General features: G+C 41.1%; 4 protein-coding genes across 7 annotated transcripts; 2 read left to right on the forward strand and 2 right to left on the reverse strand.

The window, feature by feature from the left end:
- Positions 1-60,603: 60,603 nt before the first annotated feature.
- rgma (repulsive guidance molecule BMP co-receptor a) lies at positions 60,604-66,877 on the forward strand. The gene is made up of 3 exons (XM_061077028.1): positions 60,604-60,715; positions 63,485-64,002; positions 66,179-66,877. Exons 1-3 carry the CDS (start codon positions 60,634-60,636, stop codon positions 66,875-66,877), a joined length of 1,299 nt encoding a protein of 432 aa, XP_060933011.1. The 5' UTR covers positions 60,604-60,633.
- Positions 66,878-69,956: 3,079 nt separating this feature from the next.
- chd2 (chromodomain helicase DNA binding protein 2) lies at positions 69,957-96,028 on the reverse strand. 4 transcript variants are annotated; one of them, XM_061076508.1, is made up of 42 exons: positions 95,878-96,028; positions 94,428-94,494; positions 94,215-94,283; positions 92,549-92,604; positions 89,222-91,165; positions 85,435-85,669; positions 84,672-84,758; positions 84,427-84,488; positions 83,820-83,939; positions 83,301-83,480; positions 82,601-82,740; positions 82,278-82,503; positions 82,085-82,185; positions 81,925-81,966; positions 81,645-81,826; positions 81,406-81,530; positions 81,106-81,322; positions 80,927-81,016; positions 80,647-80,837; positions 80,363-80,551; positions 80,112-80,274; positions 79,797-79,949; positions 78,399-78,470; positions 77,944-78,093; positions 77,703-77,851; positions 77,521-77,617; positions 77,337-77,429; positions 77,065-77,238; positions 76,738-76,907; positions 76,588-76,629; positions 76,335-76,474; positions 76,116-76,254; positions 75,860-76,010; positions 75,119-75,241; positions 74,871-74,993; positions 74,327-74,467; positions 73,573-73,689; positions 73,263-73,441; positions 73,064-73,163; positions 72,801-72,972; positions 72,376-72,628; positions 69,957-71,917 (listed from the first exon to the last, which is right to left on the reverse strand). In XM_061076508.1, the coding sequence occupies exons 5-42, from the start codon at positions 89,281-89,283 to the stop codon at positions 71,629-71,631; spliced, it is 5,439 nt and encodes a 1,812-aa protein (XP_060932491.1). In that variant the 5' UTR covers positions 89,284-91,165; positions 92,549-92,604; positions 94,215-94,283; positions 94,428-94,494; positions 95,878-96,028; the 3' UTR covers positions 69,957-71,628. The 4 variants fall into 4 exon arrangements, with proteins under 4 accessions (XP_060932491.1, XP_060932489.1, XP_060932492.1 ...); XM_061076506.1 differs by having other exon boundaries at positions 83,820-83,942; XM_061076509.1 differs by lacking the exon at positions 83,820-83,939.
- Positions 96,029-101,357: 5,329 nt separating this feature from the next.
- On the forward strand, positions 101,358-103,716 carry fam174b (family with sequence similarity 174 member B). The gene is made up of 3 exons (XM_061077166.1): positions 101,358-101,650; positions 102,666-102,797; positions 103,535-103,716. Exons 1-3 carry the CDS (start codon positions 101,358-101,360, stop codon positions 103,536-103,538), a joined length of 429 nt encoding a protein of 142 aa, XP_060933149.1. The 3' UTR covers positions 103,539-103,716.
- A 4,847-nt stretch (positions 103,717-108,563) lies between these two features.
- st8sia2 (ST8 alpha-N-acetyl-neuraminide alpha-2,8-sialyltransferase 2) lies at positions 108,564-119,880 on the reverse strand. Its single transcript, XM_061076567.1, has 6 exons — positions 119,783-119,880; positions 118,271-118,330; positions 116,507-116,650; positions 116,159-116,416; positions 112,869-113,162; positions 108,564-108,876 (listed from the first exon to the last, which is right to left on the reverse strand). Exons 1-6 carry the CDS (start codon positions 119,878-119,880, stop codon positions 108,564-108,566), a joined length of 1,167 nt encoding a protein of 388 aa, XP_060932550.1.
- Between the last annotated feature and the right edge of the window lie 5,332 nt (positions 119,881-125,212).

Here is a 125,212-nt window from a genome sequence, read left to right on the forward strand (position 1 = left end):
ACAGTATATATAGGATATAGTATCCTGACCAGTCAATGGTCAGCTACTGAACAAAACATCCGAAGATCTATGACTTCCCCAATTACACTGACTTCCACAGACTTCTAAAATCTATTTCTCTTCGCCCTTTAACCTCATACAATGAGGGTGTGGGAGGATCCATTTATTGTCCTCCAATAACAAAGGATCCTCAGCACTGCTAAGTAATGCAGTCATCTTATCTCGAAGCCTCCCAGATTATGATAAATGGGTCACTTTAAAAAGTAATTAGCTAACCTAACGCCAGTGCATGTTTTGGGAATATCGGCCCTTTATCACCGTGTGTGCAAAACACCTGCGGTAGGTTCTTCTCTTCTTTGTTCTCCAGATAGAGAGAAGTAAAATGTTTGATTTGGGATCCAGCTTCCTCTATTTTCCTGACGTTACTCAAATCCTCTGAACATGACATGACAACGAGGGTGGTGGCTAAAGCTAAAGGATTTTCTGCCGTAAGAATCTCAATTACATTATCACACAAAGGTTGGAGAAATAATTACCAACACTAAGTCAGTGAATCAGAGAAAAGCCTTTGTGGAGGTTTTGAGGCTTTAAATGGACAGAATATGTTCAGCCCAGAGTGTATTGTCTCTTTGAAGACTGATTCATTGCAAGGGAGCATCAAAGCAGGCATCCTCTCAGGGATAAATACCCACATCTAATCTTTTTTCTCTGAGAGATAAGGACCCAATCTGGTGCCGCTGCCTGGCGTTTCGGATGCGCTGATGGTTTTTCCATATCAGAATAGACTTTGAGTATTTCCAGTAGTTTTCCAGATCAGAGGCTCACTCGCTCTCTTTCTCGCTGTCTACTTTTAATCATCTAATAGGCAGGTTAATTGATATTCAAGCCATGGTGGACACAGTTCAGAATGAGAATCGGCTTTATTCACAGCACATTCACTTCATGCACAAGGAGCCTGACTCAATACCACTGGTGCTACGCTACATGTCGAAGTAGAATGGAGCTGAACAAGACAGGGCATCCTGTACAATGTGGAAATGTGGGTTATATTTACTGGGCTTTAGTACAAATAAGACTTTACAGGTAAAGAGTGTATGCCTGTATTTATAGGAACAGAAATGTTATAAGAAAAATAATATAAGAAGTATTTTCTGTAGTCATAGGATAATAGCTTACTTTTCAATGGTATAAAGCTCCATTGCAAAACACATTTTAGCCAATGTTTAAATAGGTGTCATTTCTCCTTCATTACAATGAATAAATGCTTTGTATTTTAGCAGGACCGTGCTGTAGAAATGGCCCTGCTTTTGTAAATAACATGCAAGAGCACCAAATCTGTAGCAGGAAATATTTCCCATCAAATGCTCTATTTACCCCTGTTTGAGTAAAGCTATATAAACTAGATTTCCCAGCTGTTGTAGGAAAAGATTTTGTCTTTTTAAACAACCAGAGAGACGACAGGACAGCTCCCCAGAGGTGAAGCCAAAGCGTCTTCATAATACATTTCTGCAGAAACTTTGGTTTTAATACGTTTTTTTCGTGCTATAAAAACAAGGTGACACATCATGATTGACAGCTTAGATACAGAGGCTCCACACAACAATCACCACGGCACAGACTCTGGCTCCAAATTACATCTTTGGCTCAAGATGGCAGCTTTGGTATGGGGATATTTTGGCTTCATTTCAGGCTGAAGGGAGGAAGTGGAGACTCGTCGTCCATCATTACATACAGTGTATGCTTGTGAGTAGCTTTTAAGTATTTACATATTGGGTGGGAACCAATTGGCTTTGGGGGAGACAGGTCAGACATTTTGTAGAGAATCTTACATATTTTTGTTTGCATTGACATGAGATGTTTGGAACCAACATGCCATCGTTTACCATGTTCCCCATATGAGTTTAGACTATTAGCAGGCTCTCATTTACAACCATGGCTAATTAGGGGGTAATTTATCATTTCAGGTTTTTTGGTCTTTAGGCAAAATATTGAATACAGACAGTCCTATTTTATTTTAACCTGATTCCATGGTAAGAATATTATGGTTTATCCTGTAGGGAACATGGATATGTGTTTCATGCAAGCGATCCAATATTTGTTAACATAAAGTATATAGTTTATAGTATATCTTACAGTGTATGTATATATTTTAGAATATAGGACTCAATGGTGAATATCCTTTGTTCATGTGTGTGCACGTCTGGTGGCTTTGGAGCTAAATAGTATAAATACAGTATTTGTATACATGTAGAGATGTAGTGGGTGTTGAAGACTTCACAGAGTTCTGTTCAGTACACTCAGAAACCTGACAGTGACAAAACCCGCAGGATTAATTTCTCTTCACGACAAAGCTTTGTTATTTAGGGAAATGCCTTTGTACAATAACTCAGGGAATTCAGCTTTTGTTCTGCACCATGTTACAACAAACACTTTGTCAAGCTGTCTCATCAACCCCGAACAGACTCAAGGGCATAATGACTATGAATAAATAAGTTAACTCCATTAAAAAGCACTTTGTAACGTCTTTAAACATCATGTTCTCAGGCAAAACAAATGTGTATTCTGCTGTTTTGCCTCATGGTGTACAACACACAGCAGAATTTCATGAAACCAGCTGATATTCTGTTTTTCTTTCGCAGTCCGACGACGTCAGATTTGTATTTTGCATGTTGTAGTGACTCAGGTTTGCATAAAGAGGTTGAAAGCAATTTCCAGACATCAGTCAGCGGGGTAATGTGTTCCGCTGCTATATGGAAATAAGGCAGTTTTGTTTCACGCCATTAAACTCCCCCAGTGGGTCGAAGTGTGTTAAACAGTCATTTACATTTAAAAAAGCCTTATAAGGAGTCAAGCAAAAATTGCCGGTCAGGAGGAGTGTCAGTAGAATAATAAATCTTCTGTTTCATTAAGGGTTCCTGGGAAAAGTCACAAGCTGAGAGGAGGTCTCTCAAAATGTAAGCTATGTACAGTATAACTCGAAAGTTATATTTTTCTTTTATCCATTATCGTAATAGTTTTTTGGGGCTTAGTCCAGGCAATATTTTTTTCCATAGTATAATAATACGTTTTTTTTTCTCTATATAAGATGAAAGCAAATGGTCTTTCTCAGCAAGTCTGGATTTTGTGAATCTGAACACAACACACAAAGTTACTAAGAAGAAAGCAATTACCTGAGGAATTTTGTACAACTGATCACAACTGCCGTGTCAGAAGCCACAGAACATTGTGGCCCTATCTGCTATTATTCGTAATTGCCGGCAATGATGGAGATGACGAGATGGTTTGAAATTATAGTTAATTTGAGATAAGTGCAGATAATATTTTGAATGAGCAGATATATAATCTAGCCCCACACAAACGACTTAAAGTACATGCATACTAGCTGTTAGAAGTGATATTACGAGTCGTTTGTGAGAACAATCCAGAAGACTATCCCTCACATGGTGGAAACACACTTTGAAGAATCTCTCTCCGTCCTCCAGTGCAACTCATTAATTATATAATGCCTCTGTGATTTGTCTGTCATTGGAAATGCTCCAACAATCACCAGTAAACACTTTGGATCGCTTAATCTATTTCTGTCACCGATGTTAGCAGCTTGTCCTCCCACTTTTCCCTGCCTGCCTGTCACGGCGCAACATAAAACTGCATCGCTGTAGGGTGGATTAAAAATTATTTAACTAAAGCATACGCCCGTCGGCAGATGAAAGCTGGAGCCTGTCCGTCCTCTTCCTCTGCTTCAAAGTGGCAGCGAAACAAGCTATTTTCTGTCATTTTGTATTGCACTTGGTCTCCTATGTGCTTCAAATTTCAAACAGCAGCAGCCATATTTATACTCAGACATCAATCCGATTGTTTCTCTCCCTGTGAGTGGCTGCATCTCTCTGCCTGCTGGAGCAGAGCGGCACCTAATAGTTGGGTCCTGTGATTCCTGACTGCTGGACGGGGCTCTTAAAAGTCAAGCGCGGTTTGGAGGGCACTTCAGATAGATTAAAAGAGCTGCCGTGTTGTTTTTGCCTCTGCAGAAAATCACGCTGATGAAAAACACTGCTGATTTGTTGAAGCTAATCTACATTCACACCCACCAAGGGATCATTTCATCGCATATTGCATTGGATCCATTTGATGCTTCTCCGGGTGTAATGGGAGGGAAAGGTCTTCCAGGGCAGATGCAACATTCTGCTCATCCACACATCAACACGCTGTTCATGTTTCCGGAGAAACGATAACTGAGGCTATTTTCAAATTTTCATCATCACCAATGACAATTATTTTCAGTTCACTTCAGTTTTGTTGGTAGCAAATGGAATCATGCAGTCTACCATCCTGCAGTCACTGACTCGCCTTTTTATCGAGCTTTCAACTGTTTTATAGATCTTTGTATGGCAGTCATTATGTTTTGAATGCTTTTACTGCATCCTCACTCAGCTCTCCCCTGTCCAACAGCCACTTCACGTTTCACATCACTGGGAACAGAACATTTTATTACCTCTGCCGAGGACGACAATTCTCTGTGTCTGTTTTTTCTTTTTTTTATTTGTCAGAAGATTAAGCAAAAATCTACCCAACTGGTTTCCAAAAAAACTTGGTGGAACCTCTGGATCAGGGCTGGATCTGGGGGTTTTTCTTCACTTCTTTGACATTAAGAGATAAAAAATGGTTTTACAACATTTTGCTTGATTTCTCAGAGAATTATTTATGGATCTTGATGGAAAAAAACATGTTAAGTGGACTGATATCAATGAGTGTGTGCAATTTGGTGCAGATCCAAATATGAATTTAAATGTGGTTTCATAAGGGGTACACATCACAATCAGGATAACAGTGAGATTCTCCACCCAGTCACGTTATTCAATCTATTATTGGCCTGTAAAGAGTAAAATCAACTTGGTCCACCTGCCATCAGCTGCAGCTCGACTTCCTGTCAGGACTCAGACTCACGTCTCAGCATTCGAAACACAGACTGAATGACACGTCATGTGATTATCTACCTTAGACTGCTAATTTCAGTTTCACATCGTCCTTATCATTAAATTGTCAGAAGTGATGACTGCTGATGCAGATGTGAACTCTTTAAACCGTAATAATTTCATAACTGAAATCAAAATGTGAAGCTCCAGTCAGTTCAGAGGCGGAACGTGATTACCGTGATCATCGGGCGTTTCTCTTCAAGTCGCTGCTCTGTGCTGTTAATTAGGTCACAGCTGAACTGACAAGCTCCACTGCAACTGAGTTACTTTATATTCTCACCGCAATAGTACGAGAGCTGATGAGTGACGCTTCAGTCTTTGTGTGTAATCCTCTGCTCTGCGATTCGGCTTCCGTTTGAGTGTGAGCGTAATGAATTCAAATCCCATCTCCTTGTTTGTTCCTTTCCACAATTCACTTATTGATGCTCAGCCAGTCCTCGCCACAACTGTCTGCAACCAGGTCTCCACAGGCAGCCACTGGTTGCCGTGGAGATGGCCGCAGATTCGTCAACGCCGTTGCAGGTGGGAGCAGCACGGGTGTGGGTTCGTCTCGGCATGTGACAGGTGAAATGTATTGTTGTTTTAACACAATAACACACTCAAAACAACGTGAGTCAAACTCGTTCCTTTTGCACATTTTCAATATCACCTTTCTCTTTCACTGCTGTGACACCGAACGCAGTTTCCAGCAGGACAAACAGGTTGTGGATGTGTGGTAATCTGCACCCAGAGCCCATGAAGTATTCATGTAGCCCGTTTCCTTCTGTCAAATGTCTCACCAGAGACACAGTATCAGCCTCATTGCCTTCTCTGGCCTCCATCAATAGAGTGAAATTAATACCACTTTAAGTATCTTTAGGGCAATCTTTCTTTTTCAGAGCCAATGAGATTACATGAATCTCTATTGACTTGGTGTTACACAGTATGTAAGCGATCTATTTTAATAGGATTAAGCCATGCTGTATGAGCACCAGGACTCTTAATGTGTGAGTAACAGTGTGTCCGCTGAGTGTCGTCGGCTCACGGGCTCGTGATGCACACGCCGCGATTACCTGAGTTGGAAAAGTGCACAGCGGCACTGCCACACGGCAATCAAATCATACGCCGCTAATTAGCTTTCGAGACTATGCAGAGTCATTTCATTTCAAATGCTGTTTCCTTTCATCATATCTCTCCGGCCGTGTCTCAGCAATCAGTCTCTGCAAGATTGAAAACTAAATCGAGTTTGTGCGTAATGGACCTCAGCCGTCGGCGGCTGCAAATTTTCCAGAAAAAAACACAAACTACCTGTACAGTGGGCATGAGGCTCCGCAGCAGCACTGACACTGAAGTCTTAGTGTCTGTGTGTGTGGGTGCGTGTGTGTGGTTTCCACCTGCAAATAAACCTTTCTAAATTTCCCACGGGATTAATAAGGTATCCATCTATCTATGTATCTATCTATGTATCTATCTATGTATCTATCTATCTATCTATCTATCTATCTATCTATCTATCTATCTATCTATCTATCTATCTATCTATCTATCTATCTATCTATCTATCTATCTATCTATCTATCTATCTATCTATCTATCTATCTATCTATCTATCTATCTATCTATCTATCTATCTATCTAAAAATGCATTCAGAAATGTATCAGGTCACTAATGATGGTAATAATTTCAGTATCTCAAGCCAACCCACACCTCAAGATGTATGTTCATGAATGCCAACATTCCGTGTAAATGTGAAGGTCTTGTCTTTGGGTGAGTAGATGGACGTGTAGTAAGGTCAGGTTAAAAAAAGGTTATACTCTTTAAAAAAAACTAGATGTTACATTTACCTTTATCATTTACAATAACCATGATATACTCTGTAAGAACGGCTATAATAAACATTTGCCTCATGCCAACGTAATGGCTTCAAATCATGTTATCGATAAACCAACAACGACAAATACACACGCTGTGCACAATATTGACATTTCATCACCTTTTAATTCGATGTGATTGCTTATTTACACATCCGGACCGATAGCAACATTCACATTTACGTGACGTTCACCTGATGAATCCAAGTAAATGTGAATGTTATATCCACTCTCCTATTAGCTCTGTTCTCTCCACCTGCTCATGAGAGGAATATCGGGTGCAACACCAAACAATGAGCTGGGAGACAATAGAGCCGTGTGGAGCAGGGTGGGGGATCGTAGCATCGGGTGGTTTAACACTAGGATCCACTTTCAGCCACTTTCACCACTTTGACACACAATTTGTTATGTCTCATATATAAATCAAAACTACTTTTCTGTGCTAATGAGTGAATATTGTCACAAGCTATAATCTTAAAAACATTGTCATTGGACATAAAAAAAATCTAGGGGAACGCATATGCAAAATCAGTCAGGTTCTGATGTTCTTGTCTAACAATAGGGTCTAATAGTAATAGTAATCTCATGCTTTCATTCAACTGTTCAGTGTAAATTAACAGCACTTTCACATATGACACTGTGAATCGACAGAGCCCTGTGATCGTCTGCAGTAGAAGCTGTTTTTCCTGTCGGAGCTGCAGGTCTGTGTGACCGAGCGTCCTGACCGCCGGTCAAGTAGCTCTGTGTGATGACTTAATTAAGGTCACCGGCTGGGAGCACGGTTTGCCCGTCCTCTGCCTCATTAACATATCTCTTTGTTCAATATGTTGATGTGGAGCAAAGATTTACAGTGAATCAGCGTCGCACGTTACTACACCTCGGAGTCGAGTATTGAGAGAAAAACGCTCTGGTGAGATTTGATTTAACTGAATCCGTTTGTGTTTCGATGGCAAAACATGTTCCCGACGTGACTCGTTTCCCCCAAAACACCATCAATAACATTTGAGCCAGACACTCCCAAACACCTCGTGCTCTCCATCACTGTGCCGGGGCTCATTTACACAGCACTGAGAGAAAGGTGATAGCTGACAGTGTGAGGTAATCGGCTCTATTGATCACCGCTGTCAGAGAGTGACTTCAGCAACTGCAAGAGCAAACACAGCCAACGTTAACCCTTCGCCGGGGGGGGGACAAAGGAACCGAGGGGGGAGAGCGGAACATGAAAGGCTGGTACGTTTTGAACGTGTTTAACTGTTTGCTTTCATATAGCGTCGCACCCCCCCTCTCTCCCTCTCTCTCTCCTGTGAACCCGGGCTGGTCCTGCAGCGTGCTCTCACCTGTAAGAGGAGAGGAGTGTGCTGCGGGGATCGTTTGCTGACACTGGCGTCTACGGTTTTGGAGATCAGAGGGTGGATCCCGGGGGGGTGTTGATGCAGACTTGCGCTTTGGTTTTGAGGATCTGTATTACGTTGCTCCGTCAAGCCTCCACCCCCCGCCCCCTTCTTTTCCATCAAGTTCAGGGAAACAGAGCCCGTTGTTACCCATAAGCCCATGTGTCATTGAATATTTATCATGTATCTGATTTGAGCGGCAGAGATTCCTGAGATGAGGCAGCCTCCCATCCCCCCCCCCCCCCCCCCCCCCCGGGGCCTGAAACTCAACACCCTGTAATAGAAGCCCTAAAATGTGGCTGTCATTTTCTGCCCCCGGGACATGGTTAATTAATTACACGTTGGCCTCTACGCTTTAACTACGCCAGCAAACCTTGTGTTATTCCAGGAGCTTATCCTGACTCTGCACTGGCACTCGGCTGCGATACAGTACTGTACGGATTCATCTGAGAGAATGTGAAATGCAGCCAGAATCTGGAGCAGCCGGAACATTTCCACTGACAAGCACGGTAGCTGTCTCTGCAGCGTTAGTCCTGTAAATAAACCAGTCAAACGGTGGAGAATTCACAGTGCACACACACTGGGATTTCACAAAGTGTTCAGGGTGAAGTGAGTCTTGTGATTGTAGCGAGTCAATAACAGCAGTTTGCACTATTCAACTGCAGTTTCCTCATTTAATGCAATCCTAATCTTATAGAACGGATGAGACAGTTACGCATGTTGTGTAATTTGTCCTTAATTAAGCTTTAAAATTCAGGATGAAACGACGATACAAACGTGGGTAAATCAGATCTGGCATAAGAGAACAGAGACAAGCTAGCAGTCAGAGGATAACCCGAGTGATTACCACTCATCCTGAGGGGCTTGTAAATGTCAACACAAATTTCATTACAACCTACGCAGTAATCGAGATGTTCGGAAATTCTAAGTATCAACACTGTAGCGTCTTGAGAGCTGGGAGAGCATCAGGTTCATTAGGAGACAAGATCTGGGAACCATTTCACTGGGTCAGTGAAGCCTTCGACCTGCTGATGAAACAAGAAGAAGAGGATTAACAAAGTCAGCGGAAGAGTAAGAGGATTAAGAAAGTCAGTAGGATCCATCCTCTGGAAACCATGAACTTCTGTACAATTGTTCCAGACACTAGTTGGTTAAAGAATTGTTTTCAAATGTTGAAGACAAAAAGAAAACCAATCTCCTATTTGCGGTGTAGCCGGCCATTTACTGTGTGTGTGTGTGTGTGTGTGTGTGTGTGTGTGTGTGTGTGTGTGTGTGTCTGTGTGTGTGTCTTTGTGTGTGTGTAGCACCCCATGTGTTTGATGTACATCCCTCGTCTCTTGGTGCGTTTCAGTTTGAGCCACTCGGGTGTGGAGCGGATCGATTTTTCCCAACAGGAACATTAGTGATTCTTGAGCCAAGGGTATTAAACTCAAATCATTGTGTTCTATTGTTTGGCATGTCCTATTGATTATCTCCTGGGTTTCACTGCAGCGAGTGAAATATTTTAGCCTCAACGCCCGTGCACACGATGAACTGGATCCATTTGAAAAGAAATAACTTTGAAAAGTGATACAAAATATCTGTTTATGTTTAATTTGTTACTTTGTGCTGTGCTGGAGAATAGATCAGAGTATAACACTAGGTTTACAGGTGACTGGCGAAGCAGTGCTCCCATGTGTTGCTGTCCCCGGTGACGCAAACTGACTCTAGCATCGCTGCAACACGCCAGACCATGACAGCACAGAAGAAAATTGTTCAACTATTGATCCTTATGGCTCAAATCCCTCATTATTTTTATAGTACCTGTTAGAAGGGGAGTCCCAGAGGACGCGGCGGCGGTCTTCACAGTAGACTGGCTTTACATCCTCGAAAACGCACCGTGCATGATAACGATGATGAAACCCCCTGTTCGGCTAAAATCAATATTCTGATCCATGAGTCACTTTTGCGGCTGTTCTCTCTCTTGAAATAGAATAAGCAGGTACCGAGAGAAAATGTCCTTTTCCCGAGGTCCAATCAGTTTCACAGAGAACAAAGGTTTGGCCAAATGTCGTGCTATTGCATCATGTCAGCGAATGTGATGAACCTGACCTTTCTCATGAATGTAGATCGGAAGACAAAACACAAGAGCTGGAACTATATCGATTTGGGTTCCATGGAGATTTTGGAGGTAGTATGAAGTGAAAAAGATGAGTAAGTAAAAAAACTTCAATATGCTTGTATATAGGCCTATTTTTATACATATCAACATTTTTATTTAGCAATGATTCCTAGGATGTGGTTATCAAACCCTTAAATAAAAAATATAGTTGAGGCTCGATATTTTACAGTTAATTATATATTTTCCATTAAAAGACAGGAAAACACAAATAAAACCAAATAGGTCGAACTTGAATTTAGAAAATAAAAATATTTTCACGGTAGAAATATAAACAAAAATGTGCATATTCTTCTGCAAAGTTTCATATCGGTGCTTAGCTGCAAACACAATAGTCGATATGTCTTTGAAAGTCTCATATCTGTCAATTTTAATAAACGATATTGGTTGGATCGTATAACTCTCACTTCCCTTTTAAGAAAATGAAAGGCGACAGTAGGGCTGGGCAATAAAACAATATCAATATTTATTGCAATATAGTTTACATGAAAAGCAATATAACAAAGGTGCAATTTATATATCAATATAATGGTTATGGATTGTTTTAGCACAGTGAGGATACTGGGACAAGTATTGTGATAATTAATAGTTAATAATCAGTAGAGGTTAATAATTAAATTTTTATCTTGATATCATTTTGGGCCATATGATGCAGTTGCCTCCCATTCGTCAGGAGGTATTGAGCCATCTAATTGTGCAGCTTTCATTGCTGAAGACAGCAGTTTCCCTCATTGTTGCTACAGTTGATTGTCTTTAATTAATTGTAAACGTGAACCTCTCAATTCTCTGTGACTCCTCTGGGAGAGACCGATAAACACAAAAGCTCTGTGCCCATTGTATCGGTAAGAAAAGGGGAAAAAAATCAATCAATTCACACAAAAGTTAGAACTAAAAACATCACATACAACGTGCAGGAAGCAGCACGGTGGCTCGTTTTGTCTTCGCTGTATTCATCCGACGGGCTTTCTTTCACCATCAACGTGACATTTACTGTTACGGGTCCATTAATTATGTCACTCAGAATCATATCATTGTTTGCGTGACTGATGAATTTGGAGTCAAAACAAAGAATTCATTTATTATCCCGGGTGCATACATCACAGCGCAAACAACATGTATATTTGACAGTCAGCGCCGGGTTCTCTCTGGGAGATCTGTGCCAGGGGAATGCGGCGTGAAAAATATGGTTATTTGCCCTCAATTCAACTGCATCGCTAAGCCTTGTTGTGTTTATGCCTGTTGAATTCTGCATTGAAGTCTAAAAAACCTGCCATTATCCTCCGTTCCCCGGCTGAGTTATTCATCTGGGTCTCCTGTCGTGTCTCCTAAATAAAAAGCCTGCAGCGCCTCGCCACCCTCCCACTCTACAGGCACCGCGGGGTCTCTCACAGAGCTAATGGTCACACCAGGGCCCGTAAGCCTTCTCCAAAGCCCGTCCTTTGTACACGATCTGCTGCAGTCTTAACCCCGCTGCCTTGCACCTTACTACAAATGTCAGGGAATATTGATTTGGCTCACAGTGACAAAGTCTTCACTGAGATAGCTGCCTTTGTACTGCTGCAATAAAGAAAAGGACCTGACCTTTGTAGTAGAAAATTAACTAAGCAAGGTGGAAAAGTATTTTGTATTTGGAACAGTAAGTGTTTGAAGCTTCTCAACAGACTTTTATGACTTGTATTTACATACAACAGATGTTTGATGACTTGAGCTGTTTTCTGGTGGGAACTGTTTATGACGTCAATACAGTGAGACCTTTTGCGACTTAATTACCCATCATAGGAAGGAGTGTATGTCCTCTTATCACCTTAGGAAACACATGTGAATCAGCTGTTGTGTTTAGATTCCTCTCCTTCCTCCACCTATGGGAACCTGTCTGGATTGGTTCAAAGAGACAGCCCTCAGCCCTCCTATATAAGACCCTTGTATTTGACTGTTCTTCATCTTCACTCTGAGACCCTTGCGGTTTCCCTGTGTTGATCCTTTCTGCAGAAAGCCCCTTATTAAATACACGTAGATAACTTTGTTGTTTCCAGCCTCTTGTATCTCCAGATTTCCATCACAATTTGGTGTCAGAAGTGGGATCGCACGTCTGGACGGATCTGGACTCGGTGTCTACGGTTGACTGATCATCTTGGAAAAAAGTTTCCAACCTTAACCTCCCCACGGGTGAGATGCAGGGACCTAGACCCGAGCCGGATCGTCTCAGCGCTGCGATCTATCTGGTGAGAATCTGAGATTTCAAGTGTAATTTATACCAGCAGAACATAGTGTTACGGAGAAGTTGGTCTAAGAGGAACGGGATCCTCCAGACAGGTGAAAGCCCTGTAAATTTTTAACCAAGGTTTAGAAGAAACCTGGAAGGTAGACTGACGAGGTACCTTAAGGAGTTGTTTCGACTGCAACCACAGAGAGGACATAATACTGAGTGTATTTGCATTGTGTCAGGCAACTCAAAAAAGCGCGCTATGTAGAGAACTTCTTTAGGGCACAATGATTTATGTTGGTTAGGCAGGATATTTGAAGGTGTATTTAAAAAAAAAAAAAAAGATAAAAAAAAAAAAAAAAAGAGATGAATTGAGAAACTAACAGCAACCAAGTAATTACAAGAGAAAATTACTGTTGGTTATATAATATAGGAGGTATTACATTATTTTGATGATGTTTATATTAACAAGTTTCCTATTTGCTCCTTACGATAGCGTTTTGGAGATTGATTGAAGACTTAAGGTAACTAATACTTAATATAAAATAAAATAAAAATTCTTTACATAGGTAAATGAAAAATATAAGATTTGGATAATGGAACTGAACTGAGTAATCCTTATGTGAACTTCATGTGAAAGAACTATGGTGACAAAGCACTAAGTCTGTTTCAAGTGTGAATGAGGAATGAGAGACTGTGGGTTTTCAGAGGGGGGAGTTTTTTAAGACAGCTGAAACAGCTGAGACTGAAGCTAGAGGAGAACGAAATAGTAAGTTAGGCCAGAAAAGTAACTTTTAAATTTCAGGCAGATAGGAATGTATGTTGAATGTGGTTAAAAGAATTGCATCATAGGGACAGAAGACATACACTGGCAGGGACAGTTAACACCTCACAAATGTCTCAGTGTCTCAAAATGCAGGTTTCCGACCTCGACTCTTCCCCGTCGACAAGACGACAACCATAACAACACCAAGCTCCACCAGAAGCGGATGTTCCACAGGCAGGAGCCCAGGTTCCACAACAACCTTTTCCAGCTAATGACGTTCCAGACCCGCAACTCCTCTCTTCACCTCGCACCAGACAAGTGGTCAATATGGACTGGGACAGGATCCAGTCCAAATCGCGAAATTGTTGAAGTGACCTGATGTTGCCAGCCTGTTAAAACGTACAGGCATCAAGTGGGACTCAGGAAGAGCTTAATAAAAGCAAATGCAGTTCATGCGAAGAAGAAGAAGAAAGAGAGACTGATCTGCATAAAGCCTCACTGAAGATGTTCAGAGGTACATCGCGATGCAGAAGAAGAGGATTTCAAGGAAGGAGGAGGGGGGACGCATATGGAACGATGATTGGGACATTTGTTTTCTCTGTGGAGAGAACGGACATTGGGCAAAACAAAAATTGCCAAGGAAACAGCAACTTTACGAGCCTGAATGAACCGAGGCGGGGATGGAGGAGAGGGAGGAACCAGCATCTTTGAACAGAGAACAAGGCCGTGAGGGACACATCCCACATCGAGAGGGTGAATGCACCACACAAACACAAACACTTATCACAGAAGTAAATGATTTTTTTTTGTTTTTTAGAAAAGAAAGACAAACTATTGATAGGAACATAGCTTAAATAGCAATGAGATGATTATGCTAATATGCCAATGCACACACTCACAGTGCTAGGGAAAGATATTATATTAAGTGTAATGCTGCTTCACTGTTATATGCGTATGAATGGAAGCTTTGCTCATCTGTTGTCACATCAAATCGACAAAGATCTAGTGGACAAGGCACATTCAGTCACACAAAGAACAGATACCACGTATATGCATCCAAAAGATTTAAACTTCACTGCACTCAAACACAAAGGGAGAGATGCAGGTTTGAAAAAATAAGTTGTGTAGTGTGAAAGAAAATTCAACACTAAGTTGCATGTTCTGGAAAGAACATAGATGTGCTGTTTCTGTAGTCACCCTCTCAGTTCCTTCACAGATGTTCAGAGGATGCTTTCCTTTTTTGATGTTCCTGGTTCACACTCACATGACTTGCTGTCAAAAACAAAAATGATGAATGGCAAGACTTGCGACCGTGGATACAAAAATGTGTCAATGCTGACATTTGGGAAAAGATATCAGATCCCGTGGTTAAGTAAAATCAATTTTTAAAGTGTTTAGAAAATGATTTACATCTGTTATTTACACTTTCAAGGTTGTTTAACTGGTACCAGACACAAATACAGAAGCCAAATATGCACATGCATATTTAGTTTATACAAACAACATTTTAAGGGCTCAGAGGTAATCATGATGTGGGTTTAATTAACACATGGAACCTGTGGTTATTACACCATGATCTGACAATATCTACTGTAACAGAAAGCCATCGATGGTATTACACCAGTTTTCAACTCTCTATTGAGGGCAGGTGTAATTGTTCCTTGCAAGGATTCACTAGTGCACACTCCGATTTTTTCCGGTGAACAGTATTTTTGATAAAACACAACCTGATGATTTGAGATTCATCCAAGATTTGTAAGTTGTCAACGCCGCAGTACAACTTCGCGCTTCGTCGGTTCCAAATTCTTAAAACAATCCTTTAGCAAGTTCTGAAGGATTATAAAGGATTCTCTGTTGTTGATCGGGCAAATGCATTCTTCAGTTTTTAAATTGATAAAGACATATAATACTGGTTTACATTTGAGTTCAACAGAGAAAGTTATACATTCACATGCCTCGTCAAGGCTATTGTGAATCACTGACCATTTACAACCAGGCACTAAAAAGCTTAAGATCATTAAAGATAACACCAGGAAGTGCACATTTACGATATGTTGACAATATAAGGATTAGTGATTTGTGCTCCAACTGAAGAATATTGTGAAAATTATTCTGTAGCTCTACTAAAACATCTAAATGCAGAAGGACATAAGGCAAGCCTGAAAAACTGCAGTTTGTTAAAGTATAAGTTTGTTAAAGTATAAGTTTGTAAAAGTATAGGTTTGTAAATGTAAAAGATCAATTTTAGGGCATGTGATCACAGCAGAGGGCAGTCCCTCTCCCCTAATAGAGTAACAGTAATTCAAAGATTCCTAAAACTGTTACAAAGAAATAAATGATGTCATTCCTGCGAATGAATTTGAACTATGCTGTCCTCGAGGAGTCCCTCAGCGCAATCGCACATGGGCTTAACAGCATATAGCAAAGTTATATAGACTGATGACACGAGAAAGCTTTCACTGACTTGAAACTGACCCTACAAACGACCTCGACTTTATGACTGCCCGACGACCCTGACCGACCTTTCACACAACCAGATGACAAGAACGGGGGAGTAGATGACGTCAGTGTTACTCCCTGATCAAGGGGGGTAAACAGAGACGTGTAGCATTTTTCTGAGCAAAACTTGATCCCAAATGCTATGTGTATGATGCTATCGTTAACATGCTATTCTGTTGGAAATGCCTAACATCACTGTGAAAAGATGTAATGTTCTTAACCCAGCTACTCTTCTTCCAACAGAAGGAGATGGTGAACAACATAATTGTGTAGTAACAATAACCTAAGTTTGTTCCCCCAGACCACACTTACAGGAAACTACGTTGCAGAATCAAGATTTACACTGTTTGTGGATGGATCAGCGTCTCGCAATTCAGACACAGGAGCAAATCAAGTTGGTTTCACTGTGGTAGCAGCACATGATACATTGATTGCACGACCTCTCCCTGCTTCCCTGTCGGCACAGGCAGCAGAGCTCACTGCTCTCATTGAAGCATGCAGATTGGCTAAAGGGAAAAGGGTTAACATCTACACTGACAGTAGATATGCATTTGTAAAGTACATGATTTTGGCACGATTTGGAAACACAGAGAATTCCTTACACCATCAGGCAAACCAATTGCACATCATGCTCTAGTGTCTCAGATCCTTGATGCTGTCCTCCTCCCCAAACAGGATGCAGTATGTAAATGTGATGCTCACACCTCTAATAATGACCAAGTATCACAAGGAAATGCCAGGGAGGATGTAGCAGCAAAAGCATTTGCTCGCCGGCTCTATCTTCTTCACACATTCTCTTACAGGTCGACCCCACCACCCCCACGGCTGACCTACAAGAACTTCAACTTAGAGCAACAGCTGAAGAGCGTGGACTTTGGAAGAGAAGTGGTTGCACACACACACATGGGGTGTGGGTGGGCCCTGATGAGAAACCTTGTTTGCCAAAATATCTGTTTCCTCATTTTGCAAAGTAAATGCATGGGAAGGATCATGTTTTAAAAGGATCGAAGATGGATTTAATTGAGCTAACACCGAGTGAGGGGAAAAAATATTGGTTGGTTATAGTTGATATGTTTTCTGAAAGACAGAGCTGCCGTAGCTAAAGCGTTGATCACTGAAGTTATTCCCAGATGGGGAATCCCAAGTAAAATCAGCAGTGAAATGGGACTCCATTTGTTAGTGTGGCACTAAAATAATTAAGAAAATATTGGGGCATTGGACCTGTTAAAAGACAATTGCCCTCAACAATTCTCTTTGAAGATGAAATGCGACGTTATTATTCAAATCTCTCTTCTGCCTTATCTGCTATCCACAAACAGGTTAAAGACGCACTCCCTAAACTGGCAAGTGGACCACTTCATGGCCTGAAGCCCGGCAACTGGGTGATAGTGAAGGACCTAAGGCGGAAAAGTGGGTGACACAGACGCTGGACAGGACCGTACCAGATCCTGTTAACAACCCACACGGCAGTGAACGTCGCTAAGAGTCCCAGAACCAGAACATCCACCTTCTGCACCCACACTGAATAATTAAAACAAAGGATCGTTGAAGAGGGGGCAGTGCTGACCAGCACAGCTGTTGGTAATAGTTGCCTCGGAGAATCACATAATACACACACAGCTGAGTCGGAATGGCAGTAGAGGAACTGTTCTCTTAATAATGACTGTTAACTCTTGGTACAAATTTATTTTTTGGACCATTCAAACCAATCTCCCAGGACAGTCTGTTTTTGTGGGTTTCAAGCATCCGATGCAATATAATGATTTGTTTTCCTTTGAAGCTACAGAGAGTGTTTGCTCGTATCAACATGCCACACTTCTTTTAGCACGTATGTCTCCCCCACACTGCACCTTTATACTTACAGTTTGGTTAATGTAGCCTCCATGGGCTTTATGGGGCATGCCAGATGTGTCCCTATGGTTTGTTCTGCCAGATGACACACCAATTAGATCTACAGTGACGATAATATAAGATGTGTTTCCCCTCCCTGACTGGTTTCCTCCCCAGAACCCTTTTGATAGTGATGAAGAATGTAATGATGTTGTGATGTCTGTTTAATCTGCTTTTATCAGTCCTCCCTCCCATTTGAAGACGCACACCGTCCATGACAAAGGCAGTTTGTTTTACACTACAGTGATGATGATGCATTTTGAAATCCTGGTGAATTGATGTATTTGATTTTTTTCATTCTCTTAAGTTGTCAATAAATGACAAAAAGGAGGGAAATGTAGTAGAAAATTAACTAAGCAAGGTGGAAAAGTATTTTGTATTTGGAACAGTAAGTGTTTGAAGCTTCTCAACAGACTTTTATGACTTGTATTTACATACAACAGATGTTTGATGACTTGAGCTGTTTTCTGGTGGGAACTGTTTATGACGTCAATACAGTGAGACCTTTTGCGACTTAATTACCCATCATAGGAAGGAGTGTATGTCCTCTTATCACCTTAGGAAACACATGTGAATCAGCTGTTGTGTTTAGATTCCTCTCCTTCCTCCACCTATGGGAACCTGTCTGGATTGGTTCAAAGAGACAGCCCTCAGCCCTCCTATATAAGACCCTTGTATTTGACTGTTCTTCATCTTCACTCTGAGACCCTTGCGGTTTCCCTGTGTTGATCCTTTCTGCAGAAAGCCCCTTATTAAATACACGTAGATAACTTTGTTGTTTCCAGCCTCTTGTATCTCCAGATTTCCATCACACCTTCATCCACGCTGTGGCCAGACACCATCAATATTTCATCTCGGAGTGAACACTTCCTGCTCAATTTCTGTTTCAGGGGGACGATTTCTAGATGTATATATATATCCACTGCCAGCTGAAAGGCCTCAGTGGTACAGTTATTACAAACACACCGCCAGGTTGTGGGCAATAATAAACGCTAAAACCTTCTGATGAGCTCGCCGGGCCTTTTAGAAACAAGCTTCTGAAGCAGCACAAACACTCTATGAGCCTTTTAGCTTCTTAGCACGAGCGATAGAAAAACAGCAAGGGGAGCGGAAGACAGCTGCTCCGTTTTCTGACTGATGCCAACTTCAAAGGAGCAAGAGAGGAACGCCACAGACAAGCAGAACAGGAGGAGCGACGGAAACAACAGGACAACAGGTGGCATTTTAAGAAACACACGCGGTTCAAGCTTTAACTTCCTTGAGATTTGTGACACATTTTGCCGCCAAACTGCTGGATGTAAATTAGAGAGTTCAGAAAGGATGGGTGTATGAGACATAGATTAAATGTAAAAGTAAAAATACACATTCATTCATTTTTTGGCCTCCGTTAAGGTTTATTTTCAAGCAAGATAAGCAAAACGACTGAACAGATTTCCACAAAACTTGTTAGAAGGATGCAGTAAGCGGTCAGGGATAATCCTGTTACATTTTTTTGTGGAGAAACCAGATCAGTGGGCAGATCAAGAAATTGTTTAATCACTGTTTTTTTTACACTTTGTGAGAGTGATTTTTAAATTTTCACTGATTTGCAGGAAGGGATTCATTGATTTTAACCTAAAAATCTGGTATGTTTATGGGACCAATTTCTGTCTGTGTGTGCAATTTAGTGCAGCTTAATTGAATTTAAGGTCAGTGTTTGGCCTTGGCGGTGGTCCCCGCTGCCAAATGCCATTCTACTAAGTTATTTGATGATATAGAAATGGAATAAAACATTGTGATTGACAGCTGAGTCTGAACCTTGGACAAGCAAATGCATCAACAGGATCTCGGTGCAGCGGCTAGATCCTCAAATAGCTACTCATCAGAGTCGGGCTCAAAAAGATGTTATTGTTGCAAGAAGGCAACTTTCATTTGCAGAATATTTTGGCTTCATTTCTGGAGAGCGGGAGGAAGTGGAGACTAGTCGTCCATTTTTATATTCGGTCTAAAGTTTTAACACCTTAACAAGCTTGGTGTCACGGATACAAAAATTGAATGTGATGTCCGATGAACCGTCCTATTATTTGTCCAACCGAGACAACGGAATGAGTCTTATCAGAAATGTAGTGACAAATGACGAATTGTTGCACGGACTCATTGTGGCGTGACGCCCGGTTTTCTTCTGTCTTGCATGGCTGATATCTAATTGTTTCTGCAGAAAAACTCATTAGGAGTCAGTTGAATGGAAACTCTCGCAGGAGAATCGCTGCAGTCATCTGATAACCCCCGCGTTCCCTTTCAGAGGAGTTCATTTGAAATCCTCTTACAAAGACAACAAGAACAAAAAGCCTCTGATTTCCCGGAGGTGTAATGATATTAGTATAACTGATTATATTGTAAGTCCCACACAAAATACACTTTCTGCTTTATGGCAGTGTTGTATGTTTTGTGACATTCAGGTGACTTTCCTTAGCACACTAAGAAATCTAAAGGGCAAGTGATGACTGACGCTTTTTACTTCAGATAAATCACGTCGGTATTTAATTAACTGTAAACAGTGTCAGATAGTTCAGTAGATCTTTGACTCTGATTTATTTGTAAGTGCCTGATAAATGTGAAGCTGCATCTTAAAGCCTCATCAGGTTTGTCCTGTAGTCATCAGTCTGAGTTCAGAGGCAGTTTGCCCTCTGCCTGCTCTTCTCCTGGTCCCCCTCCTCTCGCCCTGCTCGCTCATGGGAGCACTTCTCTGTAACACTAGATGCAGCCACTGCATCTTCATCCCTCATTATTTTACCCCTCAAAGACCTTTTGGCTGGAAACAAGAGATGCTGCGATCTGAAGGAAATGTTTAACTCTTTGTTGTGTCACACTGTGAGCTGTGGTGTCCGACTATGGGAAGATCTGCTTCGATGAACTCAGCTGACAGAAATGTTTGAAATAGGGCAGATGTTTACTTAATTTAAAATGTTGTATATCAAAGGGGTAATTGTCTTTTATTTGAACATTTAATTTATGTTTGTCTAGCTACAATGTAACTGTTTTCAAACAGGAATTCCAGAGTTTGCCTTTCACATATAAAGAAAGCAGCAGGAGATCAATCATAGAAGATGAATTTACAAAAATAAAAAATGTCCAGAGTATTCAAGCGAGGGCAGACACTCGAGCAAAGTAAGAGACAGGACATGACGTATGAATTCCACTGTGAAAATCACTTGTTTTTGTTTACAACACATTGATACCAGCGTCGGACCTTATAACCTAAAGCTCTCAAATTAGATCCTATTTCCAAGTTGACATCTTGGATTGGCACCATCTTCATGTATGGCTCCACTTTTTCATCCTGAGATACTTGTAATCTTTAAGGATTCACATCCATCTCATGTTAGAAAAGTCATCAACTCGCCCACTCGCTCGCTGGGAATTTCCTGGACGTTTTACCAGGGGGCTGGTAAGACAAGTTCCAGAAAACATCTGAGGGAAACTGAGACGGACATTTGTGCGCTCACATACAGCACCTCCAGAAAATTACAGGGAAATGTCCAAACTTCAGTACGTGACTGAAAAGAGCTTGTGTGACCACAGTAAACTCTTAAAAGCTTAAAAGAAATCGATAGCAGACGCAGTAGAATTAGCTTTTCTTACATCTGCTGAGATAAATCTGTCTTATTGCTCTGCTAACAGCCCAAACTCAATAGCCCTGCTGATGGTTTCTCCTTTGACTTTACAGCCTGATTTGTTCCTCTATTCAAAGACTCGGCCTGCCTGTCCCCAGAGGCGTCCAACCCTGCTATATAATGATTGATTGCCATTTCTATTTCATTTAGGAGTCAGGTTGAAGAACAGGTAAATGAATTGTGGGTGGGTGCCTCTATTCTTTTGCGAGGGGTCTATTAAAATGACCGTTTGACTGACATTTAATACCCTGATATTATTTTAACTGACAGACTATAATTATTGTGGTGTCACTCCCCGGGTGCTCGGCCCGGAGTTTGATTCTGCAGAATATGACAATTCAACATGCCTGATAAACAAGAAAATAGAAATTGATGTCTATATTCTTGCAAGATAAATATTACTGTGGCATCTTTTTTTTCCCAGCGTTTCTATTTAAGTTATGTATTTGTATTTGTCTCTTCAGTGTCACAGGAGGAAAATATCCTCTGACAACCTGTAGAAAAAAGCCTGAGAGTTGTTTTGCATATTATATAAGAATATCCGAAGAGTGATTTATCACTGTAGGCAGTGATTTCAGGTTATTCCAGGTGGAATGCCAAAGTAATCCATCAAACGATTATGATGTGAGGTAAAATAAATGAAGTGCTAAAATAAATGACGTTGTTAAGCCGAAGGTGAATTAAACAAATGTTGCTAAGTGTGATGTTGACATTTGTTCTAATCTAATCTGACACGGTGCCTCTGCAGTTGCTCTAAACTTTTAATTGCACAAAAATCAAACCATTACATCAGTCGTGAAGGTTCTTTGTGGAATTTAAGACGAGATGAGGTGCTGGAACATGCCAGTTAAACTGATTATCAGCGAACAGAAAAATGTAAACGTAATAAACTTCAGTGTAAAATATGGTCTGTTTGGTTTCACTCCTGTGTGCGGTTGAAAATGTGGGAGGGAGTTGGTGAGGAAATAAAGATTGTGGCCATTATTACTTGGCAAAGTCCTCCCTAGCAATCAGTCTGTTGTTGGCGCTGCGCTGGTGGGAGGTGGGTAATGGAGTTGGCCATCTCCCACTGATACTGACTGTGAAGCCTGACGCACATATTGATGTGATACTGCTGCACAGTTACCTCACTCCAGCTCTAAGGATCATTTTTAGAGTTTCAAAGCTTTTTTAACACATTTACACAATTCACAGTATATTCTACATGTTAAGATTAGCTTTAGTTGTTTAGTTTCTCTTTAGTAGCTGCATTTCAGATTTTGTATCTTGTAGTACTTCTTCCTCCTAATATATAGTGTTGGTTGTTCTAATAGTGTACAAATTATTACAACGTTTACCGATACAGATACAAGGGTACAAAACGTACAGTTAGGGAATAAGGAGGAAACATTCTGAAACCTATGAATGATTTTTACTGTAGGTATGATAAACACTAACATGCTCACATTAACCAAGCACAATAGTCCGTCAGGCTAAAGTAATGATGTACTCTTTCAGTTACAGCTGTCAAAGATAAATCTGCAGATGTTTTTGTTACTAACACTTCTGAGTCCTGAGTGCATTTATTCCTGTGATGAAAGCCTTTCATGTTTGAGAGCTCTGTTCAACCCTGGCTTTTCTGTGGTAGCAGCATGGGAATTGCACAGGTTATGACTCATGATATAGATTTTGTTGGACCAATAAAAGACGATTAAATCACTAAACCATATATGTAACTGCTTTGTAAATGCAATGTATTACCATCAACTCCTGTCGTATAATGGACTGCAAATTATGTCTTGTGGTAGGCAGTTTATTCTCCAACATATAGTCTGAGTCTCTGTTCTCTGAAAGGTCAGCGCTGTCAGGACGCTTTGCAGTCGGTTAACGTCACAGATTCACTCTTTTCCAAATCCACTGCATTTCAGTACAATTAAATAGTTTTAATCTGAAATATCACCATGCGGGTGTGACCACGTCCTGAGGAAACAACTCTGAGGACGCAGAAAAAAACTATCAATATTTAACTGAGGCCCAACAGTTAAATTCAATCAAATTACACACACTCATAGACATGAGCTCCCTAAATATTACACATTTCTATGGAAAGTGTATATTCCTGGATCTGCCCCTCTGTCCGAATCCCTGACTAAATGTATTTGCTTCTTTTTGGCCCATGTCCCTACTTCCATCAAGTTTTGTGGAAATCCATTCAGCAGTTTTTGCCAAATCCTACTGACAAACAAACGGACAGGGCAGGGGCAAAAACAAAACCTCCTTTACAACGTTTCCTGATCTAGATGTGGAAAATCAAAATGCATCATCAAAATCCCAGAGTAAATGTCCTCACATTACACATTAACACTGATAGCTTGATTTCAGGGGAATGAACACGTGGCTCAAGAAGTTTGGAGCTGCAGCTTCAGGAAACAGGTGGCTCTCTCTCAGTTTCTACCCAATGGGAACATGTTGGTCGTCTGCCCCGGACTGATCTAAAGTTTGGAGCACTGTGGTTGGTTGGCTTCTGGGCTTAGTTCCGCTAGGCGCAGTGTCAGCATAGCAGAGTGCCATAATTACATTTGGCTTCAATTCCCACAACAGGATTAGATGATTCGTGGCCAAGAGGCCTTTATAATTGCCCCCGATTACAAGTTGCCAGTTCAGTGTAGAGAAAGGTCAGCTGGTCTGCCGTTCAGACACCCTTCTTGTCGTAAGCCCTCAATACCCCATGTCTGTGTCGCCCCCTCTCCCCCCCCGCTCCTCACCTCAGAGCACGCACAGGGATCTGGATTATTACCGGTGTCTCTTATTATCTGTATCTTCATTATTACTTATTTTCCCTTTCGCTGTTCAGTGGGTAGACAGCAGCAAACAAAGACATGCTGCAGTTGGTGTGGAAGCGTTGTCTCCATGTGGTCCGTGTTTCTCTTTTCACAGAGTAAAGCTGAGGGTCGCTCATTATCTTTGGCTGGAAATACGTGACCTTGTTTGGAACTGCAAGAAAAGAGATGTGGCAGCCGTGCATTGTCTGAAAGCAATTGCCTCTTTCCTCCTTCTCGCTCTTGCCTCTTGTTAAGCTTTGTAAGGGCTTAAAAAAATATTCCCTCAAGCCGGCTCAGTGTTTTTTCCCCTAAGAGAGGGATTCCTCACGTTTTTTAATTCCAGCTTTTGTTTCCCTCTGAAAAGGAGCCGCTTGTACAGAAATAATTGGCTGTATTATGTGTATTGATATAGGCATCTCCCCTCTGAGGTGAAAATCCTCCTATTCAACTAACTCGCTGAAAGTCCAACACATCTTTAGACTCGAGCTTGTCAGCACAGATGGTTTTACTCCCCAGAGGGTAAATTCAGTAAAAACACGACGAAGACTGAGATAATTTATTTTCATTGGCTTTGCTTGAGATATTTAGAATATGTAGTGTCTGGATCTGTGTTGACATGCAGCGAGTTTACTAAACTTGAAATATAAACATTTCCTCTCTATCTTTCCTTCAGTCTGTTTTATATGAGGTTGATACATCGTGTTTATTCACACTCATTAAAAAGCTTAACTGTGGCAGAGGATTTGACCCTCAACTCATCTGATGAATCTCAAACCAGAGACTCCTCTGGACGACAGGATGAGGTTAAAAAATAAAAATTGTGTTTTGAAGATAAATTACTACACACATTTGATTATACAATGGTGTGATGCTCTTTAGTACTTTGTAAATTAGTTAGAGCAGGAATGATTACTTGCTTAACAAATCAATTATTGTCTTTTTAATATTCTGATTAGCAATCAGAACTTTATTTAAGAGAATACCTACCTGATCTGCTTCTCAATTGTGAGCATATACAATGATTTTCTATTTCCTGAATTGTTTATCAGATTTCAAGATTTTTTGTCTTTTTTCTAGTCATATTGAGTCGTACATGTTTCTCTGTAATTTTACCCTGACTCTCTCTCTATCTGTACAGGTCACTAGACAGTAGTATTCCTGAACCTGTTATTGAATACAAGCTTTAAGTACAAAAATGTTTCCTTATGTACTTTGTATGTGTAGCCTAAATTGATTTCTGTATTTTTGTCCTGAAAGCTGTGGTCCTCAGACACAGGTTTGCTGTCCATCCCTTTCACCAAACTGCAAACCTTTGGAGACAGATCCTTCGGTGTCACAGGCCCCAGCCTCTAACCCTCTCCACACGGAATCCACAATTCTGCATGGACATCTTCACAAAACTCCTCAAACACCACCTGTTCACTAAGGCCTTTGGACCCAGTTAACGCTCCACTCTGCCAAAGGTGATAAGCTTATTTCTGTCCACTTTTGTCTGGATTCTTTTCTTTTTTTTCTATTTTTTTGTCCCTATAGTTACACATATAAAGCTTCCTTTGGTCTCTTGAAAGGTATTATTATTATTATTATTATTATTATTTTCTTTCTGTCATTTTTATAAGCCAAACAACTACCAATTAATCAAGAAAATAATAGGCTGTTTAATTTAACCTGTTTAATTTATAATAAACATGCTGACACCTCTGTTTTCATCATTTTTGCATCCCAGCTAATTAGTAAAGTGTCCTCTCTTCTTTCAGGGTTTATTTAATATCTGTACTCTCATACCAATTTCTCTTAAGTCATCTTTACTATTAGTTTCCTTATCTTAAACCATATCGACTGCCTCGCCTCTCAATGATAAACTACAAATAGGGGGAGGGGCTTATAAAAGATTTATGCGAGAAATGCCACTTTCAAAAATTGCCAGTGAAGAGATTCCAACGTGTGTGTTATCGCTCATTGTTCGGTGCGGCGAGTCCACCTCTTGAGGTCCTCGACCCTTCAGACGATGAGAATGACCCAGTGTGACTGTTTGTTCTCCAATTTGTTCTGCGGTTTCTTTGAATCCTGAAAGGTGCCTTTGGCGTGGAGCAGCTCTGCCTCTGAACGGCTCAACTGGGTGAGAAATGAAGATTTATCTGCACATCTGTGAGGCGCCCCAGCTCCTCGATCACACAGTCCATCTTGACCTCTAAGTGTAAGCGGTGGAGGGCAGGCTACACCAACACGGGGAAAAATTACAAAGCACAATCAACTTGATAAATCCAATAGCTATCAACAGGGCGTCTGCAGGTTTCAACAAGTTAAACCTAAGACATTTTAAGACCACAACGCATGAAATTTAAAACTTATGTCAGGTACGGCAGATGTGAAGAAATGTAAGTCCCAGATTACTTACACTTTAATAGAGCTCAGCACTGTCATAAAACCCTATTCATTTTCTGAATAGAGATTTGGATTATCAGCCATAGTATTGTAACCATCTAAGGTAGATGTATCACAAGCTGTGATATTTTGAAACAATGTTATATGCTCCTGAAGAAGCCACCAATCGATGTGATATCAACGTTTTCAGAAAAACTACAAAAAAAGTCCTTGCGAGGTCAAGAAGAAGAACTACATTAGCCAAATTCCTCGTGAATAATAGTGACATCTCTGATTGGAGGAGCTTGCTGTTGCCATGGAAATGTTAACCACAACTGCATATATCATGCCGTCTTCGGTCGGATGGGTTGGCGTTACATTACGTTTACCACAGAGAAACCATGATTTCTAAACTGGTGAGTCTAGTTCCAGGCTTAAAACTCTTAGTAGGTAGTGAAGAGTCACTGTGACGCTCTTATAAAGATAAAGTGAAGTAGCCTAGTAGAGAATAACCCTTGAAATGCTACATTGTCTTTCAAACTGTAGGCAGAGACAGTAGGAATCCATAGTCCTTCCCACAGCCAAGGCGAGTGTACTGAGATAAGTTCTGACCCTAACGATGCAGTTTTCAGTTCCATGTTGGTCTTGTTTGTGGTTTGTATCTATTGCTTCTATTTTCCTACAAACTTGCACGATAAAAATACTAACTCCACTTTTTCTCTCCTTATTTGGACAATTTTTATTTATTCAGGCTCGAACTCTCCTCTATCACCCAAAACTGCCGCTCCACCTTCATTTCCTGCCAAGCCCCAGTGCGGGCTCTCTCTCATCTGACCTCTCACACAGTGAACCCCATGAATGGACAATAGTGCCCTTCAGTGGGGCCCCACGACCATAGTGAAGCCTGCAGCTGGAGCACAAAGCAAGGCTGGCCTGGCCCGAGGGCACGCAAACAGCTGAGAAAGATCACTGAACTGCCAAGGGGATTTTTGGAAAGCGTTCGGGGGAATCACAGATGTGGGGGATGAAAAGTGGCCTCGACACCACGCGAGAGGATCAAGCGTCGGAGCTGAATATTAGATGACGAGGAGAAGCAGCCTTTAACAGGTGCTCGGGGGCTGGATGGTGGATGCCGAGCCGGACTGCATGAGGATGAACCCCTGGAAAGCCCCGGGCTATTTTTCATTAAACAAAGGAAGCAGGGGATTAGGATGGTTCCAATAAAATCCACTGGATTTCTTCGTGGATGTCAGAAATAATAACATGTATACTGTGTTTGGATGAAGGAATGAAAGGCTAATTCTGTTTTTGCCAGTCACATGATAAAACAAAGAGATTGAAAGTAAAGAACATGTTCTATGTATTTAAGTTGAGGATTTAGATCTTATGCTCTATTATAAACTCAATCCTTTCAATAGTCACTGTATCTGCTGCTAGGACAGAAGTTTAACCCTGGAGTTTTCAAACTAATGCGGACATGGAGTGTTTCCCAAAGTAATCCCGACTAGTGGACACCAGGTGTAAATGTAGAAACAGTGATGCATTTTACACTAAAATGTATTAGTGTGGATCTTGGCTGAATGACAGTTCCTCTGTTTACATGGACACCAACATTCAGTATTCAGACTATTGACCTAATTCTGTATTATTTCATTATGATGTTAACATGAGTTTCTAATAGACAAATCCATTCATAATCTTGTTAACATGTAACATGTGATAATGACTCCTTTTAAAAATATGTCCACAATGTTATATGTCCAGCATGACACATGATGCCGTGAAAATTCCAAGGGACATTTTATTGGGACTAAGGTGTATACATGTCAACATAATGCAACTACGGTCTGAATGCTCCACCTCTTCATTTTATTATTGCTTACTCCGAATATGACCTTATCCAGATAAAAGTAATCAGAAAAGGCTGTTAGCATGGCAACATCTTGTTCGAACTCCTGTCAGTATCAGGTTAATTATTGGTGTCCATGTAAACGTGTATATTTCTTGCAAGGTAAGCAAACAACCTTTAAATTGTTGAGTTCATCCCAACAAACGAATGAAAGAAAAGACACACACAGACTAAAACAAAGACATTTGCCTTGTGAAATAATCAGAATACTGCAACTAGAGCCTAATTGAGAGAAACATCACTGAACAATGAGCCATTGTGAATGTTTTTGACCCATTACTTCTGATTGTCAGGCTAAAGTAAGTATTTTCGTTGGTTTGACCAAATTGTTCTGCTCCGCGTGGCTCACACAGAGCTGCTGGTGGATTTACTGGTGTTACAGAGCTCACTGATGGAGTATTGACCTTTGCATCGCCTGTGTAATGAGCGATCAATGTCTCTAAGCGTGTTACGTGTTGTCGTTGCAGCACGTCCGACGTCTTTCTATCGAAACTTTGGCACCTAAAGTGGTGATTAGCAGCTTGTTGCGGTGCCTTGTTGTTTCCCTCGGGGGAGGGGGGGGGGTTCTAATTAGATAAGAAAATCAATTATGACGACAACACACCAAACATGTCTTATCTCCACTTTACCAGAGAGATATTTGTTAGTTTGTGCCACGGGGCAAGTGCAGGCAAAAATATATATATATGCTAATGAGGAGCAAGAGAGTCAGTGTGCGAGCAAATCCATGGGTGAAGACTTTAAACATGATTAAAATTCTGCCATCATTATCATCATCATCATCATCATCATCATCATCATCATCATCATCATCACAGGGCTTCCTCCTCCTCCAGGCCTGTAATGATATGCTGTCCAAGAAGCCATTTACTCCAGCCAGCCCGGCTGCACGCTGAAGTCGGCCAAATACTTTGCCGGCGCCCTTCCTCTCCAAATGAGTTTCATTAGCATAATTGTGTGTGCTGCTGCTTGGTGATTTCTTTTAATCAACCCCAGAGTCACTTGTAATTAGTTACAGACGACTAATGGATTCTGATGGACACTCCTGGCATCTTCTGACTTCTCGTCGGCTGATTTTGAACTAAAACGAGTTTCGTTGGCAGCTGCGACTGGCAAATGTGTTCGTACAATGGGATTGTAGCCGCGTTAAAATGGTCTGATATAGATTTGAAAACAGCTGTCTGCTCGTGAGTTCAGCAGATTCTCACACTCGCTCCTGCCTCTGCCATTGTCACTCAGCACCGCTTGTCTTCAGCACATTTTTAGCTCAACCTAATCTTCCCCCGCAGGACAAAAAAAAACACATGTCCTCTGAGCTGATTGGAGGAAATTGACATTCCCTCGAGCAGTTTCCGTCTTTGACGGTGTCTCGCAGCTTTGTTTCTCCACAGGACATGTGGTGATCGGACTTCTGAAAGGTAATAGGAAGAATAATATCCAGTAGTGCAGAGACACAGAGAGAAAGACTCTGTGATTCCGCAGAGATGGGGGGAGAAGTTGTTAAAATTCATAGGACTAAAAAAAGGAATCAACTGCAGAATACATTACGCAGCGTTGCCTGCTCCAAGGACAGGAAAGGTCAGATGGCTCGTCTGGTACACTGTGGAGCAGCAGTCAATGGGACGGGGGGGACCACATCGCACAAGAAAAAAATTGGGGATTAACGCTGCAGAATGGAAAACTCCAAATCCATCTGTGGTGGTTTCACTGCATCACTGTCCACATAGTGTATACACATATATCTGTCCCCTGACAGCCTATGTGGGCTTTTCTATCTGTGGCACAAGCAGCAGCCACTGACCCATTACTCTTTTCAAAATTACCAGCCATTCAACGCCCCGGTGCTCCTCTGCACTCGGCTGCTCTGACCTTTGATAGAGTCTTAGAGAACATATACCCGGCAGACACAGAGCTTGTCTCCAACATAATCTGAGCCTGATGCCGTCCGTGCGGGGCTTAGAGGAGTTCAATGCAGACATGTTCCAGGATATGTTACGGCAAGATTGCAAATTACCGAAGTTGTTTAATCACGGATTGATAAGAACAATAGTTTCCCAGGAGACCAGACTACCAAGCATTTGGTTCCCAGACATGCAACGTCACCCTTTGTCATTCTGTTTGCTTATGGCCCTACAGTCTTCTTAAATATACACACATCAATCACACCTACACACACAGAAAACACACACACACACACACCCATAAAGCGCCCGAACTTGGGCGAAAAGTCAAAAAACCTTTCAAGTTCACCCTTTTTATGTTTAACACTTTTTTATTGTTTTTTTGGGGTAAAGTTCACCCTTTTTTATTCTTTTTAATTTTTGCACTCTGCCGCCCTCCGACCCTCAGCTCTACATGTGCACTCCCTTTTCCTCCCCAGCCTTCCATGTTTCAAAGTTATGGCAAAGCGGGATTAAGTTCACGCTGAAACCCCACCCAGTCCGCCTCTCCCTCCTTCTCAGGGACTCAGTATTTCAACACAGGCCGGGAGGCTGGGTGTGTGTGTGTGTGTGTGTGTGTGTGTGTGTGTGTATGTGTGTGTGTGTGTGTGAGTGAGAGCCACACCCCGCAGCTGTGCACCTGGAACTGCTCCCATTCCAGCATGGCAGTGAACCCACACACCTGTTCACACCTGAGGCCTCTGCCTCTGGTCCGCCACCTCCTCACCCGCCTTTGTTTCATCCATCAGCTCGTGAAACTGACACAAGCCGAGGGAGGGGGGGCTAAAAACAAAAACACACAGGAAAGGGAAAAGGTGTCAGGGCTATCATCAGAATAATGTCAGGTATGTGGTGTCAGTGGGAGCTGAGCCCAACATTATATGAGGCTGTCTGGTTTGATTAGATATTTGTGCTATTTTTCCACACATCTCTGTGTAATCTCACCCGGCCAGTTCAGCCAACACCTGACCCAGCCGGTCGGCAGGAGGGATTCCAGTTGAGTGGTTGACTCGCTCTCCTGCTTGGAGAGGAGATCAGGACAGAAAACGCCGTATCATTACTGTAAATACGTTTCACGGGCAGAGCAGCAGGTGTTGTGTGACATTGTGCAGCTGTATGTTCTTTATCACACGACTGATCGGAATATTTATGTGCTGTTGGTTATTTTATTGAGGGCGGTAAAGATATGAGAGCAGGTTCTCTGAGGAGGAAGAGCTGGAGCCGAAGCCCTGGGTTTGGTGTCGAGTGAGAAAGCTCAAGTTCAATTTTTGATTGAATTGTGCCAACTTTCACTGTGGCCACTGGAGTAATGTGTCTCTTTCCAATCCCATGTTTTTACTGGCTCCCAGTGACACTAAACACTCATTATTTTAAATGTAATAATATTTTAGTGAATATTTGAGCCTACCAACTGGGATTGGGGAAAATCTCATTGGTCTTCAACGCCAAGATATTGCCAACACCAAAACTACATGGATTTTTACATAAACCCTTTAAAATGCCTGAAAAGTTTAGTTTCATCACAGTTTGGGGGAAATATTGTCCAGTCAACTTTCATCAACATATCAGAAACAAACTTACAACTTAAACCAGACTCATCAGCTTCATCAAGACTTTGAAGAGAGGGTTGATTAACTTTGATTGACAGCAGCCTCTCCCTGCCAAATTAAACAAATAGTCTAACTGTCATCAGTCATTGATTTACACTTTACATTGTTTATGTTGGTTTGCGGAAAACTACCTGGCATCACCGGGGTATTTTCCATCGCAGCCCCACCCTCCTCCAGCCAGAGAGAAACAGACGTGCCTCATGAGAAACAAGTCAGCTAGTTAATGTGCATCATGGTCTAAATCTCATACACAATGTGAGGTCAATGTGCAAAATTGAGGACCTACTTGAAGACTGTGGTATTTTCACTCTGACGTTTGTTCTGTCCCACGATCTGTGCATTCTGCCAACACAGTATTTTAATAAGGACGAAATCCAAAAAAAGCTTTCTCTGTTTCTGTTGTCAGCCAGCAGCTTGGGAGTGGGTTTGATTTTGGCCAAAATAAGATGCACTATTGTAGAAACACTCTATATATCTTTGCTCATTAATTTCAAATGCAGACGTGTACCTACTCATATGTACTCAAAGAACCTGAGTTACTTGAATTGAATTCATATTTTATATAATGCAATAAATCTTTAAATAAACTGCTACATGTTTTTTTAATCAATAGATATCTTGATGTGACAGATTCAAGACAATGTTGAAAGAAAATGAAAGTATTTTCTGCAGGTAGTGTGAACCAACTATCTCTGTGCTTTCATTTTGTTGAACTGAAGTGACTCAGCTCGATAGCTTCCCACAAACAGGTGACATCAGAGTTCACATGAGAGCATGAGACACCTCACCTGTTTGTGTGTCTGTGTTTGTGTTGCTCAAGCAGCTTCTCACAGGTTTCTCGGGATAAAACAATGGCTGAAACGAATCAGTAGAACAAACTGTGCTTAATTCACTTTACAAATAACAAACAGCACAAAGCCTCTTTGCTGATGATGGGACCACTCGATACAAATCTGGGAGGTCTCAGTTGCTGAGGATCCTTCCCTCTCCCTCGTGCCTGCTGACAGATTTGGAGTTGGACCATCTGTTGTATTCTCCCGCTGCTGATTTACCTCAACAAACTGGATTCAACAGGGGAACCGTCTGCATCTTTAAGGGGATGACCACCAGCATGCACAAACACCACAAAGAAAACACAGGACAGGCGCAGAACACAACTGTGGACACTCACAACGGTTTCATCCTGTAATGTTGAACATTTCTTAACATTAAATCTGCCTCATCACGGTGAAATATGACATAGTTTGCCTGAATTTGGATTTTCTATATTTCTTTGAACACTTTCTCGAAGACTCATGCATCTCATGGTTGAAAGTCTTCATTAGTGTAGTTTTACATTTGATCTAAGTTGCTGATGGTGGAGGAATAAATATCACTTTGCTCCATTTTCTAGATCTGGCTTTTGGCTTTGAACTAAAACGACTCACAGGGATGAAATAAGAGTTTCCTAAAGATAGCAGTTTTCTCTCACTTTGCTTTATACAGAATGAGTCCACTATCCCTTATTGATGCAAAAAACAAGAGATAGTAAATCACTGCTTTATGAAATGTGCTCATAATGTACTGTACACAAAATGCAGCTAGATTACATGCATGGTTTTATAGTTGTTTAAAGAGATGAAATTGAGCACAGATCTGATATCATGTAAAAAATATAAACAATTATCAAATAGTATTGTTTAATCTCAACAATAGACTAACTAAACTATAATGGCACTCAGTATACCTCTGCTAGGGCCAAACAATCCAGATATAAATAAAATCAAACTTTGGTTCACACTCCAGTATCAGTTCCCTAAATAAAATTCTGAAAATGTAAAAAATTATATCTCAGAATCTTGATTAGCCCCTTTGTCCAGATCAATGCTACATTTTAATGGGTTCTTTCTTGGCCCACGTCCCTTCCTTCCACCAAGTTTTGTATAAAACTATTCAGTAGTTTTTGCGTAATCATGCTGACAAACATACGATCAAACAAATGTAGGAGATAGTGTAGAAACCAAACCCTTCTTGGCAGAGGTTATGAGGATTTCATGGTTTCCCAGCATGAGGAAACTGTTCAGTTGAGGCTGTAAACACATCTCAGTTTCTTATCTTGTGAGAAATTCAGTTCTTAGATAACTTTTTAAAAAATACCTGCACTAAATGATAATGTTTTATGTGTGGAATACCTTTAAAGTCTAAAACAGGGCATTTTTCAAGATGTGAGCAGAGATGAGCAGATGTTTTAGTTTAATACAGGAGCTGGACAACCAATGGTTTATATTTTGTGTTTATTTTAGGAAAATTTTTTTTACATAATTGAAGGGATAATAGCAGCACATAATCATTTTCTGTTTTGTGGATGATTAGTTCACACATTATTCTGGACTTGTAATCTAAAGCGTCTCTTGTTAAATTCTATTAATAATCCTTGGAAGCATTGACATGATTTAACATCATCTTTGTTTGATGCTCATCGTGTGAAAATAAAATCTCCACGATAACTAAATGATTCCAAGAGCTGAAGGCACAATGCCAATAACTGATTTTATTGTTTAGTCTTTAATTTGATTAAGAACAACACATTGGTTCGATCATCATCTGGATCTAAATTTATTAGAGAATAAAGCAGCGAGCCTGAGAAAACAATGGTGCCAATAGCACAGGAATGTCAAAACAATGAGCGCTGTTGTCAGTTTGAACGTCGGCCGTGTGTCTCAGCTGGGAACGGATGCATCGCTCCAGTTTGGCACGAATCCCACCGAGGTACCTCCCCAGAGGAGGCCGCTGAGAAGAATAAACTTGATTCCCCCTCTTTTTTTCTTTATTTGTATCTGACCAGTGCTCTGTATTAGCCAAGGCCGTCAGTGGTGAGGGCCCAATTAGAGGTCTGAGACCACCCGGAGGGCTTGTTTTCTGCCGTGTTTTGGGAAGCCAGTTGCCAAGCACTGCCATGTGCACTGAAATAATTAGCAACGCTCTGGCACGTCACTCGGGCACCCGAAATACTTTAATTCTCTATGGTTGTCGCTGAATTGACGAGTTGGTCGTCACAATTAACAGAGGCTTTTCTGTGTGAATAGACATCCAGTGACTCTGTTTTACTGTTTATGTTGCTTTCACATCAAAACTGAACTTTTCCAGGTTTAATTGGCAAAACCATTAAATTTATTCATATTGTTTTTAAACTGCCTTGGAACGACTTGATGTTTAATACCTTTTTCGGTTGAAACCTGGAAGAGAACCGTCACAAGATGCAATTACAGCTTGAAATGTTGCCGTGCTATGTGGAAATAAATGTTAAATCAATATCAAATCAATACCAGGTTCCACTCTACTGTAATCATTGTCAAACCTGCTGGTAACTGAAAAGTTACAGAGACGTTTTTCCGAATGTATTTTCATTTATTTGGCACAAACACCAGAACCAGATCTAACTCGGATGGTATAATAAATAACTCAAGCACGTACTAAAATAAGGTCGTAATAACAGCAATGGAAACAACCAAAAATAAAGGGCCATTGACTGAAGTGAAGGATTGTTACGTCAGCGATGAGCAGAAGACAGCTGGAGAGTTCAAAACAGTCTCAAAACACTTGTGGTCTCCAGCAACAAGTGCTCATCATGCAAGACCACCCACAAACTCAACTCTGACAAAATCACAATTTGTTTTTATTGCTCCAAACTAAAAATACTGAAAACTTCCACCTGTGCAGCTTCAGCTGTTACAAGTTACTGTGCATGAAGCTTTGCAACACACTTTTGACATTTTACCATTTCGGACCAAGGCTGAGTTTCTTATTGATCTGAAGATTTTGGCTCTTGAGGACTAAAAGTCTGCAATTGTTTAACTGGAGCAGAAGAATAGCATTTATAGCAATGTTGAAGGAAGTATTCAAACATTTTACTCAAGTAAAAGCCGAAGCAACACATTAACCTTTATACATGAGTGAAAGTAAGAAAGTACTAGCTTTAACGTATACTTAAAGTATTGAAAGTAAAAGTACTTGCAAATTGTAGCCTATTCCCTAATGCAGCAATCTACATCGTTAACTGTGTCTACTTTATATTTTGTTTAATGCCAGATTAGTTTAGTCATGTTAATAAAGAAATGCTGCCAATAATGCTACTGAAAACACAGTGCATTGTCATATTAACTAATGGCTGAGTCTTGGCGATGGTCTCTTCTGAATCCATTTTAGGGGCAACTCAGTAGCAGGTATAGATATTTTCTATTATATGTGGTGGAGTTAAAGTTAAAAGTACCCAAACTATAAATCAGCTAAAGTAAAGTAAAGACACATGAACAATGTACTTTAGTCCAATAACTAGGTACATTTACTCTGTTACATGTCCACCACTGCAAAAAGTAAAAGATGTTAACGGAACCAGTGAAAATCGTTCCACTATTAAAACCAGAATCTGAATGAATCAATATGTGCAGAAGACAGTGTATATTTGTTATGAACTATAGTGACGTCAGCAATATTTCCCAGAAACTGCAGAGGGGAATTTGAAACTGATCATTGAGGCCCTCATTCAAAGGCTTCTTCTTGATCTATTGTCGCACCATTTGTTGAAGGAGACTCAAGTCAATTCAATCAATGTGCATAAGGGTATCCCAAACGAATTCATGTCAACTAATTGTTCATTAATTAAAGTAAGTTATTAAATTTGTGGTACTGTTGCAGTGAAAATGATTTTACTCACTTATTGTCCATTTGTTGGATTAATCAGCTCCGAGTCCCAGAGAGATTCAACAGCCACAACCTGAAACACACAGGATGTATTTTCAGATATTTTGATAAACCAACAGTAAAGTCATCATATTGCAAATACTCCACCCAATCACCAGATGAATCATGAACTGGCTGCCACTCAACTAGAGGAAGATTAATTCCACTCAGGACTATAAACCAAACTCTTTGGTCATTGCTCATAGTTTTGTTACATCCACCAAGGACGTTCTGTTTTCATTGTCGTTTGCCTTTTTAATGAAATGCAAAAACTGATTTGATGAAAACTTGGTAGGATGAGGAATGGGCCAAGAAGAACTCATTAGATTCTGGCGTGGATCTGAACAAAGGGTTGTATCCAGGATTTGTTTTAACTTTCTTTAACATTGCGAAATTGGGTACATTTTTTGACTTTTTCTTTGTTTTGTCGGATAATAATTGATGGATCATGAGAGGAATTAAATACAGGCATATTTAGGAGACTGGTATTTATAAGTGAACATAAAGATCATTAAAAAAAATGCAGTTTCTTATTACCTCTGCCAAGGAGGCTACGTTTTCATCTGGCATCTAGCAGAATGAATTGTGCTTTCTTCAGGGGACTGCTGGACCTTGGCGGAGGTATGCGCTCTATTGGATGTCTTCCTAATTGACTCACGCAACTGGGAAAAATATTCATGCAGATAGTCACGCAGGATGTTGGTGATGAAGACAGTGGTGTTATTATGAAGATCCTGATGATGATGATCTGTATTTGAAATAAAATGTTCTCAGTCTATGCAGTAGCTGTACAGGGAAACATTGCTTGAAATGTCAGTATTGATTTAACCTCTCTGTAATATTGATTAAAATATAATGACATGCAAATTAATGTAGAATTAACTTGTTAAAATGCATGTAAGTGTGTATTAATAGCATTTCTCACATTGACAATGCGGAGGTCCTCTAAGTGCAAATGTACCATATGGCCCCAGCAACAAAACCACACAGTCAGAGGGGAGGGGGGTGGAAGAGAGGCCCTGACCTTTGGCTGTCTACAAAGCATTCCCCAGACTGTGGACCCATTGAACTGAGCATCTTCAGAGGTTTTATATAAAGAGCATCTCTAATGTGACCGCCACACACAACTCACCGCAAATACTAATATCACCCAGGAAACCAGTTCTCTGTGCAACTGCCAATGAGATGTCATTACTCTCCAGCGAGGCTGCAGGATGAGTCGGCTGCATTCACAGCCATGTTGTTTAGGTGCTTTGTTCATATGTAAAACGTGTACTCTGTGTTTTCTCTCTTTGTTACACGCACACACGCACACACACACACACACACATACGTACACACGCAAATCCCAAATGTCATGTGTCCATCAGTGCAGTTTGTAAATCCAGTCGTTATTCTTGGCTCCGCTCCGCTGAGGCTGAGTCTCACATCTCTCAGTTCAACATCTGTTTAACAGTCCCGTCAGCTGGAACACTGTATAATCTCTCATTCTTCCAAATGTGGCACGAGTTGTGCATAACGCTGGCTTCAAGTCAGCGAATATAAGAAAATAAATGCAGATCCAAGCAGGTCTGTGGGGATACAGATTAACTGCGACTGGTTCTTATTTATGCATTTCTATCTGAATTTTACAATATCAGCGCGCCTCCAGTTGTCCAAAATATAGTGACGTTCATATTTAATTTATTGGCTGAGATGTAATTTTTAAGGTTGGACAATATTTAGTTTTTTTTAAAGCCACAGGGCTGCCAGTTGCTTCAGATGTTGTGGAAATGGTTGTTGGAATCGCTCAACACATCTAAAAACTCTTATCTGCTCATTGTGTTTGCTCAGCCTGTATACTCCATCTGACTTCATGGATTTAGTTGGTGTTTCCATGATGCTTATCAGGTGTGACAGCTCTTTGCCGTGATGATCTTCATGCTTCATAATGTCCTCAATATAATCTACCGCAGGCCCCCCCAAAAAACAGATGAAAGGGACATATCTGCACAAATAAGTGGGAACGCAGAATATGTCCTCCCTGCCTCTTGTGCAGGGCTCGATTAAGATCTAGCAACAGCTCGTTTCTGCATTTTCAGCCGGGACTTCTGTTGTTATTCCTTCGCTCCACTGGAAAGCCAGAGGAGGGCTCGGTGTAAACACCTACTGAGGGCTTTCACTCCTCTCTCTATGCAGGTGAGAGGCAGCTCCAGCTCCACAATGCACCTCTGAGGCCAGAGAGCCCCCTACGCCTCCCTGCACAGCAGCTATCTTTTCACCGGGTTCGGGGGTCACTATTTTCCCACCAGGGGAACTCGTCCCTCAGTTCATATGCGATGGATGCATTATGGCCCCTGAATGAGCATCGTTGATTTCAATGTGCATTCCACCGGGTTTCTGTCCTTACAGCGGACCAGTGAATAAGAAATCAGCATCTCTATAAAATGCTCTTTTTGGCACTCACTCAACCACCACCCCCTCCCATCCACCCCCACCTCACCCCGACTTCCCCTCCTCCCACTGCCATTCTGTGAAGTTAGGGAATCCATAGGAGGTTTGTTTGAGATGCAGGCACAAGTGTGAGAACACTGGGCTTGGGAAAAAAAATCCTTTCCCTTGGCCTGAATAGGAGCATTTCAAAAACCGGACGTTTTTTTTTTCTTTTTCAGGAACTCCTTCAGCAACAGGCCCCGTCCTCTGTCAGCTGAACAAAACCCTGCTGCCACTCAGGGAGGGGGAAAAAGCTTCATTACTGGCTAATTTGACTGAGAGTCATTGTGATAAAAGATTTGCCTCATTTTAGTTCTTTCCTCCCTCTGTTGTTTCTGTTCACTCATATCAGGATGATGATGGTAGCAGCCGTATCTCGCAGTGATGTGTTAGAGGACTGACAAACGTTTGAGGGCACAGAACAGGATGCTTTATCCCATCCGAGGCTCTGCTTAGCTACTGGTGCTGAGAAGTGAAAAGAAAAGTCAGTCACACAGTGATGCCCAGCCGCTTTATTCAAACTCTGCTCCCATTTACACGTTCCACAAAGCATCAAAGTCGCTGCCTGTCAGAGTCCCATCACAGAAAAAGTCACACAGAGAAGAAATAAATGCTTCTAAACTCAACTTTAAATTGGTTTTCATAGGAACCAGCCCCAGTGTCGTGGGCATAAATGATGCATAACATGTGAGGGGTATTGAGTCAATTTGTTATTTTAATTTAAAGACTTCATCATTTATGGGATCTTTTTTGGTCCAGAGCACTTTTTGCCATGTAGAAATCTACTGATTGCTGGAACTCAGCGTGGCTTTGAATACAAACTTTGTCTTGGCTGTTGCCAGATTCTTTGGCTTTTGTTCAATTTTTTCTCTGCACCCAATTGTAGAGACTTCTAATGGCACCATTCAGCCTCATTCAGCGATTGTAAGGAGGCTTTCCGTAAGCCTGTTGCATAAACACCCACAGACTTTACATATGTGTTGCAGCTAGTTCTGTTCACCGCAAGACAGTAATTCTCCCTCATTTAAAAACATATTTTGAGAATTTAACTTTATAATCCTTTATTTTGTTGCTTGCCCAGATTTATTTTAAGCTGCTCTCAGACATGCACTGAAGTCCAAACATTTTCCTGAAAATTTCCAGAGGGGCTGTACATTTTCCGAGTGAGCCCATGTGAGAATACAGCAGGAAAATGCCTGGGATATTTACAGTGAGCAAGTCGGTGTGTTGATGATGCTTCTAACATGTGACAGACGTGAAACTAAAGGATAATAAATATCTCAAGATGAAAAAGAGATACATGGAGAAGATGCCAAAGAATTATTACCTTAGAAAGACTTGAGGATTTGAGAGGTTTTGGTAATAAGGATCGACAATCTGTTGATGTGTGAATAAGTGATTTCAGCAGCGGACTTTATATGTTATGTCTTGCCTAATGCACAGTGTGCTACCCCTTGTCTGAATGTGAAAATGTGTCTTTATAGAGCTTGTATGGATTGGATCAGTGTGTTCTAACTGCTGTTGTCTCACTGTACTGAATGTTACGACTAACTGAGAATAAAAGTCCCTGGAGATGAAGCTGACACAAAGCAGACTGTGCCGGGGACATCGTGTTTCATTCAGTCTGCTGGGGCTTGTTTGTGTCTGGAGCTGCACATCACCTGGAATCACATCTTGTACGCTTAGAAAGGATAAGAGTGTAAAACAATTAACTACAGATTATTTTTTCAAATAGATTAATAATATTTGGTTAGTTTTAAATGCTTAAAATGCTCCAGTATGGAAATGTCCTGTTTATCCAAAACGAAAAAAACATTCTTTATTTTTATAAGAATTAAGGTGCTAAAGAAACCAAACATCCAACAACATCCCAGCGACTCCATTTCCTGGTGTTTTGAAATAGATTCAAAAGCATTCCGTTTGAGGATGAAATAATAATCAAAAGCCTTGTCTATAAAAAGATATGCACAATGTTGTTTTTTATCAAGTGCCAAGTAAATACTAACATCTATCATATAGAACAGCAAATGATGTCTGTTAACATTTAATATATCAATTATTTTCTTGATTAATCACATTCTATTTTGTTGTGATATTCTAGAGATTATAAGAATCTGAAGTGAGACATTTCTTCACATTTGAGAAAGTAATTGATCATTAATTGATCAAAATAGCTGCTGGTTAATTTTCTTGTTGATTGACTAATTACTTAATGGACAATCATGAAAGGTTTACTGTTAAATATGACAAATAATAACTTTAAACTTGCACATTGGAGAGGCTAGAATCAGTGAATGTTTAGCTTTTTAGCTCAATAAATAGTTCAAACAATGAATGTATTATCAAAATAGTTGCTCATTCCTTTTCACTGAGGCCGTTGTTTCAGCTCTGAACTCGCCAAGTACATGTTATCTTCACAACTTGGTTCATTTCATTGCACTTCTATTTACTGGGTGATCTCTAAGGGTCGTTAACTGGAGCACCATCCAGTTCATCTTAACCCCAAATATTTGGTTTTCTCCACACTTCACATTCTCGCTGTAGTGTGTGTGGCTAAATAACACCAAGCTGTTGGAATAAAGAGCTTTTTGGGAGGTCTATCCCTTTAATTAACAGTGAGGGTGAGGCTGACAGCTGTGGTGGCAATGGGCGAGCCAATCACAGGTGCTGCGTGGGGTACGGGGAGGAATGTGAGGGAGTGTTTGACAGAAGAGGCCATGTGCAGAAATAAGATGACAGGTGGTTGGACTGATCCAACGCCAGACTGCCAAAATGGGTTTTGCCTCAGGGAGTGTTGGAGAAACATGACAGTGTTAATGAAAATGGCAGCTTTTAAATGTGACGCCCCCCCAGGGCCGGGTCTAGGCAGGGGCAAGAGGGGGCCTGGCCCCCTCAAATAAATGTTGTGCCCCCTCAAACTAAATCCCAATTTATAAAAATAATAATATAATAAAGCACAATGCCCCCTCAAGATTTGTGGCTGCCCCCTCATACATGCCTGTCTAGACCCGGCCCTGCGCCCCCCCACAACAGCAGATCCCAAGGTTAGGAAAATGGGTTTAAATGAACTGAATTAGAAATCAATGAAAGGTAGGTATTTCTCCGTTGACATGTGGTCTCATTTTCAACTTGAGTTTTCTGAACACCCTTTTCAGTCAAGTCAGAATGGTTCCTGTGCTCACATTTTCTACAAAAACCTGATTCTCCATGGGCCCCTCGTAGCTTCCAGGAAGTAGACTACAGACAAAGGTGCATCAATACAAGACTGACACATGCGAGCACAGAAACACAATAAGAATCTTTGTAAAGGCTTCAGGTGTGTGCAAGCGTAAAACCATTGTCTTGAACGGAACAAAGCTCCCTGGCCCTCAGGTATTTAAAATCATTTAGTCCGAATACCATAGGTGAAATATACTGCATTAAAAGTAAGGCTTTCATTCTAAACAGAAGAATTTACAGAAAAAACGAATTGCTCATGTACTGTACTGCTCATTACAAAGTACTGGCTACATTGTGATATGTTGTTCTGTCTCATTAGATTTGTAATATTGATGCTTCAATATTTAAACAGAATGTTTACTATCATAGGTGGTCATGTTGTAGCTTGTTTCAACCACTTTAATTTTAAACACTGTGAGCTTGTGATTTTATCTTTAACTTTTGTACGTACTTTGTGTAAAATCTTAACTAAAGCTGTCTGGTACTCTTTTTTATGGTACTCTGTCTGGTACTCTTTTTGCTCTAGGAAATGTACTGACCCAATTTTTCACTATTTAATGCATGAATGAAAAACATTTGTATTTTTTTCTGTTGTCTTCTCCAAACCCAATCATTCCAAGGGTTGTGTCAGTGCTAATTTCAACAGTTAAATGTCACCAGACATCTATGACACACTAAGAAACATTCCCTGTGGTAAACAGACAGAACAAATGTGTCCTGTGGGCATGCGTCTATGTGTACGTAAGGATGTGCTCTCCTCCCTGCCAGTGCAATTCCTCCATATCACTGCAGATGTTCTCAGTGTCAGCTAAGTTTCCACAGTGCTGCTGCTGTGTGAGGAGCCGTGCGTGCCGGGGCCTGTTCCTAGATCCGGCAATTCTGACACACACAAAGGTGCTGCTCATCCAGGCTTTGTGTCGAGGATTAACGGAGCAGATATGCTCCGCAGCCACAGAGAGACACATTCAAAATTGCTGCTTCCGTTCTCTCACATACCCTCGCATTTGACAAAACGTCTGGTAAATTCCTGGGAGGATGACGCAGGATTGTCCCACGTGGAGCAGTGAAAGTATCTGAAGGGAAAAGACGATGATGTCAGGGAGACTAAAAGAGACTAAAGAGTGAAATTTAGCAACAGTACGGTAGATGTAATTAGCAGGTCAACATGAGGGGAAACGGTTTGTGTTATATGCAAATAGTAAATAGTTTGAAAATAATTTTGCTAGCCTGACAAGTTAAGGGTTTTATCACTGAGGGTGTCCAGTAGTTTCTAACAGGTTCTGCACCAAAGAACAGCAGAAGCCATCAGGTCCAATCAGCGGTGCACACTTGTGTAACAACCTAAAGGTTCAGAGTGTCTGAGCAGCAGGAGAGGACTGGTGGGTGAAGTAGTCAGAAATATTCAGCAGAAATGAGTAACACTGTTCAACTAAACCCTCTTTGTCCAGGATCCAATCATCTGTTTGAACTCTCTGGTATTTGAATCTCTCTTGGCTTTCTCTGAGCCTCTACTTGTTTGCTAAATAAACGGTTTGCAATTGTTCTCACAGTTTTATGAAACGTGCATTATTCTCCGTTTGATCGTATATCAATCTCTGATGTGTGTTCGCAAGAGAAGCTTGACAAAAAAGGACCTTCAAAGGAGAGCCACACCATGGCACCAGTGATTAAGCAAGATTAAAGACCGATGTTGTCACTACATGCACGGCTGTCAATGTAATGGATGATATTTAATGTCTTCCCCAAATAAACCTTTCTCTCCACAGATTTGCTTTGCTTTCTGTTGTGTTGATAAAAGCAACAATCCAGCTGCATGGATGTCAGCAGCTGTAGATCGCTGGGAACCCGTCTGTGCTCATCTATGCACGGTTCCAGCTCCTTTTCACACTACCTCCATGCTTTCTGTATCTGTCTAAGTCTTCCCTGTCTGGTTTGTATTTAAACCGTTCGCTGGTGTGGTTCCAAATGGATGCCTTAAAAGATTTATTTTCTTAACCCTGCCATTATGCAAAAACCATATTGGCTGACAGTTGCCTCTGTGAGACCAGGGCTTCAGCTCTTTGTCAGACTGCTGCACTGTGACAGAAGAGTTCGCAGGTGCAAAATGAAGGAAAGAAATTTAAAATGAACCAGACAAATATTGTGGGCAAAAGATATGTGGCAGACTGAACACACAAAAGAAAGAAAGCAGCAGGACCCAAAATCCTCAGAGGCTCATGAGGTTTTAAAATAATACAATTGAGCCCTGTGGGTGTTTTATTGGATGTGTGTGGGTCATAGGAGAAGATTTAAAGAATGCATTTGGGTATTTTGCAGAACAGCTTCTCTTTGCTTTCGAAAATTCAATATTGTCAATCAATACTGTTAAAATGCATCAGACGACAAGCAGGGGCAGATTCTCCAGGTTTTGCACAGGTGAGTTCTTGGCTCAGGGATCCGCCAGAAATTGAGTTTCTTATCTAAAATGGGAGTGATTTCAGATTTCCTCTCTGTGAGCTGCACCGACTGACTGAGAGTTCACGCTTCATTTCCAGTTCTACAAATATGGTCGTGCCAGTTTTACAGAAAGCACACCAAGTACACGGTTCTCAGAATTTACAATAGGTCAAATCAAAGGAACCCCTCAATCTATCGTTGCATTTTGTGTCATGGTGTGTATTTTTGACACATCCACTTTCTTTGTACTCTGCACTCGGTTTTATTCTCTCGTGTCGGGTGTGGTAGTGTTTTCCAAAAGGGGTAAAGATGGGTCTCAGGCGAGAGACGCTGAGCATTCGACTGCTGATACCCTGGAATTTGCTGCAAAGATACAGCTGGGATCACAGGCGCAGATCACCTTACTGTGAAAAAAGAGACTGATAGCAGCTGGAAAGCAAGGGAACATGTGTCAGCCATCTGGAATAGTCAGCTAAAACACTATGCATCCTCTGTGCTGAGACAAAGGAGTCATTTTACTTTATGAAAATACTTGTTCCCCCTTCTTTTCCACCGCAGATGCAGCAGAAAACTGTACTTCCTTTTAGTCAGTTATATAAAAAAAACTGTAATCAATGCAACAAATTTGGGCAGTAGTATTCCTGCAGTTTTCCTCAAGTCTCCCATCAAGGCTCCATGTATTGGCTCATGTGGCTCCAACTTGTCTACAGACTCTTCTATACTTTTGATTAGTCCAAACCTGCTCCAAGTGAGCTGCACCTGCTGCTGTCGAAAGCCGTTAGCTAAAAGCAGAATTTGGCAGCTTCATAAGAACTTTATAAGAACAGCTAGGCCGGTTGCTCAACCCCGAGCCAAACCATGAAAGACAAATCTTTATGGCCAGAGGAGAAAATTTGGGTTGAATACAGTTTTCAAGCTAGGATTGAAACAGCCTAGCTCATAGCCGTACTCACACACCAATGGGTGGTGTCATAAAGTGCATTTGCATTCACCTATTGTTTGCAGTCTGTGCATAAAAAAAATCTGTGAAGTGAAACAAAATCTGCAAAAAGCTTTCAGGGTTAGCTTAGATGGAAAAGGTCCATATGTAAATAAACACAAATGCTCATGTGTGTTTGTCTAAACCATAGACTGTATTTAAAGAGATGGATGACAACAGCGAACAGTCCCTAGTGGGGGAAGGCTGTTCAGGGCTTTAGCCGCTTAAGTTTTTGAAATTGCCTCAAGACGGTAAGCTTGGTAAAATTTGTTTTAGGTAAGATCTGGGTGGTTTTGGTTTTCTGGTAAGAATGACCTTTTCTAACTGTCAGTCACTTGGCATCAGTTTTCAGTATATCAAGCGGCTATGGGGTTAGCCTTGCCTAGCACCTAGCTAAATGACTTTGAAGTGGGTCTGACTAAGAAAGTTAGTTAAGCTGGTTAAGAAAAAGCTCTGAAATCAGTAATTTTTTTCTGGTCAAGGAAGGAGTTGTCGGCCGCTAGATGAGTTCATTGAGTACAGCCTATGGTCCAAGCTACAGCTTCTCAATTTCCCTTGCTTTGAATAGTCCATAATTCAGAGAACACAGTGTTAAACCCAGACCTCCAACGGGGTGTGTGGACTTTTGATGTTTCTGTTAGTCAGGAGACAATGACCTGAAGGTGCTGCACTGGAGTTGGTGAGTCACTGCCTGTTTGTAAAAAGTCACACACTGTTGGGTTTAATCGAATGCTGCGACATTGCACATCAGTTCACACTCTTTTGAGGCCAAATTGTGTAACTCATAAAAGTTAATCAGAGCAGTAATCACTTGCATCACCACCTAAAAGTTACAAGGAACACACTTCCAGATTTTCTACCTCGTATATTATCTTGCAGAGGTTTCAATGTAGTTCAGTGTGTTGCACAGTGACAACATAATGCTCCACAAAAGAAAACCAAGAGCCAGAACCACTTTAGCTGTGCCATCTTGTGTTTGTAGCCTGGGGCCTCTTCGACATGAACCCCAGTTAAGGCAACGCAGTAGCCTCATTAAAACGAATGAGGAAGACGTTTTTTTAAACTGCAAAGTGAAAGCGCCCTAAGGCTGTGGAAACCAGTTATACGTGGACTGACTGGGCCTCCGGCTCATCCAGGTGTGCTTCGATATTCAAAGGATGGCAGTGAATTTTCCTCCTTCGCAGCATTGTGGCATAATCTGTCTCTAAATAAGGGCCTTAGGGCTCTTCATCTCTCTGCGGGTATTGATCCGCTATTGCAAATTGGAAACCATGTCGTCTCCCCTGCCCGGTGTTGGTACTGACGAGTGCATGGAAAACAACTTGCTACAATACATGCTAATGTAATTTTATAACGAAAACCATCTCCGTCCACACAAGTGTTTTAAGTCCATATCATTGAGAATTCCCATCCATACTCACACACCTGAAAACACATATTCACGTACACTGGTGGAGACACGTTGCCCATCTTCAAATGGCCAGGAACCAATCACTGAGCGAGTGCGGGTGAATGTGATATCAACTACAATTGTCTCCATTGTTGCCGGCCAATACTTCAATGCAGCCCTGGAGTTTTCAAAGGCAAACAGGGACAGTAGCATTTTCAAAAGTTCTCGGTTTTATGTGCTCGAAAACTCTATAGAAGTCTGGAGATCAGGCGTAGACGTAGCACCAGTGATGCGTTTCAAAACTAAAACATAGTAATGTTGATGTAGCCTGGATGTGCACCTCAGATGTACAAGCAGCTTCTTTCGAGACTCTCTCTGGCTCCTTACACCCTCAGTAAAGTGGAAGTGGCAGCTTCGGGTCTTGTCAGGTTGCTGGACATAATAGCCCTGTGCTACATGGGCTGCAGTGCTGCTTCCCATCAACTAACAAGCGGCAGCAGACAGCCTTGAGCTCTCCCACTGGCAAAGGCTTTAGGGGATATTACATTTTTCTTGGTTGTGCAGGACTTTGAAATCTGTGTACTTGATATTTAAAAAAGATCTATTCAAACAGTAATGTATTAATGTATTTTCCTGCTTGATAAAAAGTCTGTTTAATGTGCTTGTGCTGCTCTATTTCTTTAATCTGACGATGCACGCTCTGTGATATCACATTTTCCTGTCATTGATATTCTCGGTTACTGTGCCTGTACATGCCTGTTTGGACTCTTTTTCTACCCCAGAGCTAATTTGGCAACATAATGTGTCACTGGTTGCACAGGTCAAGAATAGTGCATGCTGTTCAATAGCAGAACAGGATATTAGTATCTATACTGGTGTTGCAGTTGCAGTATATGACACCATTGTAAACAGTTGAATTAAGCGGATATTAAGTGCTCTTTTGTTGAGATACACCTACTTCTTTTTACTTTCTTTCTGAGCCAAAGGTGGAGATGATTTACGCCTTGACAGTTACAGTAAGTGTATGTCAGGACATGTGATAGCGCTTCATAAAAGGAAACCCATTTTCCCTAATATGCCATTTGTCATATCTATGAATTCATGCTTCCACCTCAGTTTGCTTTGATTTGCACAAATGAGGGGAAATGTAGACAATACATGGGCAAGTAGAGGCATACACCGTGAACCAGAGTTTTCCTTCATTACAACATGAAAGACTTTACCATTCACTTTCCCTCTTTCCCCCACAAAACACAAGAAGAGGTTGTAAATCATTTGCCTACACAATTGGAGTTGTATCACATAATGGCGACACCTTGACTGAATTTAGCAGTCACAAATGTAAATCTTAACACGCACTCTTGACACACGACAAAGGAAGTCAAAGACAGAAGGTTTATTTTCAAATTAAAACTTCATAGCGGTGCATTATTACAATGAGGTTAAATATGTGGTGACTCCTACTCTCACTTTAATTAAAGTGAGAGGACCGGCCTGCGTGTTGAGACACAGGAGATAAAGTCAACGTGGCCTGGAGGCAAATATGACTCACTGATGTTATTCTGGCTCTGGCATTGGGATTTTTTTTTTTCCTGAGTGGGGGTGAGCTCGAGTCTCCTCCTGTTTCACGACTTTTAACGAGCGCCATGCTGTGTGAGGTGTTTGCCACAAAGAGCTTGTCAGTAAAACATCAACAGCCTCCGTCATCGTTCCACTGTTCAGCAAACACCTGACCAAACACCAAAGACCGGCTCCATGGCTGCGAGAGGGGGGGGGCAGCATGTGTGGCGCCCCACACCCGCTCAACTTTACTGGTAATTAACCTCATTGCATATTGAGCACAATCCTCGAGCTATGACATCTACATTACAAATCAAACATTTAGAGCTTGTTCAGCACCAATGTTTTCTCCTCTTTTCCTTTTCAGGGTCTGATCCAATTAACCTGCTTCTGTTGCAACAGTCGAGACGGAGGAATTACTGTATCATTTTACGTATATAACGATCAATACCGGTATCATTTAGCCTGTGGGGGAAATGTCCGTCTCAGAGGGTTGGGGATATCCGCACGTCTTTTTCCTGTAATTAGACATCGGTGGGCTCCTCTATTAATCTGAACCCAAAGCACTGACATTTCCACAGCTCATTAACGAACCACTTTACAAAGATGGAGCGGACTAGACGGCTGTGCAGGGATATGAACATGGATGACACTCAGCGCTGTGGCCCTGCTGTCTTCAGTAACAATACAAGAAACATTTCCAAATGTTTGGCAGCATCTAATGGGAAACGACTCATGCTCTGGCCTGACAAAAAGATAGCATACATCTTAATGAGTCCCAGATTAATGAGCTCTTTCACCAACCACTAAATTCCACTCTTCAACAGTTTTAAAGAGACTATAAATATTTCAGCAGGGAAATTATCCCTTTTTCTAGGTCCTGGAATTGCAAATTCGTTCTCCTCCGCTGGGTGTGGATGAAATGATGCTCTTGGATTGACTGTCCTAAAATTTCATCCAGCAACTAATTAATGGTAATGGTTTATAACCTAGATTTGACTGCCAGCTCACACTGCAAATAGTATCTATCTTCACTGCACAGATTTTGGAAGACTTGTTTGAAAGAACAAAAATGAAGAAAAGGAATTTGTGTATGAAAATGTTAAATGGGGCGAGTGGTGGAATTTGAAGGAACAGCTAGCTTGGCTGAGGAACTTCAAATGTAACATGTGTGGTCGAAGAGAAAGAGCTACAATCAACTGGGGCTAAAGGTGACCAGTCAAAAACTTGTGAGCCAATATTCCCATTTGAAGAGCTAGTGGCACCGCTCCTGATTAAAAACAAATTGTTGGGTTTTTGCCTCGAATGTGAGTTTACTCATGTCCTCTTGGGAACCAAGGAGAAAAAGGTTGTCCAGTTTCAACTTTAGTGATTGTCTATTTACATGAGGTTAAAAAGCATCTTAACATCTTACAACCATATTTATTTTTAATTCTACAGCATGACCACTGCAGTGGACCACAGGACCATTTTAGGATAAAAAGACTGCCAAGGATAGGAGATAAAAAAAATGACCAGATTATTGATAGATACTAAACCAAACCAAGTCCATGTAGTATAGGTGTGAATCTATTATAACCAAAAACATTGTAAAAGAAAGGCAATAACAGAAGTAACTAGAATGACACTCAGTCGGGCAAATAGCTCCGCCCAGGCCCAACAGTCCCCTTAAATACAATTAAACCGCACCAAATTTCACACACTCATATGTATCAGTTCACCAAATATGTCTATATTTTCACCAAAATCCATGAATTATTGGTGAAATGATTATTAACAAAAATGTCAACAAAAAATAAATAATGTATTGCAATGTTAAAAAAGTAAAAAAATGTCCTCTACCCTAATCATACCACATCCCTCAACCAACCTTTGTGATAATCTGACCAGTAACAAACAAATGCCCATGAAAACATTACCTCCTTGGCGGAGGTAATAAAGCTGAAAATATTTTCGTGTTGGAGGCAACAGCCAAAACCGCATGCATCAGATTCCCTGTGCAGCTTGAGGATAAATTACCTATTCCTGTTTCCCACTGCTGCAAGAATGCTGCAGGGAGATTTTCGGCTGCCAATAAATCGCCCGCACCTGCAAAAACTGCAGCAGCTATTGTGACAAGATGGGACAAAGGGAGCTGGGCAGGATGTAGCCCCATGCAGCTGTGCATACAGGACAACACTGCAGGACACTAGTAAAGTTCAACAACCGAGGCAGAGAGAAGCCGAAGCATAAAAGGGCCTGTGAGGAATCCAGCCTGTCTGCTTATTTTGCAGCAGCCAGACACTGGGAGCATTCACCTCTGAATGTGCATAATACAAATAATAGGGACAAAGACTGTGAATCACCTTGTTCTGATAAAGTCTGCATTCTTGCTGTGCCGGTGTTATCATCACTCTGCATTTACACAGGCCAAGGATGGATAACCAGAGTTTGGATGGAGGAGGAAACACTGGCAGAGATAGGAAGCTGTTCCAAGACACAGAGTTGGGTTGTGTTGTATCTCTGCAGCACAGAGATTCAGTATTTCAGCCAAAAGCAAACTAAACAGTGAAGCTCTGACAGTGAACAATGTAATGGGTGTCCTAATATACGAGTCTTAAATCCACATTGTCCTATAGAAGAAATGGGATTATATCGTTTTAATTCCAGTTTAATTGGAGTACCTTTTATTATTGTTTGTATAGACTGCAAAACAAAAAAATGCACAGGCTGACAGTGATGACAAATATAGGCATAAAGCCAATGTTTTCATTATTTCAGGCACTGATTAGTTGTGACTTACTATAAATGAATAGCCGAAAATACATTTCACACATTGCACAGTTGAACACTGACTCTAATTTTATATTCATAAACTGAGCATTTAGATCATCCTTGACTTTTTCGCAGGGAATTTCAGAGGCAGGAAATTAAAAAAGGCAGCTGTTTTATTGAGATAAGCCTCAGTTTGTTTTTTTATGCATTTATATAGCATTTTGAATGCTAATGGAGTCATGGCTGCTCACCAACATGTTTTCTTAAACCCTGTCAGGTGCAAATTGTGAAGATCATTCATGGTCTGAAACACTTATTCACCCGATAATGTTTCTCCCTGAAATTTGGCTTGATGCATCGAGTCCTTCATTGAGATCGCTTCTGTTTAGCAGCCGAGCTAATTATTTGTCTCGCAGTCTGTACACACTCTGTCTAGTTCGGTCCATGTCTGGAATTAAACAGTGCGCATAATTCTCACTGGACTGCAGTCTGGCGTTTGAAAAAATGAAAAAAAGAAAAAAAGAAAGAGGGGGAGAGCAGAAACTCACCTTCTCTGTTTAAATCGTGAAAGGAGAATCTGTAATGCGGGTTTACACATTCAAGCCCAGTCCTCTGTGAGCACATACAGGCCTATTTGCAAGAGCTTCCTGCATTCATATTGTTACTGACTGTGGCAGTAATTCCACGCAGTGTCTCAGCCCCACATATCACCTCTTAATAGAATTTTGTGAATTCATGCTCACACCTCACAAAGACGCTGCTGCTGCTGGATGGCACCTCCCCCTTCTTTTTAAATGCCTGTCATGTACATGAAACACACAAATCTGAGTCTATTTGTACTTCACTGAATATCAAGGGACTCTCAATGGTTAACTGGGCCACATTTGTCTCATTTAACAGCCTTATGCAGGAGAGAAACCTGCGGTGGTAACGGACGGTCAGTTTTAATACTGTGATCTTCAGTCATGTTTGATGCAGCTGAAGTGTGATGGATGTCTTTATGGGTCAAATAACTCATCAGTGATACAATAGTCCACACTGAGGGATATGCTTATGTAGAGTATATATACTTGAATTGATATAACTCCTTATTCAGCACAGGTATTTATTTGTCTGTTATTTAGCAGGATAACGCAAAAAATACTTTATGGAATACCACCCAACATGGTGGAAGGATGCATTATTGGTCAGGGAAGAACCAATTATCCAGATCAGGGGGTAGATCCAGGAATTTTTTTGCTTTCTGTAACATCGCGAGATAGGACGTGTTTATGCGTCAGGTTTAGGGGACTGACATCTAAGAGTGTCTGTAATCTGCCATCCTGTTTCAAGTTAACAAGGATTTTCTAACAGTCATGAATGTGGATACAAAGCTCAGAATATACTGTCATTATCCTCATTAATCTATGTTAAATCTTTCAATTTATAAAATCAAACCAGACACAAAAAACAAATATGAAATATTGCTTGATGACTCATTTGGTTATTTTGTCTTGTGTTGCTGAGAAAAAACAATTAACAGCATTACTCCTTTTATTATGTGTTATTATTGTTGATTAGAACCAAATTAACAACAGTTTCATTGATTAATTAATTCATTCAGTGTTTGATCAATAACATGGTGATGTCATGAGGAGTCTGGTTTTATCCGACCAAAGTCCAAAGATGCTCTGGTTATTATCATATTAAAGACTGAAAAGTATTACGTATTTTGGCTTGAAAATTTATTACACAACATTCGACTCGACAAGACAAAGGGACACAACAACATGCTAATAGGAGTAAATTACAATGACAAATTGTAGACAAATTTAGACATCATAATTAACATTTCAATTTCAGGTGGCAGAAGATCCCTGGATCACTAGAGTAACTGCGCTGTCAAATCTATGTGAGGCGTCCAAACACAATGCAGTGCGACACCAAGATGCACGACCCTGTGACAAGCTAATTGTGATGCTTCCAAAGTTCAAAGGTCAACCGAAAGGTCAACGAGAGCTTAGGATGTTTACGACTCCGTTTCTGACTCCGAAATATTGCAATCACTGACGACTTCCTACTGACTACTTGTATCATTTATTGATTAAGGAAAAAATGCCACGTCATTATTTCCTTTGCAGACAATGCTGACTTTATGAGAAACAAAGTTTTGACTGAGGATAAAAATAATTGAAACTGAGACTGAACAGCTATAATCATGATCCCCTGATCAACTGTTGATCCTATAGCGGTGAAGAACAGCTACTGATGTAGGTGGTGATTCACCATGATGAAATTTACTGTAACTCTGTGAAGAGAAAAGTTTGTGAAAATATTTTTTTCTGTATGGTTTTTTTTCTGTCCCGATATGTGTTTCATTTGCTGAGATTAACAGATTTTTATAATGGAGTAAATCACTGGCTACTAGAGGAAATAACTGAGCGCCTGAGGGGCTAGCATTACTGATTGCTTCTTTCTTTTGTTGCTGTAACAGTGAAATGGCCGACTGTCACTGATTCGTTCAAAAAAATGAAGCAGAAATACAACTGCAACAAAAAATGAAAGCGTTGTATTAATCCAGTGTTATGTAAAGTGGATCTGTTGTGTTAACTCGCCATAATACCTCAGCAAGGCAGCGTCCACACCAGCTGTGTTTGAGATGGGGCCTGTATCCGGCACCTCGGAAAAACCATTCTTTTCACACTGGGGTGTCACTCTTTCATGTTCCTCCGTTACATGGATGTAAAATATGCTGCCTCTCAGTGGCCATCTGGAGAGGGCAGGTCTGAGCTGTGATAGTAAACGAGTGGATTACAGGGGTCAGCTTCTTGCTGGATGCACAGGAGGGGGGGGGGGGGGGGGTTCCATCTCTGACCAGTAGCTGCCTGAAGATAAATATCTATACAGCAGCACTGCCGTTAATAGAAGGTGAAATGTCTGACTGACAACTCTGCATTTCTTGTTGCAGCCCGGCCAGACAGTGTCCGAACACCGAAACCGTGCTGCTTCTCTCTCTCACTGTAGCTCTCCCTCCCCGGGCATGATGGATTTTCCTGATCAGCGAGAAACTGGAGCAGAGAGAACCAGTTACATGTGCAAAGGAGTGGAGGCTTGAAAAAGCTGGAGAGGAAGAGGGGGTGGGGGTGGGGGCGGCGGTGGTGTTTTCCTGCATATATACAGTCTGATCCTAAAACACAGGTGCAGCCTTGCATGCAGCTTTAACATTACCCCACCCCCATCCCTCCCCCTCCTCCATGCTCCAAAGTGTTTGTCCATCTGATCCTCCATTAAATCCTGATTATTTTGGATTTGTCTTTTTTTTCCTCCCCAAACCTGTGATTTGCAAAGATGAGGGACGGCTGGGGATCATGTCAACCTGACCAATAGAGGTATTAGCTGCCGATCATTGTCAGAAATGAATAACGCATCGTGCACATGACATTATTATCTCGTTTCTCTGTCAAAATATGAAGATGGAAATCATACTATCCTGAAATAATGCAGAAAAAAAGATAGATAATAATAATAAAAACAAGAATAAATTTCATTTCATGGCGCCTTGGCAATGGAAGGCGCTACAGAGTGTTAACGGCCAGCTATTAAATGCACAATACTTTACCTCTTTTATTGTGCGATACTTAATCACCATGCACAATATTACCAGCTTTTACTATGTATGTGTATATATGGAATCTTATTACTTGTATATGTGTAGTTTATTACCTTGTTGTTATCACTTATCTTTTAAACGTTTTGGAGATGCTCAGCAGATTTTATTGTACAACGTGCAATTACAATAAAGGCATTCTGTTCTATGTTACTTCTATTCTTACCAGACTCCCAAGGACACCTATTCAACGTATGAATAACTGAAGTAAAACCTAGCATTTAAAATCAGATGAGGAGATGCAAACACCCATCAAAACTATATATGTAACACAAAAATAATAAATAAATGTAAACCAAGGGTTGAAATTAGGCTCAGAGTCTAGATAAGATAAGATAAATAGAGAGAAGATACGATAAATAGACTGTATTAATCTAACATATAGAAATGACCTTGTTACAGCATCAGAATGAGGTAGACCAGAGAATAAAATGAGAGATAATACAATTTGTTTTAAATCCAATCAAATAAAAATGCATAGAATCTGTCCTACATAATAGGATGAAACTGCAGAGGAAATATAATTTGTATAGAAATCTACTTGAGTAAATTGCAATGGCACTAGGCTTATTAAGAAAGTAATGTGATTTAAGTATTGATTAGCATGCATACTTTATGGTTCCAATTGCTTTTATATGAAAAATAAGAGTGTTAAAGTAAATTAAGTCTGGCTGCAGCTGCAGAATCTGCAGGATCCTGTTTTCTCAAGGCGTGAGAGGAAGCCCAGTGGACCTGATGGGGGTCTCAGCTGAGATTTGGGGGCTCCCAGTGGCGTCACGCAGAGCCGATCATTGTCTGTCTCACACTTTCTAACAAGCCAGTTCACAACATCCAGACAGCGGATCGCAGCAGCAGCAGCAGCTTCACCCTCGGGGCTCTTCTTCTCTTCTTTTCCTCCTCTCCTCCTTCTCTTCCTCCTCCTCTCTCTCCCCGACGTCGACCATAACTAACAATTTGGATCCGCCGTGCAGATGAGGGCAATTAGCGGACTTAATCTCTCATAATGTCTCGTTTCTATCCGATCGACCGATCAGTCACATGAGTTGGGGCAGCGGCTGAGGAGATCCAGGAGTCCGCCGGGTGCAAGCAGCCACAGAAGAAGAAGTGGCTGTTCGGATGAACTAAAAAAGAAAAGAGAGAGAAGGGACACTTTCCTGTCCCAGCCGTGGACAAGCTGCTCGCTGGACACCATGTCCACATCGACGGATTTGACGCCCAGAAGGACACTGGGTGCGTTTGATTTGGGATTACTGGGACGCACAGGACGCGTTTTTTAAAGAGGTGGTGGTGGGGAGGAGGGGGGGATCGTTTTCCTTTCCTTTTTTTTTTTTTGCTTGCCCCTGGTTCCTGCAGGACTCCAGAGTCGCGCAGAGCCCATGCAGTCAACAAGGTGGGTTTATTTATTTCACACTTATTTCATTCCACCAACTCTGTGTGAGTTCATGTCAATGTGATCCTCCATCTGCTTTGTTCATAACAACTTGATCTATGTGCAGAGACAGCTACAAAAAAACAAAATCACCTGACATAAATATCAAAATAGTTAGACTCATCCAGCGTTATTGCATTGATCATATTACCAGTGGATCTATTCCCCCTGTGAAACACTGCTGATCTGATCTGTCATGGACTAAAAGAGGATCATCTAGATCCCAGCAGATCAGCAGCAGCACGCCTCCCAATGCCTGCTCCGCTTCCCAGTTTAATGAGCCCACTAATGGCTCTGGCGGCTGTACGCGGGCCGTGTAGGTGTCCATGTAAAGTTCCCATCTAATGACAGGTTTGGTTGTCCTCGTAATGCCATGTGCGCCGGTGACACGATCGGGGAGGTTTTCCTATCGGAGCTCACATCAAGCGCCATCTGTTGGAGGCGAGGAAACGAGCGGTGACTGTCAGAGGCAGATGCGCAGGGAAAGGTGGTGATCGGAGGTTAACTCTGCAGAGGAGACATGGAGCAGGCATATCGTGTTGTACTGTAGATTGTAGTACACGGCAAAATATCCTATCAATAGGTTTATTAAGTGATGGTATAGAGAGCAAACGACCATAAAACGTGATTGGACTGTTCCATGTTTTAATGTCAGATTATGTCACCTTCCCCAGTTAAAACAGTGAGACACATGATCTGACAGATATCTATAAATATCTAGTTCATGTTGTCAGGTATAAATGGTTGTCTTTTAATTCTCATTGGTAAAACTCAATCACTTCAAATCAACTATTGACACATCTGATTCTAATACTGTTGTACAAAGCCAAGACATATAGGCCACAGCGAAGGCCTGATGAGAAAAGGGCCTAACAACCTCCTTTGGATTGGAAATTTAATCAAACTGATGCTATTAATATTAACAGCAATATACAGATCTTCTCATTAGACAGGCATGGCTGCGGCTTTTCATATCCACAGTCCATAAAATGTCTGAAAGTAGTAATAATGCAATTTGTCATAGCTTCCGAGGTGACGTGTTGAATTTGTTCCTTTTCTCCACAAACAGCCTGAATCCAAACTCATTTATTTTTGCAGTGAGAGAAAAAATAAATCATCCTTGCAGTCAAGAAGCTGGAACCAGGCACTATTTGGCATTTATATGCTTGATATAAATGACTGAGCTGATTAAATTCATAATAATCAAAATAGCTGCTGAATATTTAATCTTGATAGTAATCACGAATAATTTGATATCTGTGGGGCGAGTAAGGATTTAAGAAGGCTGTCTATAGACTAAATAAAAGTATGGTGGACTTGAAAATAATATATAAGCTAAGAAATATATGTCAAACAATTAGTTTCCGCAGTCTTGCTCTTATTTTGTAGATGAATCAAGTCATATATCTCTATATATCTTGTGCTTACCAAAGCTTTGGAAATACTATCATAGTAGAAATGACAAATATGTGTTCGCTTATTCCTCAGACATAAAAATTACTTAAAGACTAAAAACCTTCCTTAGCCGACCGAATGCTTTACAACCAATTAGTCGACTAATTGTCTTAATGAGTACAAATTACACCGTTGAGTGGGAAGTCCCTGCAACAGGTGAACACAGTTGATCTACAGCGATCCACTCCATCTATTCTTCACCACGACGAACCCCTACATCCACTCTGAGGTTTTCCAGCCAACGCTTGGATCAGCCACATTCAACCAAAAACCTTTACGACATTTTAATTCCTCACTTTGCTTCCATGTCCACACTGCCTGCTGCTGAAAGCCCGAACACGTCCCGCAGTCCATCAGGACACATCACAGCAGCTTTACACCTTTCAGCTGCAGTCATTCGTTTCATTATGCGAGTGGCTGGTTCATATTGGGAGGTGGAAATCCGTCTGCGCAGGGGCCACCCCTGTCGAGAACATGCGTAGACTCAGACCTCATTGTGCACGACCATATCCATCATCCAGGAGAGGGACAGCATTCACAAAGACGTTCACCGCTCCGTGGAAAACTACTGTACAGAACCAGCCACAACCTGACCTACACGCAGCCATCTGTCTGCTGGTGTTTGGCTTCACATGGCAGGAAAACACACCAGTAATGTGCCGTTTGTACAAGTGGAAGTTGATCAAAAAGAGGGGCTGCCATTGCTTTTGGAGGAGGGGATGACCGCCCGGTTTTCTTAGAGAGGAGGGAATGAATTCAAATCATAAAGCAATGTGCCAAAAAAACAGTATCTTCAGAAAAACGTACTCGTGACTCCAACTCCTGAGCACCCCCTCCCTGCAGGTCCTCTCTCGGTGTAAACATGTCCAGTGCTTTGCTTCTGATGTACTTACATGTACAGTTGGGGGTTTAAAGTACAGCAGGTCATCATGGTTATGATTTGTCAGAGGATGTTAGTTATTCAACAACCTGACAGACATTCACATTACAGGCACATACCTACATGCATATTCTGATTGTCTTTACACTCAAATTAGACAACTTTTAGAGAAAATATAACTCAACACTTACATGAATATATATATATATACTGTATAATGCAGTTTTCTTTATTCTGGGGGAATATGACTGTCAGCATTTTAATAAATGTATTGTTACAGCTCTGTTTGTGTCTCACACACAGTAGGCAAAAGTACTTGACTCCAAAAATGGAAACGTTAGATTGGATTAGCCTACTTTTAAAATCATAATCACAAAGTCTGTATATAATTAAACGGTCGTTCCATATAATACTGTAAAATCAAGTTTTGATCTGACAGTATCATACATTGAACAGATATTTGGGTGAATACTCAATTTAAAACAGATATTATAACTGATCATTTCAGTCACATGAAACAGCCTGACAGCCATGTGCTTGTGTTACGTGAGGATTTGATGCTTCTCTTTGCCATGTTTGGTACTAAACTTGATATTTTGGGGTTTGGGACGTTTACCCAGATGCTACAACCAATTTGAAGACATTGACGCAGGCTCGGCTTCCCGACATGTCACAGACAAAACGGTTAAGTGAGAGAATCCAGACAAATTGATGGATAGTGACAGTAATAGTCGGTTGTGGCCTTTTTTTATTCGATTGTGCCACTGAAACATTCAAACCCAAGCCTGTCACGTCTGATCTGACATCCAGGCTGACATGTTTGGTATTGTTGGAAACTTTAGCTCCTAAATTTTGTATTATTAAATCAAACTCTGTGGATTTGAACAATGTTCGGCCTCTTAATTTTGGGGCCGACGCTGGCTCTGTGTGGTTGGAGGTTAACTTGGCTTGTATCCACCATTTTAGGTCCTTGTAAATGTGTTAAATCTGGTTTCAACTTGCAAAGTGAGCCGCTGATATAAAGAAGTAAAGTTTGCATTTGACAAGTCTCTGAGAGTACAGGGGTATTTTACTCTTTATCCCTCTGGTTCTCCCTTGTTTCCTCACCCATGTGGAGGGAGGACACTTGCTTCTCCTCCCCGGGCTGAGGCCCTCCACACTGCGGTGGTTGTTGTGATCTTTAGCGGCGGAGGGAACCCTTTCTCTCCCGGCGCTGTGGTCCGCCACTTGTGGGTCGCGCAGCCTCGTCCACTCGTGGAACAAGTCTCCACATTGAGGTGTAATTTGAAACTGGTGGTGGTGGGGGGTTCGAGGGCAAGAGGAGCCGTCGTGATTGGCTCCGTGTGTCCGCTTGGCCCCGCGGAGGAGGCTGCACCTTCTCCTCGTCACTCCCCTAAAAGGAAGCTCGGTTCCCCGGGTGCCTCCACGCCGAGCCTCGGCTAGCTTCCTCAGGCTGTAGTAGTCGCTAACTTTTTAGAAACTCTCACCCCCCCCCCAGCGGAATAAACCCCACTTCTTACCCGGGTAGTGATGAGAGCACAGGGCGGACCTCTTCCTCTTCCATGGACCTGTTGTGTTGTGTGTGAGTTTCCTGGACCGGGACCTCGGCGGCTCTAACCCTTCTCCTCTGTCCGTCCTTCATGCGGTGCGAGCAGGGAGAGGAGTGACGTGCGAGCCCGAGCTGGATGGATGGTTATGGGGAAAAGAGGAAGACCCTCGGCGCTTGAAGTGTGCAGAGTCCTCGCCGTGTTCCTCTCGATCTTCCCCTCTGGTAAGAAACCACTTTTTGAAAGATTAAAATCCTTAAATCATAAATGCATTTATTTTAAAACATCGATACTGTTTGTGTGTTACAGTTTAAACTTTGTAAATATTTAAAGGTAGGCAACATATGTTTAAACCAACAACTTGTAAACTACAAAGATTTGTTCCATTTTGTGCATTTTCCCATCTCCATTTATTAGCCGAATTATTCTAGTGGTGTTCCAATTCAACTGGAGTTACTTGCTTACACTTCAAATTGCCAAGTTTTTGCTGAAGCACTGAAAGTTGTGTAAATTCAGCAAAATTTGTCTAATTTCCAGGCAGTAATCTGTTGGAATCCCACCAGACTCAATGCAAAAACGAGTAAAATGTATTAGATTACTGGGATTCAGTCCTTGTAGGTGCACTGGTGTGGAAAAGGCTGGAGTTTTTTTTTGGAAAATGTGACAAATGGGTTTTAAAAGTGAACGTGTGGGTCACTGTAGAGCAAAAGTGTGACTGATTTTAAAAAGTAGTTTAAATCATTGACTGAATGTTGTTTTATTTTGTTATTCTGGAGGCAGACTGGAGGGACTGAGGGGCCTTTCTTAAAGCTGCTGCAGCTCCCCTGCTCTTGTTTTGTTTGGGGGGGGAGGGGGACATGCCTCAGTATTTCACATCAGCTCCTTGAAAGTAACTTTTGTTCCATGCTGCAGTTTGGTGAAGCGTGGAATTGCATGGTTAGGTGTCTTGAGCTGTGGCCAGTGAAACCTGAAGAAACGTGTGGATCTGTGGAGAGTGTGGTGGTTTGTCTTCAAAATACCTCAACTGCTGCTTTTTAAAAATGAGAAGATCTTTTAAATCTCACATGGAAAGACTCCCAGTGTTCCCATTAGAATGTAGCACTGCTGTGTCATTGTGATATCCCATTAGAAAACCCACAGTGTTGAGTTTGAATTGGCTCAATTTCCCATTTATTTGTCCCGACACTGAGTCCCTTTCTGCAGCGGAGACACCTCATTCTCTCTCCTTGCACGTTTTGGCAAAGTCTTATCAGTTTCCCTCTCAAGTCACCTACCGTCAAACAACAACCAGATACTGCACTGATAGCCGAGATGGAGATTGGTTTATTGCCTTCTATCAGATGGGGGTTAAAAGAAAAAGGCGGTGTGAGGTTTTGGAGAGAGAGAGAAAGAGAGTAAGAGAGAGAGCTGCGGTGAAGCTTTGAGGAGGGATATTGTTTAAAGTGTGACTTCAAAGTGTTGATTTGGCTCTCTCTCCCCCCCCTCCTCCTCCTCCTCCCTCCCCTCCAGACTCAGTGGGAGAAACTCCTTACTGCCCCGTTCAAATAAAAGCCTTATTAGTCGAAGGTAATGCTAGTCAAACACGGCGGCGCAACGAGGCATCCTGGGAAATATTTGCAGAGCGCCTGTGTGCAAAGGATCGGCCGGATGTGGCGTTTTAAAAGTGGAAACAACAGTCGAGCCGCGGTTTATTATCACTAAAGGTGTAGATTAGGATCCCAGGTGGTGTTATTACTGGTGCATAAACCGAGAGTGACTGGGTGTGAAAGGGAAGTGGCGTTCCTAACAATAAGTTACCTTGTTTGCAGGTCGACCCGAGGGGGAGTTCAGACCTGTTTACTTACGACTAAAAGACAATGTTACTTTAGAAACAATATATGGATCTGCCTGATAAATAGACTAATAGAAAATGTTCGTAGTGCTTAAACAACAGGACTGGGAATCGCAGGAAAAGATATCATTATACAGCTATTCTGCAGTAATCAATATATCACATAACAATACATAATATTATCTGAAGAAGAATACAAAATGCCCCTAAAGAGCTAAAGTTATTATTCTACTGTAATGTTTATAGTTTGTTTCATGGCATGCAAGAAAAATGACATTTGTCACTGCAGCGTGTATGAGAAACAACAATGGCAACATTCGTACTGGTTTGGAGAAGCTACTGGTTATTAGGGACGGGAATCGGCAGGAACCTCCCGATACGATACTATCACGATACTTAGGTGGCGATACGATATGTATTGCGATTTCTGTGGGTATTGCGATTCTGTAAGTATTGCGATTCGATATTACGATTTCCTGGGATTTCTTTTGGTTATTTGTTTTTTAAATACTGCACCATGGAAAAATGTTGAATCATTCCTTCAAATACAACACAGTCAAATTCACTTAGAGCTTTACAAGTTTTATTTCAAATATTAACATTAACTTAATGACTGCCGGGCAGCCAATAGAGAAAATAAATAAAAATGTGCCCTATTATTGTATAACCCCTGTCAACTGCACACAAACTGACAGATTAAGAAATGTATGCCACTTAGGCTACTTTTAAACAATAAATAAAAGGTAAATTAAACAGAATGAATAAAAGTTTATTTAAAATATAAACTTTGAAATAAACAAAAAGTAGGCTACTGTTGTTTGCATGTAGCCGATGCAAAACTAGTGCTTGGGTATGTTTAGATTATTGTGCAAAAACAAGAGCTGGTCAACATGCTCTGGGGTGATGTTGCTCCCCGAATATATCCCCCCCGGTATAAACCAATACATATGTTTTTAAAAAATCGATTTGGGAGGCAGCATATCGATTTAAAATCGTCATTCACAAGAATCGCGATTTGTAACTGAATCGATTTTTTTCCCCCATCCCTACTGGTTATTCTATTCGAGTCACTGTCATGTAAATGTGTTGTTTCAAACCTTCGTCATTAACTCTGAGTGTCTTGTTCCCCCCCCCCCCCCCCCCCCCCCCCCCCCCCCGACAGTGAGCCTGCAGTGCAAGATCCTCAAGTGTAACTCTGAGTTCTGGGCCTCCACCTCCAACTCCGGGCCGGAGGAGGAGTTCTGCACGGCGCTGCGAGCGTACAACAGCTGCGTCCGCCGCACCGCACGCACCTGCAGAGGTGACCTGGCGTACCACTCCGCCCAGCATGGCATCGAGGATCTAATGAGCCAGCACAACTGCTCCAAGGAGGGGCCCACGTCCCAACCCCGGGCCCGGACCCCGCTTCCCCCCCTGGCGCCTCCGCTCCTGCCCGACAGCCAGGAGCGCTCCGACGGCCCGGAGATGTGCCACTACGAGCGCAGTCTGCCTCGCAACACGTCGCCGCCCAACTACACCCACTGCGGCTTCTTCGGAGACCCGCACCTCCGAACCTTCGGGGACGACTTCCAGACGTGTAAGGTGGAAGGAGCCTGGCCGCTCATTCACAACAAGTACCTGTCGGTCCAGGTGACCAACACTCCGGTGGTGCCCGGGTCTTTGGCCACAGCCACGACAAAGGTGAGGATCCTTCTCTGTTCATCCTCTATGCACGTGTGTTGAGTTTATGTCGGAAACTATAGATCTATGAATTGTCCTTTAGACCGTTTAATAGTCTTTTCAATGAAAAGAGCTATCTGCTGATCAGTTGTTTTCCCATAAAGGTACTGAGCAAAAATATTTAGTTAATCATCATGTGAATAATTGAAAAGCAGCAGATTTTGACATTTGAGAAGCAACACAGCAGCTCTGCCATTTATCGATCAGCTACTTGATTCATCTTTCAGCTCCACAGTCAGGGGAAAAGGATTCTGCAACCATCACGAGGATTGATTAACCATTGTGGTTGTTTGTTAAATAAAAAAAGGCCCGTTTGTTGGTTCCAGCTTGTGAAATGTGAAGTTTATCCCTGGTTTTTATCACTGTCTCTTGAATATGTTGAATATTCGCTGTTGACGAGACACAGAAAAGCTATTGGAAGGCTTGTGGTCGGTGAAATTGAGAAAATGCTTCAGAATTTCTGACAGTTTCTAGGCTAAACTTGATCTGTCATGGAAATCATCTGCAAGCTGCTCTGATTTCTAGATGATCTGTCAGTGATTCAGATGATCTCACCGTTTTCTGTAAATGTTAGGTTCTGTCGGTGCTGCAGCAGAAATATAAGTGTGTGTGTCATGTGTGCTCTTTTCATGTGGTCGGACTGTGAGAGCTGCTGAGGGGCTGGTTTTCTGTCAGACCGGGGACTCTGGTTAGTGTTTGGATGAGTTCCATCGTGACAGATGAAGAAGCCCAGCCCCGGCACAATTGCGAAGATCTTGAAGGCTTTATAAACCAAACGCTGGTGTAATAACCGCGGTGCTGCGTCAAACTGCTGCGGCTCCTTTTTTCTCGCTGTGGACAGCTCAGGCTGATGTTTGGCCTACTTAACAGTGTATCCACATCCAACACTGGGAAATGTCTGTAGACTCTTTTTTTTTCGTAGGGTTTTCAGCAGCGATGCCTCGTAATTTTATTTTTGTTTAATGGTATGCTGGCTGTTTGGATGGCTGTTCCCTTAAGTGCTTTAATTAGAACCATAGGTCAAAAACAAAGAAATGGGATAATTTGTTTTAGGAAAATTAAGTTTGACCTGGTCCTGTTTTGGCAAAGTTTGACAGCAGTGATTGTGGCCCTCAGTCACTTTGCAGAGTATCTTAACTAAAAGTCTTTAGTCTGCGATATAAGAGGACTTTGTCCCTAATCACATTCGTAGAACGTATAATTATCTGTAATCAAGGTTTCTTAATGACACTATTAAGCATTCATGTTTTGCTTTTTTTGCCTTTTTAAAGCGATGGGATTTTTATGCTGCTGTTCTTGGAAGCAAATGAGTCTCTTTTATTTTATTTTTTTCAAGATCTTGATTCTGGACAAAGGGAAAACAAAGCAGCAGCCAGTGCCACCTGTGCAAACACGGCCCTTCTGGTAAAAGATCTGCCTTTGCAGAGCGGCTCTGTGTTGGTAAATTGCTCTCGCTGCAGCAAATCAAACTGTCTGCTTATTTCTATCTGCGGAGGGATAACGGTGGAATTTCTCTTTTGTTTGTTTTCATTAAAAGCTTTAAAAACCGGGAACAAAAACAGAAGTTGATGTAGGCGGGGAATGTTAGTCGAGGGTAAAGGGAACTCAGTCGGAGCGGAGGAGCACTCTGTCCCCGAGCGAGCAGACATCAGAGTCTCCACGCCATCCTGGTGCTGCTGCTCTGACAATGGCCCATTGGTGTCCTGATGAATCCAAGCTTGCAGAGTCCTGACCAGTCCGACTTAATTAGCTGCAGAGTATGTCGCTCTGCCCTGGCCCCACGCCACTCCCTGGAGCATAGTTCTGGGGTTCACAGGCAGGTTCTGCAGCGCTATGAATAGATCGTCTGTTGTGTCTGCAAACTGAGGTCTGATTTTACATGGCCGAGACTCGTGTTTTTGGAGGGCGTTTACCTTGGCTTCCCCCCGTGTTGAGCCAACGCTGAAATGTGACACTTAAGTGGGGTGGATGGCACATACTGCACAGGCTTGTTAATGCAAGAACTTTGAGAACACTTTTTAATCTGTTTGCTAGGATTCTTTGTGGGAGAAATAAACGCAGCAGCTAATGGCTGCGTACGCTCCTCTGGTGCTTGTAACATTTTAATGACATATCTCTGGTGTCTTTCTTCCTGCAGCTGACAATCATCTTCAAGAACTTCCAGGAATGTGTGGACCAGAAGATGTACCACGCGGAGACGGATGAGCTGCCGGCTGCGTTCGCTGACGGCTCCAAGAACGGCGGCGACCGGCACGGAGCCAACACCCTGCGCGTGGTGGAGAAGGTTCCCGGGCAGCACGTGGAGATTCAGGCCAGGTACATCGGAACGACGATAGTGGTGCGTCAAGTAGGCCGCTACCTGACCTTCGCTGTGCGGATGCCGGAGGAAGTGGTGAACTCGGTGGAGGAAGGCGACAACCAGGACTTGTACCTGTGTCTCCACGGCTGTCCCGCCAACCAGCGCATTGACTTCAGGAACTTCCGGACGGCGGAGGCCCACAGCGCGGCCAGGACCCGGGGCGGCGCCGGGGCCAGTGGCTTCACCTACCAGTCTGCAAAGGCCAAGTGCAAAGAGCGCCTCCCAGTGGAGGATCTGTACTTTCAGTCGTGCGTGTTTGACCTCCTCTCCTCCGGGGACATTAACTTCACCATGGCAGCCTACTACGCCTTCGAGGATGTAAAGATGCTCCATTCAAACAGCAACAGATACCACATCTTTGAGAACGATGCTTTCATGAGTGGTGCGGCTGAGAGGGGCAAAGATTTACTTCCTCTCCTCCTCATCAACCTCCTGGCTGTCTGCTTGTGGATTGAGTGTTGCACAGTTCAGCTATAGTTCCGTTACAACAATATCCTCCGGGTGTATTTGTCAGTGAGTGTTTGTACCATCGCTGTGTTGTACATCGGCTCCTCTCTCCTGCTCTGGTTTCCCGTGACGTGACCCGCCGGTCGGATCGTCGCTTCCCTCAGTCTCGTTGTAGTTGTATCGTCGTGTCTCGGCTTCAGTCTTATGACAAGAGGGAGTCCGCCTATCATCACGTGTATTTAACTGCTTTGTGGGACCGGGTCTTTGAAGAGCGCAGCGGTGAGAGAGCCCAGCTACCCCCAGAGCTCAGGATATCCACCTGGGATTAAATCCCCACATTCTCACCGGGGCTGCATGCCTCTGGGAAGCCAGACAAGATGATCTTTTGCAGAAAGAGGAGTTTGCTGATCCTCCCTCCCCCCCCCCGATCCCCCTCATTGGTGCCAAGCCAGTGAAGCTCTCCGTGGCTCATGTGGCGAAGCAAGAGGACCTGACAGGGGCTTTTGTTAACCTAAGGCCAGAAGCAGCTCTATGTTTGATTAGTTTCCAGCTTTGAAAAAAGCCTGAGCCTTGTGGAGGAAGCACTCAAGCCAAAAGGATGTCAGAGCAGCGTCTCCAGTTGTCTGGTGCGGAGATTAATGGGTCATATTGTTAGATTTGTGCGTGCGTGTTTGTGCAGAATTCAGCGTCTGTGGTTAATTTTGTGTGTTTGTGGGTGCAGGATTTTCCAAGAAGTGAGATAACAAACCTCCAGTAGGAGAAACGAGTCCCACGTCTGTTTGTGTTGCACCCAGAGTTTCAGAGGAGCCACAGTCTGCTCAGATGGACTCTGACAGCCGAGAGGCAAATCCCAAAGGGGAACTGTTAAAAATAATCTCTCTTCATGTGTACATCACTCCCAGTGTCATACAGCTTCTCCCTCCTGATGTGTTGATCAGACAGTGTTTGTGTTTTGAGTCTGTAATGTGAATGTAGCAACAAAAAAATAAGCAAAAGAACAAACTTAGTTAATGGCACTAAGAGCGTTTACACAGCGCAGATCAACAAATCGAAACCCGTGACACCTTTTCGTGAGCGTTCCGTGAAGTCAACTCTCCATTTCAAGTATCAGTGATGTAGATACTGATCATACTAGCTGTAAAGACGTCACCGCCAGTCTGTTTAGCGTTTTACTGACTTCCAGCGAGCTGACCTGACTGTGGTTTATGGAGTAAATGATAAGCATATGTCTGTAGACGTGATTTCGTGGCTTAAACCATTGCCAAAGAACAAGCCCTTGTGCCAACACCTCCTCAGAAACAGTCTTTTCAGTCTCAAGCCGTTCACGTTAAGGGAAGAGATTCTCCGTGCTAAATAACTTGTGTTTGCGGGTGAATTCGTGGTGCACACAAAAATGACAGTAATGCGCTGTAAAAGCAGAACCTCTGTTTTTTTCCGTCTCACCTTTTTTGCTTTTCTTGCGATTTGCGATAACGCTCGTCGCCGCGAGAGGTTTTCATTCGAACTTGGGCTCCCGATGCCAGCGTCTGCTAATGTGTAAAGTCGTCCCTGTAGATGCTGTGACTGCTCGGGCACGGTTAGACAGTCACTTAACATTTTACACTGAAGTATTTGGCAGTCCTTACTACTGCTATTTGGAATATGTACTGGTGCAGTTTGACAGAAACAAAAAAAAACATATACATACAAATGATTGTAAAGTTGAATCTTGTGTTAATAGGTGTAATTTGTATGGTGAGTTCTACAGTATACGGTTCTACATGTGTAATGTGAGATTGTACATATGTTTTGTGAGTTTCAAATTTGTATATTACCAGTTGTGTTTTGAATTTATCACAGTTTTTGTACATCAGATGCTTTGTTGAATGTGAACCTTATTTTTTTTTTATTTGAAAAGGGATTTTTATTTTTGCAAAAACATGAACTCCACAGATCAGGATATTCAAAAAGATCAACACGCACGCACACACACACACACACACGCTCGGCTGCCATCACTTTTTGCTCACTTGGTTATCAATGAAGTAAAACACCCTGAATGCAGGCCAGCTCATCTAGAAAAAGAAAGATCAGATATGCTCTGTGTTGTTCATGTTTTTGAGTTTGAAGCACTTTATGTTTTCTCTTTCATTTAGCTCTTATTTTGTTCGTCAGATTTGTGATAGTTAAGAAAAAAAATGGGGAAAAGAACATAGCTAAATGGGAAATGCCAGAAAGATCAAACTGTGTTTGTATGTAAAGCGATTTGGTGCCACACGCCAGCTGTTTATAATGTAAATTATTTATTGAATAAAAGAAAATGTCTTGTTAATGGGCTTCATGGTCTCATTTACTATCAGCATTTTTTGAAAAATCACCATGTGCTGTTATGTGGTAATGAGCAGTGTGTGACTGCCCCCTGCTGTAGAGATGCTGAGACGCAGATAGGAAGATGTTTTACAAATGGGTTTGATATAGGAGGCACCAAATTTATAATAAGAGCTTTGTCGGAAAAATTTGAAAGTAACTTGTAAGTTTGAAACTAAACGACTTTGACTGTGGAAGGAACCTTCCTGCTGTGAGTAAACTGTGCTGGACATTGCATCACTGTGCTTCCTTTGTAACAGCTCATTATCCTTTGTTTTAAGCACACAGAAACTAAATTCTGGTCACTCATCACATTTAGGAGAAAAATCTATAATAAGCAGGTTGAGATCAAGTCCAGCTACATCACTTATAATTTTACAGATCAAAGACTAAAACTGTGTCTTTACAGATAGATTTGAATCAAATCGGGAATTCAGAACAGTGCAAACTTCAACCAAGGCCCAACGGCCCCCTTGTGAAACCATTAAAATCTGCTAGATTATTCGATCCCCACCACAGCACAGTCCCTGTTAAATCAGTGAAAATGTGAAGACATTGTGAAATCTCACAATGTTTAAGAAAGGTCCTGGACCAACCCCTTTGTCTGGAGCCACGCAAAAATATACTGGGTTCTTCTTGGCTTGTGTCCTGTCGTTCCAGTAAGTTTCAGGGAAATCAGTTTTTCCATAATCCTGCTGACAAACAGAAGTGAAAATATAACCTCCTCAGCAGAGGTAATTTAGGAAACGAAAGGAGACCTTGATTGTGTAAGAAGGTTTATTACATATGTTCAAACATATGCCTCAGAACATTTCCCATGAAGAGTGGTTTTTGTCACAAATATAAATTATTTAGACTTTCTCAAAGAACAGGAGTTATGATATGATACAGGAACCGTAGCTTACTTTAACATGAAGAGAAGATGTGCTGGCTGATCACTGTAACAGGTCGGCTGAGGGCCCCAAATGAAACACATGGTTATTTTTATTAATATTTTTTAGATTTTCCCTTCATATCACCAATTTCTTAAGAAATTACAGACCGACCAGAAGACGTGGTCCCTTCACCACTGAATCCTGATTCAAACCTTTCAGAACAATTTCATTAAAAGCGGAGTGTTGTAATACTACATCCTGCCTGTCCTAGAGCCCAGTGCTGTCCATGAACCATAACACATAAATAAGGCACAAATGGAAAAAGCAACAAAAATAATATGAGGGCCAGAGCAGGTGCAGGTTTGGCACGAGAAAACAAAGTGAAATGTCATCAGCGACTTCCTGATAACCCTTAAACAACCTTCCAGCAACAGCACAATTGTCTGTTAATCAAAGATATTATTATACCTTAGAACAGGAAAAGAAACGTTTTCATCATGTTGCATTTTCAGACACAATAGAGTACTTACACGGGTGGAAGGATCGGTTGATATAATGAAACTATGCTGAAACACTAATCTTAACCATCATAATACTGAGAGGACAATTTACTTTGCCTGATTCATAGTGTTATGAACCTTTCCACGTGCTGTTGGAATAAATACTGCCGACAGATCTTCCATTTGATCAGAGGAAAGTCATTAAAGTGAACGAAGCAAGGGAGACTGCAGTGATTGATATCGGCACACACAGAAATAATGATCATTTGTACACATAAGACAGAAATGAGCTTAAAACCTTATCATTTTTCCAGACCACCCGCTGAGTGTTTCGAGGAAACATACTGGCTCCACAGATCATTCAAATTTCAAAAAGAACTCGGGCCGACCCTTCGCGATACACATTTTAACCCACATGGTGAGAACGCCATGATTCGGTTCAGCTACAAATGTTCGGGACAAACATTTCAAAAGGTGCAGATGATTTATACATTTTACACATTCGTTTTTTGTACAGAAATCTTCTTATGAGATCATTTGCAAGACTTAAAGCGAAACACAAAATAATGATAGTAATAATAATGTCCGCGTGGTTCTTTTGGGAGTAATCCCATACATCAACCATTCAAAAAGGCCAAAACCTTCAGGCACTTTTAGGATTAAGATCAGTCAGTTTGTTTATCCTAAATTCTCCTTAGATAATAGTCCATGGGACTAAGCATCCTTACATGTTCCACTCGGTGTGACCAGGACTGACTGATCAAGTCATTTTGTTTGAATAAAGATGCTTGTTTTAGTTTTTTCCCATCGTTAAAACGACAGGAGGAAACAAACTTCTTCCTCCAGGGCACAAATCCTTCACAGCCACAGTCATGAGAAGTGTGAAGGTGGAAAGCTGAATAGTTTGGTTTTGCTGGTAAAGAGGGTTTGTGTTGATTCCCTTTCCAACAGTGAGCTTATGATTGGCAGGTCCAGACTTGTCCATCAGCAGCAGTACTGTGTCTTTGACCCTGGACAACAAGAACACCCACATCAGTTTCTCAGCCAGCAGCAGCAGACTTTATGTCTTGTTCCTGTTGTTCCAGTTGGGGTCTGCCGCTGCGTTCAGCTCCACAGGTCGCTCCAGTGGCGAGCGGGAATCCTGGGGAGACTTCTGAGCCTGGGGGGAGCGAGGGTCCGCGGGCGGAGGAGGTTTGTCCGGGTGGAAGGGTCGGCTGTAGTGGTCCTGCCCCGGAGGACCAGCTGGCCTGTGCTCCGGCATCCTCCTGACGTCCTGAGGGGGAACCTCTCGTCCCTGGTGGTAGTTGGGACGGAATTCTTCAGGGCGTCTTCTTTTGGGGTCCGGATTTCTGAAATATTAATCACAGAATTAAATTTTTTATAAAACCAGAATTACCGCCCTGTGGTTGTATGCCTTCGCCAACCAGTGCAGTTTTTTTCTTAGACTCACAAGGTCACTACGACTTATTAACACTGAAATATAATCCGTTCATCTTCGAGTCCAAGTGACAACTGGTCAAAATTTCCCTAGTGGCGGACTTAAGATTTATTGTTCAAGATGCCAAAAACATGTTTTGTGAGACCACCATGACCTTTGGCCACCAAAATCGAATCAGTTCATCCTCAATTCCAAATGAATGATTGTACCAAATTTGAAGAAACTCCCTTAAGGTTTTCTTGCGATATCGTGTTCACAGGTATGGGGCGGGAGGACAAATGCACGAAACGAAAACATAAAGCCTCTAAATACTCTAAATAGAGGTATAAATACTTAACAACCACATCACCAGGTGTAAATGACCCTCACCTGTCGTAATAGGGCCTGTGACCACGGTGGTCCCGGTCGTTGCTGTACTGCTCATACGGACGTTTTCGAGGGGAGCTGTTGCTGCGGTAACCGCCGGAGCTGCGATACATGTCTCCATGTGGACGCCGGTCATCGTAGTGATCTTTGTAGCGGTGCTGGTCGTATTGATGATGTCGCTCCCCCTGCCACGACTGGTTGCTGTTACTGGGGTAATTGTATTTGCGGTCCCGGTCCCGCTGCCAGTCTCCTCGATCTATGAGAAAGAGTTCATATTAAATGTCAAATGTTTTTTTTTTTTTTATCATTGAAAAAGTTTAAGAGAGCTGCTAATACAATTCTATGTATAATATTTTTCATGATCTAGACTTTAAATGTTCAGTAAATGACACCTGCATCTTAAGCAACACAAACATAATTGCACATACCATCATTTCCAAAGTGCCGCTTATTGCCTGCATTGTACGGTTCTCTTTGGTGCCCGTGGGAACCCGGCTGAGATGCAGATTTGGTTCCCATGGACTCTCGACTAGACCCGGAAGGTTCTGGTCTGAACGATTTCGGCCTGCCTGAAGAATCGTCCTTCTTTTTCTGCTCCTTCTGGAAAAGTCACAGGATAATTTCAGCATCAATTACATACAACAGATCAATTTTCAATTCAGGAATCTTTATCAGCAGCTATATAACTTGCCTCTTCCTCGTGTGATCGCTTCTTCTGGGCCATTTTGTAAAGCTTGTGAAGCTTCCTTGCACCAAACTCTGTAAACTTAGACACAAAAATCCAGAGATTTCTGCCCCAAAAAATAAAAACAAAAAAAGATCATTAGCTGAGTTTGAACAGATTTGGCATGGTGACTCGTTTCACAAATGATCGTATCCGATCATCTTACCGGCGCCATATTTTGACATGTTCTGGGTCGTTGTATACTTTAAGGCACTCTGTGATGCGGTCTCCAATCTTCAGCAGGCATGTGCGTGTGTGCTGGAGCTGCTCCTGGTCAGAGAGACCCTCGTCTGGTTTATCCAGCTGCTTCAAGGCCTTTTTCACCGGCCTCATGCGCTCCTTACACTAGAAGAAACACACATATTGACTGGATTATTGAAATGCAATGCTTATTTAGTTTTTTCTTTTCACATTACTGATTGATCCCCACTTTTTTTAAGATTTGAATTTGAGAAGAAGAGAATAGATAAACTCACAATACTGAAAGTTTCCTGGTCGAGTTCATCATCCTCCTTTCCTTCGATGGGAACAGGGTCAGAACCAGCTGTGATGTGAACTGGACCTTGGGTCTTCTTCCCTTTGGCTCCTTTAGCCTGAAAGACAAATATACCATCAATGTAGGTCTGTCTATTAGTCACATATTTATTTCGTCCCTGTCGTTGATTTGTTTCTCTGTCAGCATGGTTACGCAAATAATACTTCACAGATTTCCACAAAACATGGTTGACAGATGAAACGTGGGCCAAGAGAGAACCTACTCAATTTTGGGTCGGATCTGGATAAAAGGGCGGATGCAGGAATATAAATTTTCACTTAAGTTGCCATTACCATTTTTTTTATATTTTTCTTGACTTTTGAATAATTCATGGATCTTGATGAAACAATCAGACACATTTAGGGGAGTGATCTGTACGAGTGTGTGCACTTTGGTGCGGCTCCAAATCAAAATCTGCACTAGCGGATTTAAATGTGGTTTGATGAGGGGCTTGTCGGTCCTTGGTGGCGGTACGAGCTCTCTGAGTGCTATTCTACTTCACATATCTAATACATGATTCACATGGTGACAAAAGGCAAAAGACCTTGACTTTCGAGCTTTTAGCCGCATGTAGAATTTTAATGCTATTATAATGTGTAGCATACCGATCTATTAAAATATACATGAATAACCTCACATCAGTGTGAATCTGAAACTCTTTGAGGTTAAGGTCGTGAAAACTTTCTCTCAAATACCTTTTCTTTCTTGGGCTTGGTGCCCTTCTTTTCTTTGTCCCCGTCCTTCTCCTTCTTAGAAGTTCCCTGTTTTTCTTTGTTCTCTTTGTTATCCTTTTTCTTCTGTCTCTTCTTGTTCGGCGACTTCTCCGTTCCATCATCCTGCTCAAACATGAGAGAAGATAATGCATATTTAATAATCTAATAAATGTATTACTCTGCTAATAAAGAAATAAAGCTGAATTATGCTTCTCCGTTAAGGTGTTGCAGTGGTTACTTTCCTATGTGGCAGGGTTTGATTGATAGATTTGTGTCCAATTCATTCACTGATTCACTTTTGTAGCATCACGGCTACACTACATGGAAAAGGGGATGCCATTTAAAAGCAATGTAGTGGATTTAATATACCTGAAGAAATAGCCTTTTTTATTTCCCAAACCTAAAGTAAGCATGGGAAATAAAAAAGCAGTTTCCACACAGCCCCTGTAGTCACCACAGGACCTGGACACAGAAGTATAACACAGTAATTAGGAAGTGACACTGCAGTGGTCGTCACATGTCTGACCTTGACTTCACCCTCCTCTGACGGGTTGTCAGACAGGCGGGGGGAGGAGATGTCGTTGCCCTGCTCATCCTTGAGAATCTTGTTCTCCTTTTTCACCCGGGGCTTCCTCTTCTTCACTTTGACCTTCAGAGGAAGAAGAGGGAGCGTGAGCGACGAGGGAGGTGGGGGACTGCGTGTGTAGATCAAAGATAAACACCATGTGGTGGAAACAGCACGGATGAGTGACCCTGTCATTAACAGCCACGTACCTCCTCCCCTGTTTTAGACACGTCGGCATTGTCTTGTTCTTTTTTCAGCAGCTTGAGCAGATACTCAGCTCTCGCCTGCAACTGTTTGCCCTGAGGCTTCTTGCTCGGGTCGTCAGGGAGAATCTGTGCAGAGGGAAGTGAATGTTAGACTCATTCCTTCGTCTTTGATGCACTGTTGCATCAAAGACGAAGGCTGTTGATAATGAGAGCCAGACGGTTATGGATTTTGCGGAGGCTGATATTGAGTAAAAAACTAAATATATGTATGCATATATATATTTTTTAATCTGCAATGATTTCTAAGATGTTGACATCAATCCGTCATGACAAAGAAATGTCATTGAGGCTTATTCTAGAATTATAAAGAATAAATAAAACTCTTGAAGAAAATAAACATGATTCTATTATATAATATATAAACATTGAGGCACATCTCTTCTACATTGTTTGCTCTGTACAAGTTTTTAAATCAGAACCCTGACCCTAAATGGATATGTCTGTGAAAAGCTTGTATTGATCTTCTTTATTTTATTTTATTAATCGGAAACTGATTAATAAAATGCTAATAAACTCAAATAAAATAAAAAAATCTACCTGCATTCAAAGTTTTGGTCAGCCCAGGTGTCAACTTTTATGATACCTCAACAAGCTAGGTCTTTTTCAAATAATTAAAATAAATACATTTGATTTAATCTCCAATTGAAACTATGCCCGGGTTTAAGGCAGATTCGTGATATTTACTTTATCAGCCAGTTTCAGGTCAGGATCTGTCTTTATCAGATCCCAGTTGCCGAAGCCGTGCTCATAGGTGCCAAGCAGGAGCTGAGTGTCGTCCTGCAGATCCCAGTCCACATCAAAGTGAGCCACCTTCACCCGGCATGTCAGCTGGAACCTGTGGGAGACATTGTCGTGAGATCTAATCTACAGCACACGTTTCCTCTGAACATGATATCTACACAAAGCCGACGCTCTCCTTCACATCTGCATATCATCTTACTTATTTCTCTCCGCAGGGTTGGAGGGCACCACTTTGTGCAGCGGCTCAAACTCCTCCTCGTGCTGGATGATGGTCTTAGCGTTGACCTGCACTCCTGAGATCTTGATATTAATCCCTCGCCGTTTCCCAGGACCTTTGGCTGGAATAATGACATGCATCAGTTATGGCGTGGAGAATAATATGATCTGAAATATAAACCCAGTGGTTAAGTCAACACACCTTCAACAGGGTTCTCTTTGAGGTGCTCCTCGTGCTCCTGCACTGCAGTCACACAGCTGCTATGGATCAGTTCACCGAGTCTCTTCAGGTCTGCGATGGATTTGTCCACCAGCTCAGAGTCTCGGGCGATCGCCTCCAACCTGAGAACAGGAAAAGACTTGACTCTGACATTCTTCTGACAACTATATTGGTCGTATATCTATTAAATAATCCTGAGATCCATATTACCAATATCATTTCACAATATGCTTACCTTTCAAGGGGAGACCCAAATTTCTTGTATGCCTTGATGAACCTGTGAATGATATTCTTGTTAATACATAATTAATTGTGATCCTGAAAAGACACTGACAAATGCATCAAGCTTCAATAGAACACTAAAAAAATTGTTATAGATATTAACCTGCGGATCTCGGCATCAGTAAAACCCTCCACATTGTTCTTGCGGGCTCGAGGTCTTCCTCTCTTCTTTGGCTTCTTGTCATCGTCACTGTCGTCCGTCTCGCTCTCAGAGCCCGAGGAGCGGTTCTTCAGCTTGGAGCCCACATCACTGTCGCTGTCATTGGCTCGAGCCTGGAGGAGTCGAGAAACAAAGTCAAATCCCCGTGATCTGATTCAAAAGCTGAGAGATTAGTGGTAAATCACTTTTAATTGTGTAAATTTAACAGTGCTTGAAAAAAGGCAAACAACATTTGGACTTTTCCAGCTAAACTGTGAATTCTCCTCTCACCCTCTTGTTCGAGCTCCTGCTTCTGGGGAGCATGAAGATGTCGGCCATCTCCCGCTGCTTCTCCTCCTCCTCGATGATGCGTCGCTGCTCCGCGGGGATGATGTTGTCCCACTCGCTTATCGTTTTGTCATCATTCTCGGGAGTGGTCTCCTCCACGCTGGAGAAATTAGCCACCTGCAACAACAGAGAGGAGACGCTGGGTTTTAGATCAGGCTGTGAAATCAGGTCTGTAGATACCGATATATAATTTAACACAGCAAACCTGTTCATACCTTGAACTGAGAGAGAAGTTCGTCTGTAGCACTTGAGCCCTGGTCACTTTCTCTCGTTTCGGCCAACCTCAGGATCTCTTCAATATCCATCTCCTACAGAAACATTAAGATATTAAGATGATTTAATTTTCAAAATATATATAAAAGGTATTTTTTATACTAGATAATTTGCTGATTGTAATACCTGTGGTTCAGACTCCTCTCCCTCGGCCTCTTTAAAAAGTTCCTCTGCACCAAACTTGAGAATAGCGGTCAGTTCTTCTTTGTTGAATGGGTTTGAACTGTGGATTAGAAAAGAGTTTGAGTATCTCAACATTTAACGACATCAGCGAGTAAAATATCGTTCAGTCATTTCTGACATCTTACTTAGTGTTTCCTGAGTTGCTGTCCAGTACAGTCCGACCAGTGGTGTCCATTCTCTGAATGACGAGATGGTCCAACACCATCTTCTTTTTCGCCCTCTCAATGATGTCCTCCTCCACTGTTCCTTTGGTGACCAGCCGGTAAATGTTCACCTATACAGAGAGCACAGAGATTGATAATGCGAATCTTAACAATTACGCAGCAAATCTGTGATGGCTGTGATGGATTTGAGTTTAGTATTTACTTGTTTCTTCTGGCCGATCCTGTGAGCCCGGGCTTGTGCCTGCAGGTCGTTTTGAGGGTTCCAGTCAGAGTCGAAGATGACGACAGTGTCTGCGGAGGCCAAATTAATCCCTAAACCTCCAGCTCTGGTGGACAACAGGAAGCAGAAGTCCTGCAAAATGGAGGAAACTTTTACCACAGATCAAGTTATTTGACATTTAATACATCAGTAAATATACAGCGCATCGGCTATTGATTTCATTCAAAAGTTTGTTTAAAAGAGTATTATCGCAGCCTGTATAATTAGTATTATATGTTTACTTTAGATGCTTTTTGTATGAGTGCAAGAACCAAATAACTGTAGGAAATTCTAGAATATGTTATGAAAATATTTCGTTTACTGCAGAACAATCATTGCAACGGACATAAATTTATAGTTGTGCATTATTGGTAACATTAAGTCATCAGATTACTCACCTCTGATCCTTCTGCATTAAAGTGGTCAAGTGCTTGCTTTCGAATTTCTCCCTTTATGGAACCGTCCAGTCGCTGCAGAGAAGAAAGAACAAAGAGATTTAAGTCTCTAAGATTTCCTGAGGAGCTTCATCCTGTAACCTTGACATCACCCTGCTTTAATCGTCATCGTACGCCGTCTATAAGCTCAGACCACGACACTGCAGGGACTAGGACTTGCAGGAGTCCAGCTGGTCTGCAGTAGAAAATAAATAGTGGATATAAATAACAACATGAACTCTCAGCTTGGCCAAGTATGTGACACCGATATCCGATCCTTACCAGAGTCCAACCCACCCAACACGACCACCCCAAAAGCCCCTTCTCTGTAAACACCAGTGAAGGTGCAGCTGATTAGAGAATGTTAGTGGAAGCCGATGGAAGCGTGATTATAATTAATAACGTGATAGAAACGTTCTTTATGTATATGGGAAGGCTGTTGTGTCAGAGTCCAAATACATTGCACTGTTATTTGCTCCATCACATGCTTCCTGAAAGCCTTTGAACTTTTGATGTGAGATAAGTTAATAAGCATGAAATGGTGGAAGTCTCATGAAGGTACATCCCTGCTCTGCTTCACCCTGGAGCAAACGCAAGCTCACATCAGGTGGTACTGAACTCTGCTCAGACCTGGTGCTATCATCCATCCTGAGTGATCCCATCACAAGTGGTTAGCGCTACGTAAAGCTCTGAATACACCTAAATGAGATCCAATCAGTCAGACGACATTCGGAGGTGGCCTGGGACGCATGTGTCCATATTCTTTTAGCTGTGTGACCTCAAAGGAACGACGGCCCACATACGCAGGACCGCCTACTCATCTGATATCATCTGACCTGATTCCGTTTTACAATGAAGGCTTCCCGTGTCCACCACCAAGATATCAACACTGATCAGCGCATAACGATTTATACTTTTCTTAAAACTGGTCAATTTGTCTTCATATCAGAGCTGCACACATCATTATTCAATCAGCCCCTCCTGACTCCTCTCTCTACCGCTAGCTCGCGCCAACAGAGACACAAACACATATACAACGGACACAACTGTAAACTGACTGGTTACAACAACATTGCTTGGAATTCGCAAACACAAATAAGGTACATGTTGAATTAGACATAGAGTGGGGAAGTGAGATCTGATCACAAGTTTTCACAGTAGATACTTTCAGGTCTGATTTTAAAGCCTTTAACAAAGGTGTGAACCAATGTACTTAACCGCTGTCCACTTGTGATTAGATCTCTCAGGACGGATATTAATACCACCTTTGTCTTTCGGGTGTTGACACACATCACAGCATTAGTTATAAATTAATTGCTAAGTGAAATCTAATCTTCTACCCACCACCTGTACAAATCCTACCTGGAATGGGTATCGGTTCTTGGCGAGGTATTCAGCCAGAATGTCCAACATCCTGACCATCTGCGAGAAGATCAAGACCCGGTTGCCTCGTTGTCTGAGTCTGGTCAGGAGCTTGTCCAGCAGCACCAGCTTCCCACTGCCTTTCACTAAACTCTGTGACACACAAAGTTACAGTGTTAAGACAGTGAATCTGCCGGGATGACTGTATTTCCTTCAAAGTTTAGTCACAGCTTGTTTCCTGTACAGAGCAGAGTTATCCTGAGGTACAGCTCGGAGCTACAGGATAAGTACCCGAGCAGCAGGAAGGAGACTTACCTGCAGGTGTTCCTGTTGTGTCTCAGTGTCTCCGTCCTCGGGCTGTCTGATGAGGTAACTATGGTTGCAGCACTTTTTCAGCTCCATGACGATGTTCAGGAAGCCGGAGGAGCTGCCTCGGTTGCCTTTGGTAAGAGCTCTGTAATTCCTTGTTAAAATCCACCTGGGAATATATTAAAATGTAGTTAATGGAGAGAAGAAATTCAGATTAGATACGAGAGATGCAATTAAAAACGGGAATGAAATCCTACTTGTAAAATTGTTTCTGCTGTGCCGACATGTCGACACGAAGGATCTGCTCCACCTTGGCAGGCAGAGATTTCTCCACATCTTTCTTGACACGTCGGAGAAGGAAGGGCTCGAGGACTTTGTGAAGGCTCTGATAACCGTTGTCTCTTCCTTTCCCATGTTCGTCCTCAAAATTCTCCCAGGAGTGGAACCTGCAGTGCACAACAGAGGTGTCACTCATCTCTGGCAGGAAATCAAACCGATGCTTTTGTTCAGTATCTTGTTCAGACTCTAAACTGGGGCATACTTGTCAGGCATGAGGAAGTGCAGCAGGGACCAGAGCTCTTTGAGGGAGTTCTGCAGCGGAGTGCCGGTAATGAGGAGCCTGTGGTTGGACCGGAACTCCATTAAGGATTTGTACAGCAGGGAGTCGTCGTTCTTCAGCCTGTGAGCTTCATCCACACCCATGAAAGCCCAGTTGATGTTCCCAAGCACACCCTGGAGACAAATGTTGAGGCAGTGCAAGTTATTTATTATGTTGTTCCTGTAAATAACAATCATAAAGAAACAATTGTCATTACGCTCACCTTGTCTTTAAGTACAATCTCATAAGTGGTTAATAGTGCATTGAACCGGATTCTTTTCGTTTGATGGTTCACCCACTCATAGTCACGGATCTGCATGAACAGAAAAAACAAGTTGCTGTAACGGACTCTGGAGATAACAGGGCGATAAAATAAAATAAAAACGGACTAATCCAACAGACCGTTTTCCTGCTCATGACGTCACCGAGGTAGACCACCACGTTCATATCTGGGGCCCAGGTCTCAAACTCCCTCTGCCAGGAGCTGAGTGTGGACAGAGGCACCACCAGTAAGAAGGGTCCGTAGAGCTGGTAGTGGTGGAACATGTAGGACAGGAAGGAGATGGTCTGGATGGTCTTTCCCAGTCCCATCTCATCGGCAAGGATAACACTATTGCACCTGAGGTGGAAGAAGACGATTCAATTATTGTTTTCCTTCTAATTTTTTTCCCCAAACATGTTAACCATTTACTTTCACAGTACCTGCACCAGGAGTGAGCGAGCCAGTTCAAGCCATCCAGCTGATAATCCCTCAGCTCGAGGGTCTCACTTCCTATGTAGGAAGGTTGTTTCTTCAGGGGAGCAAACCTCGGCCTTTGTTTTAACACCTGGAATAAAAGTTAGAAAGTCTATTCTTAACTTTTGAGCAGGACGGTCTCACCATGTCAGGTTCAGCTTTTAGTTATTCCGATTTGAAAGTGAAGAGAGGTTTTGCGTCCTACCTTGCATTCTTTGGACGGGACGGTTTTGGTCGATTCGCGGTTGAGGAAGCTGTCGATGCAGCTGCCAAACTTCAAACTTCTGATCAATGCTCCGTCTTCCCAGCTGCAATCTGAATAAGGTAACCCCATCCACTTGCAGAGATACTCCGGCTCATTGGAGGATGGCATCTTGTGGCTATGAGCTGTTTAAAGAGCAGACGGTTTATTAGACACTTGATTATGACAAATAGTCATATTTAGGTCTATTTCAAAAAAATGGAAAATAATAAAGTAAACTTACAGGGAAAGTCTATGGTTCCAGGTGTCTTCCCTGTTTTCGTTGCTATTAAAAGTAAAAATAAATTTAGTTCACTTCTTGCAGATGTACATTTAAGAAATACTGTACGCGTGTCTGCAGCACTAAGAGACAACAGAAAATACATTTCTGTTCATCTTCTTACCGATGACACGCTCCACAATCTGAAATTGCTTCTTCAAGTCACAAGTGAGCTCCTGTTGGCAGTTATGAAATTCAACGTCCTCGGGTGAAGCCCTCCTCAACCTGCCCACAAAGTCAGGATAAACCGTGAAACTTCCAGAAAAGATGTAAAATGTGAAAAAATGTAAAGGTTTAAGCCAGACAAAGATTTTCACCATGAATTGAGCTCCTCGCTTTTCTTTATGTAGTTGTCCAGTTTCTTTAGTCCCTTGACTTTTTGCTGGATCAGTGAGTCCATGCTCTCCCATGTGTTGTGGATGTAGGACCAGCCCTTCCACTTGATCAGATGCTGAGTCTCCCCCTCATCCTTCTCTGGGTCAAAGCCCTCACTCGGGTCCCCATTTTCCGTGACCGAGTACAAGGTCGTGGAAGCTCCGGAGGCTATAGGAGCAAGAAGAATATTTAGACCGTGCCAGAATGATTTTTATAAGACAAAACAAGATATCAAAATAAAGAGAGGCAAGTGAAAATGTGTCACCTCCTTTTTTGCTGATCCTGGTGTCCATAACCTTCTCAATTGTTTCACTGTCATCGTCCTGCAGCTCCTCGCCTGCTTCCCCTGTCATTTCTATCAGGTCATCAGAGTCTGTTTCAATGTCATGTTGGTCCTCTTTGTAACTGTAAACAAACAGAAACACAGGGGGAACTGTTGATGTAAAGGGGATGAAGATGTATTAATAACTTTTTGACTTTGCGCTACTGGTTAAGAAGGTGATTATTTGTCTGGAGTCCTGAAAAACTAAACTAGTTGTCCCTGTCTAATAAAAAACTAGAATTACCACCCTTAGGTTGTCTGCCTCCGCCAAATAGTGCAGTATTAGTCTACATTTACTTATTCAACACTCATATGAGGTCACAGTGAGTGTGATGAAATCTAAACCAGTTAATCTTAGAGTCCAAGTGAAGACTGGTCAAATACTGAAGAAACGTACTAAAGACAGACTTGAGATGTCCAGTGCAAAAGGCCAAACACATGTAAGGCCACTGTGACCTTGACCTTCGATCACCAAATTCTAATCAGTGAGTCCAAGTGAATGTCAAAGAAATTCCCTCAAGTCGTTTTCAACACATCTTGTTCACAGGATGAGAAAACAAACTGCATCCGGCCGCTCTCTGCCGCCAGGATGGAGGCCTAACTATCTGTGGGGAGAAATATTATTTTGAGTTTAGAAATCCACCTTTTGACTTTCGTTGCGCCCCTTCCTCGGGTTTGCCTCTTTGGAGTGTCGTCCTCATCGTCATCATCATCGTCCTCTTCATCATCGTCGTCATCGTCTTCACCTGATGACTCTGCTTTTCTGGACTTTTTCCCCTTCTGAGAGATCTGCTTTTTGACGGATGATGATTTGGTCTGAGGTCTGTAAAACACACAAACATTCAATTCACCTAAAGATGAAGAACCAGTTCCCAAGATCACTACCAAAATGTATTCTGCTCTCTAGCTCTCCACTGGCCAATTGTAAAACTGCAGTCACATATTTTACAATTTGAAAAATATTTCCAACACATTATATGATCAGATAAAATTTCATATTTTAGATATTATAATTCAAATGTTTACAACATCAGGCTGAAAGATTCAGGTGTCTCAGTAGAGTCATTCCAAAACAATTTAAACAACTGCTCACACAATATGAAATGATTTGGAGATGATCAGTGGGTAGCTGTCTGATGGCCAGGCTTAGCTATACTCTTACCTTCTAGCAGGAAGTCGTCTGGATCTAACTTTTTTCTCTTCCTGCTCACTGTCTGAACTGTCGGAAGCCTCCTCCTCCTCCTCCTCCTCTTCATCATTTGAGTCATCCTCTTTCCAGATACTTCTTACAACAAAGAAATACCACAAGTTCACCCCCAGGGCCCATCACTTTTTACAACCAATTATTATTTCATCAAATCCTGGCCGTAGGGGGCTCAGCACAACCCGATTTAATCAGGGATAAGCCGCCGATCGGACCAATCAAATTTGATGCTGTTGCTTTTATATCACATGGGAGGATGAAGCTAACTGAGCCCAGTCAGAGCCAAACAGATACCCATTTAAAAATAATAAGCTTTAAATGATGAGTCACAACATGGAAAACAACAAAATGACACAGAAGTGAACTGTCAATAGCTACTGAATGGATCGAGTGTCAAATAACAAAAATCTCATCAAAAAAGTTCCTTAAAAGGGTCACAACACGGAAGAATTTAAAAAGATTTGAAAGAATACCAATTCAATTTGAAATAAATTAAATAATAATAATGATATCAATATAGTGATAATACAAATAACAGGACCATGCTTCCACGCTTCATACTCACTCTTTCTTCTTGGCCCGTGACGTCTTTCTCTTGGGACTCTCGCCCTCAGAGTCACTGCTCTCCTGTTAATACAGCAAACAGCAGGTATGTTTCATCAAGCGCTGGGAAATGTACTAGTACTTCCACAAGACGTCCACTAGATGGCACAAGTGGCTGTGTTAAACTAACTGGTGCTCAGAGATAACTGCAAATCGTTTGTCTTTGTTTCATCAATCATCTTCAAGCGTTCGCTCTCGTCGGCTTACCCCAGCTCCGACGTTTAAACGAGCCGGCTCCTGTCTACTGCGGTTTGACCTCCTGACCCCGTACACATCAGGATGTTCCTCCCACATCTGGATCAAAGAGAAGCAGTTATCAGAGACTCAGACTTATTTTGCACATATCTCAATACTACCCTAATTTGTACATATGATATTGGGCTACAAATATTGGCTATTACTTAAATTATTTCTCTTTTATATGCTAAAAGTATAGGGTTTTACAGTTGGTGCAGTTACAAACGTTCAGACTGTATGAAACCTTATAACATTCATGCAATGTACTTCAAAACAAAGCTGCAACTTTCACATTTAATTTTTAAGATTTAATGCTCATTTGTTTGGTTTCCTGGATGTTTCTGTGAAAACACTCAAAAATTGTTTGCAGCAACCGACCAATTTAAAGTCAACAGACTTTTATTATGCAGCCTCACTATTTTTAGAAAACTCTCCCAACACATTCCTAAAGTGAACACTACATGCTCGTCCATTCATAGAGTTTTGATGTGTTTTGGAAGTGGGACACAGCTACAGTCCAACACAGATTAAAAGATATGGCAGCTGTAAAACTTGCATAATTGAGGATGAAACTGCAACCGTCCCACACGTCAACCGGTCATAATCCTATCAAGAGCCTGATTACACAAACAAAGTTAACCGCTATTAGAGGACAAGAACCATAATCCGCTTTGGGAACAGTTTAGTCACCACAGAGGACCCGGGTGCGTCTCTAAAGTTCAGTGACCTTTACCTTCTTCACATCAGCCAGACGCTCCTTCTTCCTGACTGGCTTGTCTTTGACTTCCGCTGCGTTTTGCTGGGATTTGGACTCAGCTGATTCGCTCCCTGACTCCGAGCGACTCTCAGACTCCGAGGAGCTGTTGGACTCTGAGTGGTGGGATCTCCTCCTCTCATTGCCGTGCTCGCTCTCTGAGCGACTTCCGGACTCTGACGCAGAGTGGTTGGACTCCTCTGAAGCTGAATTGCTAAAGGGGCAAGAAAACGTTCATTCTTTTGATTCATATAATACAGTGAACACGTCTACAACATGGTGAGAATGTGAGCGAATAGTTTCAGCGACAAAAGTTGTCTTAAAATTCAAAGAGAACACTTTCACTGGAGAAGGCAGCAACTAGGGAGTTTGAAGTATGAGAAACCTAATTAAATCATTCCTCCTCCCTCAGCCAAGTCTAATAATGACCTCATTCTTTCTAAGCCACACAAATCTACTTAAACTCAGAGTTTACAGACCTGCTTACAATACCAAAATAACAAGCTAAACTGAGACAGCAAAAGGCATGAGTTCTCTGAGTGGCTACACCCACTGAACATCTCTGCTGACAAACAACTTGCGAAAAAAAATAACATTAATCATAACTACCTATCTCTAAAAATGATCAGAGATGAACAAGGATTGATAATTAAACTCTACAGAAATATTTTTATATTATTTGACTTTATTCATTAGAAGCCGAATCCATATTCTTACGAAGATTTGATAACTGTTTTTTTGAAGTGGAAAAAAATCATTAAGTTAAATTAAAATGATAACTCAATATTTATATTGTGCCTCTCAAGGCCCAAGGATAATGCACAGAACTGGGAAAACTAGAATAAGAATAAAAAGCAGAGGACAGAAGTTTTAAAGTTTTCTTAGTGTCCAGGGGGCAGGAGCTGCCACATTGAATAACCTTTAAGTCAATGAAATGAAAACAATGCCTATTGTGACCCCTCATCGCAGTTTTTGATCATAGTTGAACATGAGCTGTGCAGAGCTTCACAAAGATGATCGTCTATCCTCAGATTTTCATCTGAAAGGTTGTTAAAGGCCTGAAAAGGTGAACATATTCAATACTTCAAAACAGAACATAAAACAAAAGAGAATATCAGAAAAGTAACTGTGATTATATTTATTAAATAAATTAAAAACGACCCTTTCGTGATATTTATCCCTAGGACCAGATCCACGGGTTGTTAACCACTTGTACAACTCATTGATTTGAAAATGATGCTACGTAAACATGTCCATGAAGAGTATCACACTTTTTCAGGTCAACTTTAAAAACAAGATCTCTGTCTGTCTCCTGATAGGATGAAATCTAGATATGATTTATCAATTTTGTATAAAACAAACACTATAAACCTTAACAAGCAATTTAAAACGGTAAATAAATGGGTTAATAAAATATCTTGGGAACACGGACCCTCTCCTGTCTGAGTCGTCATGTCTGACACATGGGGGCGCTACACTCACTAGGAATAAACATCCAGATCTCACTTTTCAACTTGGATTCTATTACAGACACATACAGCCCTGTGTCTTTAAAAAAATAATTGATTAAGTTGTATTCATTATTTAGATTGTTTTTATTAATAAGTATCTTCCTTTTAAAATTTGAAAGGATTATTATTTTCCTCACTAATGTAAAAACAATAATACCTTCATGCTGACATTTATACAATTACATGAATAAAAAAGGGGAAGTTTGACTTATAGTAACAATGTCACAGGTGCTAAATGTTACAGCTTCAATGACCAAACTCTAAAGTGCATGGTTCATTCCGCTTTAAAAGAGGTCAAACATGGGCGGGACCGAGACACGATCTCGAATTACTATTGGTTGACATGTTGCTAGTAGGAAATGCAGCCAATAGGGGCGCAGTGTGCAGGCTTCCCATGGTCTGAACTCTTCCTGTTCCTCCTCCATGTAGTTCTGAGCTTGAGTTTTAATACAGATAAGTGAGCAAGCTGGGCACACAAAGCAAGGGCCATTTTGTGACTCAGGAGGGCCACTGTGAAGTCCTGTGTTAGGACATGATGTTCCATTGAGTCACCAGATTTTCTGTTGCTTGTCCTGACCTGCACGTCCACACTGTTCAGCCAACCGGTTGAAATAAAGTTAGGCTGTCATGAGTGGCAGAGGACATGTGGAACCCAAAGTTAAAAATACTAAAATGGCTGCCATAGTTTCTGACACACACAAAAACTACAAGTTTGATGTAACCTGCTGCAGTGAACAGTCAGTAAAATGCAGAATGAGGGTGATTATGTGCATGTTCTATCCAAAATGTCTGCGTCTTTATTGCAAAACAGCCTATTGAGACTGAGCTGCATTATTTGTTGTGAAAACTTGACAGCAATTCTAGAAATTTAAAGAGGGGTGCAGTATTGGTTAAATAAACAGAAACATTTTCTTTAAGTGGCTACTCACTCGTTTCTGCATTGTCCTGACACAATACATGATCTGATAGCTTTAAATCATCTTTATTGATGAAAATGTAATTATTTATACATCAAAGTCAGTTTCCACTGACTATAGAGCAAAGCTAGTGGAAACTAACTTTGATGTATGAAGAATGGGAGGATGACTAAAAACAAAAATGTTCACATTTTATAATAAAGGAAAACAGACAATATTGTAAAATATGTCACCACATTATCCACAGGGGCTTTGGAATCCACTGAAACTGACACAAATATTATATCCAGGATAAAATAAAATAAAAAGTTTGATTGTAAAATTCACTTCTTCAGACATGATCAAAAACAATTAATTCAATTAACAAGCATGATGATAAAGCTGATAACACAAGACTAATTGAAAGTGTTTTTTTAAACATCTGATACCTAAAAATGACAAATCACATTATTAGACAGGTGTCAATTGTAGATCAAATGTTTTAAAAGTAATAACAACAACTTTGTTTCTAGGAAATATGTAAATTGAAACGGTCCATTGAGAAAGAGGCCCTTAAACCAAAAGTAAAAGTAACCTTCTCCTGAAAATAGAAGTTATATTACACAAGTGTGTGAGCACTGACATAACTTCATAATACACAAAAGTTTTTGAATGGTATTTATTAACCTTATTAAACCAAACCAATTCATTCACAAGCATCTCAATTAAAATGTTTCAATAAGCAGAAATAACCAGGGATAAGAAAACTTGCATTTCTTATAAAAAGTTTGTACAGTTTGAAATATAAAAAGTGTAAATCAGTATAAAAATAAGATCAGATCAGTTTGCAGCCACATGCAAACTGATCTGAGGGGTTAAGTGTGTTATATCAAAATATCTGATATAGCCCTATAACTGAGGAAGAAAACATGGGTAAAGCAAATAATTGTTTCAGATAATTGAGAAAAACGAAAGAACAATGTTGATAAAATGGTGCAATGCAGTAGCAACTAGTAAGACAAGGTCATGTTACACTGTAGCGACAGGATTGCAAACATTGAGGACAAATCCTTTGCAGCATAATACAGAACAAATGGGATTTTCTGGGGGTCCAACACAGACATCTGATGTAGTAACAGGGGCCTGACACCTCAGACTCGAGTTGAGAAATTGTCGGAAAGGAAAAAAAAATCAGGGTGTGGCTATTAAACAATAGCAAGGTCATTCATGACACCGGTGCACAGCGATCAAAACCCATATATCAGTAATGTACACACAGGTGATCGAGCATGCTTCACAAGGGTAAACAATCCAAAGACATGAGGGGGGGGGGTTAAAAAAAAAGTTTAAGGATCGTACCTTGACGCATTGCTCCGAGTGGATCCTTCATCCTCGTGTTTCTCACTCTTACTCTTCATCATGGTATTATCCTGAAAGTGTCTGACAGCAGGGGTGATCTCTGTGCTCCTGGGGCTTTACTGTCAGGGGAAGTTGCAGGAAGCAGGAGCTGTGTACTGCACAGCTCCGGCAGGACCGTGCTCGGCCGGCTGTTACAACCCCGGCGGTGCGACACGAGTCGAGAGGAAGGAGGCATTAACATGAAAAGGTCCCATTACCGCTGATAGCATCGCTAATTCAGATTTCGAGTGAAAAGAATAAATAATAATACAGACAGGTGCTGTTAGAATGAGTTAAATACCCGAGGCTCGTCTTTCGTGAGAGTCCATCGATCATTTAATTCCAACTGCGTCACCGAACGGAGGAGGAAGAAAAAATGCGATTTGAAAATGAGAAAATGATCAAAAATGATCAACGACAGAATGTAAACAAGCCGGATTGAAGAAAGGTGGCAGCCTGTAAATGAAACATGAGTTTCGCTGTCAAAAGGTTTTAAAATAAATAAACTCCGCTGAGTGACTAAATTGGAAAAATAACAATAATAGCTTCAAGGATAAATGATAATAAAAGGTGGTTTGTTTCAAAGACCTCCCAGGCCTGTACAGTCTGATCTGCTGTCAGAGGCACGGAGGCGAAGCAGCACTAAAAATGGAGGCTCGCCATGGCCGCCAGAGCCCTGTGTGGAAAACAACGACGAGCACCAGCCCAGCACGGAGGCTGCGGTCTCCTCGACAAAACAGCCCGAAAAACACAGCAAACGCACCGAAATCACGCTAAAACAACGACCGAGCGACCGTATCCGACGAGTAAGCGTCAAAATCAAGCAAAGATCGACCGAAGAACACGACAGACAGAGGACCCGACGCGAGCCCGTAGCAACCTTCCCGAGGCTCAGCCGCCATCTAGAGCTCCTTCCCAGCTCTGAAAGCTTCGCCTTTGATGGACGTTATTTCCATTTAGCCTACACTCAGGTGATGATAGGTCCCACCCCTTTTTTATTCGGTTTAGAGTATGATTTTATAAACGTTCACACACTAAAGCACCAGGTCATACGTCTGACATTGAAAGCCTAATTCCCACACTTCATAAGAGTGTTAAAACACAGGAGAGTTAAGGGACTATATTTTGTGAAGCAATTGCATCACTTCCTGCTTGGACAGGAAGAAGGACAACCAGAAGCCATTTTAAAAACCCTTTGGAAACCATTTCTGTCAAGCCCAAAAGCTTTTATATATCCCGGGTATGGGTGCATTCGGCATCAGATTTTGAATGATTAAATTAGGATTTTCCCATTGGGACTGATTAAAACGCACAAAGGTGCATTTTAAAAAACTGATCTCATTTAAAATCTCTACAACCGAGGTGATAATTCCCTTTTTAGAGCAATTCCAGAAAATTAAGATCACTTCGGGAAATTCCCCAAACCAATGGAAAGCGTAAGCACTTATGCTAGCACCTAATTACACGGGCAAACATGGATGATTAGTGACACAGTCATAAACCTTTGTTGTATTAATTGCGTCAAATATTACATCAACTGCAGAGGTAAAGAAAACACGCTCCAACATTACGCCAAATACTCTCTCCGGATAAATAGCTAATGAAACAAAGCCAGGGGAAAAAAATATGAGGATATACACTTTATTTAAAAACAACATTTGAATATCAAATGTACAAAGGCTGCTTTTTTTGTTTCCCAAAAACAGTATCATTTTTCAACAAGTCCACTGACGGCCAGCGACGGTGTTCCAGTGTCCATGTTGTTGTAAAAAATAAAAATCCAAACTTCGAAGTCGTCACAAAAAATTGGTTTAATCTTGTCAATGTGGCTAACTGCCAAATCGTTTGCCATCTTCACGTTAAACAACGCTGTCTCCACTTGAGCAAAATCCAGTTGAATGGGGTCTTGATAGGATAAAAAAAGAAGGAAAAGTTGTAAGGCCACAGTGAAACTGAAATGAGTAATGATTGACTTTCCAGCAGTTTAGGAAGGCATGCGTAACTAGACTAATATTAACAAAGTTAAGTAGCATACTTGGCTAGCTTTAGATGCGTTAGCTAGCATTGTGTAAGCGCACCTGATAATCGGAGATATGAACATTTATAAGGGTAGAGTTCATCAAAAAAGTAAATTTAAAAAAAGTTGCTATTCATGAATCATTCATTAGTCATAATGTATCAAATGCAGACTTCAGATTGTAATCCATCTTCATAAATTATTCACTTCTTTATCAAAACTGTTTAAATGTTGTCTTATAGCCAAAGTTTGATTTACTAAATTCCAAGACAAACAACCTGTTATGCATAACAGGAACGTAAATAACTCAATTCCACAGAATATCCCAAAATTAGGAATTCCTTGGACAAAAAATATTAACTAAGAAGCTCAACAGGCTATATTCATGATGTTATTCCAAAATTTTTGAAGGACTCTGAATTGTTACTTTGCTGAATTGTTTGAAGCTTGAGTTGAACAACATTCCAACACATCGCAAAATATTTCCTAGCTGACCACTAGGGGTGTGACGAGTCTAGAGTTAGCCAAATTCACGTCATGTGCTATGCATGAAAGGTAATATACGCAACAGCTGTAAAGCTGTGACCCGCAAAATTTGAGATCGAGGGAACAAAACACTAGCATGTGAGCAAACAATGCTTTATACAAAAAATTTGCATTGCCTGTATTGACAGTGATTACCAGTCAACAAAACAAAGACACGACCCACAGATGGACAACCTTAAAGCATCTACTATTAAAAGCAACCATTAAAAACAATCGTTATTTACTTGCATCCAAAAATGTCCCCCATAGCTCTCAAAGTATTGAAATATAATTGTTGCATAGTATTGCTCATGTTTGATAAGATATTTTACAGTCACAAATACTATGAATGAAAAATATATAAAGTCTTGGAGAAATGTGGCTTCTTCTTGAAAGTAGGTGGCATCAAAGCAAAGGTCCTCATAAACCCATATAATTGTTATATTTGAGGTAATAATGAACGTGGCAACATTACGAAAATTGTTGTGCATTCACAACCTTAATGCTACTTTTACAAACTTACCTTAAATCTATGTGCTTTGCCTATATCTACATGGTTTCTTGTTTTTTTCAATTAAAAGTGAATAGCACCAATGTAGCAGCATCTTAAAATAGGATGGAGGAACCCCACAGCTCTATAGAAATCCAAATGGGATACATAGAACATATAATCTCTTGGGAAATACATTTTTCATGAGATCAGAAAGGAGGTGAAGAAATACTGATCAAAGATAAAAAAAACTTACAGTGCTGTCTTCGTTTTCTCCAAAGATCGGAGTCTTTACACAGGTACAAGCCCCAACTGTAGAAAGATAAGGAATACAACATGTATTACATACAACAGACCAACACGAAAAAAAAGCAAGCAAGTGGACCATACATTTTTGCTAGTTCTAACTGGTTTAAAGCATTTAAATTTTCTGATTTTAAATGCAGAATCCAGCTGAAGGTGATGACTTTTCCTGATACCAATCCTTTTACGGTGAAGAACAAGTAACTAAAAAAGACAAAGCTCTATGATTCATATAACTGCTGTGGGCAGATTTGTGCAGCAAGAGTTGTCAATTGTCTTTTTTACATTATTGTACAAATCTACCAAATGTACATAGTCAAATCAATGAATTAATACCGCTATGCTGTTCAATGCTATTTAACAGACTTCTACCTTCCACTGTAGAGAAACGCAGTAAAGGGGTTGAAGTTCATTTGAAGATGGCAACCGGAACCCCCATACAAACAAAAATATTTTTTGTTCTTGCGCCATCTAAAATTATTTTCAGTCATGAACCAAGAGCTAGCGCAGTAGCACGAAGAAGCCAGTACCCAACGTTAATCTTGGGTTACACACATTTATTTGAAATGACTCTCCTAGATGCCCTCTATTGGACACGATTGGAATTTCATTTTAGGAATGCTACTGTGTGGCTTAATTAGCGAATAATTTGTGTATAGTTACTTTTATAAAGAAGGAAGAAAAAACTAATATGCAACATTAAAGTAAAAATGCTGTGTTTTCAAATGTGTAGTTGAGTAAGTTTGTGAAACTACCGACAAATTAGAAAAAACACGCAAAACAGCATACAATGTGACTTGCGGTTTATATATTGAAAACTATCCACATCATCTGCATTTGCTAAAGATAGAAATTAATGAAGCTGTAATTTGGTGGGTTTACAAACCCACCAAATTTGTTTGTTTTGAGACGTCATTGTAGTATTATTGCTATGACTGAAGTTGTGTGATTGTCAGGTGACCATTATCTTTATACACAGTTTTACTGCTCCATAGGTAAGCTAGCTAGTTAGAATTGCACTTATTAAAAATTTGAATGTTGGTTTAAAACTGAGTTTTGAAATGATTGTTACAAAAAATTATTAAAAGAAATCTGTTTTTGATGATTATCAGTAATGCTGATGAAAAATACATATCAAAGACGTCAACATAAACATATGGGCACATACTATCATTTTTAAGCAGTATGCTAACTTGTCAAGATAATTTTAAATGGCATACGAGTTATACTAATCTATTTCAGTCAACGTGATATTTGTTTGAAATTGAGCACAAAGCCTCTAGTCGGCTATTCAAGTTATTTTTCAAATTTTAGTATATAATTGCCACCTCATACTCTAGGGGGCAGACTACCTTACCTTCAGAAATCACACAAAGGCCTATAGTCATAACAAACTGCGAAAACTAATGGAAACTACATACCACATTTTGTTTTGCATTACTTCGGCTTATTACGGCTAACAACATCAACATGAGTAAACGAAGTTGACTTAGCTACTTGTTAAGTTACGTTTTTGTGGTCAGTAAAAACAGTACATTTGACCCGAGGCATTAGAATTCATTGCAATAATTACATGCAAAGCAACTTTTAAATAACTATATCTCAAGAATGATACTTACAAATCACCATTGCAGTGCGAGTCACCCGAATCCTTAAATTCATGACTCCACGATGACTATACGTCAGCCCTTTAACAAAGAAAAAATAAAGGTTCAGTTTGGAAATGTGACAACAGCACACCCTACTGGCTGTGTGTATGTGGCAGTACAGACAAAGAAGCACATGAGACTCCAAAAAAGTCTGAAACCCTGGAATGGTTAATAAAAACATACCATTTAGCGTGGGTAAGATGATCTTCCGTCTTCTTGGAAGTAACTTGCGAAGAATCAAAGGTAATTCCTGCAAAGTACAAAATATCAGTATGTAATTATTTTGTAGTCATATAACAAAATCGCAACTTTCTCTTAAATACAGCAAACTGCTAAGTATACGATTTTAGTCGTTTTGAGATTATTCTTCGAGTATATTCGGAACTCGTTAACATATTGCGAAAATCTGAATTAAGTCAACGCGCTTTAGTCGGTAAAATGTTTTATGTTTGAATGTTTTGGAGATTCAAAATGCAACATCGCTTGTTTTCAATGGTAACATCCTATTGAGCATAGCTTAAAGAGGACAATTTGTTACGTGCAGGGTGGTACTAATCCTGGAGATAGAACAATGTGGTTTAGGATACAAATATCTATCAGAAAAGATTGTACATCTTCTATTTCATTGTGTGTAGTATTTGTCTTCAAATCTAGATAAATTCACAACCTTGTCAGCAAGGCTGAGGTATTAAGATGTCTTTATTTAATTTAGAATTAGTATTTAGAGTTTTATCAAATAAATACTTGCAATGAAGGTCTCTTACATTAAATCTTTCTTAATATGTCTTCCAGATGTGAATTAACATGGAAAGACAACATAAATGTTCATATTTAAATGTATTCCCTGTTCAGTACCTTAAAGGGTTAAAAGCCAACACCCTAATGTGTTTTTCGAGTTAGACAAGCTTCTATAACATATATAACATTTAATTGACAAACTGACCAAGATTAGTTTAAGTGTAGTGTTTGCTATGAAATAATAATTAATAATGGTAATATTTGGTGAATTTTGACAACTTGTGATATTTCATTAAGGTGTTTTTTTAAATAATAAGTTTTAAGCATCCATCACTAACCTGAATCTTGTCATAAACTACATCTGGTCACCCCGTGGTAAGATGTGGTGAAAAATTGTGGTTATTTTTATATATTTTTAATTCGACATTTCGCTGAAACAGCACAAAAAACGAATTTACTGAAAATAAACCAAAATATGCCCAGACAGGATGTAAGGACGTCAATCTGTCTCTACACGACGTTTAGAAGACGCAACATTTGCTTGTTTTTGTTGTTTTGTCGAGTAAAGCCACACAAGGACATTTGCCCTTTCAAGGACAAAGCACATTTTAAATGCGTAGGTAGAAATAACTCCAAAGAACTCGAGACCAAATGTGCTAATCCAAATATGAAGTAGGTTAACTCGAAGAACTGCTGTCAAACATGACAATCCCGTCAAATTAAACACAAGCACAGGCTTTTAACAGGCTGGAGAGGGTTTCCAGCTTTTCGCTGACTACACACCATGGCCATTTTCTACAACACTGCGTCTCTCTGTCGTTCCTTCCACCATATTGCCTTCCACCCCACACTCGTATTTTGCAGCTATTAAAGTCTGATTCCTCAGAGTTCTTACCCATGATCGAGGCCGGGTCTATCCCCCGTCGTCTGCCGGGACCGGGGTCGCATTTTGGGGCGTTTTTGGTCGTTTCTCTGGGTCTTTCTGAGGAAGCATCGTGGCGCTGCTTTTCCTCTGTCCGCTCGCCTCGCCTCGCTCTTCTGCTGTGTGAGTCCTCCTCCCGCCTCTGAGCTGATATCCTCCCGCGGCTCTGCCCACTTTCCTCCCAACGTAACACACACTTCCTCTTACACCAGCTAATGTAAGCAGCCATCTTTACATGACTGTCATGCGACTTGTCTTATTCTAATGTTAGCATCAATCTGTACATCACAATAACACAAACTGTCTGTTTCTAATGTTAGCAAGCACGTTTATATAACTATCACACAAACTGTATTGTTTTATGTTAGCAGCCATATTTATATAACTATCATACAAACTGTCTGTTTCTAATGTTAGCATCAATCTTTACATCACAATAACACAAATTGAGCTTTGCCAGAAGAGAGCCGGTGACTCAAGCATTTCCTTGTCAGCGACTTCTTAATGTTATTGTTGTGCATTTGATAATAAACTCTTGAATCTAGAAACTCTTATTCTAATGTTAGCATCAATCTGTACAGCAGGATAACACAAACTGTCTTTTTCTTATGTTAGCATCCATCTGTACATCACAATCACACAAACTGTCTTTTTGTAATGTTAGCATCCATCTGTACATCACAATCACACAAACTCACGGCAGCACGTTTAAAATATTCAACCTAATAAGTAGTGTTAACAAAACATTTTAGCGTTGTTTATTCTAACTATTATCAAGTTATTCGAAGCCCATGTCAGGTCCCAACAAGTTTAGCTAAAATTGGCCTTTAGTGAAGTTTAGCATTATTATAAACATGTAACACATGTAACCTTTAAATTTGAAGAAATGTTTATTCTATTTTATGGAGATTAAGTATAATTCTGTAAAAAAAAGTTTATAGTTGGGTCATATTGCAAAAATTATATCACGATATCAGTCAACATCGATAATTATCACAATACATTTCCAATAGTCATTTATTTTAAGTCAAAGTTTCTCATGTTTCGCTCCTGAGAGAAGATTGTGATGGTAAATATTTTATTATGGGCAATGATAGCAAACACAAAAAACTTGAGGTAGATCACTTACATTTGATCCATTATAGCTCCTGACTGTTCTTGCACAATGCTTAAACATTATATCAATTTATGTATTGGACTTTAGTTTTATTTCTGTTGCTAAAAATATTATTACCTGTATTATTGATATTGTTCATTGTGCAGCCCTAAGTGATACTGTATGTGTACAGCTACATGTTTGCTTCCTGCCTTCCCTCTCAGGAACACTTTGTGTGGAGCACAACTAATGTTAGACTGAAAAAGAGTAATACAACATGAAGGCCCTGTATGTTGCAAAAATGACCAAATCAATTAAATGTATCCTTTAATCCTTGTAAATATAATTTTTTTGAAAAAGAAAAAAATAGATTAGAAAAAAGTCTGATTACAGTTGCCAACATGTGGGCTATTCAACACCCCCAGCTGTTGTCAGTCAGTCTGTGGAGTCTCTGTGGAATGTGCTCCACCCCCCATCACTGACCAATGAGGTGTAGGCCTCAGCAGCGCATGCTCTCTGAAGGGGAAGGTTTCTTTAAAAAGATCCTGAGCCTAGCAACAGGAGTGTCCTTCCACTGCATCATGAATTCAGGCTTTACAAGGGAAGTGAGCATAGCCTTACTTCCCTAACTGTGACATCCCAAAAAGTCTAAGTATAGCTTCATTCTCCATTTGTCCACAGGACACCTAAATATTGCAACATGAAATTGTGAGATGTACAGTACAGTGGGATGAGTACTTGTCACACATGACACAGCAAAAATCCTAGAAAAGATTTGTTTAAGAGTTCAGCTAAGGCAGATTGTTAATGGTGTTGAAAAAAAACAGGAAATGTTAAAGGGTATTTCAGAGCGTTTATTTCACTGTGCTCAACACACTGTTGATATTCAATAACTTGCAGTCAATGTAAACAAATGTGACATTCAAATGAATTACAGTTTGCCTTTAAATATATAACAACAGATTTTGTTTAGTAGGCTATGGGGCCATGGCAACTTTAACAGTGTGTGTGTGTGTTTTATGTTATCACTTACTATGACTGATAAGTTTACTATGAACTCACACTAACCTGCAACAATGTTCCAATACTTATAATAGCACTGTCTTTGTCAGAATAGGAATGCGGAAATAGAGCAGTTTGCTCTGTAAAGAGAAAAGCACATAGTGCACAGTTGCATCAGGGTGTGCCTGAACATACAGCAAACTCAGCACCAACGACAGGAAGGATTACATTCCTGGGTGTTGAATTCTAAATAAAATCATACAACAAAGTCACGGTTGACAGCAGATAACCTATGACTGTTGACGTAAGAACAGGTAGGCTATGTTCTTATGTTTACCTAAACTTAGCAAGACAAATGATTCTGTATGCTGACGTGGTTATCTTCGGCAAACACATTTTGAGTGTGGAGTTTAAGGGTGTGGAGTCCATGGGTGGAACATATCTCTAGTGCCGGTGTAAAATAATGTAACCTGATCACTGCAGTCGCAGTCAGAGCTGCTTCTCTGTGCAAAGTTCATGCCGTCCTCTCAGGAAGTGACGTCCCCTTTAGGCTAAAGATTTGTAGTGGCAAGAAAATCATGCTTCACAGATGCAAATCTCCTTCAATGAGAAACCAAATCAAGAGACAGCTCATGCTCAGGTACTTCATGTCGGACTCTGACCGCGGGTTCGAGTGCATGTTAGCCCACAGTACGGTCCTCACTTAGAAGACGATCTGAAATCCAATGAAATCATTTCAGCTTTCGTTTTATTAAATGAGAAATGTCACAGAGTCTGACTTAAACCAGTCTGAGCTGAATTTCCATCTTTGCCTGGAGGAACACCCAGGCTCCGTTGTTATTTGCTGCTGCCATCTAGTGGGCTTTGATCAAATTGAATAGCTCCTCATGAGCATGGTAGAAGGCCAGCACTCCCAGTGGTGGGTGTACGCAAATGAAAAGACACGTAAAAAAAACAGGCTAAATTTAATTTTCTTATGTCTTTGTTTCCAGATCAATGTCACCTCCCACAGGTCTGCACAGTGTAATAAATCATGACTGATGTTGTTTTTAAGTAGTTTTATTGCAGGTTTCCCTGCCCACGAGCCATTAGATGGTTATTTGTATGTGTGAATCGAGATGCTGCTCGACTTTTTCATCATCTACTCTGCAGACTGTAAACCCAAAGACTAGAGAAAATAGAATTGGAGATAAATCATTAATTGTGTTCCTGTGGGAGGTTTGTGTTTTCTGTATTCCTGTGGATCTGCTGGATGTTCCTCACTGCACTGATCAGTTGACTGCTTATCACTGTCTGGTCTCATCAAGATTTTTTCTGAAATCTGCCCCTAAGTCTTCTGCCCTTCAACAAGTCTTGTGTGCTGAGGCCCATGGGTAAAATGAGAGAAATGTTGCCTTCATATGCTGTTGGAAATGTCTTAACTATCAGTTCTCCCCCAAATGTGCAGTCAAGAGATAACAGACATTAACAAATGTTACACCAAGATGTTACCTCTTCCTGTTCAGCATACACAGCGCCACTAAGAGCAGATTTTAGTAGTAGACTACAGAGTTAGTGCTATTATCATTGTTGTCATTAAACGTCTTTGTTTGAATCTAGAACATAGAGGTATCTGTAGCATGTTTTCTCCTTTAGACTTTCCTGCATTTTTAAGACCGAATAGACCAGAGGGTCTAATAGCTAAGAATACGACACATAATCTATTACTAATCCATGTCCTGGTGTCAAAGGGAACAATGATTGAAATCCAATAACGAGAGGCCCTCTATCACAATGCTCTAATCAGCTGCTCTAAGGTGTCTCTTGGTCAACACCCCGGGGTAAGGGTGATCAAGCGTTCCCTTTTCATAGACATTTTTAAGGGTTAACGCACATGTTTTCTCAGGCTTTTAAGTCCCTAAGTGGTTTTGGTTGCCTATTATTTTATTTTGCTTTATTTTATTTGTGTACCTCTCTTATGTTTTTTTATTGCACAGCACTTTGATCATCTCTTCAATAAACTTGACCTACTAGTGAGGACACCAGGGTTTGGTCCTTTTTCTATTTTGTGAGAAACATGATGTGTTTTCACAGCTTAATGTGATACATTTGTCCTTTTTCCCAGCAACTTTTATATAATTTATCATTAAAACACTTTTACCATTTTTCTGTAATTACCAAACTACCATTTCAATGCTGCACCATGTAGGTCAGAATCAGAAGTGTTTTATTGAACCACAGAGGGAAATTGAATTTTGTTACAGCAGCTCCAACAAATGATAGAAATACAATCAGACCATATAGACAATATAAGCAGCAATACAAAATATGGGTAAGAGTATGAGATAGAAAAAAAGGGGGGGGGGGGGGGGGATTACAATACATCCCAGCAATACTGCATGTCAACCAAGCGGTACCAGACTCACATCCATTTGGTCTGGGCCACAAGAAGACCAGAAGGGCCACAACTTTGCCTGAAGTGACCCGCATCCATATGTCATCTGGGTAGTAAAAACAAAGTCGGATAAGGGTAATAAAAAATTCAGTATATAGATTATAACAATATATATACAACAGAAGAAGACTTTGTTCTGGCACATTAGGTTTTAATGACAGTTTTTGTTTTTCATCTTTACTGTTTTATCTTTTTAAGTGTTTTTAGGACAGGTGCAATATTCAACCCACTTTTATTCTGTATCATTATTCGGGGTCTTACATGACTTGTCCTTGTGTACTGTTTTTTGTTCTTTGCGGCACAATGTTCTGTTCTGCAGCTGCACTGGCAATAAAGTATATTTGATTTGAAGATAACCACAGCATCAGACATGTATTTAAATTAATAGTTTTTCTTCTACTGTTGAGCTGCTAAATACATTTATTAATTCATTCTCTATCTCTGACAAACACAAAGCTCGAGCTGCCAACATCCTTCTCTCTGATGACAGTCAGGGGGGAGCTGGGGAATACGACTGTGGTCTGAACGCAGCACCAGCCCACACAATGCCACTGGTCTCCAGCAGCAGGAGCAGGGGGCCAGGCTGCAGACAGAGCTCCTCCTCCAGAGGATAATCCTCATCTCCTCACCGACTCCTAATGCAATCAGGAAGGAATCACACTCACCTCCAGGAAAACTGCGTCTGGAGGCGACTCACCGTAGAAAACCGGGAATAGGAAAAACCCATCGGACCAGAGGAGACATGGATATTTGCTCTGCACGTTTTTCCCAGCTGTGTATAATCTGATTGTGAGAAGCGGATCTTCTATAATGTGACAGCTGTTGTTGAATTTCATCTATTGAGGAGAAACTCATCCCACATCCAGCCTGTTTGTTTTTCATTGTGATTCATCATCATCATCGTCATCATCATCCAGCATCATGATGAAGTACAAGCTGGTTTTGACTCTGCTCATCGCGGCTCTGTGGCGGGTCAGCGCAGAACCTCAAACTCTCTCCTCTCCCGCGATGCAGTTAAACGCGACATCCTCCTCCTCATCATCATCTTCATCATCCCTCCTCAGCGAACACGGAGTGACCAACGTGACGGACGATGCGGTGGGATCCCGCATCTCCTCTCTGATGACGCATCTGCCAACTCTGAAAAACATTGTTATTTTCATCTGCGTGTTGACAGCTGCTCTCATCACGTGTCTGGTCATCAAAGTGATCAGGTAGGAAGAACTTGATCTTATGCAGCCATGTGATGCTGAATGATAAATGCTGTGTATCTGATCGACCAATCGATTAGGAACCTGTGGTCGTATCAGGTTCCGTGTGACAGTGGAAGGTCTGGGCCTATTAATAATAATGTCCCTGAACCTGGCAGTGCTTCATGTGGCCAATAGCATGTGACCTATGTGAGTCTTATCAGTGACTATGTTAAGTAAGGTATATTTTTACATTAATGATCATAACCACAGGCTTCATTTTGCCAGTCAAACTGTCAAAAGCTTCACAAATGTGTTGTCACAGAGGTATATGAAATAAACCTGGAATAATGAGAAATTAAAGTAAGAAACTATCTAAAATCTAAAGAAAAGACACAAACACATATAAAAGTATAGTGCACATCCATATAAAGAGAAGAACAAATAAATATATATCTCTTTCAAAGATTATTTTCATGAGCCTTATGTTTTAGGGTTTAAAGAGGCCATATTTGTATATCGGGGCTGCAACTAATGACTTTATTCATTGGTGATTCATAAATGGATCCTATGAATTATAATTTCAGAGTGAAAAGATTCATTACAAAATAACCAATTCCCAAATGTGCTCATCAGAAAGCTGTACAAGAAGAGTAAAACACAAATCTCTACATTTAAGAAGGTAGAACCAGAAGACATGTGGCTATTGCTACAGCCAGTTATCCAAATACACTGGATAATTATCCAAAAGCTAGAAATTAGTACATAAAGCTTTTAGTACTCAAAGGGCACTTCTGGGAAGAATTCCTAAATTAATTATTTCTTACCAATTAGGGCTGGATATTGCTGAGAATTAAATGCTCCCCAGGTCATACTTGCCAGATAATACCAACTGGCTAGTATCAATAAAACTAGGATGAAAAAAGTTCATTTTTGTTAAAGCTGTAAAAGTAAATTGAATGGAGAATATTTTTCATTCAGTGTTACAGTATGTGTCCCATCCCCGTCTCATCTTTGGCACTGTTTTAATTTGCCACAGATCAGGAAGACGGATCAGAAAAACGAGAAAATATGATATCATAACGACGCCTGCAGAACGTGTGGAGATGGCTCCGCTCAATGAGGAGAACGACGATGAGGACGACTCAACACTCTTTGATATCAAATACAGGTTTGTTGCTTTAACTTTCTTCATTTCTTTTGATCCTACAGCCCGAATAAGATCGATCAATAAACCGATCAAGAACGTTCTAAGCATATTTAAGAAGTAGGGCTTTGACAGAGGAGATACTGATCACTGTGTGTGATCAGGACGTCATCTGAAATGCACACTGTACGGTAGCTTTATTTCCACAGGAACGCTATCTATTTTAGCCCGTGAAAATCTACAATAAAGTAGGGTTTTGACTCAATCCACTAAAACATCGGTGCAGATTATACAAAACTATTGCAACACTTTGAAATTGCCTCGCATTACTTGAGTCACAGTTTTGCCCTTTTTATCAATGCCTCTGCTTATCTCTCTTCTTACAATAGTAGTCATAACACCCCTTTAATCTGGATTTGCCTAAAGGTAAATCCACTTGGAATTCTGTTTTGATTATGAAACTTTCCAGGTTGGCACCAAATACCACACAGACAGAAACGAAACAATCGCATTTGAACATGTATTTTTATGTTATGCATTTGAACGTGATGAAAATCAGTGTTGACTTTAGGTTAAACCCTTCCGTCTTTTCAATTGTTCTTTGACTCACAAGCACTTCCTCAAGGGAAGCCATGAAGCCCTGTTTTGCCGGACTTTCTTGACTTGCAAGTCATTAGTCTGCATGTTTCCTGGTGGTCATGTAGACAGGCGCCGCAGAATAATCCATGTAGAGTAACTCTGAGTTTTCACTTTCTTTTCAGGTGAATCCCGGCATGGACGTGCATATCTGATACCTCCCGTTTTGCGCAGGACAACTCAAGTGGTTCCCTTTATTTTTATTTTTTCTGTGGTCAAGTCTAACCAAATCATTCTTAATATGCTACTTGTGCATGTCTTTAATCTGTGTTTAAAAGACTGGAGCCCCCTGGATAACATTGTTTGCTGCTTGACTGAGGCCTCATTCACGTTGCCCAGTTCTTTCTAATATTGGAGATTAGGATGTTTCCTCTAGTTACTTTGATCAGGCTGTTGGGAGCCTGGAGGTCAGTCGTCTCCAAAACAAATCGGCACATGGGAATTAAGCATTTATTTTTACATTGCCCCAAAGTTAAATTAATTTACATCATCTTTTTGTGCTTTAGCTACAGTGTGAAGTCTGTTAGGCTGCAGAGTGTGTGTAGGAATCAATAGCTGCTTTGATCCATCTTTATCAGAATGCATGGTTAGTCGAGGCTTTTTGTGATCTAGTTTGTAATCTTTAAATAAATACCAGGTGGCCTCTAAAGTCAGTTAATGCACAAAAATCTTTAACATGCAACAAATCTTGTGCAGAAAAAAGTTAATTCTAATGTAGAATTTGCACATAAAGACAAATCTAGTTCTATACACAGTTATGGATTTTTTAAACTAAACTTTAATACCAAATATATCTACTAACCACTGTATTGTGCATATATACTGTCGAAGACTCTGTCTTTATGGAGTAAGCGTATATTTTTTTTACGGTGTGTTGTTTGAAGACATTCCTAGTTTGCTGCTATCTCAGCTGAAGTTTTATGTTTTCGAAGTTTTATGAAAATCTTCAATACTGTCGGTATATATTTGTATTTATGGAAGACATCCATATGCTGTGAATGTGAATGCTGCAACCTGTTGTGATCAGGTGTGTTCGATCCATAGTCTGTGTAGAAAGATGGACGACGCCTCTCCACTTCATCCCACTGTACAAAAATGAAGCCAACATATCTGAAATAAAACACACAAGAGGAATCAACACCTAGACAAACATCAGTGTGATAAGAACTAATTAAAAAGACACAAACCGTCTTTGATGACATTTTTTATAAATGTTTATCTGGTCTTTTTTAGTTTGGTCCATGTCCCATCCACTAAAACGGAGAAGGTGGGGTTTACTACCATAACTACAGCCAGCTACCAATGGGCAAACCGAAACCATTTGGCTTCACTTTTTGAGAGCGTCCATGTCGTCCATCTTTATATACAGTCTATGGTTCAATCATGTGATTAAAACCACTAAACAATATCAACAGGTTTAAAAAGACTGTAGTGAAGTATGTAACATGCACAATGTGCACAGTGTCCTACGTAAAGTCAGAAAATATCATGTCAATTTGCTCCATTAGAAATTATCCACTAATCTGGCTTGTCGTGAGACCAGAGTTTGTGTGTCAGCAGCCGGTGCTGTGTTATGTATCACCCCCCACAATCATTTCCATTAATGGCTCACTGACCTTTGTAATGTTTAACTTGAAAAGGGCCTTTTTTTCCGGAAGATTTGCTTCTCTGTGCCACATGGAGTTTGGTGAAGATTTTTAGTATTCCTAAATTTGGCTGAAATATTTTGAAAGTTTTCCATAAACCAGTTACATCATGTGAGACGATTTCTCATGGGTTTGTCACCTCACCCTCCCCTTCCAAGCTGAGGCAGCTTTTAGTTGTGATTAAAAACTCAAAAGTTGTTTCGTTTATCCAGTTTGGACGACTGTAAAAAACATGGCATCCTCCATAGAGAGGACCTACTCATACATAAAGTATTTAAATACAAAGGGCCCATTAGATGATTACTCACTAGTGAAAACAAAACTAGGATTATTTTATATTCAATTTCTGCCAATAAAACCATTTCAGTTGAATATGTACGAAGCCACTCTTGCGAATGATGAAATAACAGAAGCTGGTTTGTCATATGTCCTACAATTTTTATTCGTATACCAAATGCAATAGAGAGATTCAAAAGAAATGAAAGTCCCCAAACCTCCCTCGCCTCTGTGCACCCTGACTGTAATCTCAGTGGCCTTACACTGCAGAGTGCACCTAGATTGGGTTTGCACAGCACATGGTGTGGGGGTTGTAGGTGACCTTCTGTTTAAATCCAAACTGTTATTTGATAGCGCAGAGTGGCCCACAGGTGCAGCTGTTTTTCAAATGACCTCCATCCCTGGTTGAATAAGAAAAAAGGAACTGTATCGCCCTTGTGCAGCCTTTTAAGTCTCTTTCTTTACTTGACAAAAAACATTGTGTATTTCTCCTGTGTTGACATTCACAGATAATCAGATACATGTATTAACATTGTTTAAAATATAAGTGCTAATGATGTTAAACAAACCTTCAACCATGTTTTTGATATAAATGTTCTTCGCTGTACCTTTTACCGTTGGTTGTTATATGCTTTTTCAATCGGAATATGTTTATTTCAGTTTAACTTAAGATCCATTTTTATTCCTCTGCTAAATTATTCCTTGTATGTCCTCCTATGCTCTTACCCTCGTCCATCTCAGTAAAATCTTTTAAAATGTTATTTCAAGTTGTGTGTGAAATCGTGGAAAAACCCGTATTCTGTTAAAAGGCTAAATCTGGACTTTTACTGTAACCGAATCATTCGCTGACGAAAAATTCCTCTCGTAAAATGAATCAACGTCAGTGTGGTAGCTATTTGAAGACTGTAGCTAATTTCTTCAACCCCACATTGAGGCCAAAAACATTAAAAGACGACGAAAAGACTGTTTCAGAAGTTTATTGAAAACAAAGCCCCTGACTGGTCGCGTACGCCACAGTTATTTCCTCAGTTTCCATCTCTTTGAAACACTGATGAAATAAAACCCACTTCTTTTCAAGTGTTTTAAAAGAAGAGGCTTGAAGTTTTGTGTTCTTTCCGGTCTCTTCTTTTGTGTATTTTCTGCCACAGAAAAGTACATTCACGTTGTCATAAATATACACTTCACATGTCCTTGAGAAATTCAGAATATTTAAAAGAACCCCCAAAATTGAAATATACTTAAGTTGTATGCATTAAGACAGGACAAACATGCAAAAGGTAATATTGGTCTTGTAGGACAGTAAACAGATGAGACACAACGTACAATATACATGACAAAGTAGCCTATAGTGAACGATACAACACAATCCCCACAGTCTCACAGCAGAATGTCAGGCGAAGGTTTTCTAAACCAGACTCTGGGTTAATTAACTTAATAGTGCTGGTCACAGAGCGTGTCTGTTTTTTGCCTAGCGCAGAAAAGCCTTCACAAATAAACCCTTCATTGTTTCACGCTGCTGACGTCTCTAGTACCACTTTGATGTCTATTCTTAACTAAACTGGCAAAGAAATAAGGCCAACATCAATGTCAACAGGCACATCCTGTCAAAACAACACTTTTATGGACAAATCACATGAGGCGCATGAGAGGCTACTTGTTTATCTGCAGGAACTTTCGGAATATTTCAAATACTTCGGTTAATTATTTCTATTAACTGTTCCAGAAAAATACCCATAAAAGAATTTTCGGCAAAAAGGCCCAGCGTCATGACGACTCCTGAAAAACTCCCTAAAAACCCGACAGACTTTTACTGAGGTGGAGCTTAGTACAAAATATAAACCAAGAATTAAATAGTTTGGATTTTTGCTGAAATGGAGTTTCATCCCTGGCAAGAACAAGTCGACAGACCTGCATTTAAATTCACTTTTTTGCACATTCTGTTAGTTATTTAGAGTTTCGATGAACATATCTTGGCTTTAGAAGCGAGTAGCACGTTCGAAACCACTACGAAACTCTGTCTTTCCTGGACTTCCCATCCTGTCAAAAAGTCATGTGCATGTGATTTGTCCAATTCGAAATGGGCAAATTTAATTATATCATAGGCACAAATACTGGCAGTGTCATCAAATCCACACATATCTTCATCAACCTATATTGGTTGAATACTAAGCCAAACACATTATAGAACATTTCAATTGAATTAAGACGAACAACTCCTCAGCTCCTCCTCTTCTCAGTGTTGTTGCACCGAGAGCATCGCTACCTCTGCTCAGGAATTCATTTAAAGCACATTACAGGGCTCATTTCTTACAGAGTAAGAATATCACCACTACATTCATTTACTGTTACTACCACCACAGAGCTACACGCTGACAGCCAGTGTGGAAACAGGGCTGGTGTTCTTAAAGAGAAGTTTACAAAGGGGGTTAACTACGCCTGTGTAAATATACTTATGTGAACAGCCGGTACAATCTCACAGGAGCCGAGCCCGATCCGACATGCCTCTATCTGTTCACTGGCTCCCAAGGTAACCCAACATGTTCACTATTTAAATTTATGCTTATGAATTAACTAGTTTAATATGAACATTCTAAAAGGTACTTCAAGCTACAAAGGCATACATGTCAAATGTCCTCGATCAGAGGGAAATATAAATATTAAATAACTGTTTTATCAAAGAGCCTAATGAAAAGGGTTTGTCATATTTAAAAACAAGTGTTTGAAGAGTTGACCCACTTTCCTTTCATCGTCATCATTCCCTCTCAACGTTAAGTGCTTCCATCTTGTGGCCCAACCGGAGACTCACAACATTCATTTTGTCACCTCCACATGCTGTTCACATTCTGGGTAAAAACTGACACAACAAACTTCCTAATGAAGCCCTATCATATTTTAAACAGGGAATTTTCATTTATGGCATTTTATAACTAGGTTAAATACACAAATGTGTTTTGAATTATTAAATGGTAGATAATAATCACACTGGGAACCTAGGTTAAAATGAGCTGGACAAAAATGGTTTCATTATTCAAATTTTGTCATAGAAATCTCATTAAAAGGTCAAATGCACCAGAGAAATTAGTCACTAAAAGAGCTTGTAATAGAAAAACAAGTTTGTTTGTATTACTGAAAATAAGTTATTCAAGTTTCATAAAAGTACAGTAAGAAGAAAACTGTTTGTAAAAAGTCTACTCAGTCAAGATGATGGTTTCCATGACAATCTTCCATCAAGCTACAGGCTCTGAAGCTCCTTCTGTGGTTTGGGCTCAGCGTCGCAGGTCCCAGTGTGGAGCCGGAGCGCCCCCTGTCTGTGCAATGCGTTCAGGGTCCTGAACTCCAGAGGCATGGTGTGTGGACTGGACCTGGATGTGTACTCGTACTTCAGAGTGTCGTAGTAGTGGTATTTGACCGGTTTGCCCTGCGGGTCGAGCGCAAACGGCCAGAAGCCGTAGAGATGGATCTCGTCACAGAAGCGAGTGGCCATCGTGTACATGAGGAGGCCGGTGGTCGGACGCTTGATGTGGACGTTGTTGGTCAGCCAATACCTGTTGACAAAGACAGACAGAACATTAACTAGAGAGAACATTAACTAGACAAACCTAAAAAGCAGCTTTTCCACATGCACTGAACTGCGGACCTGAACATGTGAGAACGCAAATATCAGAGTCAGTTGCAACAGATATTTTGCACAACTTCTCCTGCATGTTGCTGGTAAAATGTCCATGTGAGCCCATGTCAGAATGCAGCAGGAAAAAATTCACAGCTACACGTCTGAGGCAGAATCTGTTCGAGGTGTCCACAGCTCTTTTTAAGTAAGCAAAGGGAAGTCAGTATTCATGAGGAAGCAATGCTCCTCTTCTTCAGTTTCTCCCTCTGGGTTTGAAAATAAATTATAATACAGTCTGCTGGAGCTGAATCCTAACAAGCAACACATGTAGAAATTGAGAGCTTGCCGGGTATGTTCTTCTGTTATCGACCAAGTAACTGCCCCTTAAAGAACTTTACGCAAATCCATTCACAGATAATCAATAAGTGACTTTTCATCCTCTTTTCTTAGCAGATTCATTCCCAAAAAATACCAACAAGTCTAATCTAAGCTTCTCGAATACAATGATTTGCTGTTTAGCATTTTGGACCATTTTCATTTTTATCTTCATTACTTGCAGCCTCATTCTCAACACGGTAGAACATGGTCCTTCCACACATTTCAAAAGTCAAAACCGACTGGCTCAGGAGTATTTAATCCATGGCCACTTCCTGGATTCCAGCGCAGTCATCTGCACAGGAAACAAATAATTTCTGTAGCTCGAGTCTCAAGTCAAAGACACAGTAGAAATAATAGGAGCGGTGCAGTGAAAGACTGATTCGTCTCACCACATCAGCAAAGCTTTAAACTGTAAGCAAAAAAACTCCTGAAGGCTGAATTTGAGATTAGTTTTCGGAATGTGTTTGCTGAGCACATAGGTTCTTTTTACTGCAGCAGACTTTTAACAATAATACTATTTCACAATTAAAATAAAGCCGACGAGCAGGAAACCTTGGTGTGGACTTTGACTCAGATTTAAACTGAAGGCTCACGTTGGTCTTGTCTCAGTATGGGGCCTTTAAAAACATAAGTGTGAGACTCTGAGTGACAGAAAAAAACTGGTGTATGCTTTTATCAGGACCAGCCACAGCTCCTGTCTGGTCTCACCAAATCTGTTCCAAATCAGCTGCAGGTGATTCAGAATTCTGCAGTCTGAGTGCTAAACACGACCAGAAAAAGAGGCCACATTACTTTGGTACTAAAGTCCATAGAACGGTTGTCAGAACGATTCTGTACAGATAGTTTGACTGTTCAAACATTTTAAGGGGGTGCACCAGAATGAATGTCACATATGGTCACAGGGTATGAACCAGTACGGCTCCACAGGTCCTCTGGTAAGAATCATTTAGCTGAGGACAGGAAGTTTTGAAATCTTTTAACCCAAGCTTTAAAACATCTCTTTAGCCCGGCTTTTGATTTAGTACGGTTTATTATTTCATTTTCACTATTAATTTAATGTTATTTAATAATTGTTTCCCCTGTTAATATTATAGGTATGTATTCTTTGATTAACTAGTTTTTATTGTTATTTTAGCTTTTAAAATGATATTTATTAGATTATCAGATTTATATATATTTTAATCTGTATAAAAGGTGCTATATAAATAAAGTTTGATTGATTGCTACAGAATGAAGTAATGAGAGCTCAACAGGATGAACCTGCAGCAGGTTCACGGTACTGTCATCCTGTGTCCCGATACGAGAATGTGGACGTTTGCTTTGCTATTTCAGACTTCTATTCGGAATCATCTCACCCCTCACGCCTCCTGCCCTCAGGAGCAGCCTCAGGATCAGGGGGTCAGATGTCGACTGCCTCAATGCAATTTTCCTTTCCACTCACAAGCTCATTTTATGCGCCTCTATGCTCCTACAGCCTCTCTCCTGGCTCTCCTCACACTCTCTGTGGTTAGTGTGGAGATGCAGAGGTTGTGCTATTTAAAGCGGTTCACGCGGCGTGAAGGGCGAACAGTGGGCAGGTTTACAATTCAGCCAAACACTACGGCAGGTGATGAGCATCCCAAACAACCAGAGAGAGAGACGATCATGTGATGTGGCAAATGAGCAGAGCCTTTTGTCTCCTAGTGAACACGATGAGGTTCAGCCTTATTGAGAAAAGGACAAGGTCAGAGGCAGCGTTCTTCAGACACCACAAACAAAACGGACAGAGGAATGAATTTCACCTGAAACAAGAAATCATGGAATTTGTTCTCGCTGGTAAAACAGTGATATCTCAGACGTTTGGACCATGGCCCAATTCTTCCCCTTTGGCAATACCGAGTGTTAGTTGGGGCATACAGAATCACATAATGTGGTCACTGACCAGCGGAGGTTTTTAACGAGGCAGGAAAGCTCCAGAGCAGAGTGTTTGTAACGAGATAGGGACAGAGAGAGAGAGAGAGAGAGAGAGAGAGAGAGCAAGCAAAGGAAAGCAAAAAAAAGAAGCAGAGAAGCATTTTAAAATGGCCTGAAGGCAGAACACAAACACAAACGCACAAACGCTCAAAAAAGATCCTTGACCAGCTCTAAAACAAATCATCACAAATGATAGGGATCAGCAGAATGTACAAACTAAACGAGTCCTGTTATGTTCGTGTGTGCTACTCCCGAGCTTCATTCAAAGGCCTGGGAGCAACAGAGTCTAAATTTGGAGTCAACAAATGAGCATTTAAATTAACACAAACTGATCTCTTCACAAATTCATGTTGTCATTTGAATCTTTTTTCATAAATGCAGACTGTGAATCAGTGTCAACATCTGTGTGAAAGGTCGACGATGAACATCTGGTCAAACTGTGGGGAAATAAACCTCAATCAAATGAATAGTTTAGGGGGAAATGCTCATTTGCTTTCTCAATTAGAGTTACATTAGGAATCAATAGGTTGCCTGGCAACCTCACAGTGATTTAACTGTGCAAGCAGGGAACACCCAGTGAAAGCTCAAATGGCTCTGGTTAAGGAAATGTGAGCCTACATGTCAGTGTCCACTGAGAGAACCACTGGGTGAATAGAATTTTATTATTGACTGGAAATATCGATGAATGAAGCATCTACACTTCATCAGACTCTCCAAGATACGAATGCTGCCATCTTTTTTCAATAACATCATTTGAGATGTACTTTGACATTTTTCTTTGCTCTGTGTCTCACCAAATAACATGGAGGAGGTTTTGTAGATCTGTCATGTCGTCCATCTTTATATTCAGGTTGTCATAAATGAATACATGGTTCCTAAATGATTAATTCAACGAACAATTTCCTCTAGCGCCATCATGTGGTTCACGGGAGGTTTGAGTGAAACGTCTCAACAGCTGTTGGATGAACGGTAATAATATATGGTCATCAGCCTCATCCATAGCATATGATAGCATGCTAACCGGCTAAACACAGACGATGAACATCTTAAACAAGGCTGCTGGTTGTTGGTAGGTGCAATTACATCCAGCAATGAGGTTATGTTTTTATTGCCGGTTGTTGGTTAGTTGGCAGATTTACTCAAAAACTACAGAACTGATTTTCATAACATTTTGTCGCAGATTCGAATTTTTCCCACTTTCTTTAAGTTGGGGAAATATATATATATAGCTAAGGAGCTTTTAAACGAGCCATCTCCCCTCTGTTTCCAGTCTTCATATTAGAGGTACATCCTGTTCTTCTTATTCCCTGAGTGTATATTTTAAATGTCAGACTGTTCCTTCGGGAGAGACAAATGATCCTTGTCTGCAAATAAAACTTTAACTCTGCCTTTTGTTTCAGGATCAAACACATTTCACACTTGATTAAGACAGATGTGGTGAGACGACTCGAGTCAGGAGACCAGAGGCTTCCTCACTCCGGCTGCCTCAGGTGATTAGCTTTAATTCCCCTTTTTAAAAATAGCCACCTGGGCTACAGATCAGAGTTTGCCCACCCCTTCATTACTGCTCTCTCAGGTGGGCCTGAGCTGTGATCTTACCCTCTGACAGCGTGGAGGAGGCGCAGTGAGGGGAAGGCGGTGCGGACGTCCACAGTGTGAAGCAGGATGAGACGGAGAGCCCACTCTACGCGCTCCTCTCCCCCCTTGGCCATGAACGCCGGGATCCACAGCACGCTGCCGCTGAGGCTCTGAAGCCGCTGCAGGAAGCGATCCCTCCACTCATCACTGACCAGGTCCTGGAAGGCCCGCTGCACCACCGACGGGTTCATGGTCACCAGGTTGGTCCGGGTCCCCACGTCCCAGGAGTATTCCTCCACTGGGGCCAGGTTACACCTTGGGACAAGTAAGCACTGGTTACTCAAGATCAGTGACATCAAATGTGTTGATTCTTATCATACAGGAACCATAGGCTGTATATAAAGATGAATGCCCTCCTTAAGTGAAGCCAAAGTGTCTTGATCGCCCCCTGGTGGCTAGATGCAGTACAGTTCCTAAACAGCAGCTCATTGACAGTATGTTAGTGGATGGGACTTGGACCAAACTCAGAACAGTTTGAAGTTATGAAAGAGCAATTTCTTGATACGTTTGGTTTAAATTACTTACTTGATGCTGTGAAAACAGGTTGAAATGAAATGTTTGGCAGCTGAGACTGACTCAGGATTGGTCAGTCATGTGTATTGGCGAGATCTGGATAGTGCTGCCGATCTCTAAAGCACAGACTCTGTCTCCAAATAACGTCATCAGTGCAAGATGGCAGCTTTCCTATCTGGAATATTTTGGCTTAATTTCTGGGAGGATGTGGAAATGTGCTGTTCATCTTAATATCCAGTCTACGATATGAACAGCTTCCTTGTTATCTGTCTTTTGATCTGAACATTTATAACCATAAGCAATTGCAAGCAGGTGACTGAAATAAACATAAATATATATATAAACTCATTTAGACTATAAAAACATCTTGCTATAGGTATTTCATTGGAGGAGACAGGCTCTTCCTATTGATAACAATTCCTATCTCTACATTTGGTAACTGATAAAAGCTATGATCCATTTATAATGAGCACTCACACATTTTTTGTTTTATTAACTCACACACTTGGAAAGGCAAAGCCTGAGATGTCTCAGTGTGTCGTTGACTCTAATTAATGAGTTCATTCAAAACAATTAAGAGGAAAATGAGTGTGTGATTTCAGTGGACAACTGCTCCTGACGGCTCCTGTAGCTCCCTAATGAATTTTAAGAGATTTTGTACAAAGGCGGGTAAGGGAGCCTGTTCCTTTTTTGTTTTGTTTAAACTAGGACAAGTATAGAGGTTTTTAAACAGGCCAAGAATCACAAAAAATGAAACAAAAAACAATTTATCATTTAAGGTTAATTTAATTACTGTAGTGTGGGTCTCGTGCAGCATTTATTCACTACTTCATTTATTTTAATTAACTCCAAATAATTAGCAAACATGAAACATTTCATTTAACAATCAACTCTTACATATTTAATCACATGCCTGTTTAAACACAAAAAGAGTTTCTAACAGTAAATAAATTTGTCCTGTGTGAATTTTCTGAATTAAACAGACGATCCCTGTGCGCATGTTTCTCCACTTCCTCCCACTAGCCAGAAATAGAGCAAAGATATCCTGGATACGAACACCTGGAGCCAGAGTCTGTGCAGCCGTGATCAGGGGATGGAGGTGCCATCGATACACGCACTCGACCAATCATGAGTCCAGTCTCCGCTGTCAATCATGACATTTCACCCAATTATTATAGCATCAAATAACTAAATGAAACCTTGAACAAACATCAGTGTTATAAGAACTACTTAACAAAACATAGACTATCTTAGTGAAAAATGTATAAAGTAAATGTTTTTCATTTTTGGATCTGTTGCAGGCTAGAAGCAGCAGACAAAGCAGCTCACAGGGAAAGCAGCGGGGGATCTCCTGCTGTGTTCTCACATCGACCTGTGGATTTCTATGGTCTTCATACGAGCAGGCCAGGCAGCAGCAGAGGAGCAGATAACTTGAGATGGATCCATTGTTTTGGAATCAATAATATTGACGTTAGTATCAATGCTCAAGAAAAGACTATGACGATCAATCTGCCTCTTTTCACTGGAGAGAGACAAGAGACACCGTGTTCCTTCACTGGGAGCTGTCTGGTTTCCATGGCTGCTCATGTTCCTGCTTGAAATCGGACGAATGTGCACCACCAGCCGACATTAAATTTTAAAAAATTCTAATATTTTGCTGAGTAGCGAGTCATTCCTTGATGTTACACTGAGCTACAATCATCTATATCTCGCACTCCAAAACACTGTCAGCCTACTTAGTGGAAACCGAGCGCGAGCAGAGGACTATATTTAGCTGAGACATTATCTCTCCATCTCCTACTTGAATGCCAGAGCAAATTCCTCAGCTTCTCAAAATGCCACATCCGCTGTCGTCTGCCTTCAGCCAACCATTAGCGCCGTGACCCGGCATTATCATCTTACTGCTTCAGTCCATAAATCATGACCCCCCCTCATCAGCATGAGCACTTAGAAAAGACAAGACACAAAGACAACAAATATAATAACGAATTTTAAAAAGGGACATTTAGACGATTTGAGGCCAATAAAGCGATCGATCAATCAGCTGGATGAGGTGCTACCACTGACGGCTACTTCCTGCTCCCTTTACACAGCACTGATTAATGACAGGAAGCTTTTACATTAGAGATACACCTCCTCTGCAAATAGCGCATGTTTTGTCAGGCTGTGCACACGATGCGTTTCCATTGTAATAGACAAAATTTACTTTTAGAGTATGAACAGTGACAAATAAGCCGCTCAGTGACTGTTTGCGTGCAACTCAAACACAAAGCAGAGCCGGCTGCTGGCTCCACAAACACAGTTCTCTGGTAAAATGAGAGCAGGACCCCTGAGAGTACCGGTGTTGCTGCTGGATCCCAAAGCTTTTTCAAAATGTCAAATTCATGTATAATCACGCATTTAATTGCTGTCGTTCTGCCAGTTTTGTTTCTGACTTTAAATCGTTCCAAAGCTGCGACAGCGTGCTCTAACTAGGAAAGTGCAATTAATATAATTCCAGCTGTGCGCCCACCGACTTCAAACCTGAATTAAACTAAGAACTCCAGAGAGCGATTATCACTTCAATGTGAATTATAGTCTCGGTAAAAGTGAGATAAAGCCAAGCCTGAAACTAATTTGCTAATCCATTTCAATTACATTTCACTTTAACCTGCAGGTTTTATTAAGTCAAGAGGAACATTTCCAACCCTGAAATAACAAATTATTTTTTCGGTGAGGAGGAAGGAAAAAAACCCAACCTGATGACGAAGTCGTGAGAGTCGATCTCCTGTCCGCAGCTGCTGTTCAGCAGGACCCCCGAATTGCCCACGATGGCGCAGCGCCTGTGATGCTGGTTCTTCATGGGGGAAACAGTCGGCAGAAGTCGGTAGAGGTTCTCTGAGATGTTGGTTGTGCTGTGGCGATCGAAGACATAGTGGATGATGTCTCCAGGCTTCAGAGTGCCTTTCAGAATGGAGATGTCTCTCTCTGGATCGAGAAATCTCAGAATGTTCTTCCTGAGGGAAAAGAAGATAAAAAAAGTTAGGACTCGTGTTTGGGCGAGTGTAAAACAGATAGTAAAAAGAGATAATTGTGGAGGAATCTGCCTGATGAGGTTGGAGAGCGTCTTGTTGAAGGTCCAGCTGTTTGACGAGAGCTTGGTGCTCGTATTGGAGCTCGGACGATGAAGATGATTTGTTTCTGTGCTCAATCTTGTCAGAGCGGTTGGATCCACGTGTACTGGAGTCTTTCTATGAGACAAAAAAAAGTCATGTTATAGATACACAGTGGTGATCTTTACAATTCTCATCATTATTTGTGTAACTTTCCATTCTTTCCCCCTGATTATAGGGTTTTATGTGACATGGTGTCATATAAAAGCATTCTGAGACAAAACTGCTATTTTGGGAATGTAACCTTTAGTACTGCTAGTACATTAGTCAGTTTCAGCAGGTTCCAACAAGTTCAAATTAGGACTTTAAGCACATTATCAATTGAAGGTAAGACCAATTTCAAGTACCACAGATATAAAGGAATCTGGGAGCCCCAGAATTGTATCACTGAGAAAGAATTACAAAACACAGAGACCTTACAAAAGGTGCCTGCTGCCGAAACACTTCTCTCAAAAGGAAAAATGAATCTCATTTAAAAGTGCAAAAGAAGTAGCAATAAATTTAACATAAAAAGACCATCCTAAATGTGTTGAAGACCTATTACATAATATTTTAATGTATTTCAGACTTTCAGACCTAAATTCAGATGATTGAATTTAGACCTTTAAAGTGCCTGCTGAAACGAGTGTAAGTGCACCTTAATTTCGCATTAACATTTCATACTTAGCATTAACATTTAATATATATTTTTACTTTGGTACGTATCAGATGGAAATATCCTACTTTTCATTGCACTAAACCTATTTTGCTTCTTAAGATACCAGGTACAGATCAGCACAATACCCCCTCAAATAATATTAACATTGCATTGTAATGAACAGTATTATAAAGTAGTTTAAATTATCTCCAGCAGCAGTTAAATGCTATTTATCTATTGCATCAGCAATAACAATGGTTCAATCATAAACTGCCCTGAGACACAAAGGTGCAATTTTCTGCATGATTACTTTTGAGATACTTTTGGCTACTTCTGTACTGTTAATTAAAGGTCCAGAAATTGAATATAAAATCCTAGAGATGTTTTCACTGGTGTGTTTCATCTAAATTGGATGAATGGTTGTTTCCTTTAACCTCGAATGGGCTTTTATATTTAAATACTTTATATCTTCACATCGGAGGCGGCTCATCTCTACGGAGGCCGCCACCTTTTGAGTTCTTTGACAACTGAAGACTACCACAGGTTCTCTTCAATGTTTGGATGAGGAGGGTGAGGTGAGGGGAATTCAGCTGCAACATGCAACTTCACCACTAGATGTCACTAAATCCTTCACACTGAACCTTTAAGTACAATATTAGATGCAGGACTTTTCTTGTACTGGAGCATTTTTGCACAGAGGTGCTGATCTGGTTCGTTTCTCCACTGTGCGTAAACAAAATCTCCCTGCTCATAGAAGTTAAGAACAAGCAATAAAGGTTTATTATTTGAAATACAGCATTTTTTTACTTTCATGGATCCCACCACCACATTGATGGGTATTTATAGCAGCTGCCCTCTATACCCTGGCTGTGAATGACTCACTGTGTTAACAAGGCTGCATAGGATCCAAAGTAATGCCATCAGATAATCATATGGCGTAAACCCCCCACTGGTGGTCTGTACTTAATGTATGTATTTGTGTGTGTGTGTGTGTGTGTTCGTGTGTGTTTGTGTGTGTGTGTGTGTGTGTGTGTGTCTGTGGAGATAATTGGATTTCCTACCTTGTGTGTGGTTTAGGCACAAGCCTCTGCAAGCTCGTCTTCTTTGAACGTCCAGTGTTCCTAGAGGAGAAAGAAGGCTTTAGATTGAATTATGAATCAAACACTGCAGCCAGAATTCTCTCTTGATAATGGACCGTTCCTTCCTGTAATCACATTGTGTAACAGTAAATGAAACCCACTGTCGGCTACTCACTAACAGGCGCACTCCACATCCTTCGCTTAAGATACAGTGAAGGTGAGAGGCACGTATCAAGGTATTTTTAGAGCAACCCACCATGGGCCCATCCGCTGATGTAATGAGAAGAAATGTGGTCTTAATGGAGCCACATTATACCGTCAGGAGGTTTTTCTTTTCACAGGGAGGTGAGCAATCTTTTCAGGATGCTGTTTGAATGCGCCGGCCAAGACGCAGTTACAGTAGGCACTGCGTATTCTCCCAACATTAAGATTAGGCAAGTTTTGCACATCATGACCTTGGCCATATGTGGTGAAACAAGAGAGCAGTGCGGAGCTGAAACAGAGAGACATGCTGCTCGGACAGATCTATTTATTAGTGATGGGTTAGGATTAAGCTGCGTTTATGCAGACACACACTTGGTTCTGCTTCTTCTTCCCACGGTGAAATCACAAAACCAATATGACCTCATTATAAAGTGACACCACAGTCGGGGTGATTGCATTCTGAACAAAATGTTGTTGCTGAAAGAGAAATGTACTAAAGACACACACACACACACACAAAGACACAAAGACAAATTAATGAAAAGAAGGGGAGGATGTTGATGTCAGGACATGTGGCATTAAAAGCTAAAATTAGGAATGCACAGTATTTTTCTTGCACATCAAATGCAGGCGGGACATGAATGTGTGACTGGAAAGGTTTTTTGCTGCACTGCTCCAGATTTCAAAGTGTGAAAAAAGAGAAATAAAAGAAGAGGAGAGCCTCTTTTGTTCTCTTTTGTTGTCTCACACACACACTCTCTCTCTCTTTCCCTCCCTCTCTCTCTCAGTGTAAATGTATCCTATCCCGCATGCCGGCTGCTGCAAGACAAATAGCCTAATCCTTGGAGACCCAGGCAGGCTGCTGTCTGAACAGCTGCTACTGCTGCACCCAAGTGTTACAAATGAAGAAACAAACCACACACACACACATTCATATATATAATTCTATATATAAATACACTCCACATTCAATGCAAAACTTCAACATAAAAATGCACTCATTTATTACACTCGTCCCCCCCATCCCTTCTACTTCATAGATTAAATCTGGGGAAAACCTGCAGGAAACAAAATAACCTATAGGACAGGAACACAATATAGACTCTACTCTCTCTCCCTCTCACACACACACACACACACACACTCTCTCTCTCTCTCTCTCTCTCTCTCTCTCTCTCTCTCTCTCTCTCTCTCTCTCTCTCTCTCTCTATCTCTCTCTCTCTCTCTCTCTCTCTCTTTTTCCTCTGTTGCACTGTGCATGCATGCGTAAAATGAAGGTGGGAGACTTACGCAGTTTCTTCTTCCACTTCTGCGATATCGTCAATGATCAGGACCACCACGAGCAGCGTGAGCAAGCCGAGCATCAGCGAGCGGAGCAGCAGCGGCATGGCTGAGGGAGGAGGAAGAGGAGGCTTCAGCCGGGGGACCCTTCCTCCAGCTACACACACACACACACTCACACACACTCACACACACACACACACAGGCACACACACACACCGTGCTACCTTCACCTCTGTTGTGTTTCATAAAGCGAGGATTCGCTCGGTCATCTCTTTGTTCTTATCGCCTGATGAGGAGTGGGACCCTCCCGCACAGACGAGCTGCGGTCCTTCCCTCCTCCTCCTCCTCCTCCTCAGATGATGATGAAGAAGATGAGGATCGCGGTGTGTTTCGCAGCAGCCTCCTCTCTCCACTGCTCCCTCGTATTCCCCAGTCAAACTTTTGAAGCGTGCTTCCACCCGGAGCTGCCAGGGGGGACAGTGGGCTGACCACATGGAGTCTTAAAGGCGCAGGGGCTCGAACCTGGTACAGACAGAAGTCCCTCTCCAGGTGATGCTGGAGTCAGGTGAGGGAGTGAGGGAGTGAGGGAGTAAGGGAGCACCACCTGGGAGCTTTAGCACCTGGGGAGGTTGCGAGTGGTGTTATGATCACCTACATTTTACAATACAGGTCGGGGCATTGGGGGGGCAAGAGGGGTCCTGGTTTGAATCCTGGCCCTTTGAGTAGGATTTGCATGTTTTCAATCAGTCTGCGTTGGTTTAGATTCTAGTGATGCAGAATACTCAGATTTGGACTAATCTAATATATCAATGTCATTATTATTCACCAGTTACATTGTTAGAATAATGTGTAGCATTTAACAACATGAAAGCATCCTGTAATTTACTATTGTATGTCTTTTTTTAATGACCAAAAGGTAAAATTATTGGGGTACAATAATTTGTTATTGGCATGTTTCAAGTGTTTTTCGTTCCTTTCTTAAGTTACAGTTATTAAATAAAACTTATTTCTGATATTCTTTGTTTTTGTCCATCCATAATAAGTAATGTATAAAGGCCATAGATCAACCATCTCCTGGAGACCTGGGGACTGATTTGTGAATAAAACTTTACATTTTTGCTCTCCCGGATGGTGGCCATCTTGGATTTAGGGGTCAACAGGATGTCTAAATGTCAAAATGATGTCAGAATCACAATCTTTATGGTCAATTTACCACAAAAAGTGTCCTCATACATTACTCTAGGTGCTCTGGTTAAAAAGTTAATTTGTGTATCAAAAAATTATGTTTTCGCTCTACCAGATGGTGGCCATCTTGGATTTCGGGGTCAAGATGATGTCTAAATGTTAAAATTATGTCCCAATCACAATCCTTATGGTCAATTTGCCACAAAAAGTGTATTCATACATTATTCTAGGTGCTCTGGTAAAAAGTAACCTTTACAAGATAGTGCCGGCTGCCATTTTGGATTAGGCCCTCTAGCGAAAAATGCCGACATTTTTGCGAGGGACATGGGGTCTAAATTTTTTATAAATGTTGTATAGATGTCAAATCAGTCGTCAAAACATATTTGCCAGAGAATGGTCACGGAATTGAGGTTTCTGACCCTACTAGGATGAATGGATATATTTCAGAGGGCAACAGTGCTATGTATGTATTTGTATGTTTCTTTGGAGATTTAGATTTTGTTTTGATGTAGAACATTATTGTTGTTGTTTGGTGTTGATCTATAGTCCATCCTTGCTCTGCTAAGTCTTCAAAGGAAGTGACATCCCTGGCACGATTATGACGAGACTATTTTTCTAAAGAGCTAATGGAAAAAATGTCTTCTGCTCAACACACAGCAGAGTCGGTTGATTTGCCTTAAATCTTAAGAAGATGTCATACATCTACATCTTTATTTACAATCTAATCTTCTGACTTGAAAGTGCTGTGATGCTTCGGGCTCAATAACGAAATACTGTTGTGTTTGATAATATATATCAGTTTTATTGCACTCGATACAAAACATTAAATACATTTTGTTCTTATTTATATTTATATTCGGTTGTAGGTATTTTACCTTGTTAGTTATTTCAACACTTGAATAAGGGATCGGAATACTGATGCAGATACAAACCGGTTGAACTGCAGCAGCAGGTCTGAGGAGAGGTTTGATTTCTCGCTCACATTTTGTACAGCTGTTAAATTATGGCCTGTTGAACCTCATTTACTGGTAGGAAATCAGAGATGGAAGTAATTTTACTCCCCCCCATTTTGTGCTGAAACATTCCCACATAGTGACAAATGTTGGAAGTAGCTATTGTTTCAAAAAATGGTTTTGAAGCTCACATTTCTCAGTTCTGTTCCACTGCTCAGGGAATTTAATCTTTTTTTCAAGTATAAAATGGCAGGGCTGCTGATCTTGAGAAAAAGGAAAAGGCACCAGGCCATTTATTTCTGAGTCACTTCAACTGCCGCTGGCTCTGCTGTGGCTGGACTTTTATAATATCTTTTAAATCTTTTGTTTATCCTGGAAAAAAGCTGATGATGTTTGCATTTTCACTTTCACATTTTACATCTGCAAATGCAGCAACAATTTACATTACAGTGCACTAACTGCTGTTTAATTACCTACTGATGAAGCCCTGAGTAAACACGTGTTCCAATTTTTAATTATGTATAAATGTTTGTCCAGTGGCCATTTTCACTTTATCAGATGAACTGGAAGCTACAGGTTTCAGTTGTCAGTTGTTTCTTTCATTTCTTTGTTCACAAATAACTAAGACATAAATTCATATGTTAGTTAAAACATCTACAGTTTACATTATTATGTTATATATCATATATTATTACATTGTTGGCACCATCATCTTTCAAGACTTTCCCTTAGTCCTCACTCCATTTTCTATCTGCTGCCTGTAACGGAAGCATACGTGATGTTAACGGCATCCATAACACACGTTTAGTTGTCGTTTAATTGCAAATGAGGTATAAATGGGTCCATTGCAAATGGGTCTTTTAATCTCATGCATACATTAGCTGCACAACAGTATCGCACAGACACGGAGAAAGAGCTCATTTGCATGAAGTGAACAGTGCAGCTGGAGTCTTGAGAGTGCACATAATGGTGACAAATAATGACACTGTAATAATATCTCACATCTAATGATTATTCATTATCTGAACTGCATGTTGTACAATTTCACATTGGATACTGATATTTTATGCGCTGTCGGTTCATTCTCGTCCGTCTGTCTTTAACATTTAGCCGATACCTCTTCTCTGTTTACAGTTTATTGTTGGTGCAGCCAAAGGAAAAATGTTATGTCAAGGCCGACATACACTGATGCTGCAGGTGTAGTTCCAGTCAACTGTGTGAGGCACAGTCTGATGTACAGTTCCATGTGCTGCTTGGATGAGTCAGAGAACAGCATCATAGACGCTTTAACCATCCGGATGAAGTGCTGCACCCGTTAGTCATCCAGCCTCTGGAAACACTAGCTGCTTTTACTTTACTGCTGTCTGCTGTTTACTCTTTTCTCTTAATTGAATGATGAATTGAAGTGGTGTGTCTTTTTTTCACTGCTATGGAGCCTCTTGAGAATCTGAAATATTTGAAAGGGAAAAAAGAATTATGCAAGAATGTGATTAAGCCCTTGATGTACTTTCTTAAATCTCAAATTCTAAGGAATATGGACGATTTCACAGATTTCCGGATACAAACGCTGCCATGTTGTGCCGATGACATCATTTGGAGACTCTCAGCCGTAGTGATCGGGGGAGTTTCAGTAATGAAGTCCCACCGATGCACTATCAATCATGACCTTTCAGCCCGTTTTTATACCAAGTGTATTTTTACCTTTTCCTTTTTGTGCAGGAGGTGGGGTTTATGACCTATACTGCAGCCAGCCACTAGGGGGCGTCGATCCATTTTGGTTTTATTTTTAGTGAGCCCTTACGTCGTCCATCTTAATTTAAAGTCTGTGGCTCAAACAATATATTATTCAGCCAGCTTCCAGTACTGCCTGCTCCACTGTGGATCTATGAAACAAATCCTCAGTCTTAGATTCCTGCTCCTGATCAATTCACATTAAAACCTTATAAACCTACACGTGTCTCTGCGTCTCTGAACATAAGTCTTCCACTGAGGATTTAATACTTTAAAATTTCTACTACAATTGGTGTTCAACAGTTCATTTTACCGAGGCAGTCATCAGGCTAATTGATGACTCTTGATTAAAAGAAAAGATTCTCGCCTGCAGCAGCTTCTATTTTTAGGTTGTTGGCTTTTTCACTGTGTGTGTGTTTCTGTCTTAGGCTACATGGAAGAACTTCTTTACTTGAATTTATAATGCAACAGATCTGTCTACAGATCTCGATTCAAACCAAAACCCTTGAAGTACAATGGAAGTGTTTCAGTATTCTTTATTCTCTGTCCTTACAGAAGGGAGCAGATAACAAGTGTAGGTGAGTATAAGTCATGTCAGGGTTGTTTATTATCTTCTCAAGAGTGGAGACTCTCCTGAAATCCACCTTATCTCAATACCGGGGACAGGATGGCAACTCCCAACCAAACATGAAACATCCTCATCTATAACATTCCTGTGGAGGAGGTAAGATCTCGCAGATCAACCAGCTCAGAGTCCATAATTTGGTCAGGCATAATATAAAAGTCATACCCAACACTAAAGATGTTAAAAGAGGCCTGACAGGTAGGGTTAAGGTAAGTCTCCAGGAAATGAAGCTGAGGAATCGACTGTCTTCTTTTGAATGGCTCAGCTCATTCTCTCTTTTCATCCAATGACAACCTGACACGCTCACCTTGAGCCACTCACCTGTGAGCTGTCATTCAGTTGTCAGTTCAGTAACAGGACTTCGTTGTCTCCATTTCCATGTGTGCCAGACATGTTTGCACACAATATGTGCACATAAGACAAACACTCTCACCTTACAGGACTTAAGGAACTAAACTTAACCGCGATGCTGAGGGCTGAGAGTCACATTTTACGTTCTGCGTGACTGGGAATCAAAATGTTCCCATAAGGCTTCCAAAAGGAACCAGCTCTGAACCAGTACTAGCACCAGCCCAGCATATTTCACTTTGGTGGAAAGGGGGTATGATTGATCGCCCTCAACTCTGGATACCGGGTTATCTTCCTCTAAAGCCAATCCAATCAAAAGCCTTCATGAGACGTCTCAAGTCCATGCTCCGTTGCCCACCAGTGTCTGGGGGGAGGTAAAGGGGTAAATGGTTTGTATTTATGTTGCAGCTTTCTAATCTCAAAGCGCTTTAAAGAACAGTTTTAAACTCACACACACATTCATGGTCCATCTGTGTGCAGCTCTCTCTCTATCGCACAACACTCACACACTGACGGCACAGCCACCAGGGCAGCTCCCGGCTCAGTATCTTGCCTGAGGGCACTTCAGCACGGTGCCACACTGTGGACATTCCA

The sequence above is a fragment of the Limanda limanda genome, chromosome 8 (genome assembly GCF_963576545.1).
Source record: "Limanda limanda chromosome 8, fLimLim1.1, whole genome shotgun sequence".
NCBI classification, from domain to species: Eukaryota; Metazoa; Chordata; class Actinopteri; order Pleuronectiformes; family Pleuronectidae; genus Limanda; species Limanda limanda.

Bases quoted from the DNA above. Each gene is read 5' to 3' on its own strand.
- rgma (XM_061077028.1), top strand. From the start codon at position 60,634: ATGGTTATGGGGAAAAGAGGAAGACCCTCGGCGCTTGAAGTGTGCAGA. The intron at 60,716-63,484 runs GTAAGAAACCAC...CCCCCCCGACAG, and splicing joins CCTCTCGATCTTCCCCTCTG to TGAGCCTGCAGTGCAAGATC. The intron at 64,003-66,178 runs GTGAGGATCCTT...TTCTTCCTGCAG, and splicing joins TGGCCACAGCCACGACAAAG to CTGACAATCATCTTCAAGAA.
- chd2 (XM_061076506.1), bottom strand. From the start codon at position 89,283: ATGATGAAGAGTAAGAGTGAGAAACACGAGGATGAAGGATCCACTCGG. The intron at 84,759-85,434 runs GTAAAGGTCACT...TCTTTGATCCAG, and splicing joins GTCTGGCTGATGTGAAGAAG to ATGTGGGAGGAACATCCTGA. The intron at 73,164-73,262 runs GTAAGATGATCG...TTTTTGGGGCAG, and splicing joins CATGTCAAAATATGGCGCCG to AAATCTCTGGATTTTTGTGT.
- fam174b (XM_061077166.1), top strand. From the start codon at position 101,358: ATGATGAAGTACAAGCTGGTTTTGACTCTGCTCATCGCGGCTCTGTGG. The intron at 101,651-102,665 runs GTAGGAAGAACT...AATTTGCCACAG, and splicing joins CTGGTCATCAAAGTGATCAG to ATCAGGAAGACGGATCAGAA.
- st8sia2 (XM_061076567.1), bottom strand. From the start codon at position 119,880: ATGCCGCTGCTGCTCCGCTCGCTGATGCTCGGCTTGCTCACGCTGCTC. The intron at 118,331-119,782 runs GTAAGTCTCCCA...TTTCTCCTCTAG, and splicing joins GAAGTGGAAGAAGAAACTGC to GAACACTGGACGTTCAAAGA. The intron at 108,877-112,868 runs GTAAGATCACAG...CTTTGTCAACAG, and splicing joins CTCCTCCACGCTGTCAGAGG to GTATTGGCTGACCAACAACG.